The 136,539-nt window shown below is 37.1% G+C and overlaps 16 protein-coding genes, 1 long non-coding RNA gene and 2 pseudogenes across 62 annotated transcripts in view; 12 read left to right on the top strand and 7 right to left on the bottom strand.

Annotated features, from left to right (window-relative positions):
- Positions 1-2,775: 2,775 nt before the first annotated feature.
- On the top strand, positions 2,776-10,998 carry LOC137747216 (serine/threonine-protein kinase VPS15). 2 transcript variants are annotated; one of them, XM_068487283.2, is made up of 11 exons: positions 2,776-3,285; positions 3,577-3,699; positions 3,799-3,844; positions 3,933-4,093; positions 4,802-4,881; positions 5,122-5,227; positions 5,531-5,707; positions 5,804-8,950; positions 9,653-9,897; positions 9,977-10,076; positions 10,520-10,998. In XM_068487283.2, the coding sequence occupies exons 1-11, from the start codon at positions 3,013-3,015 to the stop codon at positions 10,694-10,696; spliced, it is 4,635 nt and encodes a 1,544-aa protein (XP_068343384.1). In that variant the 5' UTR covers positions 2,776-3,012; the 3' UTR covers positions 10,697-10,998. The 2 variants fall into 2 exon arrangements, with proteins under 2 accessions (XP_068343384.1, XP_088538221.1); XM_088682095.1 differs by having other exon boundaries at positions 2,871-3,285; positions 4,802-4,896.
- A 4,408-nt stretch (positions 10,999-15,406) lies between these two features.
- Positions 15,407-20,923, top strand: LOC137748690 (uncharacterized protein At2g38710). 4 transcript variants are annotated; one of them, XM_068488865.2, is made up of 5 exons: positions 15,407-15,813; positions 17,369-17,488; positions 18,495-18,609; positions 18,835-18,928; positions 20,578-20,923. In XM_068488865.2, the coding sequence occupies exons 1-5, from the start codon at positions 15,710-15,712 to the stop codon at positions 20,781-20,783; spliced, it is 639 nt and encodes a 212-aa protein (XP_068344966.1). In that variant the 5' UTR covers positions 15,407-15,709; the 3' UTR covers positions 20,784-20,923. The 4 variants fall into 4 exon arrangements, with proteins under 4 accessions (XP_068344966.1, XP_068344965.1, XP_088538232.1 ...); XM_068488864.2 differs by having other exon boundaries at positions 15,565-15,813; positions 18,495-18,642; XM_088682106.1 differs by lacking the exon at positions 17,369-17,488 and having other exon boundaries at positions 15,565-15,813; positions 18,495-18,642.
- A 684-nt stretch (positions 20,924-21,607) lies between these two features.
- Positions 21,608-25,372, top strand: LOC137747629 (vesicle-associated membrane protein 727). 3 transcript variants are annotated; one of them, XM_068487770.2, is made up of 7 exons: positions 21,664-21,809; positions 22,042-22,281; positions 22,377-22,575; positions 22,660-22,780; positions 24,662-24,724; positions 24,833-24,977; positions 25,072-25,372. In XM_068487770.2, the coding sequence occupies exons 2-6, from the start codon at positions 22,092-22,094 to the stop codon at positions 24,974-24,976; spliced, it is 717 nt and encodes a 238-aa protein (XP_068343871.1). In that variant the 5' UTR covers positions 21,664-21,809; positions 22,042-22,091; the 3' UTR covers position 24,977; positions 25,072-25,372. The 3 variants fall into 3 exon arrangements, 2 of the variants coding, with proteins under 2 accessions (XP_068343870.1, XP_068343871.1); XM_068487769.2 differs by having other exon boundaries at positions 21,608-21,809; positions 24,833-25,372; XR_015954516.1 differs by having other exon boundaries at positions 21,654-21,809; positions 22,660-24,059; positions 24,223-24,724; positions 24,833-25,372.
- A 2,455-nt stretch (positions 25,373-27,827) lies between these two features.
- LOC137748947 (Pentatricopeptide repeat (PPR) superfamily protein) lies at positions 27,828-29,728 on the bottom strand. The gene has a single exon (XM_068489137.2). The coding sequence runs from the start codon at positions 29,584-29,586 to the stop codon at positions 28,114-28,116; it is 1,473 nt and encodes a 490-aa protein (XP_068345238.1). The 5' UTR covers positions 29,587-29,728; the 3' UTR covers positions 27,828-28,113.
- Positions 29,729-29,734: 6 nt separating this feature from the next.
- Positions 29,735-31,593, top strand: LOC148698376 (uncharacterized; annotated as a pseudogene).
- A 375-nt stretch (positions 31,594-31,968) lies between these two features.
- On the bottom strand, positions 31,969-35,394 carry LOC137747691 (Polynucleotidyl transferase, ribonuclease H-like superfamily protein). Its single transcript, XM_068487847.2, has 8 exons — positions 35,169-35,394; positions 35,018-35,089; positions 34,353-34,476; positions 34,180-34,267; positions 33,373-33,510; positions 33,205-33,292; positions 32,996-33,116; positions 31,969-32,335 (listed from the first exon to the last, which is right to left on the bottom strand). The coding sequence occupies exons 1-8, from the start codon at positions 35,257-35,259 to the stop codon at positions 32,158-32,160; spliced, it is 900 nt and encodes a 299-aa protein (XP_068343948.1). The 5' UTR covers positions 35,260-35,394; the 3' UTR covers positions 31,969-32,157.
- A 1,625-nt stretch (positions 35,395-37,019) lies between these two features.
- On the bottom strand, positions 37,020-38,664 carry LOC137748861 (F-box protein CPR1-like). The gene has a single exon (XM_068489048.2). The coding sequence runs from the start codon at positions 38,475-38,477 to the stop codon at positions 37,341-37,343; it is 1,137 nt and encodes a 378-aa protein (XP_068345149.1). The 5' UTR covers positions 38,478-38,664; the 3' UTR covers positions 37,020-37,340.
- A 7,865-nt stretch (positions 38,665-46,529) lies between these two features.
- Positions 46,530-48,215, bottom strand: LOC137748746 (F-box protein CPR1-like; annotated as a pseudogene).
- A 4,870-nt stretch (positions 48,216-53,085) lies between these two features.
- On the top strand, positions 53,086-57,231 carry LOC137747197 (uncharacterized). Of its 3 annotated transcripts, XR_015954557.1 has the most exons (3): positions 53,147-54,104; positions 56,155-56,268; positions 56,691-56,901. XR_015954557.1 is itself a non-coding variant. In XM_068487254.2 (2 exons), exons 1-2 carry the CDS (start codon positions 53,561-53,563, stop codon positions 56,914-56,916), a joined length of 726 nt encoding a protein of 241 aa, XP_068343355.1. In that variant the 5' UTR covers positions 53,086-53,560; the 3' UTR covers positions 56,917-57,231. The 3 variants fall into 3 exon arrangements, 2 of the variants coding, with proteins under 2 accessions (XP_068343355.1, XP_088538269.1); XM_068487254.2 differs by lacking the exon at positions 56,155-56,268 and having other exon boundaries at positions 53,086-54,104; positions 56,735-57,231; XM_088682143.1 differs by lacking the exon at positions 56,691-56,901 and having other exon boundaries at positions 56,155-56,678.
- Positions 57,232-58,405: 1,174 nt separating this feature from the next.
- LOC137748556 (ABC transporter I family member 6, chloroplastic) lies at positions 58,406-63,971 on the bottom strand. Of its 2 annotated transcripts, XR_011070073.2 has the most exons (8): positions 63,471-63,971; positions 62,627-63,114; positions 62,214-62,435; positions 61,990-62,112; positions 61,564-61,740; positions 60,839-60,936; positions 59,460-59,593; positions 58,406-58,711 (listed from the first exon to the last, which is right to left on the bottom strand). XR_011070073.2 is itself a non-coding variant. In XM_068488725.2 (7 exons), the coding sequence occupies exons 2-6, from the start codon at positions 63,047-63,049 to the stop codon at positions 60,856-60,858; spliced, it is 1,026 nt and encodes a 341-aa protein (XP_068344826.1). In that variant the 5' UTR covers positions 63,050-63,114; positions 63,471-63,971; the 3' UTR covers positions 58,406-58,711; positions 60,839-60,855. The 2 variants fall into 2 exon arrangements, 1 of the variants encoding a protein (XP_068344826.1); XM_068488725.2 differs by lacking the exon at positions 59,460-59,593.
- Positions 63,972-65,797: 1,826 nt separating this feature from the next.
- On the top strand, positions 65,798-67,357 carry LOC148698377 (uncharacterized). The gene is made up of 2 exons (XR_015967032.1): positions 65,798-66,514; positions 67,165-67,357. It is a non-coding gene; the product is annotated as an uncharacterized LOC148698377 (long non-coding RNA).
- Positions 67,358-68,714: 1,357 nt separating this feature from the next.
- LOC137746478 (ubiquitin C-terminal hydrolase 13) lies at positions 68,715-83,100 on the top strand. Of its 13 annotated transcripts, none has more exons than XM_068486499.2 (32): positions 68,715-68,920; positions 69,049-69,136; positions 69,721-69,865; positions 69,975-70,132; positions 70,916-71,181; positions 71,256-71,474; positions 71,571-71,679; positions 71,760-71,875; positions 72,556-72,654; positions 73,186-73,295; positions 74,575-74,649; positions 75,742-75,820; positions 75,911-76,057; positions 76,168-76,248; positions 76,389-76,508; positions 76,820-76,942; positions 77,491-77,568; positions 77,676-77,764; positions 77,840-77,948; positions 78,130-78,198; positions 78,451-78,561; positions 80,203-80,258; positions 80,338-80,515; positions 80,600-80,701; positions 80,783-80,854; positions 81,068-81,133; positions 81,376-81,441; positions 81,563-81,646; positions 81,791-81,904; positions 82,018-82,092; positions 82,220-82,306; positions 82,676-83,100. In XM_068486499.2, the coding sequence occupies exons 1-32, from the start codon at positions 68,891-68,893 to the stop codon at positions 82,715-82,717; spliced, it is 3,363 nt and encodes a 1,120-aa protein (XP_068342600.1). In that variant the 5' UTR covers positions 68,715-68,890; the 3' UTR covers positions 82,718-83,100. The 13 variants fall into 13 exon arrangements, with proteins under 13 accessions (XP_068342600.1, XP_088538280.1, XP_088538283.1 ...); XM_088682154.1 differs by having other exon boundaries at positions 68,718-68,935; positions 76,787-76,942; positions 81,788-81,904; XM_088682157.1 differs by having other exon boundaries at positions 68,718-68,935; positions 76,787-76,942.
- A 2,338-nt stretch (positions 83,101-85,438) lies between these two features.
- On the top strand, positions 85,439-86,928 carry LOC137748872 (uncharacterized). The gene is made up of 2 exons (XM_068489059.2): positions 85,439-86,061; positions 86,139-86,928. Exons 1-2 carry the CDS (start codon positions 85,699-85,701, stop codon positions 86,625-86,627), a joined length of 852 nt encoding a protein of 283 aa, XP_068345160.1. The 5' UTR covers positions 85,439-85,698; the 3' UTR covers positions 86,628-86,928.
- Positions 86,929-89,041: 2,113 nt separating this feature from the next.
- Positions 89,042-92,833, bottom strand: LOC137748975 (G-type lectin S-receptor-like serine/threonine-protein kinase At1g11410). 2 transcript variants are annotated; one of them, XM_068489160.2, is made up of 7 exons: positions 91,410-92,833; positions 91,024-91,146; positions 90,557-90,729; positions 90,214-90,424; positions 89,889-90,126; positions 89,613-89,766; positions 89,042-89,530 (listed from the first exon to the last, which is right to left on the bottom strand). In XM_068489160.2, the coding sequence occupies exons 1-7, from the start codon at positions 92,710-92,712 to the stop codon at positions 89,225-89,227; spliced, it is 2,508 nt and encodes an 835-aa protein (XP_068345261.1). In that variant the 5' UTR covers positions 92,713-92,833; the 3' UTR covers positions 89,042-89,224. The 2 variants fall into 2 exon arrangements, with proteins under 2 accessions (XP_068345261.1, XP_088538302.1); XM_088682176.1 differs by having other exon boundaries at positions 89,043-89,530; positions 90,557-90,726.
- Positions 92,834-94,917: 2,084 nt separating this feature from the next.
- Positions 94,918-101,953, bottom strand: LOC137748976 (uncharacterized). Of its 16 annotated transcripts, none has more exons than XM_088682195.1 (16): positions 101,714-101,953; positions 101,289-101,414; positions 101,065-101,132; positions 100,059-100,245; positions 99,877-99,961; positions 99,677-99,784; positions 99,432-99,577; positions 99,284-99,329; positions 98,472-98,931; positions 98,159-98,295; positions 97,898-98,010; positions 97,427-97,513; positions 96,982-97,091; positions 96,540-96,599; positions 95,871-95,973; positions 94,918-95,401 (listed from the first exon to the last, which is right to left on the bottom strand). In XM_088682195.1, exons 1-7 carry the CDS (start codon positions 101,868-101,870, stop codon positions 99,544-99,546), a joined length of 765 nt encoding a protein of 254 aa, XP_088538321.1. In that variant the 5' UTR covers positions 101,871-101,953; the 3' UTR covers positions 94,918-95,401; positions 95,871-95,973; positions 96,540-96,599; positions 96,982-97,091; positions 97,427-97,513; positions 97,898-98,010; positions 98,159-98,295; positions 98,472-98,931; positions 99,284-99,329; positions 99,432-99,543. The 16 variants fall into 16 exon arrangements, with proteins under 16 accessions (XP_088538321.1, XP_088538336.1, XP_088538332.1 ...); XM_088682210.1 differs by having other exon boundaries at positions 98,479-98,497; positions 98,789-99,329; XM_088682206.1 differs by having other exon boundaries at positions 98,472-98,497; positions 98,789-99,329.
- A 222-nt stretch (positions 101,954-102,175) lies between these two features.
- LOC137747505 (uncharacterized) lies at positions 102,176-114,626 on the top strand. Of its 3 annotated transcripts, none has more exons than XM_088682184.1 (13): positions 102,177-102,481; positions 104,158-104,306; positions 104,763-104,854; positions 105,768-105,881; positions 107,924-108,254; positions 109,315-109,494; positions 110,511-110,591; positions 110,852-111,070; positions 111,354-111,496; positions 112,376-112,542; positions 113,143-113,360; positions 113,512-113,604; positions 113,813-114,626. In XM_088682184.1, the coding sequence occupies exons 1-13, from the start codon at positions 102,277-102,279 to the stop codon at positions 113,816-113,818; spliced, it is 1,998 nt and encodes a 665-aa protein (XP_088538310.1). In that variant the 5' UTR covers positions 102,177-102,276; the 3' UTR covers positions 113,819-114,626. The 3 variants fall into 3 exon arrangements, with proteins under 3 accessions (XP_068343730.1, XP_088538310.1, XP_068343729.1); XM_068487628.2 differs by having other exon boundaries at positions 113,840-114,626; XM_068487629.2 differs by lacking the exon at positions 113,512-113,604 and having other exon boundaries at positions 102,176-102,481; positions 113,840-114,626.
- Positions 114,627-115,343: 717 nt separating this feature from the next.
- Positions 115,344-121,597, top strand: LOC137748190 (sucrose-phosphatase 1). Of its 4 annotated transcripts, XR_015954594.1 has the most exons (9): positions 115,522-116,058; positions 118,469-118,570; positions 118,807-119,001; positions 119,102-119,392; positions 119,587-119,773; positions 120,127-120,173; positions 120,827-120,931; positions 121,052-121,123; positions 121,215-121,405. XR_015954594.1 is itself a non-coding variant. In XM_068488294.2 (8 exons), the coding sequence occupies exons 1-7, from the start codon at positions 115,681-115,683 to the stop codon at positions 120,917-120,919; spliced, it is 1,293 nt and encodes a 430-aa protein (XP_068344395.1). In that variant the 5' UTR covers positions 115,344-115,680; the 3' UTR covers positions 120,920-120,931; positions 121,052-121,597. The 4 variants fall into 4 exon arrangements, 2 of the variants coding, with proteins under 2 accessions (XP_068344395.1, XP_068344397.1); XM_068488294.2 differs by having other exon boundaries at positions 115,344-116,058; positions 121,052-121,597; XR_015954597.1 differs by lacking the exon at positions 118,469-118,570 and having other exon boundaries at positions 115,555-116,058.
- A 5,169-nt stretch (positions 121,598-126,766) lies between these two features.
- On the top strand, positions 126,767-129,978 carry LOC137748245 (sucrose-phosphatase 1-like). 4 transcript variants are annotated; one of them, XM_088682246.1, is made up of 8 exons: positions 126,768-127,312; positions 127,660-127,845; positions 127,954-128,148; positions 128,253-128,543; positions 128,836-129,022; positions 129,379-129,425; positions 129,531-129,635; positions 129,755-129,978. In XM_088682246.1, the coding sequence occupies exons 1-7, from the start codon at positions 126,935-126,937 to the stop codon at positions 129,621-129,623; spliced, it is 1,377 nt and encodes a 458-aa protein (XP_088538372.1). In that variant the 5' UTR covers positions 126,768-126,934; the 3' UTR covers positions 129,624-129,635; positions 129,755-129,978. The 4 variants fall into 4 exon arrangements, 3 of the variants coding, with proteins under 3 accessions (XP_088538372.1, XP_068344466.1, XP_068344465.1); XM_068488364.2 differs by having other exon boundaries at positions 126,769-127,312; positions 127,660-127,761; XR_015954600.1 differs by lacking the exon at positions 129,755-129,978 and having other exon boundaries at positions 126,767-127,312; positions 129,357-129,425; positions 129,531-129,591.
- A 2,792-nt stretch (positions 129,979-132,770) lies between these two features.
- LOC137748270 (large ribosomal subunit protein cL37 alpha) overlaps positions 132,771-136,539 on the top strand; it is a 6,023-nt gene continuing 2,254 nt past the window's right edge. The window contains exon 1 of the mRNA XM_068488397.2: positions 132,771-132,951. Coding sequence (XP_068344498.1) covers positions 132,837-132,951 — 115 coding nt within the window. The 5' untranslated portion in view covers positions 132,771-132,836. The remainder of the gene's footprint in view (positions 132,952-136,539) is intronic.

Raw genomic sequence — 136,539 nt, forward strand, 5'->3', positions numbered from 1 at the left:
AATTAAACTACAACTAGAAGGTGTTGCGACGTTTTAATGAGGATAAAGCGAAACCCTCGAGTACTCCTATGTTCGTTCGGACTCTAGATGCTAAACGAGATCCCTTCCATCCCAAGGAGGATGAGAAAGAGATTTTGGAGATTGAAATTCTATACCTAGATGCAATTGGTGCTTTAATCTACTTGGCTCAATACACTAGACCTGACAAGGCACTGAACCTGACATCTTCTTCGCTGTTAATCGTTTGGTTAGGTACAACAATGAGCCTACATGCAGACACTGGAATGGTGTTAAAGATTTTCCACTACATCAAGGGTACGACGAATTTGGGCTTGTTCTACACCCATGAATCCTCTAGAAGAGCCACCATCTTCCTCGGTCATCAGATTGATTCTTGTCGACGACTTCATTAACTGTTCTACCTTAACTGCTGAAGATATGATGCGAAGTGTTGTTTGAGTATTTACACACTCAAGGGGGAGTGTTGCAGTCCTATTAGATTATGATTGTGTAAATCTTAGTGTATCTAGGGATATCTTAGAATATTCCCTTTGGTAGATATTATCCTATTAGAGTTGTAATCCTATTAGGGTGAAGATTTAATCTATCATACTACTATAAATAAAGGCACATTGGGGTGATACAACACACACCTTAGAATTACATCTCTCTTTTATCGCTGGCCCTCTCCTTCTCTAGTCCTAAATATAATTCACTAAGTTAGGCCTACAACAGATACAAATATGTGTAAGAGTAATTTTTTAAAATAAAAAGAATAAACGTTCCAAGTAAATAATTATAAGAGTGTATTCAATTGAGATTTTAAGGATTTAAATGGATTTATAAATTCACGAATTTTGATGGAGTATAATTTATTTGAGATATTCCATGCAAAATTTTGATTCGATTCATTCGAAATCAGGTGAAATTTGTGACTTAAACTATACTACGAAATATCTTTGATTTTGTCAAAATTTTCAATTTTTTTAAAATTCTTTAAATTCAATTGAATACACTGAAATTTCTAAACATTTTAATAAACTATCTTAAAATCTTGATTGAATACAAGTTAAATCTCAAAAAATTACTTCAAATTATAATTAAGTGTTAATCTTAGTTTACCACCTTGAAGTTTTGCAATTCTCAACATTTGGTACATAGAGTTTTTTTTCATCCCAGAGTCATACCTCAAGTCTTAATTTTGAGACAGTCTCATACACCCGTTAAGTTGCTGTTAAGTCAGCCGTTATCTGGTGACGTGGCGCCTACGTGGATACTGACTGAGTACCACTTGTCAAAAATTTAAAAAAAATAAAATTCAAAAAATAACAAAATTAAAACATTAAAAAAAAAGGTGTGTTATCCACACATCCCATTTTACTTCTTACACATCCCTTGATAATTTTTGTCCGTTGATTTTCTTCAATTTATCTGATCCGATGACCAAAAATTTAAAAGGTGTGTGAGAAGTAAAATGGGGTGTGTGGATATCACACCCCTAAAAAAAACATTAAAACATTAAAATTGAAAACCTAAAAGCTTAAAAAGAACCCCCAACATCGTCTTCTATGATGAGGATGGTGAAGCACCCAACATCGTCCAGCTCCAAAAGGTCATGGCGAGCAAGTCCAAGATCTATTTCGCAATGAATCTGGTCCACGGCAGCGAGCTATTTCCATAATCTCTTTCCGCCATCAATTTCTGCTACAACAGTGGCGTCTACCATCGGGATCTGAAGACGTCACCGAGGTCATGGACTCTTCTTGGTTCAAAGAATTTGTTTCTAAAATCGTATGGACGAAGCCAGGATCTGAAGTCGTCGTTTTGTCCCAATCCGGTCGGGGTAGTCGATCGTAAACAGCTCATTCACCATGGCAGCCAGATCCTAATCGTCAATTACCATCGTGGCCATGTTCAACACGCTGAGGGATCTTCCAGAAGGCATTCAGATCTGGATTGCCGTAATCGACGGCTATGGCAGCGAGAGGGTTGGTGAAGGAGATGACTATGGCAGCGAGATAGGCGAAGGATAAGATGTAGGCGGTGAGGAAAGTAGAGGATATGGGTTCACAGTGTGGTGGGTGAGTGAAAAATGACAGCTTGGGAAGCTTTGGGAGTGGGTTGTCAAGGGGAGATAGGGATGGCTGGAGAAGGTGTACGCAATAAAGAATGGAGGTTATAATTTTTTTCTTCGGTCTCCTTGCTGGCAAAAAAAATATTTTTGAATTTTGAATTGGGTTTATATGTTTATGTGGGGTCCACAGTACCACATTTTTGCATAGTCATCATCCAGTCAACTGCCACGTCACGTTTTAACAGAGCTCTTGACAGAAAGACAACGGAAGTATGAGATTGTCCCATAATTAAGACTTGAGCATAACTCTGGGAGACAACGGAAGTATGAAATTGTCCCATAATTAAGACTTGAGTATAACTCTGGGATGAAAAAAATTTCATGTATCAAATGTTGAAAGCCACAAAACTTCAAGATAGTAAACTGATATTAACCCTATAATTAAATGGAGGCAGATTGTTTGCCTTCCTGTTTGTGTGCCATTTCCATCCCCTCCTAGTTGTGCGATCACGGTTAAGCCACGTCAACATTTTATATTCCTATTGTTTTTTATCTTATTATCTCTATAAAAAATCAATATAAAATATTGACATGGCTTAACCGTAACCACACAAAATATAGGAGAGGATGAAAATAGCACCCAAACAGAGGACAAACAATCTGCCTCCTAATTAAATACCCCTAAATTTATTTTAAAAATTATCATCCCCCATATAGTCCGACCCTCCTGATTTGACTCCGAGACCCGCCCGACCCCCTCATCTTCTTCTTCTTCTTCCCACTCCCTCCAACCTGCAGAAATCCTAAGCTCTGAATTCCCCATTTTCTCTCATTCAATTAGTTTAGGTGGTTGCCTGCTCCCAAAGTTTAATGTTAAAACCTACCTTGAAAATTGAAATTAATTGTGAGATTGAGAGGCAAAGGCAGAGGGAAAATCGATGGGGAACAAGATCGCTCGAACGACGCAAGTGTCGGCGTCGGAGTACTACCTCCACGACCTACCATCGTCCTACAACCTGGTCCTGAAGGAGGTTCTAGGGCGGAGCCGCTTCTTCAAGTCGATTGAGTGCAAGCACGACGAGGGTTTGGTCCTCGTCAAGGTCTATTTCAAGCGCGGTGACTCCATTGATCTCCGCGAGTACGAGCGCCGCCTCTTCCTCATCAAGGAAACCTTCCGTGCTCTCGATCACCCTCACGTTTGGCCCTTCCAGGTCATTTTTCCATTTCTTCTTATACTTTTGGTTAGCATAAACACGATTAATCAGTTTCGGCAAAAAAACAGGATTAATCAACTTTACTTTAGTGTATTACTATAAGCATATAACCTTAATTAATGGTAAAACTCCTGGGTTTTCGGTTTTGCTTGGAAGCTGATGTTTTCATGTGGGTCTGAGTTGTTTTGATGTTTCCGAGTGGTATCATATCATACTTTGATGTTTCCAAGTTTATAAAGAAGCCAACTTTTTGAGTACATGGTGGCCCCTACTGTTTTCTTCTTGCAGTTTTGGCAAGAGACAGATAAAGCAGCTTATCTTGTAAGGCAATTTTTCTTCAACAATCTGCACGACCGGTTAAGCACCCGCCCGTTTCTCAGTCTAATCGAGAAGAAATGGTTGGCCTTTCAGGTCTTCTTTCTCACCCTCTATCTGTCTGTCTTCCTTGATTTATAAGTTTGTTATGTTTATGGTTCCTCTTAGAGTTTTGTTTTGTGGTTGTTGGTGTAGTTACTTCTTGCTCTGAAGCAGTGCCATGATAAAGGAATATGTCACGGTCAGTTCAGTTTTATTCAGGAACTTCACCAGCGTTATTTTTTCAATGTCTTAGTTATGATGGTTTTCTTTTCTATTTGTCGTCTTAGGTGATATTAAGTGTGAGAATGTGTTGGTGACTTCTTGGAATTGGCTCTACCTTGCTGACTTTGCATCTTTCAAACCCACCTACATACCATATGACGATCCTTCTGATTTCTCTTTTTTCTTTGACACCGGAGGAAGAAGGCTTTGTTATCTTGCTCCTGAGGTTCACTTTTCTATCTCTCTTCTGTATTCACTTTCTTTCCATTTATCTGCAGAGGAGGTGCACACTTTATCCATTTTCTCACTTTTTCTTAAGTTGCAATCGGTTATGTAATTATATGCATACAACATGAACATATAGGTTCATAAAAGGGATATTGTAACATCCCACATCGCCCAGGGGAGTGATCCTTATATGTATATTCCCATCTCTACCTAGCACGAGGCCTTTTGGGAGCTCACTGGCTTCGGGTTCCGTAGGAACTCCGAAGTTAAGCGAGAAAGGGGGCTAGAGCAATCCCATGATGGGTGACCCACTGGGAAGTTGCTCATGAGTTCCCAAAAACAAAACCGTGAGGGAATGGTAAGCCCAAAGCGGACAATATCGTGCTACGGTGGTGGAGCGGGCCCGAGAAATGGTGCGCCCCGGGCCGGGATGTGACAGATACAGCTTGCAGTCATAAGATCCAGCTTGATCGGAGTGGGTTTGTGAAATTGATAATGTGCCTGCTATCCTGCTACAAAATTTGAGCAGTTATACAAATCCCAATGTAGTACGAATTATAGTAATATGTATTAGGAGTCAGCTGAGAAGTTTCACTTCTAATTTTAAGAAAGTTCTCAACATTACCGTTACTAACCAGTCACGATATATACTTTCGTAAATAAATTGTTACATTATTAAATTTCTTCATACGCCTTCATTTTTCAGAGATTTTATGAGCATGGAGGTGAGATGCAGGTTGCACAAGATGCACCATTAAGGCCATCTATGGACATATTTGCTGTAGGGTGAGCTTTTGTTGAGTTAGGATCTCTCTTTTCAGACACGACTGTTTCATTTTGATGTCAAATTTGAAGTTGAAATCTCAAATATAGGATGAAAATGGTATATTTCAAGTTTATTGATACATTGTCAAAGTTACAGTGGGGGCGATTAGCCTGAATGAAATTGCGCTCATGCTTAATCATGGCCATTATCATTATTATTTTCTTTTGAGATGCATCATCATATTCATGACATTGTTTTAGATGTGTAATTGCTGAGCTTTTCCTTGAGGGACAACCACTGTTCGAACTATCTCAACTTCTTGCTTATCGTAGAGGGCAATACGATCCTAGCCAACTTCTTGAAAAGGTACTCTCTCTCTCTCTCTCTCTCTCTCTCAATACTAAGTGTACAATTCTTTTTGAGTTTCCATCACATCTCTTCCCATAATGTATTAAATTACTCTTTATCATGTCGCTTCTCTAGTCTTGAACCTTATATTTTAGCCAACCCTTGGTTATTATATTGCATCTTGGTTGTTCTAATGTGGCTAACTGATGTACATGGCTATGCAAATGACTGCATTGTGTGGTGGAAGCTTTCTTCACTTTCTTCAAGTTGACTGTGAATATTGTTGGCCATCCTATCAATTTATATGCGCAATGAATGCAGATACCAGATTCTGGGATTCGCAAGATGATACTTCATATGATTCAGTTGGAACCGGAGTTGCGACATTCTGTTGATAGCTACCTTCAGGAGTATACAACCATTGTTTTTCCAAGTTACTTCTCTCCATTTCTGCATAATTTCCATTGTTTCTGGAATCCCCTTCATTCAGATATGAGGGTAAGAAATGTTGGTACATAATATTTAAGATTCGCACTTCATACTTTTTGGAACTCATGTTAAAGTGATAATTTACTTTGTCATTATTGTATGTAGGTTGCACTTTGCCATAGTGTTTTTCATGAAATACTTAAACAAATGATGAGCAGTAGGTCAACTGAGGACACTGGAACGGGAGTGGGAACTCCTTCAAGTGCCCATGGCATTAGTGGTAGAACTTCTCAGGAAGCAGTTGTAATGCAGAACAAGGGTTTGACAAAGGGATCGTTTACAAAGAAAGAAGAGATGGGTAAAGGCTTAAAATGTGATCAATTGGAACTTCTTGGCGATATCAATACCCTTCTTCGGGATGTTAAACAAAGTAATAATTATTCTGCTACCAAGCCAATGCTTAACGATAATCCCAATTCTGCATTTTCCCCGAATCTTGGCAACTATGGCATGCAATCTCCTGGTGAATTACTTCAATCTATCTCTAATGCATTTAGGAGAAACGATCATCCTTTCCTGAAAAAGATTACATTGAATGATTTGAATTCTTTGATGTCCAAGTATGACAGCGAATCAGATACCTTCGGCACACCGTTTCTGCCGTTACCTGAAAACAGTATCAGATGTGAGGGCATGGTTCTGATTACCTCGTTGCTCTGTTCATGCATACGTAATGTAAAATTGCCTCATTTAAGGAGGAGGGCCATACTTTTGCTGAAATCCTCTGCCTTGTATATTGATGATGAAGATCGTTTGCAACGTGTAATTCCATATGTTGTTGCAATGCTTTCAGATGCAGCTGCAATTGTGCGTTGTGCTGCCTTGGAGACGTTGTGTGACATACTACCTCTAGTCCGAGATTTTCCTCCCAGTGATGCAAAAATTTTTCCGGAGTATATTCTGCCAATGCTTTCCATGCTTCCGGATGATCCAGAAGAAAGTGTGAGGATATGTTATGCCAGTAATATTGCTAAGCTTGCGCTAACTGCTTATGGCTTCTTGGTTCACTCAATGCGCTTGAGTGAGGCTGGGGTACTTGATGAATTAAGTTCTGCAAAAAAGCCACTGGCATCATCTAGTGAGACATCTGGTCAACTTGCAGTGTTGAGGAAGTCTATAGCTGAGGTCATTCAAGAACTTGTTATGGGTCCAAAGCAAACTCCAAATATTAGGAGAGCACTCCTTCAGGACATTAGCACCCTATGCTGCTTCTTTGGCCAGAGACAGAGTAATGACTTTTTGTTACCCATTCTCCCTGCTTTTCTGAATGATCGAGATGAGCAGCTGAGAGCAGTATTCTATGGGCAAATTGTATATGTATGCTTCTTTGTGGGTCAAAGAAGTGTGGAAGAATATCTATTACCTTACATTGAGCAGGCTGTAAGTGATGTAACAGAGGCTGTAATTGTCAATGCATTGGACTGTTTGGCCATTTTGTGCAAAAGTAGTTTATTGCGGAAGAGGATACTTCTTGAAATGATTGAGCGTGCATTTCCATTGTTATGCTATCCTAGTCAATGGGTAAGAAGGTCAGCTGTCACTTTCATTGCAGCCAGTAGTGAAAGCTTAGATGCTGTAGATTCCTATGTCTTTCTAGCCCCTGTTATTCGACCCCTACTCAGCAGACAGCCAGCATCTCTTGCTTCTGAAAAGGCTCTCCTTTCGTGTTTAAAGCCTCCAGTCTCAAGACAGGTTTTTTACCAAGTTCTAGAAAATGCAAGGAGTTCAGACATGTTGGAAAGACAGAGAAAGATATGGTACAACTCTTGGCCTCAGTCTAAACAATGGGAAAGTGTTGACTTACTTTATAAAGGGGTTGAGGAACTGAGTTCAACAAGGAGCTGGCCAGACAAGCAACAAAATGCCGAAAATCATAAACTTACTGGAAAGGCCTTGCAACAAGGAGAATTAACTGAATGTGATGATGGCGAGGCTAAGTTGAGAAGTATGGGAAGCGTTACACGCTCTTCTAGCACAGTTGACATTCATGATCCTTTGTCCTCTGAAAAGTTGCAATTTTCAGGGTTTATGTGGCCACAGGGAAGTTATGTGAATAGCTTCATGTGCGATAAATCATCTGTTGGCATACCATTATACTCCTTTAGCATGGACAAGCGAGCAGTCGGAGGTCCTCCTACAACATCTGATTCTTCTTCACAAGTGAATTCTGTAGGAATTGGTGCATCAGCTATGCCTTGGATGGATCCAGTAAATAAATCATTTAGTTTGGCTAGTTCTGTTCCAGCACCCAAGTTTGTGTCAGGATCATTCAACATTGGCAATGGTTCCAAACAGTTCTATAGAGTAGTACATGAGCCAGATGGTAGGGATAATGATCAAACAGCCTTTGGTAATAGCAAGCTTCAAGATATGGGATTATCTGGCACTACAAAAGGTGCTATTCCTGCGGAAGATGCATCCACTGCTAGTGATCTAACAGGAATGCCATCTCCTTCACGAAGTTCATCAATTCCAGACTCTGGTTGGAGGCCTCGTGGGGTGTTGGTTGCTCACCTGCAAGAACATCGGTCTGCTGTCAATGACATAGCCATTTCAACTGATCATAGCTTTTTTGTTAGTGCGTCTGATGATTCCACTGTTAAGGTATGGGATTCAAGAAAGTTGGAAAAGGACATATCATTTCGGTCAAGGTTGACTTATCATCTAGAAGGAAGCCGTGCACTGTGCAGTGCAATGCTCAGGGGGTCTGCCCAAGTCGTGGTAGGAGCATGTGATGGCATGATACATATGTTTTCTGTTGATTACATCTCCAGGGGACTTGGTAATGTTGTTGAAAAGTATTCAGGTGTTGCTGATATCAAGAAGAAGGATATCAAGGAAGGTGCCGTATTGAGCCTGTTGAATTTCTCAGCGGATAACTGCACAAATCAGATGGTTATGTACAGCACCCAAAATTGTGGGATCCATCTTTGGGATATAAGGCTGAATACCAATTCATGGACATTGAGAGCAACTCCTGAGGAGGGCTATGTGTCTTCGCTGGTAACAGGCCCCTGCGAAAATTGGTTTGTGTCAGGATCTTCGAGGGGTGTGCTTACTCTTTGGGATATGAGGTTCCTTATTCCTGTAAACTCATGGAAGTATTCTTCTGTTTGCCCTATAGAGAAAATGTGCCTGTTTCTTCCTCCACCAAATGCCTCTGTGTCTGCTGCTGCAAGGCCCCTTATTTATGTTGCGGCAGGTTCCAACGAAGTTTCTCTTTGGAATGCTGAAAATGGAAGCTGTCACCAGGTACACACAGAAATCATCTCCTATAAGTTTTCTTAGATATCAGATATGGATGGTGCTGGAAAAGTTAGATGATAAAATCGTACGCATAGATTGCACTCCCCTGGTTGTGCTTTATTCAAAGTAATAAAAATAAAGAAAACTGAAAGCAAAAACCAGATCTTATTTTATAGAGACAGAATTTAAGAGAGGCAGATTGTGTTTTCATCCATGCATTCCCCTTTGGTATGAAATTGAAGGATTGCTGGTTTTACTCTGCGGTTTACCAAAATTTTCTACTTCTTTTCTTCAGACTAGCTGAATGGTAGTATATTAGTTTCTTGTAGTCCAGATTTTTATTTTACTGACTCCTAATGACTTCTGGAATGAGACCCTTGATTCTCCCTCGCTCACGTAAACCACATTTAAAGTAATCAATAGAATGCAAAAAACAGAAGGGTGCTTAAGATTTCATTATGCAAATTTTTACTTTGGACATGTAATTTGTTGTTAAGAAAAAGGTTAAATTTGTTTAGACTACTATCAAGTGTCTCTTGGCCTTTGGATGCTTTGTTCAGCCTTTGGGTTTTATCAAACGTTTTAAATGCTTGTTTTTTTTTTTTTTTTCTTTTTCTTTTTATTTAATTTTCATTGCGTACACAAGTCCCTCTTTTCTGTTAGGTCTACCTTCATAAGTTCAAATGTCTGAGATATTTTTTCCTGCAGGTGCTGAGAGTGGCAAATTACGAAAGTGATGCTGAAATATCTGAAGTTCCTTGGGCCTTGGCTAAGTCATCAAGTAAAAGTTCCAAACCAGATCTGAGACGGAATGTCAATCCCCACTACAGAGTTGATGAACTAAATGAACCCCCTCCTCGTCTTCCTGGCATCCGTTCATTGCTACCCTTACCTGGAGGTGATTTGTTAACTGGAGGAACCGACTTGAAGATACGTCGATGGGATCATTACTGGTTTGTACACAAGTTCATTATCACTTTATTGGTTTACTGAAGGGTTTGTTATCTAATTGGCCTTATTCATATATTGCAGTCCTGATCGAAGTTACTCTATTTGTGGACCAAACTTGAAGGGAGTCGGAAATGATGATTTCTATGCAACAAGATCTAGCTTTGGCGTGCAAGTTGTGCAGGTATGATTAGTCAATTGTATTAGTCATATATCTACGAAATTAGGTGGGGTAGTCAACTATCCCTGGGTGGAAGGGTATGATGACTGATGAGGTCGATCTGTAGATTATCCATGCAGAAGCTAGTTTTTCTTTTATTCATTTAACTTTATCCTCCTAAAACCAGAGCTAAACGACTTGGTAGTTTCAAAGAACCTATGGGTTTAGAATATTCTTTGGGGAGGGGAATCAGGCAATAGAATTTGCTTTCTGTTATTATTTTTCTTTTATTAGCCGCTCCAACTTTATGTCACGGGTCACTGTTCTATTGTGTCCCTGGTTGCTGTATTTGCGTTGTAACAAGTAGGACACTAGATCAGTTGCTAAGTTGAAGAAAGTTGTTATCATTGTAACTTGGTACCCAGATTTTTTTTTTATTCTTAAATTGGTTCTTGTTTTAAATACAGGAGACGAAAAGACGACCTCTAACATCGAAGCTGACAGCCAAGGCAGTTCTTGCGGCTGCTGCCACTGATTCTGCTGGCTGCCACCGCGATTCAATCCTAGCATTGGCCTCGGTTAAGCTAAATCAGAGACACTTAATATCAAGCGGTAGAGATGGGGCAATCAAGGTTTGGAAGTGATTGACAAGGTGATAGATATTCCGTTGTACATACATAGCACAATGCTAGTGCAGTTGTACATTATTATTAATCAAAAGCTTAGACTCATCCCATTATAACAATTGCCTAAGCCCTCGTCGTATGTATGTTCGTGTCATACCGTGTTCGATTGGTATAGTTTGCACACATGTAAGAATGTAGATAGGGTCAGTCAAATTATCGACGGACGTGCCTCCTTTCGTTGATACTTGCTGTGGAATTGCGCATTACAGGATCATGTAAATTTTGGCATTAGTTGTGAATCCAAATTCAAGTTTTATTCACATTTACTGTTGGACTGCACATGGACAGAATATGGTTTCGATGATACTGTTTCGTGCCTTCTGCATGCAAAGTTTGAAATTTGAGATTCATATGGTAAGAATGTCCTACTACCAGTCTTGTTCTCTTGGGGTGCATTTATTGCACCGGACTATCTCGAACTGAATTAAACTCAGAGACTAAGCTAGATTGGCTTAGACTAGACTAAACTGGATTAATTAGTGAAACGTTTGGTCCAGTATCGGACTAACAAACAAATAATATTTTTCTTTTCTTTTTTCTTTACCATTTTCATTTTTTTTTTTTTTTGGCTCTGACCTTTACCATTTTTTAGAACACATTCTCCATTTTTTCCATGAAAAGTTATCCTCACAATCCAGAATCATCGTTTGCTCGAATGGGTTCTTCTGATAATCACTATGTGGAGCCTTTGCAACCACAACTTCATCTCAATCTTTTGCACATCTTCACAAATTCGCTCGAATCAGAAAACCCAGATTGAATCGCAAATTCACTTGAATCACAAAACCCAACTTCGCTGGAAGTGCAAAACCCATATTCGAATCACGAAACCCAAACTCAAAATGCAACCTCCAAACTCAATTTGCAAATCCAAAATTTCGTTCAAAGCTTTGCAACATTTGCAAAAATCAGTTTCCACATTAGTTTCTGCATAAATCAGTTTTCACCCACAAAATCGAGTAAAGTAAATGATTGAGAGCACAAGATGAGGAAGCAGGCCCTCCAGAGGATGCGACTTGATTCAGCGTTCTTCGAGTTTCAAAACGAACAGACGAAGAGATCCTGGGTTCGCGAGTATAAGCGACGGCGACGCGAGCAGACGAAGCAAGCAGAAAGATGAGAGAGGACGCGACGAAAAGAAAAGAATGGGATGCAGCGAAGGTCTTAGCAACCCCAGGGTTTTTTTTTGGGGGGGGGGGGGGGGGGGGGGATTGGCTAAGACCTCCTAGTGAAGGAGATAGTCCGCGCGAGTCCAGCTTTAATCTCACTTAACTTAGTCCGTGTACGTAACAAACACGAGACTACACTAATGTCTAATCCTATCCAATCCAGTGAGAGTTAACGAGTCCAAACAAACGCACTCTTAGATTCCATGATCTAAAGAAATTGTGGTCACCCATTGTTCGATCTTAATGCAACGATAAATAGTTGTTTAACTTTGTTACTGTACTTTTTTCTGTACCATTGGGTTAAGATCGAACGATCAATGATCACAGTTTCTTGAGCCATGGGGTCTAGGAGAACGGGCCTCGTCCTTTTACGCAAAGCATTTTTTTCATGGTTTGGTAATGCAGCAGCCATCCTGATCTGAAATTTTCACAGCGGAAACACATGCAGCCTCGTGATATGTTTACTTTTCAAAGCTCTGTAGAAGGAAAATTACTAAACCAGATTGAAAATATTTGACTTATGGTGTCCTGTGGAAGCCAATTCATCTTCCGCAATTATACTTGCTTCTCGGTAAATATGCCGAACGTTCGTAAGAATTCTTAATGAAATTCTTAGCATCCTCACGGACGTTCGGCATATTTATCATTATGGATGCCAAGAATTTCATTAAGAAATTCTTAATGAAATATTTGACTTATGGTGTCCCGTGGAAGCCAATCCTCCAAGGGCATCTTAAATGGCTTGTAAAAGTTGCTTTTACATTTCATTTTATATTTTCGGAAATTTGTGATTTTATTTAATTTTCTCTTTTACTAACGAGGCTCGTCTTCTAAAGATGCAAGAAAAGATATAAATTAATATTTATGTTTACATTTTCTAACCAAATTGAGTATTTTGTATCCCGTCCATTAGAGAACTTTCAGGCCAACAAGAAAGTAAAATGCTAATTTTAAGGTGCCTTTTTTTTTTCTTTTTTTTTTTTTTTAAATTTATTTATTATTTTTTAACTCGGCTGAATAAATCAGCTCCAATTTGTAAACTCAATTGGGCAGGATGTAATTGGAAAAGGATGCCAAACTAAACCCGATCATTTATTGAGTTTGGTTTGGATGGCCACACCTCTGCTCTAACCCAACCCAATATGAGTTCAACTCAAAATTCACTCGTGCACGCCAAACCAAACCTACCTAATTTATTGAGTTTGGTTTGGATAATGGTATTGTTTTATAATCTAACCTATGTTTGGAAGAGAGAAATAAACTTGAAATTTGAGTAAAAGTCAGAATTTATAAATTGGCATGCCCCAATTCCTTTGTTTAGATTCATAAACATAGAAATTTAGAATTTCCGTGTGGAAAAAAAACTTAGAATTTGGGACCTCCAATTCCTAAGTTTAAATTCCATGTAAATAAGTGTCATTTCCTAATTTCTATGATTGAGTGTTTAAAAATAACAAATTCCATATTCAATTCCATTTTTCTTTTAGGTTAACCAAACAAGAAAATTCACAAATTCTAGAAAATAAAATCTCGTCGTTTTAATTACCGTCATTTTAAAATTCGTTAATAATATTACATTTCTTCATCCAAACAATAGTGTAATTCCACATTTGCATGGTTAATTTTCCTATTTCGTTTTGCTTTTAAGTAGATAATGAACTTTTGAATTGAATTCTAAATTCTAACAATATATTTGGATGAGAGAAATAAATTTGAAATTTTGACAAAAATCATAATTTATAAATTGACATGTACAAATTCCCTTGTTTGTTTGGTTTTATAAACATATAAATTTAGAAATTTCTCATGGAAAAAAACTGTAATTTGGGACCACAAATTCTGAAGTTTAAATTCAATGTTGATAGGTGTCATTTCCAAATCCTTATGAGTGAGAGTTAAAAAAAAAAAAAAAAAAAATTTGTCTTCAAATTCATTGTTGGTTTAAGTTAACATACAAAAAAATTCACAAATTTTAGAAAATAAAATTACCTCATTATTTTAGTCATTTTCAAATTCATTAGTAATTTTAAATTTCCACATCCAAACACAATATAAATAATTTATAGATTTGAATTTCACCTTATTCCTTATATTTGATTTAACTTTATAAATCTTGCAAAATAAGGTGTGACATAATTGAACATTAGTAAAATTTCTCATTCAAACACAATGTACAAATTTTATAAATGAATTTCACCTTATTCCTTACATTTGGCTTAACATTTATAAATCTTGCAAAATAAAGTGTTACATAATCCAAACATGATAAAGTTTGCCAATCCAACCCGACCCAACTCAAGGAACTTGAATGGGAATGAAGATCCTCTTTGTGAGGATTTCGAGAATTCTCCAATCACATCCGTTCATCATACATCGTGCGATCAGAAATTATTGTAATTTTTTTTATTTAAAATTGAATATAATTAGTACCTAACGAAAATAGACTGCACAATGTACGATAAACAAATGTGATTGGAGGATCTTCGGAATCTTCACAATGAGGATTCGGAGAGGATTCTCATTCCTGAATGGAACCAAAATTTTCACCTTGCTACTCGTTGCTGAGTTGCACCATTTCAACGGTTAAAAATAAAAAGGATTATTATATAAAATGGTCTATGAGATTTGCATGATCAATAGAAATGGTCCTTGAGATTGAAAATCAATAGAAATGATCCCTGAGATTGTCCACCATTCATGATTTTGGTCATTCATTTAAAATTGATTTCGGGCAATTTTCAAAGCTTTATAACTCAATCGTTTCTTAACCAAATTCGACCCATAATATATCAAAATGAAGATAGGAAAGTGTAGAATAAGATTATACCTATTGGGAATCACAATGGTTGCCGGAGATGGCCGGAAAATAGCCTGAAAGGTGACTGGTCCGTAGGAAAATTGGAAAACTCGTCGGAAACTGGGTAAACTTTAAACATTCATAATTTCTTCAATACTTAACCAAATCGAGTGATTCAAAAACGAAAATAATACTTCTTGACGAGACGAAGAGAATAGTACCTTTTTCGAAGGCTAACTCGCCGTGTTTTGGTTGGACAATGGCTTGAAAGTGGCTAACCATTTTCGAGCAGTTTTCCTGCCAAACCACGGGGAGTTAGCAGTAAAGAAAGATACCATTATCGTCATTTCGTCGAGAAGTGTTGAATAAGTTATGAACGTTTAAAATTTACCCAGTTTCTAGCTAGTTTTCTACTTTTTCCGCGGATCAGTCACCTTTGATGCTATTTTCCGGCCATCTCCGGCAATCATTGGGCTTCCAAATAGGTATAATCTTGTTCTACACTTTATTATCTTCATTTTGATATATTATGGGTCGACTTTGTTTAAGAATCGATTGAGTTACGAAGCTTTGAAAATTACCCAAAGAGTTTTTAACAGAATGACCAAAATCATGGATGGTGGACAATATCAGAAACCATTTCTATTGATTTTCAATCTCAATAACCATTTCTATTGATCATGTAAATCTCAAGATCATTTTGTATAATAACTCAAAATAAAAAAATTGTAAGAAAATGACGTGCGATAGTCGGTGCGAATATTTGTATTTTTTGGTGGCTGACTTGGGAGGATTTTTCCTCGAGCAAAGCAAATTTTTCTACTTTTTCCTTTCTGTTTTTCCTGCTTTCTTCTCTGTTTCAATTATTTCTGGTTTTCTGGGACCAAACAAGTTTGGTTTTTATACTTCCATTCTTTCGTTCTGTAAAACCCTAATTTCAGGGATCAAATCAAATACGAAGCAACCGATCATTTATACCAATTGCAATTGTATAATAAACAAAAAATGGTGTCGGCGAACAAGGACATGGTGGCTTACTGCTTCGATACTCTCCTCGCTCACTACACCACCGACCAACCTCCTCCCCCTGCTTTCGACGACGGCCAGCAGTACTCTCTCTCTCTCTCTCTCTCTCTCTTCTCTCTCTCTCTCTCTCTCTCTCTCTCTCTCTATATATATATATATATAAATGTACACACACACACATGCTTGTTTCAATTTTATTATATTTAATTTTTTAGGAAAAATCTAATGCCATGGTTTTACTTTTTGCTGAAGATTGTTGAGATTGCATCTACTGGGAGGACGGTTTCTGGCTTCATTTTTTCGATGGCATTTTACTTTAATTCTGTTTTATTTTTCTTCTACTGTGAAGTGTGAACTACAAATTTATAACTTTTTTTTTTAAAAAAATTTATACATAATTATAGAACCGGTCTCAGTGGCTTGCTTAGATTAAGATGATTTTGTCACGCCATTGCTGAATTTTCCCAAAGTATATTAGCTCAGCCATGTACGGTTGTCTTCGGTGAGCAAGTTATGAGTGTGGTGTTGGAAGGTCGTGTATCGATCCCATGTTTTCTGAAATCAGCACTAGGCAAGAGGGGATAGGATATATGATTAGTTTTATACTTGATTGAAGTCCATTCAGATTAGTTACTCTGTTTCGAAAATGCACGAGGAGGTGGAGGCCCTTTATTGTAGCCTGATCGGAGTGCTGGCTTAGCTTCTAGCATTGGCTTTTTGACTGGCTATGAGAATCAACTTGTTGAGTGAATCGTTCCTGTTTTTGTAGTATTGTTATTTGAAAAATAAAGTGCAGTCATTTGCAAAAGCGAGAGCGCCGTTTGAGTTTCTGTTGTGTCTATAGCTATCAGTCCCGTTCTCTTAGACTCCATGGTCCAAGGAAATTGCAGTCACTCACTTTTGATCTTAATCCAATGGTGGAGGAAAAAGTACAACAACAAAAGTTAATTGACTACCTATCATTGGATTCAGGTGGAACGGTGGGTGATCACAATGTTCTTGGACCATGGTGTTTAGGAGAAAGGGACTCCTATAATTATTTTCCCCCTTGTTCTTTTTATGTCTTTTTTTTTTGAACCAGACACAAGGATAGATCCGATCATTTTCTCGTACCGGTTATGAGGAATGGGAGATTTGAACTTGACACCTTCTCTTTAGAAAAGAGGTGTATGTACCACGTAGGCTATACGTCTTGCAGTTTCTTTTATCAATACTTGGTTTGAGATTTATTTGCTTTTAGTTTAAATATTGCATCGTCTCCAATTATGTGGCATGTGCTCTTTTATATTACCCTTTGTCATTTGGGTTATGAGTGATAAATAGGCGGCAATATTAATATCATGTTTCCTTCTGCTAATAGAATATATATACATATATATATATATATACACACATATATATATATGTATGTTAGTGTGTGTGTGTGTGTGTGTGTGTGTGTGTTAAGTTGGGAACCTAACTTGTGGACTTGCATATCAGTCGTAAGAGTGGGTGATCTGCAGCGTAACTGGTACACACAACACATACACACACCCATATGTGAGAGTGTGTGTGTTTATGGATTGCTTTATGGCTTAAGAAGCAGTACATTGATTCTTTCAATGTTCTCATCTGATATTAACAATGCTTTGGTCTCAGTCCATTGTTTGTTACTTGGAAGAAAGTGATGAATGGTGCTGAGCCTCGTTTGCGTGGATGCATAGGAACACTAGAAGCTCGGGGCTTGATTAATGGCTTCAGGGACTACGCCCTAAACAGGTGTTATAACAAATCTTGTAATTATTTATCAAAAGATCTTCTGATCATCATCATGTGGCATGAATGGGCCCATCTTTTGGATTGCCAAGTCTTCATTATTATTTGTCATTAACCTTTGACCCGTGTCTTTTGGTCTTTGATTCCTTAACTTGTTTATGTTTGATTGGTTTTTGGTTTTTGTATATCTTTAAAGATCAGACCTTTTAAAAGGTTTCTTATTTATTTCCAACTTGGTGCCCTTTTTTTAACATAAGAAACACAAGAGATATCAACAACTGGTGTCAATTTACTGCCACTCGATGTGCAAAATAGGAAGAACAGGTAAAGGGAACCGTTAAGGGATAGGAGGAGACAGAGAGAGATGAGGATTTTAATCTGGTGATCGGTTTTTGTACAAGATGTTGAGATGAGGATTTTATTAGATGGAATGATTGGTGGAGATCAAAATCAAGACAAGACTGGTGTCCTTGAACCTTCTTGAAGCAATCCTGAAAGGGCTGAAGAACTTTGACCTTTGCAAGACGTTTCTCGCCTCAATGCACAGTGCTCCACTCGATCCTCAGAATGTAGTAGGATTGGATAAAGTCATGCAATGTTGAACATTTCTTCTATAACTTGTTTAGTCAAACAATGTGAAGCATTCTCTGCTGTATGATCCTTTGCCACATTAATTTTCCTTAACTCTACCCAGTCCCTACTCCAGTAATATCAAATCAATATGCTTTGATCTTCCATGAAATACTTGATTCTTGATTGGAAATAAATAACATTTGGCTGTCACATAATGCTAATCAATGTTGCTTCCTTGGATGCTTCATATACTTTGGAACAACGCTTATTGCTGTGAGCTAGGTCAGATCTTGTGCAAACCATCGAATACATGAGACATCCTACTGCATTTGCATAATGAACTGTATTTTTTTTATATTTTTCTATACTGATGTGGGGTTTTTCTTTTCTTTGTGATATTTTTTAATCATTTCTTCCTGTTTGTAATTTTCTGTAGTGCTTTGAAGGACCGGAGGTTTCCTCCAATACAGGCTAAGGAAATACCTTATTTGGAATGCACAGTTTCCATTCTGACTGATTATGAAACTGCTAGTAACTACCTTGATTGGGAGGTATGCTCAAGTTCTTCCACCGTTGGGATATTTGTAAGGATCTTTAATGGTTTTGGCTTAATCAGCTATGTTGCATGGTATACTGTAGGTCTCATTGTTTAGATTAAGTTTGTAATATACTCTGGCATAGGATACAGTATGCATGAGAAGTACGGTCATAATTCACTCTGTAATTTATCTCCAAAATTTTGTTTGCTCTCTTATCATGATTAATAATTATTGCAGATTGGAAAACATGGTATAATTATTGAGTTTACTGATCCTGACTATAACACAAGGCGCAGTGCTACGTACTTGCCTGAGATTGCTGCCCATGAAGGTAATTCTTTCCACTCATTACTTTCTAAAAATACGACTTTTTGAAATTTATGAGCAAAAGAATTCATAGTAGTATCTTTGAAAATTCTGGTGGTGCAAATTTTACGCCGACCTTTGAAATAAAATTAGAATTGGAAAATGTGATCTTTTTTTCTTTGCTCAGTTCTCCAAATTCTGTTTTGTTAATATATTTACAATTATATCTCATGATTTTCCACATTTATTTATTTATTTTTAAACTAGAAAAAAGCATATGTTGCCTTGGTCATAAGACAGTCGCATGTGATGGGCCCCTCAAATGGGTTCATAAGAGTCGATTTTGAGGCCCCTGAAACAGAAACATACCACTTTCCATGGCATTACTATGCCCAGCTATAAAAGGCGGGGAAGGGAATAGTTGGGAAATGACAAGGAAGGAGAGTGGTTAAATTTTACAAAAAAAAAAAAAAAAAAGACTAAAACATTAAAAAAAATATAGGGAGCTTTACCCAATTGGAAATTTAGCACGGTTCATTGTCGTCCTGCATTTTGACAAAGGTCCTTTGAGTGGGCGAACTACTAGCTAAGTTTCTTATGTTCATAGTTTGTTACTTATTTACGTTCTGTTTTGCTAATTGAACAGGTGGTCGTAGTGCCACTTTTCATGGAACGAACCGAACCAGTTTCTTTTATAGATTTTTGTATCAGCAGCTGTTTACATATTTGTAAGATGAGGTACAGGGAAAATGAGGTAAAGTTAGTTGGGGGCAAAAAATCATCCAGGAGAGTGGGAATTTTTGTTTTTCATCTGTTTGAATAGTTGGGCAAGGCTTTCCAAAATTACGGTTCGAATGGGTTCATATAGATTATTCTTTTTATATAGTTTTATGTTGTAACGTCACCTCAGCCACACATTGGTGTCACTGCTTTAGTCTCGTTGAAGTTTAAGATATATAAGGATTTAGGGCATAGGATTTGGGTTTGAGTACTTTGAACTTTAAAGCCTAGAAACTAAATTTGAAACCTAAGCCACAATCAGATTCAAAACATTAGAAAAACAACTGGACTAAGCTGTTACTACTGCTCAGACACAGTTGTATGGATGTCATGCAGTCATAAAAATTAGGTTTGTTAAAAAATGATAGTATAGTTTTGCAACCGTTACTGTTTGAAGGTTTGAACGACGTCGTGGTCCAAACTGATTCCCTCTTCTACCTTTGGTACCTAACTTGAACAATTCTTCTACGTCTTCTACGTCTGCTATAGTGCCCAAAACTGAAGCAACCTTATCTTTTATGAGCAAAGTTTTTAGTACTGAACTAAAAAGACCCTATCCTTCATAGACAAGGTTTCAGCCCGATGGATTGAGTCGTAAATTTAGCGGACACAGGGTTACCTATTCCCAGGTTTTAATGTACGCTTTCATGATTTCTGTTACCGCTCATCCATTGTAACAGAAGTCAGGTGGATTATTTTTGAAATTGTGCTTTGCAGACGGTTCCTTCAATAATTTCAGTTTGAAGATAAGGATCCAATTGCAGCTAGGTTTCTAATGAAAATTAAGGAACGCAATGCGATATGTGTGCTGTTATTCACCAATAAACCAAAATTTCTGAGCCGATTTGTGTTTGGTACTGTTTTGGTTCTTAGTCTGGTCTGATTTGGTTTCAGGTTGGACAAAAACTGAAGCAATTGACTCATTGATGCGGAAATCTGGTTACAATGGGAACATCACTGAGTCGCTTCGGAACCGTATACGGTTGACCCGCTACCAGAGCTCCCTATGCACGATGGACCATAATGACTATGTTTCCTATGTCAAGGAAACCAGAGGCGGAGCTCCCTGTGTAGTTGGTGTTAACTCTGGCAGCCGCTGAACAAACATGAACTATTCCGAAAGAAAGCATTTGGGGTTGGAGTGGATTTGTTTGTTGTTCCAGTGCAGACCGCAATAATGATGTACTTGTAAAAATTTGTAACTCATTTTCCCAGAAACTAGTGCATATTTCATGTGTAATTTTATGTTCTTCAGACTCTACGTCCTGAGAACAACCTACATGGCATAAGTACGAGCCAATAAATTACGGGCATGCGGACTAAAACATATGCGTGTCCTCATTTCGTTAGTTAAAAAAAAAGAAAAATCTGAAGTTAAAACTAAAATGGATAGCAAAGAGACCCTGAGTTAACAAGCAACAATAGTGTTCAAGCACGTGTTGTCAACATGATTACCATTTTTTTGTAGAAATTAAAATGAAGAGTTAACTACATTTTATGCCATAAGGTTTGGAATAATTTGCAAAATGAGCCACAAGGTTTAAATTTTTGCATTTTATGCTACAATGTTTGGAATAATTTACAAGATGAGCCACGAGGTTTAAATATTTGCATTTTACAATCATGATTTTTGTATTTCATTTGTTAACCGTCAATTTCACCACTAAGTCATTTAAGGGGTAAAAATAAAATTTGAGTTCAATCTTTTGATGGAAAAGACGTGGTGGTGATCTAGTTGAGTAAAACCCAACATGGTCCTCTCCGGATCATTTTGGTGAGGATCCTAGGAATCTGTAAATTGTGTCCGTTTATTATATATTGTGCGATTATTTTTTATCAGATACTATTTGTACTTAATTTTAAATAAATATATTTTAATTTTTTTTTTTAATTACATAACGTACGATAAAAAATATCCGTATTCGAGTAAAACCAATTTAGAAAGCAGAGAGGTGTACCACGTCGCCTTTAGTTAAAGCACACGCCCAACTGACTTCCGATTTTACCAAATATTCTATTTCCAGGTCTTCAACTTTCCGACGAAGCAACTTCCCCTTAAATCCATCACACACACACACACACACACTCTTTTGGATTGCGTAGATCGGCATCCATTAATCTGACAAGTAAGTTCCTCCTTCTTCCCTATTTCTCGGTGTGATTTGCGTATAATCCCCATTTCTTTGGGACCTTTTTTCCTTTTCTGTTTGGTTGCCGAGAAAATTGAAGGATTGCGATTGGTTAACTGACGATGGTGGGTTTCAAGCACATTGAAAACCCATCCAACTGAAGTATAATACCGAATTTTCGTTTAGCGCATTTTGATAGTTCTTTTTCATACTTTTCAAATTTCTCTAGGGTAACGCTGCATTTAGGTATCTTCGCGCGATTGGAGTGATAACTCAGATATGAGTCACAGAGGATTAATATATAGCTTTGTTGCAAAAGGAAGTGTTGTTTTAGCAGAACACACGTCCTTCTCCGGAAACTTTAGTACTCTTGCTGTTCAGTGCTTACAGAAGCTACCTTCCAGTAGCAGCAAGTACACCTACTCGTGTGACGGCCACACTTTTAACTTCCTACTTGACAGTGGATTTGGTACGTATTCTTTCTTAAGTTCCAACAATTGCAATTGTGCTTGTTTGAGATTTACTTGTGGAATGTACGGTCTAACCAGCTAAATGGGTTTGCAGTGTTTCTTGTTGTTGCTGATGAATCTGCGGGGAGGACTATACCGTTTGTGTTCCTTGAACGAGTGAAAGAGGATTTCAAGCATCGGTATGGTCCAGATATTAAGAATGCAGGGCCACATCCTCTTGCAGATGGTGACGAAGACGATGACTTATTTGAAGATCGGTTTAACATTGCATACAATCTTGACAGAGAATTTGGGTGTGTATTTTCCTTTTGGTGTTTAAATATTAATCTTCTATGTAATTTAGTATGGCAACTAAATATTGGGTTTTTCTTTGACAGGCCAAGGCTTAAGGAGCACATGCAATATTGCATGGAGCATCCAGAAGAAATAAGTAAGCTTTCCAAACTGAAGGCCCAAATCACGGAGGTCAAAGGTGTGATGATGGACAATATTGAGAAGGTAAAATATAATATACTCGTGGCTGAGGAACTTTATGAAGATATGGTTATTTTATGCATAGAATGGTGTGTTTTCAGCACAAGTTACAGCCCTTTGTGATAGAATTTGACCTGATGCCCTAGTACTCGTAACCTTATTGATCATGTTCTGAGGGTAACCTGCTGACAATACTTTGCCATTAGGGGTTTGGCTGTTTTGAAATGGAGTTTTTATGAATTTTTTGTTTTAAAAGTATGTTGGGCTTCCGCTTTATAATTTGGAGGGGTTGCCCATGAGATAATCTTAAGACATTGATTTTGTCTATTTTTCTTTTCAGCTTTCTATTGAACTCCCCGTATTCTTCTAGTTTCAGTTAAGTTTGTGTATGCATCAAAGATTTAACAATGGACTTGTATCGGAGCTTGCATTCTCTTCCTTTTGGATAAATTGCATCAATTTTTAGAAGTATGTGACAATTGAATTGACTTCCGCTGAGAATTGCATCACCACCTCTTTTGTTTTGTGGATGTTTTGTAAGAAAATGTTGGTTTTTATTTACCACATTTCTTTGGGGGTAGTGACTTGAGAGTTGGATATTGATAGTACGTATTGAGATGGTGCGGCTTAAGTCATACCATTAATTTTGGTAGTTCCACCTGATGCAGGAAAGCCTTAGTTTTCAAAAGGCAAGGCTGGCTATCTGTTCTAGATGAGTCTTTATGAAAGTATGACTTCTAGAATGAAAACTCATCCAAAGATTTATAAAACGAATAGAGAAAACAACAGTAAACATATAGGTTCTACTAGCATCATGCCAGTAGATTTCTAGGAATCACCTGTAGGGGTTAGGTTGCATCACACAAACCAAGAGAGAAGTAAAGCTTCGGAAATTTTATTCAATCATTGAATCTGCTCCAAAGAAATAGAAAGATGTAAATTATAAAGTCTTATACCTACTAGATTTGTGTTCTTCATCATCACCACTGCTCTGGTAACAAGAGGGATAATTATTTAACTGCAGTGCTACCTTCAAATTTTTACTGGGATGAAGGGTTCTCCTTTCTCCCATTTCCTCTGTTGAATAAAGAAAATCTAAGGACTTTTTCTTCCAATTCGATTATAAGAAAGGGTAGGAGTTCTTTAGAACATATCATGCATAAATTCAGTCTGTTTTTTATTGTCAAACAAGGATATAAAAGAGAATGTAGACATTTGTGGGGTGAGGAAGAACAATCAGCTTGGGTGGAATTTCCATAGTCATGCAAACTTGGTTAATATAGATAACATGCGGGTATAGCTAGTGCTATTTTTGGGTGGTCATGATTTAAGATTCATCTATATGCACCAAGGAATAAAGATTTATGGCCAGGTGGAGTTATATGGGTCTTGGGGAGTCTGGTATGGTAAAATGGGGGATATCAGTGGTTTGAATTGCTTCTGATCTTACAACCATGTTTTGCTAGAATTTTGATAACCGTCTGTTTGAGTCTGATAACTATTGTTCTTCAATGTGCGTATGGGATTTAAGGGCTTCCTTGAATTGCATATGGGATTTTTGCAAATCCATTTAAGCAAGAAACACAAGTCTTGTAATGAGTAGAATCAGACTAGTTTGGGTTGTACTTGACCACCTGAACTAAAATTATTCTGAAATGCTGACAACAGAGTGGGAGGGCAGATAGAAATATTTGTTGTCTGGTGTTTTAATATCACTACCGTTCAAATACCTTAATGTTATAAATCAAATCTAATTGGAGGGTTTGCTTCCCTTGGTGCTTCTGTAGAAAGAAAATAAGTATCTTTTTTTTTTTTTTTTTACCTTCTTATATTTGCGAGTCAGCCGTGAATGACTACTTTTGTTCATTTTGAGTTGATTGGATAAATCCCATCTCTTGGTGGCAGGTTTTGGATCGTGGGGAGAGAATTGAACTTCTGGTTGATAAAACAGAAAATCTGCAGTTCCAGGTACATGCCATCACTTACCTAATCTGGTTGTATAATCTAAAACCGGATTTGAACTCACAAGGTATTTATAGTTGACGTGCTATTGGGGATGTTTTGTATTGAATTCAGGCTGACAGCTTCCAGAGGCAAGGCAGGCAATTGCGACGTAAGATGTGGCTGCAGAGTCTCCAAATGAAGCTAATGATTGGAGGTGGAGTCCTTATCCTGATCATCGTACTATGGCTTATTGCCTGCGGAGGTTTCAAATGTTAAGGTGCTAAGCAACACGGAATCGTCAATTATTAGCCATATGTTGTCCAGTTGGTGTACAAAATGTTGATTGTTCTTGTATGTGTGAACTTTTGCAGAATCGAATACTCAACAACTTCGTCTGCCATGTAATTAACCTCTCTTAACCGCTGGTTTTGTATAATCAGCTACTTTTGAGATGGTAGTTCTCTTATTAACCTTTCTTTTGTTTACTGTCTAATTTATTTAGTGGTCATGAGTGAGTTGTTTGTTATGGGTTAACTGGGGCTGTTTTTGGAAAGCCAAGAGTGCTTCATAGAAGTGCTTTATGAAGAAATACGTACCCATGTCATCTTTTGGAAGCACTTCTAGTGCTTTTTAAGAAAGTGATGTAATAAAAATTCAGTGTTTCTAGTTAAAGCATCTTTAGAAAAAAGGTTTTTAGGGCTTTTTATTTTTATCACAAATGATTCTTCATGTTTTACAAAAAAGTTTGGTCCAACACATCAGTTCGGTCGTTCTGTCCAAATCCGTTAAAGTTCTGTTAGTACACTAATGTGGTACACGAGTGCAATCCCGCAACACCAATCACATGGCGCCAAGTGAATTAAAAAGTAATTTTTATATTTTAAAAGATGGTTTCAACCAATCAAAACCTAATCATCAACCACATGTATTGCACAAATTTCAGCATCATCTAATTAAATTTGAGATTATTCTACTTAAATATCACGTGTAAATGTAATATGAAATGAACCAAGGAATTGTTTCATACAACTGCAATAAATAAACACAGTTAACAAATGCAGGCATATCTAAAAGTGTTGTGGGCGGCATGAACACTTTGAATATGTCCTTGAATTCATTCGGGACATGAGCAAAACTTAGATTGGAGAAGAATATGGTTCATGGGTTTCCTTTATTGGAACTATGTTTCTATTTATTTTTGTTTCGAATTAGTCATGGGCTCTTTTACCTTCGAAAATCATACAGTTATCTCATGGAGAGTTAGCCGCAGCTACAAATGATATAAATATTACAGTTGCTTTAGCTTTACTCACTTCAGTAGCATATTTCTATGTGGGCCTTACAAAAAAGGGATTAGGTTATTTCTGTAAATACATTCAACCAACTCCAATAAGTTAATCACTCCGATGCACATCCCTTTCTATCTTCCCCTTGCCCACCTATGCGATTTCTGCACACACCTCTCTCTCTCTCTCTCTCTCTCTCTCTCTCTCTCTCTTAAACAAAGCAATACAATTAAACACAGATTAACGAATGCAAGCATGATAGACAATCTTTGCAAAATGCAAGCACGATAGACAATCCAATAAGTTAATCACTCCGATGCACATCCCTTTCTATCTTCCCCTTGCCCACCTATGCGATTTCTGCACACACCTCTCTCTCTCTCTCTCTCTCTCTCTCTCTCTCTCTCTTAAACAAAGCAATACAATTAAACACAGATTAACGAATGCAAGCATGATAGACAATCTTTGCAAAATGCAAGCACGATAGACAATCTTTGCAAACACTTACAAATTGACATTTTAAGTACAACACGTGGGGCTGACCCAACCCAACACGATCACTTCAGAGGTTTTTTTTTATATTTTTTTTTGCTTCTGTAGCAAATATCTTAAATTTAGCTTATTGGAAGCTCTGAAATTTACTTCAAATGTAATGACTTTGATTGTATAAGAATACATGTATATATTACAAGGATCCCTACTACATAGCTAATTGGTATAAGTAATCAGCCCATGATATTCTCCCTTATCAACGTTGATTAAAGGCTAATGAGGGAAAGTATCATAGAGAATCATTGACTTTCTCAACAAAATATGTTTATGCTTTTATTTCAGATTCCGGAAGTGATTCACTTTAGTTATTGCCTATATCTCTGTTGATTTGTTAATTAATTAGCTCTTTTCAGAGCAAGATGTTTCAGACTATGATGGGTCCAATAATACTCACACACCTTTGGGCTGTGTTGCTATCTATTTTACTCTTCAGTGTCCATAGTAACGCTCTCTCTCTAGAGAGTGCGTTTCCGAGGAGTCACCCTACTTGACTCGACAAACTTCGAGCTCGGGACCTAACCAGGCACGCCCACCCCTCTAAAAGAGGTGTGGGCGGCATGTTCAAAGCTAATCACTCGCACGTAGACGTCCCTTTCTCTCCCCCACCTCTGCCGCTTCTGCACAACTCTCTCTTTCTTTCTCATACTTACACACCCTTTGGGAATGATAACCATTCAATCTTTTTATCTTTATAAATATGATCATGAAAAGAAAAAGCAACCTACTTGCTTATGACACATCACCAACTTGTACAAACCAAAAAACACGTACATGATCAACTACGATATAAATTTAAATTTTACGTACAACACGTCAGGCTGGTCTGACTGAACGCGAGAACAATACATCACCAACTTGTACGAACCAAAAAACATGTACATGATCAGCTATGATATAAATTTAAATCTCAAATACAACACGTCAGGCTGACCTGACTCAACACGAGAACAACGGGCTTAAACTAGGGACGACATATGATGAACTCCTAATAAGACATTTTATATTAATGATGATTTGGTCAGTCATATCAACTTAGGTATTGAGCATCTATTTGGCAGGCCATTTTTTCATCAAGGAAAATTCTAGGGAGATCACATTTTGTATACCACGTGTAAGCCATCTCTCTAATAGCGGTGGGACCGACTATCAAACTCTCTCTATTAGAGAGATGGTTCGAATGTGGTTTACAAAATGTGATCTCCTTGGCATCACCCTTTCATTAGTTCATATTACCTACAATGTCTTCAAAAGAGCCCTTTCTAGAGAGAGTGGAGTTTGAGGCATCATGGTTTAGTAATAAACAAATATGATATTTCCTTGATTTTGTTAGAATTTGAAGTCGGGGAGGGGAAATGAGACATTAATAATACCCACCATCTCACAGGTAGCCCTAGATTGTAGTGTTCGATGGCAAGTATGGCTGGCCATTTTGAAACGAGAGTGGAAGGAAAGACCACGGGCAGCGACATGAGCTCCATACAAAACAAGATATCTCCGAGGAAGCACGAACAGTGGCAGGAGCTATCATAGCATTTATAATCTCTCTCAACCCTGGTTGTGCATCTTCAACACCAGTTAGACCAAACTATGCCCTGGAAGTTTGAAGGCGTTCCTCTCATCTAGCAAGCTTCTCATTCTCTCGGCATCACTATACCTTCCAACACCAGCTAAGATGTTGGACATAAGCACGTAGTCCCCTCCATATCCTCTCTCCATCTCCAGTACCCTTTCCGTCACCCTCTCGCCCATCTCCACATTACCATGAAAGCTACAAGCACCCAAAAGCGTCCTCCAAATCACAACATTAACAATATTGCAAGGAATCTCCAAAGCCATTTTTTCTGCTTCTTCTAATCTTCCTGCCCTCCCTAGCATATCTATTAAACACCCATAGTGTTTGATATCCACTGCAATTTCATACCCGTTGATCATCTTCCCAAAGAAGTTCAGCCCCTCATCTATTAATCCTCCATGACTGCAAGCATTGAAAATACTCAAGAATGTCACTCGATTTGGTTTAAAACCAACTTTCTCCATACTTAAAAAATTCCCAACAGCTTCTTTCCCCATTCCGTGCATTGCAAAACCGGATATTATGGACGTCCATGACACCAAATTCTTCCTTTGGGCAGGTATCTCCTCAAAAAATCTTGATGCACTCTCTATACAGCCACACTTTGCATAGGAGTCCAAAAGGGAATTTGCGACACGTATGTCAGATGCATTAAACCCTCTCTTCTCACCATAAGCATGAAGTGATTGGCAAATCTTAAGATCCCCAAGAACAGAAACCGCTGGGAATATGGCCAGAAGCGTAATTCCGGTGGGTACAATAAGATCTTCAACAACCATTCTCCGAAACAAAGCCACAGCCTCCTGGGGCTGATTCATCCGCGAGTACACATCAATAATAGCAGTACAGGACACAACAGTAGGCTCCGGCATCTGATCAAACATAGACCGAGCCAATTTAAGCTCACCCCATTTGGCCAAACCAGTTATCATGACATTCCAAGTGACAGAATTCCTGTGCGGCATTTCATCAAACACATTGAGAGCAAGTACCAAAGAGCCACAAGCAACATACATATTAATCAGAGCAGTTTGGACGTAGACATGGAAATGAAAACCTAGTTTGTGAGTCAGGGCATGGATTTGGACACCTGGGATTACGGAGTTTAAGGCAATGGAGGCGTGGAGAAGGAAGAAGTAAGTGAAGGAGTCAAAGGAATGAGAATACTGCCGGACATGTTTGTAGAAGGCGAAAGCTTCGTGAGGGAAGTGGCCGGAGGAATAGCAGCGGAGGAGAGTGTTGATGAGGAGGAGAAAAGCGGAGGTGAAATTGTGACAAAGGAATAAGCCGGAGGAGAGAAAGTGAGAGTGGATTTGCTGGGTGGCTGAGCGGCTTGCTGGGTTTTTGAGCAAGAGAGAGGCCAAGTGCCTTGGGTGGGAAGGCAATGAAGAAGAAGAAAAACGTAAGAAACGTTTGCAGCTTCCGGCAGTAGTTGGACCAAATTTGCAATATTTTGGAAATAAAAATTGTTTCATTGCATATTTGATGAATTTGATTAGACAAATCCGGCAGCAGCTTCAGCTTGCTTGCCAGCTTATTGTAAAGTTTCTGTTTCTTCTTTTCGGCTTTTTGGGTTGGGTGGGCTGCTGGATTGTGTACAAAGCTTCTTTGATGAAGTTAATAATGCAGATGGAAGTTGCCACCCGGTGGTATTATGGTCCGTAAGTTTGAATCTCATGGATTGCAGGTTACAAATCAAATTATTATGTATCACTTATTGTGGTTTAGACTAAATCATTCACTTTTAGTGTAAATGTATCGTTATTTTATAAAAATGAACTTTAATGAAAACCCCTTATGATTAAAAAAAATCAATAAAAATCACTTGATGAAAATTGATTAATAATAAGTAAAAAAATGACAGTAGCATTTTCATAAATAAAATGAAGTTTGGGAGGCGGTGACACTTTCATAAATAAGTTGAAATTTGCTGGCATGACAATTTATAAATAGTTAGGTTAATTGTTTATACACAAGTCAATTGTTTATACATAAAGTGTCACCATATCATGTATAAACAATTGACCTCCTCGTATATACAAAAATGTTACCAAAATTCAACTTATTAAAGAAAATATCACCGCCTCTTTTTTTTTTTGTCCTTATTTTTAAGTTGGCCTCAACATTTTAAAACATTTCAAACAACTACTTAACATTCTGAAAATTGAATATCTATTAGATCACCAACGTTAAGTGAGCCATTAACAAAAAAAAAAAGTGATGACATCATTAATTAACTAATGTCGTGGACAAATATTGAAATTGGTTTTCACTTATCCTTATCTTTGAAGTGCTAAATTCCTAGATCGCTCCCTTTTAGCCAAGTTAAATTCTAAGTTTGCATGGCAAAAAGGGGTCAAATTATGAATTCATCAATGTTTTAAAAGACGTGCCACGAGGCGTGCCTAGGCGGCTTTGGAGGCGGGGCAGGGATGATAACGCCTCTGCCCAATGGGAGTAGGTGAAAACTCACCCAAGTGCGGTCAAGGCAAGCTTAGGCGATTAAGGCGTGCCTAAAGACAATTGGTGGGCGTTCCTAGATCCATCAACGACCCGAAATTGAAGTCAATAGCTCTGTTTAGGGTTGCAGGGTGTGCGGTGTCTTCACAAGGAAGATGACCGCAAAGAAGAAGAGGAATTCTTTATTTTTATTTTTTTATAAATGACTTGGCCCAATACGACGTCGTTTTGGCCAAGTTTGTTTTTCTTTTATTTTTAAAACCCGCAAGAGTCCCCTATTTTTCTTGTTTTTCTCAACAGTTCCCTATTATTTAAGGTCCAGTAAGGCTTCGCCTCACGCCTAGGCGAGGCTATCCACAAAACACCTCGCATACGCCTTCGCCTTTTAATACATTGGAATTCATAGCTTCATAGGTGACTTCAAAGTTAAAACCCACTGCAATTCACTTAACAGGAGGGATAACAATTCATATAACTCACCCAAAAAGTTCACCTTTAACCATTTGAGAGTTAAACTGTTCCTAAGCCACGAAACCTTAATTATGAATTCTCATTCATCCTCTAAATCTTAGGCATCGAAGATTCTATGACTTATACCATACCAAATAACTAAGACTCACTTGTCTATTTTGTTGGACAAGTTTCAGTACTAGGTAATGACGAAAGATACATCACAGATGAAGGTGCAAATGTGCATGACAGCAATGGTAGTGATGATGATAGTGAAAATATAGAGCAGAATAGCACTCAGCAGCAAATTCGAACATGGATGCAGTCATGGAACTGCAAATGCTGGTGGATCAATTGGTTTTGAGGAGAATGGAAATAACAGCAGGTCCAGATCTCCATACACACTAAGGTTCAACGTTTATACCTGTAACACAGCAAGTTGAGCGAGTAATCGCCACCATAACAGCCACTATGGTGCCGCCAACAGCAAGAAGAAATGCATTGGACCACCCACCTTGTTTGCATCCACCTGGACATCTTTTGTCCATCTATGTATAGCTTTCCAATACTAAATTGAAATTATGGCGTTTCTTGCTGGCATTATGCAGAAACTGTAATATGGCTTCTTGATACACTCCCACAAACGTTGGGAAAACTGTGATAAGAATTATTGCCTAAACAACGCTCTGTTATTAATTCAGGTATGCGCATCTTGCGCGTCGATGATATCTAAGGCACACGACAAGATGCAAGTATTACTCGAAATGCTTCTTTCAATAGTACATTTTACACAAGTATGCTAGGTGATGGCGGCTTCCAAATGGTCTTCAAAGTGTACGGAACTAAATAATTCTTAGCAAATGCACCACTGCAAGTTAATTCCAAAACTGCCATACAATGGACTCAATACAGATATTTTGTTAAAAACAAAAACTTCATCATACTACTCAGTCAAATTCTTGTCACCATTCACTCAAAATAAATAAATAATCTCTTCATTCAGTTAAAATTTTTGATTTGCATTTCTTACCATGATAACAGCGATGAAAGTTTGGATGATTTTCTGACTTGAATCAAGGAAGACAAATAAGTGGAGGGAAGCAAGAACACAAATAGTAAAGCGTCAAACCTTTCACTTAGAATTGAGTAACTTGCTCAAGTTTACGAGCAAGAAAAAATTTGCAGCGCCCTTTACCACTTGATTCAATTTCTTCGATCTTTCTCTTGGATGTTGTAACACCAAAACTACTTAGTTTCATTTGCCGCTTGCCATTAGCAGTGCTAGAACCATCTTCATCCATTTCATCGGATTCCCTATGAAAAAAATATTCAAAATTTCAAAATCCAATCTAAATTAGCATGCACAAGAACTTCACCAGACAATTTGTATCTACAAGGATTGCTAGTTTTATTTAGATGTCCAGGATTGGGAAATGGGTTGTTCACAAATCAAATAGAAAGTGCATAAGTGCATTTATACGTGCTTGATTAAAAGTTCACGGTACAATAACCAAGTGATACAGGCACGAACAAATCAATTATAAAGTTTACATGTTTCTCTTTTAATATCAATTATAGCAGCCAGTTCCACTCCAAGACCATTTAGATTTGAAAATCACTCAAACCCAACAATGTACAAGTGAACCAGCAAGTTTACATGTTTATTGATGCATAATTGATTCGGTTACTGTTTCAAGAAACTTCATTTATTCCTAATGTAAAGCAAATTTTTGTCGTCTTCTTTAATTTTTACCAACATGTCCACCAAAAAATCCGAAATTCTGGTTTCGACCTATACAGATTTTATACCATATGTATGTTCAGAGCTTGGTTTCACTGGAATATGACCGATGTCAACTCCATACTTATACAACTGACATTTTAAAAGTCTATAAATGAGCAGGTACATTCACATAAATGAACTAGTACATAATTTTGGGAAAGAATTTGTCGAGAACATGCAGGGGAACTAACCATAAAACTTCCGCAATGTCTTTGAAATAAGGAGTGCATGTACCCCAGCTGAAACGAACCAATGATGGGAATCCAAAAACGAAGTGCTTGTGATGTTCCAACCATGCCTTTGTATTCGGATCTGTAAAAATGAAACCAGATTCCTCATAGTATAGTAATTAAATGATGTTTACAAAGAGACTAAAATAAATAAAGCATAAACATCTCACCTCCAGGATATCCAGAACCAAAGTCTTTATGCAAGTCTTCAGCTGTTTCCTCGAGCACCCACTCACGCAACGCTCTGTCTCTGGTAACCTGAACAATTGAATGAAAATTAAAATTAATACCTCCGCCAGAGACTTTCAGCAGAGTTAACCCAAGGTAAAGGTAATTACTTTTGCAACTATGCTCGCTCCACTGACAACAGGATAAAGGCTATCAGCCTTCTTCGCAACCACAAACTTGACAGATGGGAATCTATCAGACAGTTTAGCTCTATACTTCTCAGCATCACCCACTGTATCCACATAAACCTGAAACATATATTCTTAAATTTTTCAACCACTTTTCTAGGTTTCTAACTTTTCAAGAATAATCTAACAACACTAGCTTTGAATTCCCAAAGGACTACTCCGTCAAGCCTCTTGATTTCCAAGGAACTACTTGACTGAGAGGAAGTTTTGGATAAACCCTTCAGAAGCTTGCAATAAAGAATTGAAGTAAAAATAGAAGAAGAAATAGATGACAAAAGTTTAGATAAGATTGGGGAAAATTGAATGGTTAAATAAGGATTGTAACTTTTATACAAGGATGCACAAGGAAAACTTACCAATAAAAAAGCCTTCACCTTGTTCATTGTCTCATTCTAATTACTAATCTGCGTACTTCTTGTTTATTTTGTTTTGTATAATATTCACCATATATATTTACTTTTAGATTAACCTAATGAAAGATCCTATTACAGATTCTGTCAAATAGTATAAAAGTTTACCGTCAGCAGATAATCCAGGAGCTTACAACAGAAAACTATATCTCACAACATTTTTATGTTTCAGAGTCAAGAATATGCAGTCTTCTTTTTTTGTTCATTAATAATGTGTCGTAAAATCAATTCAAAAGTATTTGGGATCTGAGACTGGTATGCATATACATAAAAACACCTGTATATCACCAGTAATCTCTTTAAGCTACAACGAGTTTACCTCAGTTAGAAGAACTCCCATGTTTAGGACCTTTGTGACAAGTCCCATGGCGGAGTCATGTGATATTTCATTAAGGTTTATCTTACTTCTGTCTCAAAACAAACCAAAGAAGTCAGATAAGAAAACACTGGCCTGTGATTGACATAGGAAAAAGTATCCATGTCAGTACTAACTTCTTTAGCATTTTGGCCGAAAGTTCCCTTGGATCTATGACATCAACAGCCCACCCAATGGATTCATCAGCCTTTAAATTCTCAAACAATTCCTCCCTCTTCTCTTCCTTCAATGTCTTTGAATCTGCAGGAAGCAAAACGGGACTAAAAAACACAGGGAGAGATATGACTTCTGATGCAATATTCGAACACAATGAGCTTAGAATTTCCAGGGAAAGTGATATTCACTCCAAAATACCTAATTAGGGTAAACATGGTTGAAAACACTAAGTAGAACTGTGTAGATGAAAAGGTCAATTAATTGATCCTAGGGCATCCCAACTGCATTTTGCTCTATATCTTAGACTAGGGTCCGGCGTGAACGTAAGTCCACCAAGTTCAAGTTGACTTCAACTAATATCCATAAATCGACAAGAATCTCATGAGTTCATAAGCAATGAAGTAGAACCACCTTGATTTCTTTGCTTGCTTTGTGTGGAAGTCTATAAGCTAAACGGTTAACATATAGCAGTGTTTGTTTTCTGAAAGGACTAACAATTTATATCAATTAAACAAAAATAACAAAAATAAACATATCCCAAGCTGGGAAAAATGAAATTAAAAAAAAAACCAGAAACAGATTAAATCTAAATTAAAAAAGTAAGAAAAGGAGGAAGAGGCTAAACCTGCGAAGTTCAAAGAGGAGAGAGTATTCTGATACGAGCGAGCACAGTACAAGCAACCGTACACCATTGGACCTGTTGACATTGTTTTTAGTGGAGGAAATTTATCAATGAAATATGTATAGAAGAAAGTGGAAGAAAGTAGAGTAGAGACCTAAAACAGGGCCACGGCCAGCTTCATCGATGCCCATGATGCAAGGCTCTGACGCCCATTCGGGGATTGCAGCTTCACGCTCCGATCCCATCTTCTTCTTCTTCTTCTTTCCCTTCCCTGTCTCAAAAATCAGATTATACTTCTTGGGTTGGAAAACCAGACGTTTTCCACTAAATACACAATAAGCCTACCAAAAATTTGGGAAGTTAGTGTTGAACAATAGAGTCCAACATCAGAGAAAGGTTGTCCTAACTTTTACTTTGTACTTGCAACTTGAAATCAATGAGTTTGTCTACCATCAATTATTTTAATTCGTCATTAAAAACAAAACACTATTAAATAAGTATAAAATGACAAAAATATCCTCAATTTTTTTCAAATCATTTTGGCTCATTGTTTATTAAATTGAGGGTATTTTGTTTAGTATTTAACAGAATTTTTCATCGATCAAAATAGTTGATAGTGGACAAACTCATATATCAATTTCAAATATCAAGAATCAAACTGAGGAGTTATGCTAATTTCATAGACGATTTTGGCTAAAAAGCCAATAATATATACTACATGTCAACTTCTAATATTATTAGGGTCTTTTTGTGATAAATCCAAACACTTAATAACAATAAGTGATTAAATTGAGACAATTTATTACATATTATAGGTGGACCATATTGGGCTTAAATAAATCAAAAAACAACTTTAACTAGATGTACACTTGCAAGTGCACAAGAATGTCGTAGTGAAGTGATTTACCAATCCAAGTGTTGTTCCCACGGAGATAGGATAGGGTTTGGGCAAACGAAAATAAACAAAAACTAGATTTGATCAGCATAGGGCTTTGCATTTAGTAATACAATTCAATTAGCTTCTTGCTATTAAGTGTGATCAATTACATTATTCATTTTTTTTAAAAGGTACGATATTCATTAATAAGAAATGGGTATGTACATCAATGAGAATAGGGTGCTAACAAAGGGTCTAGATAAAAACCTTGTCAGGATTTTCAACCCGGTCGAAGGGAAAAAGAGTGTCCCGCACCAACATAATTAATTAGGAAATGATAATTTTTTAAAAAAAACTATAGTTTAACGTGCCTTACAAGGACTTAGGTGTGGAAATGATCGTCTAACAATCAAAAAGTCAATTGAATGCATCTCTAACCTTGTGAACGTAACCTAACTTAAGGTGAACCACATACACTTGTCTCTACTTCTCTACCCTTATCTTTTTACATCTCATCTCTACTTAACGTCCAAAGCACTCTCGCGAAGGTCACTTCACCACTCTTTTTGTTGACTCAAAGTCCACCCAATTTTGTGCATCAGTAGTACTAATGTTTAGTAGTATTCCTCTCACTTGTGAAAGATCTTAGATCCGACTCTTGTGGTATCTCATCTATTCTTATTCGCATACCATGTGAGTAAACTTGACATTAATTGCTCTAAACTGTCTACTTGAATACTTCTCATTGCTTGAGACCCGAAAAACTCGAGCCCATCTATAGCGTTTGCCGAGTCGTATCTTTTGGCTCGAGTGTTATATTTGTTCGTTTTCGAGGAGTGTTGAGATGGGCTTTAGTTGTTGAGGGGTCTCGAACAATGAAGACAAGGCAAAGGTTTGAACATCTTTCTCATCCGATCCCAGAAGGAGAAACTGCTGTGGCATACTCAAAAGCAAAGGTGAGCAGCTAAAAAAAAGTTTTCCCACACACGTCCTTGGATGTCTACCCCAAGGTTTTACAGACGTATCTCTAGTCATTTCCCACAACACATTTGCAATCATGAACGAATCCAACTTATATAGAAATTACTTGTTATGACAGGGAACTCGCTGCTGCTTCCCAGATCGACATCAAGAACAAGGACAGTGAGGAACATTGTCTATTAGATGCATGAAATTGTAGCACGTCATCCATTATTCATACACCATAACACCAAATAGACATAAAACAAAGAACTACGAAAACGAAAACATGGAATTATAACGTTATGACTGGAGCACAAGTTTGCAAACTAACAAACTAACACACACTGTTAGCATAACGAGAAAAGGATTCATTACAAAGATCAATAAGCCTAGAATATGGGAAGGAGCGCACAAGTTCACAGATTTGGACTACCAGATCGATAAATTCACTGCTTGAAATGTCCACTTAATATAGATAGAAGGGACTTACTGCTGCCTTCCAACAGTCATACGATCGCCGTCAAGAAGAGAAAGGCTCCCCACACAAATGGTTCCATCGAAGCGAGTTGCCAGACCACAAATTCGAACTTGTTTGGCTCTCTTTTTCTTTAAATCACACCAAAAAAAGGTTGTCCGCTCTATATTCACAAGAACAACCATTTCACCCTTCTTTGAGAACACCAAAGGTTTGAAATATCTGTTGGCATAAGCCATACCTCCATTCTCAAAAGTATAAAGCAAGGTCCAAGATTTTGTAACTCCGTATTCCTTCATAACCCAAATATCACATTTTGGCCAAAACTCATGAACACAAATACATAGAGAGCCTCCCAAGACCTCCAAACTCATCATAAAATTGTCATCCTCATCCCCCACCGGGGTGCCAAACTCCGTATACTTCTCACTGGCAAGATCAAGGGCTACAATTTTGCATCGATTTTTATATGAATCTGATTTCCGCATCAAACAACTCATAGCACCGTTCAAAAACACCACATCGCCCGTCTGCACATAGAAACCATCGCAAGGCAATTTTGGGATCCTTTTCCATGAGTTGAATTTTAGGCTATAAAGACTGACTTGAGAACTCATGGTAGCATCATCCCTCCGATTAAAGTTCAAAATTGCCAAAATTTTATAATCGTGATTAGCTGAATCGTACCCGAATCCATATTCAGGGACCCCGTATGAGGATGCCTGCTGCTCAATCTCAAAGGTTGGGAGAGGAATCTTCTTGAACTTTTGAATCGACGGGTTCCACAAAGCAAGATTCTTACGCATTCCGTTGTGAACGCAAACCACACCATTAACTGAGCAGCCCAATATCTCAGTATAGTCGTCAGGGCATTTCAACGGCTGCTCAATCCTGACGACTGGCCCGAACGTTTCACTGTCGTCGAAAGCCGATGAAAAGAAATCTGATGGGCGAGAGCCATCTTCCGACTCGAGTAAAATGGTGCGAAAAGAATTGGTTTGGATAGAGCGTTGAAGATGAGCTTCGATGAAGAGGTGGTGGCGGATGAGGGCATTCCAAGCTTTGGAAACGCAGAGGAATCGAATCAAATCCTTGGGCGGAAGGCGTGATAGGATGTCGAACAGTATCTCCGGTGGGAAGTCTGACATTAACTTCTGAGGTGATTTGTGCGGTTTCGGTTCAAGATTTGTCTTCTGTGTTCCGCCAGAAGTTGAAACTTTAAAAATGGAGCAACAATTGGAAGAAATCAGATATGGAATTTGGATTCAGGGTTAGCTCCTCAGAGGTGAACTCTGCTTTGGGAGTGAAAGCTTTTGGAAATGCTTTACCCCAGCCACGCGCAATATTTTAAGGCTAAATTGGTATTTTACTATCAAAAATGTCCGTGCTCCACTGGAAGTTTGAAACCATTTAAGAGGATAGTATTATTTATGGGAAGTGTTATTGGCATTTCAAAAATCTCATTCTACATTCCTCACAAGTGTATTTTTCTTTTCAAATATAGAAAGTTAGGAGTGTAGAATAAAAATTTTGAAGTTCTAATAACAATTCCCTTGTTTATTAGCTTTTTTTCTCTTTGAAATTTTGACTGTGGACACTTGAATTTCGAATGGGTTTTTTCTATTTGGGTTTCAATCTCTGTCATATTATAATAAAATCAACAACAACAAAAACAGAAAATAAAAGAAAAGAATACACTCCATCAAACAAAAAATGAAAGACTTCAACGACCCAAAATGGTACATTTCTATGTCCCAACTAAATATTGTATCAGAATGGTGGAAAACAAACACTAAATTTCAAAGCTTCAACTAATACAAATTAGAAACACTTCAATTCACTTGTTTTCATTATTCAATTTATATCCTAAGAATAATTACTAATAGTTCAAATATTAAACATTCCGCAACCAAAAGCATTAAACACCTCAAAAGTTATAAAAACGTTGATTTCACTAACAAACACAACAAACCCAGAACACCAAATTCAGTATACCTGCTGCTCTCGCACTTTATGAGCATCCAAACAGAACCCAGAATACCAAATTCAAAACCCCTAAAATCAGAAAAACGGCCCCAAAAAAGCCCAGTATATCCTCCACCACAAAATCTTAAAAGGGCTTTTTAACATTCGAAGCACCTGAAGAAGATGAAGAAGCCTCTTTGCTTTTTTTTTTTCTCTTCTTCTTCTTCTTCTTTGATGTTTGATTGTTGGTTGAAGCTACACCGGCTTTCGCTTTCGGCTCAGGCCCTCCATGGGTTCATCAACATTTTCCGATTCATCCTACTGCAACCACCCAAGACCTCACAAAAAATAGAAAATTAGAAAACACAGACTGACAACTAAAGTTCTATACACAAACTCGTCAAGAGCTCACTTGAAAAGAAGAAAACCACTTGTCATGCTCTAATTAATTCTTACTCTCCCATTTCCAATTCAATTGGGTTTTATCTAAGGTTTCGAGTTGAAGTGTTTGCTCTAAAGTGTAAAGGCTTACGCTAGGAAAAAAAAAAAATCACAGAATCCAATCAACAATTTTTCACCTTTCAAAATGAGAATTTGTTTCATTTTCTTAAATCCAAAAAAGCAAAAATTATAATTAAATTTAAAAAGTGAACCTGGCAGTCATCTTTGTCTCCGCTACCATCGTTGAGGAGGGATTGATTTTAACTTTTAAATTGAGCTACTGGCTTTCTTCCTCCTCCTGATTCAGTATCTATCAAGTGTCAGTCTTTTTCTTCTTGTTCCTTCATAACTTTCGTAATTCTCAATTTTTTCTAATCAAATCAGCTTCAGCCTTCAGTGATTCTCCTTCCAACAAATAAAACCCAAATTGTCTTCCAAACCTTGCATACCCAAAGGAATATCCCTAGAAGGTAAGTTTCTTTTCCACATAAATTTTTGAAATCTAATGTTGGAACAATACTAATCCAATTAGACAGTGTTAATCGGAACAATTAACTTTTCTCAAGAAGAATTGAAATTAAGTGCTTTCTAGAAAAAGGTTGCTTTTCGAAAATGAGATAAGATGTAGTGATCGGCAATCAAATCGTTCGAGAATAAAGTAATGAACTCTTGCGAAATGTGATTAAGATTTTGAAAGGAGTTGGAGTAAATCTTTGTTGGCTAGATGATTGACCAAAATGGATTTCCCCTGTTACAACTTAAGATGTATACTTCAATGAAAAAATAAGAGGCATTTGCAATAGGGGTGGGCAAATGGGCCCTGGGCCCGCGAGTAGGGACGGGTATTAGTGGTTCGGGACGGGTACGGGGCAGGTCCTAATAAGAGAAACAGGAAGGGGCGGGGTGGGCGTTTGAAATTTTAGGTTCGGGCCAGTTCCAAAAGTATAGAAAAACAGGTACCCGGACCAGCCTGTTTGCAAAAATACCCCCGTGTTGGGTACTATTATTGTCTCCCAGGCCCACTTCTTTTTGTTCCTCCTCGTGGGCCGTGACATTTCTCACTATCCAGAACACTCCACACACACACACCCCATTTCCCCGTGTTTCCCCCTCCCCCAATCTCTTGAACCTTCTCCCTCATTCCTCTGCTTTGTTTCTTCTCCCCCCATATCTGCAACTCTCATTCTCGGAGCACAAACACACCACACCCCCACCTACACCCCACTGAGAAATGATATGCTGTTGCCGCCCTCCTCCCCCACCAACTCCTCCGTCTCCTCCTCCGATCTCAACACCGAGGTAACTCATTTCCCTCATTTCTTCCAATTTGGCAATTTCTTAATTTTGATTTACAAAATTTGTGAAAAGTGAAAAGTTGTGAAATTTTCAATCGCAGGTCTGGCTCTTGTCCGGGATAAAGATGGTCTTAGTTGGCGGGTACGAGTGCTGGAAGGACAGCTTGGGGTTCGACCGGATCTCCCCGTTTGGGTCGTTCAGCTGCAGTGGGGAGTGGTGGAGAGAACTGAGAAGGCGCACAACGTGGTCAACTTAAGCTTTCTCTCTTCGGTGAGGAAGTTGGATCTGTGCAACCTGTGCTCCGGCGGCGCTTTCTCCGTTTTTCTTTTGTTGCTAGATGCTCAGATGGAGTTTCTATTAGAACATCTGGTTTCTGTAGTGGATTACAATATGACCCATGCATTTTTATTATTTCAGATATTTAGATTTGTAGTATCTCATCGATGTCGTGTATAGATACTCATAAATATGTTGATATGTTATATGATGCGTGAATGATTGCTTTGATTTTGTCTGTTTCTTTATCATATTTGCAATGCTATTCTGATACATCTTCTCACAGTTATTGTTTGTTTGTTATTTTGCAGAAAATCGAGCAAGAGAAGCTAGAGAAGATACTGAAAATTAAAAGGAATAAAAAAATAATAAAAAAAAAACAGGGTACCCGTTGGACCTGTAGGAAACGACCCGTTTTATACGGGTCGGGTTAGGTCCGGTTCTCAGTTTGAAAATAGTAAAATCCGCCCGGCCTAGCCCGTTGTATTTTCAAGCAGGTCCAGTCCGATCCCTTCAATTTTGGGCCCGGACCAGCCCATGACAACCCCTAATTTGCAATGTAATAACCTTTGAACTGAAGTTAAAAATTAGGATTTAGAGAAGGAAAGGGACCCATTACTCTAAAGCAGAAAAAGTACGTAAAAAGATTGTGTGGTTCTTTGCTTTACTATACTCTTGCAATGGATTTTTTTTTTTCAAACTAAAGTCAGTTTAATATTCATTTATTGGGATAGTGAACTGAAAATTCTTAAGCAAAATAGTTGAATAATCCTTTGCTTAGACTTTTAATTATGGTGGATTCATTAAGCATAATTCTCTTGCAACTGCAGTTAATTTAGTTAGTTTTTGTGAACAGGTAACAAACCGAAACTGAAAAAGAGATGAGTACAATATGTACATACCACAATTGGAATGATTCCAATCCAGAAATAAAGATTAGACATTGTCACAGTTCGCAGAAAATAGTCATATTTTAGAGTTTTCAAAACCGATAATGGTATTATGAATTTATGATCTTCCAAAGAGTCTCAGAGTCATGAAATACGCGAGCTACAAATATTACTGAAGGTGACTACAAATAAATCCTCTTGAGTTCTATGTGTACGTTTCACATTAAACAACATGAAAACAACAAATCCCCAGAGTGTGCCACTGCAAGATATTTAAGAAAATGCATTTAGCTATTCATTCTCAATGAAATTCAACTAATTTACCACTCGATCATAATAGGGGAAAACAATTAAACCTAGCAAAATTTCTGTAATTCAAAGACACAGAAAACAGTTGGCAACAAAGATTTAGAGTTCATTTATATCATGGAGTGCCAACTGATGGACATAAACAGGATGCATAGCGAAATTTGAAAACAACAAAATATTCAAAATAAAAAAATAAAAATAAATAAAAAAAAGGAACAAAGGTGGTTCATATAAGAATCTTCTTTCTTTAATCATATGGTATTGCATTATTTCAAAAACTAAGTATCTAATTTCACCAAAACAAAAAAAAAAAAAAAAAAAAGATCAAATATTTCACAAAAATTAACAACTCCAGAAATTACCTTCCAAGAGATGAGTTGGTAGCTTCTATCTGAAGTGGGTCTGCAAAAAAAATGTCCTTTGATGACCCAAGAGGAAGACGGAGAAAAACCCATCTCTCGAACACCCTTTCAGCTAAGCGGTTTCGCTGCGAAAATCATAAAATCACACACAATTTCAACATAAACTTGAAATTAAGGAAATGACTAACACTATAACGATTCGAAAGCATTGGAATTTAAATCACAATTCTTACAAATTCAGCTAGATTATGACTATAATTCGTCAGTAGCTCGACCCCCTCTTGGTTATACATCAATGTCGTCTTTCGGAGGCCATGGCTGCAACAAAATAACAATACAACTTTCGTTTCTCACTACCAACTGTGATGCAGATGGACTTCTGTGTAGATGCTAGCTCACGGTCGGGGAATGATTCCTCCAGTCGGAAACTCAACCAAACATAGAGATCCACAACCTTTAATTTTGGCACAAACAAAGAAATTATCAGAAGCTCACCTCGCAGAAAACTTATATCTTTCGATTCTGTGTCTTACTAATGAACAAATAGTACAAACCAGGATATTTCAAGTTAAGTGGGAACTAAAATGATCACTACAACTGAATCTTATGGGCTAGAAATTAGTACTTTCATTGATTGGGAGTGAATATTCCACTGGTGAAATTTGGAAATTAAACTCCCATATTCCTCACAAAACAAGCATTCTAAACAAACTATATTGCCTTGTGAAGGGGTTCAAGCTCTTCTAGTGCGGCTTCTGATTTTGGTACCTTAAGTGACCCTGGTGTGAATCTTTCTCGGAGCCTAACAATGCCCTTTTTGTGCAAACTATAACGGGACAGAATGATTATTGTTGTGTGAGTCAATCTTGGGGAATAAGGAATGTAGAGTTATTTTGGGTATAAAATTATGTAATTGATCCTCGTGGATTTGGGATACTTGTTTCCTAGTTTGTAGGAGATTGTGTAAGTTTATAGGCTTTTTAGCCAAAATGGTCCCTGAGATTTGCATAACTCTTCACTTTGGTCCCTGAGATTCCAAATCAATAGAAGTGGTCCCTGAGATTGTCCACCATCCATCATTTTGGTCATTCCATTAAAAACTCCGTTAAGTGTCCCAGAGCTCTTGGTCGGAAGTTTAAGCAATTTTCAAGCTTTGTAACTCAATCGTTTCTTAACCAAATTTGACCCATAATATATCAAAATGAAGATAATAAAGTGTAGAATAAGATTCTACCAATTTGGAAGCCCAATGGTTGCCGGAGATGGTCGGAAAATAACCTCAAAGTTGACTGGTCCGAGGGAAAACTGGAAAACTCGCCGAAAACTAGGCAAACTTTAAACGTTCATACCTTCTTCAATACTCCACGAAATCAAGTGATTCAAAAACAAAAATCATACTTCTCGATAAGACAAAGAGAATGATACATTTTTTAGAGGCTAAATCGATGTGGTTTGGCCGAAAAATGGCTCGAAAGTGGTTGACTCGAGACCAAGACATCCACTTTTGAGTCGTTTTCTGGCTAAAACACGGTGAATTAGCCGTTGAAAAAAGGTACCATTATCTTCTTCTCATCGAGAAGTATGATTTTTGTTTTTTGAATCACTTGATTTTCTTGAGTATTGAAGAAGTTATGAATGTTTAAAGTTTGCCCAGTTTCCGGTGAGTTTTCTAGTTTTCCCTCAGACCAATCAATTTTGAGGCTATTTTCCGACTATCTTCGGCAACCACTGGCTTCTAAATAGGTATAATCTTATTCTACACTTTCCTATCTTCATTTTGACATATTATGGATCGAATTTGGTTAAGAAACGATTGAGTTACGAAGCTTTGAAAAGTGCCCAAACTTTCGTTCAAGAGCTCCGAGACACTTAACGGAGTTTTTAACGGAATGACCAAAATGATAGATGGTGGACAATCTCAAGGACCACTTCTATTGATTTGAAATCTCAGGGAGCAAAGTGAAGAGTTATGCATTTGGTGCGGTTGAGCTTCATCTTGTACTTTCTAAGGATGTTGAAAGTTTCCGCCAAGTTGCCGATGTGGTCTAACCGCTACTTGCCCTTCACCATGATGGCATCCACATAGACTTCCATGGTTACCCCAATTTGCTTCTTAAACATCATGTTTACTAACATTTGGTAAATGGCTCCCGCATTCTTGAGGGTAAAGGGCTTGACTTTGTAGCCGTAAGTGCCTCGCTCGATCACGAATGCGGTTTTCTCCTTGTCAGGCTCGTACATGGCTATTTGGTTGTAGCCAGAGTATGCGTCCAAGAAGCTGAGCAGTTGGTTTCTAGAAGTTAAATCTACTAGTAGATCGATTCTGGGAAGCGGATACGAATCTTTTGGGCATGCTTTGTTGAGGTCGGTGTAGTCTACGCAAACACTCTATTTGCCCTTCTCTTTCTTCACACTAGCATAATGTTGGCTAGCCATGCTAAGTGTGCTACCTCCTCCAATAACTTGTTAATTTTTGCTTCAATGATTGCTACTCACTCGGGTATGAAGTGTTTTCTCTTTTGGATTACCAATTTGGTAGCGGGGTCGACGTGTAACTTGTGGCAAGCTATCTCGGGATCGATGCCAGGCATGTCAGAAGGTGGCCATGCAAAGATGTCTCGGTTTTCCCTAAGGAAAGCTGTGAGTTCTTCCTTCTCGGCTGGGCTTAGACGTGAGCCGGTTTTAACAGTCTTTTTAGGCTGCTAAGGATTAAGAATGATGTCCTCGGCGTCCTCTTCGGGTTTCCATGATTCACTTGCTGTAATTGCTATTTGGTAGCTTCTTCGTCCCTTTAGACCTCAGTAGCCTCTACGGGGGTAAAGGTTCTTTTTTTTGATTCCTTCAATACTTGCACAGTGCATCATCGAGATGTGGCCCTGGTCAGACTTGATCTCTCTGACTCCTCCTCCCAGGATGCAAAATCGGATCTTTTGATACTTGACGGAAGTGACGGCATCCAGCTTGATCAATCAAGGTCTCCCAAGAATCCCATTGTAGGGAGATGGGTCACTTATGATCGTGAAAGTCTGCTTTGAGACAACTGGTGGTGTTTTCATGTCAAGTGTGATGTGGCCGATGAGAGTCGAGGTGTATCTGTTGAATCCGGTGAGTACCTCTAATTGGCGTATGATTGTGTTTTCCATTCTCATCTTCTGAATGACTGAGAGTTGAAGTAGATTGACTGCACTTCCATTATCGACCATCATTCTATCGACTATAGCATGGGCTAGTTGTACAGATACTAATAGTGCGTCATCGTGTGGAAAATAGACACCTTCTACATCCTACTCGATGAAGCCAATGATGGGTTCGGGTTAAGTGTTGACTGCTTGGACACGTGAGACTAGTAAAGCTTGTTGGATCTTCCTTTTTTTTGGAGTTGTTAGTGGCCCCCAAGTGCTCAGATTCGACGAAAATGCTATTGATTTGAATCATTTTGGTTGACGGCTATTGATTTGAATCGTCTTGGTTGTCTACCCTGCTGGGTTACTATTACTATTCCCGATTACCCAAGTCATAAAGGGAACGTTTTACAGACGTATCTCTAGTCATTTCCCACAACACATTTGCAATCATGAATGAATCCAGCGTATATGGAAATTACTTGTTATGACAGGGAACTCGCTGCAGCTTCCCAGATCGACATTAAGGACAAAGACCGTGAGGAACATTGTCTATTAGATGCATGAAATTGTAGCACTTCAACCATTATTCATACACCATAACACCAAATAGACATAAAACAAAGACTTAGAACTACCAAAACGAAAACATCACATCATAAGTTTACAAACTAACAAACTAACACACACGGTTACCATAATAAGAAAAGGATTCATTACAAAGATAAGCCGAGAATAAGGGAAGGAGCACACAAGTTCACATATTTGGATCATCTTTTCTTTTGTTGTTGCTTGGACTACCAGATTGATAAATTCACTGCTTGAAATGTCCACTTAAAATAGATAGAAGGGACTTACTGCTGCCTTCCAACAGTCATATGATCGCCGTCAAGAAGAGAAAGGCTCCCCACACAAATGGTTCCATCGAAGGAAGTTGGCAGACCACAAATTCGAACTTGTTTGGCTCTCTTTTTCTTTAAATCACACCGAAAAACGGTAGTCCGCTCTATATTCACAAGAACAACCATTTCACCGTTCTTTGAGAACACCAAAGGTTTTTAATATCTGTTGGCATAAGCCATACCTCCATTCTCAAAAGAATAAAGCAAGGTCCAAGATTTTGTAACTCCGTATTCCTTCATAATCCAAATATCACATTTTGGCCAAAACTCATGAACACAAATACATAGAGAGCCTCCTAAGACCTTCAAACTCATCATAAAATTGTCATCCTCATCCCCCACCGGGGTGCCAAACTCCATATACTTCTCACTGGCAAGATCAAGGGCTACAATTTTGCATCGATTTTTCTCTGAATCTAATTTCAACTCATAGCACCGTCCAAAAACACCACATCCCCCGTCTGCACATAGAAAACATCGCAAGGCAGTTTTGGGATCCTTTTCCATGAGTTGAATTTTAGGCTATAAATACTGACTTGAGAACTCACAGTAGCATCATCCCTCCGATTAAAATTCACAATTGCCAAAATTTTATAATCATGATTAGCTGAATCGTACCCGAATCCATATTCAGGAACCCCGAATGCGGATGGCCGCTGCTCAATCTCAAAGGTTGGGAGAGGAATCTTCTTGAACTTTTGAATTGACGGGTTCCACAAAGCAAGATTCTTACGCATTCCGTTGTGAACGCAAACCACACCATTAATTGAGCAGCCCAACATCTCAGTATAGTCGTCAGGGCATTTCAACGGCTGCTCAATTTTGACGACTGGCCCGAACGTTTCACTGTCGTCGAAAGCCGATGAAAAGAAATTTGATGGGCGGGAGCCATCTTCCGACTCGAGTAAAATGGTGCGAAAAGAATTGGTTTGGATGGAGCGTTGAAGATGAGCTTCGATGAAGCGGTGGTGGCGGATGAGGGCATTCCAAGCTTTGGCAACGCAGAGGAACCGAATCAAATCCTTGGGCGGAAGGCGTGATAGGATGTCGAACAGTATCTCCGGTGGGAAGTCTGACATTGACTTCTGGGATTAGGGCTCAAACTTCTGAGGTGATTTGTGCGGTTTGGGTTCAAGATTTGTCTTCTGTGTTCCGCCAGAAGTCGAAGCTTTAAAAATGGAGCAACGATTGGAAGAAATCAGATGTGGAATTTGGGTTGAGGATGGAGGAACAGCAATGTGAAGACATCAGATATGGAATTTGGATTCAGGGTAGCTCCTCCGAGGTGAACTCTGCTTTGGGAGGAAAAGCTTTTGGAGATGGCTTTACCCCAGCCACGCGCTAGACTTTGAGGCTCTATTAGTATTTTGGATAAATTACACTTTTAACACTTCAGATTTGGAATCGATTTTAATTCCTTACAAAATCTTTAAAGCATTTCAATTTCATACCTCAAGTAATATTTTATTTCAATAGAATACATCTGTTACATTTTCCATCCGTTAAAAGCTGACGTGGTTACTACATTTGTACTACATGGCAAAAGAAATTATTTTTTAATTTAAAAAAAAAAATGAATCTTCTCAATTAAAAAAAAAAAACCAAGAAACCCAGAATCCCATCCCATCCCCACAACCCCCCCCCCCAACAAAACAAACGCATCTCCTCCACTTTCTTCACCTCCCCCGACCCCAAAACCCAGCCCATTTGAGTTACTCCACATCATCTCTTCCCTTCTCTCTCTCGCTTTTCAATTCCAAAAAATCCATTCCAGAAATCAAAGGGCAATGGAATCAAAAACAAAAACCCACAAAAGTGCAAGAAACCTAGAAGAAAGAATGGTCCTTGCGGGACTTCGAGATCGGAAAACCCATCTCCTCCACTCTCTTCTTCTTCCGCTTCTTCTTCCTTCTCAACCCACTCGGCGATGCCGCGAAGAGGCCCGTCTCGAATCTGACTTTCCACGACAAAGTCGACAGTGAGGAAGAAGGTTTTGTCGATGGGGATCCAGGTCAAAGATCCGAGACCAAAATGTGGCGGCGGTGAGGCGGTGGGTTTGCAGGGATGGAGACGTAAGTAGGCAAGGATGGAAGAGTAAGGGGTTGGCGGGTTAGCGGGTTGGAGAAGAATGAGAGAGATGGGGGAGGTGGGGGTTAGGTTCTGCGTTTTCCGTTTGTTTGCTTTTTTTAAAGAAGATTTAGGGTTTTTTTTTTTTTTGCCACTTGGCACAGCCACGTCAGCTCTTAATGGATCAATGGATGAAAAATGTAACAGATGTATTATATTGAAATAAAATAGTACTTGAGGTATGAAGTTGAAATGTTTTAAAGGTGTTGTAAGGAATTGAAATCGACCTCAAACCTAAGGTGGTGAAGTGTAATTTACCCTAGTACTTTACGTCCACCTTTGTTATAATTATAGGTTGCAACAAATTCATAAGTTGGGGTATGGTATTGTAATGTTTAAAACATGAGGTATGAGATTGTGTTGTGACTTATAATTGAGGTAGTTTTGTGTAATTTACTCTTATAATTATAATAAAATTGAAAGGATAGCTATAATTTTATATAGGGTCTAAGTTTTGATTATTTTTCAAAATTTATGTGTTTGTTGTAGACCTAATTTACTGAACTTTATTTAAGACTAGAGAGGGAGAGGGCCGGCGGCAAGAGAGAGAAAAGAGAGATTTAATTCTGAGATGTGTGTTGTATCATCCTATTGTGCCTTTATTTATAGTAGTAGGATAAGTTAAATCCTTACCCTAATAGGATTACACTTTAATAGATAATATATACTAAAGGGAATATTCCAAGATCTCCCTAGATATATTAGGATTTACACAATCACATTTATAATCTAATAGGACTGCAACACTCCCTGTAAATACTCAAACAAAACTTCGCATCATGTCTTCAGCAATTGAGGTAGAATGGTTGATGAAGTCGTTGGCACAACAAGCGAATGCGAGTTTCTAATTTAAAGAAAGTATGTTTTGGTAGTAAAACTCACAAAACCTCACTATGGTAAAACCTAAGGCAGGTAAAAACTCAGAGACTAAGGAGAAAAGTGAGAAGTACGCAGAATGTCTAAAACAAACGTCAAACGGGACGAAAGTAGTGAACTCAACGGAGTATGATCATCCCAGGATTTGTGCCTCATCAAAACCTCGCTAGGTAGCAAAAACCCAGTGAAAAAAAATGCTCATAATCGTAGGAAAAATAATACATTAAGATCAAGTGAATATGCTTTTGGATACTCCCTCTGAGTTAGACATAACTTCCAAATAAGAGAACTACAAGCAATTCAACTTAGATAATTTACACATACCGATTCCTTGAACGAGCTTCTAAAAAGTAGACTTAATCAATGACTTGGTGAAGAGATCGGCCAGGTTGTCCTGAGAACGAATTTGCTTGACTTCAATGTTCTGATGTTATTATTGCTGGTGAGAGTAAAAGAACTTCGGGGTTATATGTTTGGTGTTGTCTCCCTTGATGTATCCCTTCTTTAACTGCTCAATACATGTTGCATTATCTTCAAAGATCGTCGTATGAAGGTCAACGATGGAAGTAAGACCACTAGTTCTTCGAATGTGTTCCATAACTCCTCTCAACCAAAAACACTCACACTTCATGCAAGGCGAGAATCTCAACATGGTTCAAAGAAGTAGCAACTAGCGTTTACTTGATAGACCTCCAAGATATTGCGATGTCTCCAACAGTAAAGACATAGCCCGTTTGAGAACGTGCCCTATGTGGGTTAAACAGATAACCAGTATCCGCGTAACCAATGAGGCGAGAATTAACCCTAGGACCAAAGGGGCGGCGACTCCTCTCGAGGATTCGTGGGTGTAGAGCAAGCCCAAATCCATCGTACCTTTAAGACGAAAGGGATCTCGTTTAGCATCTAAAGTCCGAACGACCATATGAGTACTCGAAGGCTTCGCTTTATCCACATTAAAACGTCGCAACACCTTTTGGGTGTAGTTTAATTGATGTACTAGGATTCCATCTGAACAATGCTTAATCTTCAGGCCAAGATCGAGTTTTTCCAAGATCATTCATCTCAAATTCTGATTTCAAGTGAATTTCCTCAAGCTCTGTAGGAGTTCCGATAAGGTTCATGTCGTTGACATAAATTGCAACTATCACAAATCTAGAATGTGACTTCTTGATGAACACATATGGGCATAGTTTGTTGTTCACATAACCCTGACTTGTCAAATATTCACTCAGACAGTTATACCACATCCGCCCGGATTGTTTCAATCCATAGAGTGATCTCTTCAATATAATCAAGAGGGTGTTCCGTGGTCTATAACTATTTGAACTAGTCAATGAAAGTCCTTCTAGAACTTTCATATAGATTTTCATATCTAGATCCCCATAAAGATATGTGGTTACCACGTCCATAAGCTGCATATTCAATTTTTCGAAAACTACCAAACTGATAAGGTAACGGAATATTATGACGTCTATTACGGGGGAATACGTCTCCTCGTAATCAATCCCAGGGCATTAAGAGAAGTCTTATGCTACGAGGCGTGCTTTGTATCGCACTATTTCATTCTTCTCATTACGCTTCCTTACGGAAACCCACTTGTAGCTCACAAGCTTCACATGTGGTGAAGTAGGAGCTACGGGCCCAAACACCTTGCGTTTCACAAACGAATCGAGTTCGACCTAGATTGCTTGTTTGCAGTTTGACCAATCGATTCTACGTTGACATTCATCAACAGAACGTGGTTCAATCTCATTCCAATTCCAAACCTCATCCAATACTGTGTAATAGACTGAAATCTCGCGATTCTCAAGAGGCCGATTTGTCTATTCGAAGACATCACTGTAATTTAGAATAACCTCATGCGTTGGAACAAATGAGTAAGCGGTAGTCGAAATTAGACTAGGGTCACTAGTTTATGCCGTTTTCCTCTTCCAAGGTTGTGAATCCTTTGATCATGGGGACTGCCACGCTTCAGGGTAGAATGTTTGTTGCGTCAAAATGTGTGATGGATATGACTGAATATAATGCGTTATGAATTCAAAATAGAATAGGTTATCCAATGTATCCTTATAGGTAGGTTACAAATTCTGTCTTACAAGTACTTGCTAATCTAATCTTATCCTTAAGCCCAATTACACGAAAAATTAAAATAAAATAAAAATGAAATCTTTTAATGCTACTTCATTTATATAGTTTAAACCCAATGAAATCTTTTAATGCTTTTAATGCTGACTTCATTTTAAATTTTTATTTATGACATTTCATATTTTTTGTACTTGTTGATAATTATTGCATCATAAAGAGAAATTTTTTATACGTCACCTAGAAAAATTATAGTTTATCGCTGTGGGTTTTCCTATACATAACTTTCCCAAGTTGGAACAAGAAATTTTTATGACTGTAAACACCTTATTCCTATATGGAGTATTACCACAGAGACTAGAGTGGTTTACTGTATGTATAATAAGAATAAAGTTGGAAGCCTAGAAAAATATTTACAAACTATAAAAAATAAAATTAAAAAAAAAAATTAAAAAAACTTGAAAACTTTGGGTTTTAATGATAAGGACAAAATAAAGGGTAAAGTGAATAGTACCATGATTGACTTTTTAGTGTAAAAATATGGTTTTTCATTAAAATGAACAGTATCGCGGGTTTTTCGTTAGAACTTCCATAAAAAAAATTAGAACATAAACTAGTGATTACTAAAATCTCCTGTAGAATCATTAAAACAAGAGGTATTTGTCGGTTTAGTTTACCCTTGTATAGAGGTGCCAATTTTTCTCTGAATTTTAATTTTAGTTGAGTAATTTCTAAACTTTTATAATTGACCAATTCTCCCCGAACTTTAACTTTTGTCGCTAACCTCTAAAATTTTATAAGTAGTCAATTTCTCCTAGCATTAGATTTTAAAATTTCATCCATTTTCTGCCCCCCATATAGTTGTCATTTGTTGTTCTCGTTATTGAAATGGATAAAAAATTAGATGAAAATTTTTAAAGTCTAGCGTCAGGAGAAAATTGACTATTTATAAAAGTTCAGAAGTAATCGGTTAAAATTAAAATTGAAGAAAGAAATTGACTAATTATAAAAGTTTAAAAGTAATCAATTAAAATTATAATTCAAGATGAAATATTGAGAGCTCTATACAGTTTTAAGGAACAAATCGGCAAATATACTTTGAACAAATGTTTGATTTTTCTTCTGATACTTTTCGTTAAAAGCTTTGAAGGGACGTGTGATATTTGACTGAATAGTGAATACCTTTTTAAATTTTTCGGGGCCTATTAGACATGCACTCTGGAGTCTGGAATACCTCACGATTCGGAAAAAAATATCCTGACTGTGCGGGGAGAAGTCTCCCCTTGAAACGGCCAATTCTTCCAGTTCTATGGAGGTAGGTTTCTTAAATTCACAAAGAATTTGCTCTATCAGTAACACGAGGATAATCCTCCAGCATCCAATCCCAGATTTTCTCACACCCTTATTTAAATAATTAAGCTATATTTCTGTGGCCGAGATTTGATCTGCAAAAGCGCTGGCCAGAGACTGAAAGGGATTTTTGGATGGCCATGGTTCTGTAATCTTTGTTTGCTCCTACCCTCTCTCAGGACTTTCATCAAGCACCTGGCAGGCACATTTTGGGCGTTCATAGTGGAGCAAAGATGGGTGTGGGTCTGTCAGTTCTGATAGGGTTGAAAGCAGCAGTCTTGTTCTCGTTGTTTGCATTCCTCAGAAGCTCTGGTTTCGCTGTGCTTTCGATACCAATTTTGTACGCCTCTCTGGTATCCGCGTTGGTTTCACTTGCTGCTCACCCATCCATAGACCTTCCCATGCTGTTGGGGAAGAACCCAGATGGGAGTTTCCCCGTTTGGTCGATTATAATGTTCAGCCCCTATTTGTATTTCGTTCGCTTTTTCTCGGCGCTGCGGAGATTGCGGAGTAGGGAGGCTCCGTATACTGAAATCTGTGAGGGTTTGTTCGTCGGCGGGTGGCCTTCTTCGCCGGATAAACTACCACCAGGGGATCCTGCTGTTGTTGATTGCACTTGTGAATTGCCAAGAAAGCCTGAGTTTTCAGGGCATTCTTATTTGTGTGTGCCAACTTGGGACACAAGGGCTCCTCCGCCGGCTGCCATTGAATCCGCTGTCAAGTGGGCTTGCCGGAAAAGGGATCAAAATAGGCCTGTTTTCGTCCACTGCGCCTACGGTATGCCGCCTAAATTGAGTAATTTTTCATTTTGGTAATGATATAGATTCACTTGTTTTGCAATGTGTATGCATGTGTGTGTATATACTATATTGGAAAATTGTTTTGAATGCTACGTGTCTGGCGGTATTAGCTCCTAGATATCTATATAGGTGAATAAGGTGAGGAGTAGTTGTGGTACAATGTACATAAGGTTGCCTTAGGATTAAACCCTATGTAGGTACATCCTGATCAACCACTGCTCTGCTCAGGCTCGTGGTAGATAAGAAACGGGGTATGGAGTTCATGCAGAAAGCTTTCTTGAATTCCGTCACTCTTCTTTTTGTGAAACAAATTCCATTCTCAGTGAACTCTTTGGTTGCACCGAGCGCAACATCCCAACACTTGGGCCTGCAGTCATCCACCAATCTTCTCATGTTTCATTCATGTAGCCTCAAGCCTAATATCCCTGCCTCTTAACTTTTCGATTTGGAAAATTGTTGCAGTTGCTAGTGCTATCTTCTTCCACTTCCATCGGCCAAAGCCCCTTGCCCAACACTATGTTTGATGGTTCATGTCCTCTGATAGAATTGGAAGCACATCCATAGCCAATGTGTCATGGATTTGTTTAATCATCCAAAACTTCATAGGCATCTTCTCCTGATCCCCCAGAAAGCCCTCAGCAGCTTAATCTGCTGCCCCTTAATTTCCTAGGGCAGTTACTCAAGTTGAGGAACTTGTATCTCATACAAAAAATTTGTAATAGCATTGACAAGTTTGTTGGTTTACTTACCAGTATTCACACAAGCTTAAGCTGTTTAGATGTGGTTCAACGGTTGTTTTATATTTTAGCATTCCCACTCGCAAGTAGGTCACTCTCCACATTTTGAGATCAATATGTGGAATTAAACTTATTTAGGGAGGATTAAATTGCAGGGATTCAAACTCAGGATTTCTTGCTTTAATACCATGATGAAGGTTGGTAGTTTACCACTATTCCCAAAAGTTTAAGCTGTTAGAACTTTAGAATACGGGCCACCATTCTTCTATATTCTAATTACATTCCTTATTACTATATGGTTAACTTTGTGCCTTCTTGTAGCAAGGTGTACCTTGCTCCCTTTGATTTCTTACACAGCCTAACTAACCCAAATCAAGTCAGCATCATCCATTGTTTACCACTCGGCACTTGCTCACTTCATATCCCAACCACCTGCTCAATGGCAACCTAATAGCAAAAGCCCACAGTTGTGGCAGTTATATGAAATTTAAATGCCTTTAAAGGGTTCACACAACAGAGAACAAAAATAATTAGGTAAGTGTAGATGTGTTATAATTGCAGCACAACAAGAGGGTGAAATGATTCGATCAGGTTTGGGCTCTTTGTCACATGGGAAAAGTTTTCCCCGTATTAAGCACTAATATATTTTTAACGTCTAATTAGATCGGGTAGTCATTCAATTTTTTTTTGAAACACTCAATACTCTGCACTAATCTATTGTCTTACAAAAAGAAAAGGAAAAAGGAAACTTAATTGTCATATTAACTCTTATATTGCTTTGGTTCAGTTTCCCTTGAAACCACTCCGACTGTCTCATTTTTTAAGCTGGATAAGACCTCCAATCATTTCTTATGGAGAAACAATGCTGTCACTGCTGTTGGTTTTTAGAAATACAAGTCACACACAGTTATTAAATTTAAGTTTGCACTTACACTGATGTTATGTGCGGAATTAGTCAAACTTTTGGCCACTAGATTTTATAGCTTTTCTTTGAGCGAATTTGTTGAGGACATCACTGAAAAACCATTTAAGGTTTAACAAGTAAAGAGATGGAAGAAAAGATGATTTCATTCAATATTATCTTTGTGGTTGGATTACGTTCCTGGGTTGTTTGTTTGTTTCCTGAGGATTTTAGTTTCCCTGTTTTAGTTAGGATTTGGCTTGGTTTTCTATACAAGTTTGGTACGCTCTCTGTTGAAGCTTCTTGTTAAGGTTTTGACTTGTTTCATTAAGATCTGTGCTTTATATAACACAGCTATTCTGCTATAAAATAATACCTGAGGCATGCAGTTATACTTGGATTTGGGAATGACTTGGAAATTCAAACAAGATGGAGCTGCCCGGGTTTATAGAATTTACAATTTAAACTTAAAGGGCCAAGCTTGGAGGTTTCGGGTGATTAAGGTCACGTCCCTACATATATAATCCTTAAGACTGTAACCTTTAACTGTCTGGTTGAAAAGAAAACGTAATGCTGCGTACTGAAATGGTTCTGGACTCAAATCAATCTAAATTCTGAATTCATTTTAAATTTTTGTCAACAAAGAGTATCAAAACTCTCTTTTCAATGTGCTTACAATGTTTGATATGAATACTGTAAAGTAAACAGTTAAATCTAAATCCTTCATTTCAAATACACAAATAATGCAACCATAGTGAAATGATTGCAAACAGTTCCCATTTAAGTTGTTAAGTTTCTTCTCTAACTGGTGGGATTCTCAACATCCCCTTCTGTGAGAATCCTTTGTGTATTTTGTAACAAAATTCCGCTGTCTGTTTCTTCATAGTATTGATATTTGATTTCTCAACTATTTGAACGGGTGCAGGTAGTGAGTTGTAACTAGAAACTCTTTTGTAATTTCCTGTTTAGGTCATGGGAGAAGTGTAGCTGTCATGTGTGCACTACTAGTTGCTCTTGGGGTGGCAGAGGACTGGAAAAATGCTGAGAAACTAATTCGAGAGAAACGTCCTTACATTAGGATGAATGCTCTACACCGCATGGCTCTGGAAGAGTGGTCAAAACATCGGTTATCTCCTTCTAAGAAGAATTGATAAATTAAGGTAATAGACAGCCATGGTTTCCTGTGGTGCCAGTCGAACTGTTGACCCGGTGAACCTCGTGTGGAACATGAAGCCACCAGGCTACAAAGAGACCGGCGACAGCCATGTATGCTGATGCTACTGTTAAGTCGGGAAACTAAAATTAGTCCTTACAGACTAAACAATGATTATCAATATTTCTTGAACAACTTAATGTGTATAATTATGCATAAACATGATCTGCATTTTTAATATGTATGCTCAACTTAACCCTGAGTTATTTCCAAGGGCGACGTTCGTCCTCTTGGTATGTTGTTCCTTTTTTCATCTCCTCTCTCCCTTCTTCGAACATTTAACATCCCAAATTTGTTGCTGCAATTGGTTGGGCACCATTGCACAATAAAAACTAGGGAGTTTTAACGAAAAGTTCACGGTATTGTTCATTTTAACGAAAAACCATATTTTTACACTAAAAAGTCAATTCTGGTACTATTCATTTTACCATTTATTTTGTTCTTATCATTAAAACTCAAAGTTTTCAAGTTTTTTTCATTAGTTTTCTTTAAAAACTATAGCTAATTTTCATTTTACTACCATCAAGGTTTTCTAATTATCGCTTTTAGTACCTAGGGTTTGTATGTCCAACTTTCGTCCTCAAACATTGATTTTTCTACCGAGTAATGTTAAAGAGATTAAATTTATAGATAAAGTTTGCAAACTAAATGATGTGTCACCAATAAAAAATAAGCAAGTTTATCAAGCTTAAGTATAATCTAATCATCCACTTTCATGTCATTTAATTTACAAATTTAATCTTTCTAGCATTACTTTTTTTCTACCTCTTACCCACCTTTATTTGTCATTGTCTCAATTCTTTTGTTAATTGATGGCGGTTAACCGATGACGAATGTGGGTTATAAAGAAAAAGACGATAATAAATTCAACCCTAGAAAGTAGTAGGTCATGTCATGTGCACGGCAATTGAACTTGGATATTGTTATTCATATACTCATTTTTACATCCTACATACTCGTGCTAATTTTTGGATTTTGATTTTCTTCAATTCATTTAATCCGGTGATCGAAAATTAAGAAAAGTGTGTGAAAAGTAAAATGAATGTGTGCATAGCACTACCTGATCTTATGAAAATATTGACAACTTGTTATCGCCACATAGTAATGATATTTGGCTTCTCGAAAACACACAATCTAATTCCTAACTTCCCTTGTAAAACCAATGCGTACGAAATAATATCAAGAGTGAAAAAAAATAGTGGATTCCACCTTTAACCAAAACTCCAGTTGATCTCATTTTCTTTTTCTTTTTTTTTCCGTTTCCGATTTATAACTTCCTCAATTTCAGATAGACTTTTCTCCTCGTCCACACCCATATTTAATCTAGATGTTATTTTCATTTGACGCGTTGAATCAAATGACGAGAAATAATAAAAAAAAACATGTGAAAAACTAAAAAAGTGTATGAAAATCAGCACGCAATAATATTATTGTTCCAAAATCTTTGAAGTAGAATTAATCAAATCCTATAGTAAATACAGATGCCCCACGTGTTTTCCATCGCCCATACCTTTACAGAAATATCAAGGAAAGTGGCTTGGTAGGTTTGTTCGGTTGAAAGGCACTTTGCCTATAAAACAGTCATCCAAGCAAGAGAAGAGAACGTACGGCAAGAAAAGAGGAAAGAAAGACCGAAGGGAATGCAGAAGAAAAATATCAAGAGAGGAGAACATATGATGTTTATTTTCCGGAAGAGATCATTACTCCAACACCCGCTTTTCTCCGAATCAAATCTGCAAGAACGAGAAAGGGACAAAACAACATTAGTTTTCAAAGTGAGATGTACAACAGATGAAGCAGCAATCAAATATACCATATAATTTGTTTATTGTCCTAGTGAAAATTGCAAGACAATGCAGGCAGTTCAAGTAAATCGGTGATCACTACTATCCCGCGTTCCTCAAACATCATATGCCGGTATATTTTGGACGCTAATCATATATTAATGGTTCAGAATCAACAAACCAAGGCCAGGAAGCTTCGGAATTGTCGTCAGCAGTGGGATGTCTAACTGACAGTCATTCAGAGCAACCGTGTTTCAGCATTAGAACATCAGGCCAAAATTTGTGGTAGTAACCAGGAACAGCATTTCCATTCCCATATCATTCACATTCTGAATCTTGAGGAATTTCCTTCCCCGTTGCATGCGAAAAATCCTAATCGGGCAGGCAGAAGTGGTTTTACTATCACTTGACTTCATTAGCAACCATTATCATATGATGATTATTTTCAAAAGTCCACGCATTTTTTTCTTTTTATCCAGAGATCCCAAACCCGCTTTGCGAAATCAGATGTGAAACTGGGGCCTCCGAAAAACTCTAAAATCTTTGGGAGGAAGGAAACTGTAGTAAATAGGTACATAGGTATCTTGAGGAAACGACCTCCACGTGGGAGCAAACGACCGGCCTAACAAGTTGAGTAAACCCATGAAAACTTGGATGATACTAATGATCAACATCAACATATCTGGGAAAGCATTACCCTGAAGCAGTTTCGGTAATACTACATCTGAGCTTGTGTCCATTGTGTTATCTTGCATGACAGTTTCATCTTAAAAAGGAAACCGGAGCCATGCGCTTTTCGGCCACAGAAACAGAAAAGGATAAGAGAGCTACCTAAGCAAAAGATGCAGGAAAGAAAGAATTTTAAAACAAAATTACATTTTAATCCAAAAAAAAAATGCACAAACAATTCATATGAATATAAGGGGTGAACTATGCTAGCTAAAAGCACAAGATGCTATGGGACAAAAATAATTGAATCCCTGAGATATGAAGGAACAGTAATAGGGCTAACAGTCAGAAATCTAGACAAAAGTATCCATGAAATGAAACAACAGGAATTTCAGATGCTCAAACAGACTTTCATATTGAAGAATGGGCGATACCACTAATCAATTCATCTCATCCTTGAAATAGAATACAAACACTTTCCTTCTCACTTTTCCACACTATATGTAATCAATACGGAAATAAACAAACATTTTTGTCTCCTTTTTTTTTTCAAACCTTAATAAAAGTATTAACCCTGCATAAGCAACTAACCAAGCAAAAACTAGTGCCTTAGGGGCACCTTAGCCTTCCAAATTAATAGAAGGAAAGAGATTTATTGTCGCATAACTTTCTAACACAAGAGTTACATAAAAAGCTTGAAGATTTCAAGCTCCATCTACTAGCATAGAAAATGAAAATAGCTAGAAATTCTCTGACAGTGACAGAAAAGATAGCTCGCCAACGTCCAAATCTGTATAACTTCTCCTGAAGCTGAATCCCAACTAAATGGAACTAAAGAAGGGTTTACAACACTAGCAATGGATCTCCATAGCACCTAAATAAAGTATGCCACACTTCTTGTTTTGTTAATTAGACATAGAAATCTAAACCTGACCTGTGGTCACTTACTTTATTGGATCATTCCCTGGCATAACAGTTCATTGCAAATGCATGGATGCAAGTAGGGCAGCAACAAATAAACATGGGAACCTATGAATTATTAAACTCGTAAGGAGCAAGTTCCTACCAAAATGGAAAATCATCTCCTATTCTAAATAGGATGCTGAAGCTCACTTAGAAACCTGAAGTTCTTCTGTCATAATTTAAGGGGGGGAAGGGCCTTCTTAAAACATAACAAGCCACATATAATTGCCTTACCATGACCACATGAATCAAAACAATTATATGCAAAAAGGAAAATAAATGTGATTGAAGGACAAATTAGGTCTCGTAGATAATATAATGCACTAGTCGAGCCACTTTTATTTGAGAAGATAAATTAAGTTAATGGTCCACACCTACAATATTAGTATACAAGCAATAAAAGATGTTTTGAGGTTTAAGAGAGTGAGAAAGAAAGAGCAATACCTTTCAAGTTGTTATGCTCAAGAAATTGCTTTGTACCCTTCCTTCTCTAGTACTTCTGCTAAGGAGATGTCACCTGTCTTTATAATTTTCCCATCCTCCTATAAAATCATTTAATTAAATAATTAGATCAGTACTGAAAGAGAACCTAGGAACAGTTTTAGAAGCTTACTGTATTCCTCGCAATGATAACTTATTGATTATCCTGTACAATGTTCTAGCAGCCAAATTATATAACATTTTTCCTATTGCCTTCTAAAAGCTAAGAAAAACCCTAAAAACAAAAGAGAAATTTCTTCTTTTTCCAATCTTCGTGAGTTGATATAGCTCCAAGGTTATGCCCAATTCATATATCTCCTAAACGACTTGTATTAATTCTACTAGTATGTGGAGCTTCTACAATCTAGCTCTCAAATCTTGCCAACTGTGTTCACTCTTAAGTAAAAACAAATACACCAGGAATCCTGGGGAAGAATGCATGAAACAAGCCCTATTTGCTGATGATCCAAACGATATGTTTATGCAATCCCAGAAAAATTACTGGACACATGAAACTAATAAACTCATTTACCTTGTCATACTTTTTTTTGAACCACGTTATACTTTATATTTATAGAGTATCCTTATTACATTTCCTTTCTGTTTTCTAATTTCATGAGACAAATACATGAACCGAGACCCAAAACCTGTCTTGTCAATGTATGTTTTTATATCTTCCAATGACTTACCATAATATGGATACAGGTTGGCTTTATAAATTCCAGAAGTCGTAGGTAATGAGTAATCATCAATACAGAATTTGTCGGGGTCAGAAGCCCATTGACTGCCTTTGCTACATCTCGAAGTGCATCGACATCCAGCCCAGAGTCAATTTCATCCAAAATAGACAACTCTGCTCCCAAAACCTGCATTTAGCAGAAGCGTTTGAATACAAAGATAAGTAATGAAGTACGTACAGCTTACATGAATTCCAAGGAACGACAATATCTCCGGGGAAGAAACCCACTTCCCACAGCTTTACATATTTCTACAAATATTGTAATTATGATGCTATATATCCAACACAAACTTGATACCAGGCATTTCCTTATAAATGAAGTTTTGATCAAGATTACAAAAGAAGCAGTAATATTAACTAAGAACGATAGTCATACCGCCAGTTGCAAAATCTCATTGCGCTTCTTTTCACCTCCACTGAAGCCTTCATTAACATTTCGGTTAAGGAAGTCCGTCTTCATGTTGACAAGATCAAGTTTGGGAAAAATATAAGCATAGAACTGCAAGGACATAAATAAGGATATAAGAATGAATCAATAAACCACCAGAGACATCTCAAACAGCGGCTTTGGACGAGAATGAATGGTTGTAGCTAGCTTGCCTCAATCGGTCCAAGCTCGGGCAGTCCTAGTTTCTTTCTGCGAGCATTGTACGCCATGTTGAGAAAATCAATGTTGGTGACACCAGGGATCTCAACTGGGGACTGGAAACTCATAAAAAGCCCCTCAAGTGACCGGTCTTCCGCTGGCATTTCAAGCAAGTTTTCCCCTTTAAACACAACACTACCTCCGGTAACTTGGTATTCCGGATGCCCAGCCAGAACCTGAACCAATGAACAAACGAATGAAGACAAGAATGACAAAATTAGGGTGTGTTTGGAAGTCTTAGAAAAGGACTAAAAATGCTTTTTTGAATCCGGTAAAAATACAAATGAATCCTAAAAAAGCACTTGACGTCAACCACGTTCACCAAAAGCACTTTCACACTTCATAAGGAGCCCTTGATAATACGGACCTTGGCGAAAGTGCTCTTCCCTGAACCGTTCTTTCCCATAATAGCATGAACCTCCCCTTGGTAGACAGAGAGGTTGACGCCCTTGAGAATCTGCTGTTTGGATTCGGCAATCACGGCCGTTAGATCCTCAACTTGGAGTAGCAGCTCCTTCTCTCCTTCCCCTCCTCTACTGCTGGAAACTGAACTTTCCGCGGCGGAGGAGAGGCTACCTTTCACCTTCACCTTCACCGCCGTCAGAGACCGCAGCTGCCGGTGGCGTGATGGCCAACAGAGGGGGCGGAGGGCAGAACCTGTACATACTGGGGACTTGGAGGGTGAATAGCTGCTAACAAGACAAGTAGCAGAAGAAGAAGAAGATTGCAGTGGGGATGGTGGTAGTTGGGCGGGAAGCGTACATGGATGATGGAATCGCAACAGCGCCATTGGACTGTTATCGCTGCAAGTGCAAAAAGCCCAAAATATAATTCAACAGGAATGCCTAACTGTAACTATGTTTGGATGAAGAAAATTAAGATTACTAACGAATTTAAAAATGACGGAAATTGAAATGACGAGATTTTATTTTCTAGAATTTGTAAATTTTCTTGTTTGGTTAACCTAAAAGAACAATGGAATTGAATACGGAATTTGTTATTTTTAAACTCTCAATCATAGAAATTGAGAAATGACACCTATTTACATGGAATTTGAACTTGGGATTTGGAGATCCCAAATTCCAAGTTTTTTTTTCCATGAGGAAATTCTAAATTTCTATATTTATGAATCCAAACAAGAGAATTGGTGTCTGTCAATTTATAAATTCTGACTTTTACCAAAATTCCATGTTTATTTTCCTCATCCAAACATAGTGGGGTAAATTACATTTTACCCTAACAATTACAACCTCATACAACATTTTAAAGACATTTTAATCTCATATATTTAGTATTATTTTATTTTAATTTCATACAACCATTAAAAATCTGTTAAGTTAACCGTCAAATGATGATATGGCAAATATGAGGTCTCTATTTATGCTAACGTGACTATTACATTTGTGTCACGTGGCTAACCACTTAATAAAAAAATTTAAAATATTAAAATAATTAATTAAAGAAAAGTATAAAATAAAAAACAAAAACCCCTCTTCATCTTTCCTACCCGAGCCACCCCTCCACACCTCCATCCATTTCCCCCTTCACTTCTGTACCTTTCTCTAGCCATAAATCCCCTTCATCATCCTTCTTCTATCACCAATCCTTTGCCCCAAAATTTTCCAACCCCAATTCGCAGGCCGATCCACCCCCTTCCCCTATCACTTATGCACCATTCTCTAATCATAAGTCTCCTTCTTCATCTTCCTTCTGTCATCATCAACCCTTAACCCCAAATCTTTCCCACCCCAAGTTGCACGCTGCAACCACCCCTTGCCTATCACGAAGGAATTGCATGAGGTGGGTTCGATTTCAAGCAGCAGCGATAGCAGGACGCGGCTCGGTGGTGCAGATCCAACTCGGCTTGGTGTCGATGCTGGAAGTCTCGATTCAAGGAGGCTCAATATCGTTGCAATCGAACATAAGCTTGGTGGGTGGATAAGGGTGGTCGAAGGAGAATGTCGAATCGTTGGAAAACCAGACGGCGGCAGAGGTTAGGGAGAGTTGGTGTTTTTTAGGGGAAGATAGGTTTTTGGGTCTTTATTGGGTTTGAGAAGGAGTTCACAATTAATGGGGGAAGAGGGTGGGCTTGGGTGGGGAAGACGAGAGGGAATTTGGAATTTTGGGTTTAGATGAAGGTGTAGAATTAATGGGGGAAGGGGCGGGTGATGGGGGATGGGAGATGGGGGTAGGCTTGGGTGGTGAAGACGAAGGGGTTTTTGGTTTTTTTTTTTTTTCTTTACTTTTCTTTAATTAATTATTTTAATTTGGTATTAAATGTTGAGTCACATTGTACAAATATGACAGCCACGGTAGTATAAATGGGAATTCTATATTTGCCACATCATCACTTAACAGATTTTTTTTAACGATTGTATGAAATTGAAATAAAATAATGAAGCTGGTGGTGATCCCTTATGATTGACAATGTGGTATTTGAATTAGACGTACTGGACATCAAATCCGATACTTCAAGTAACGAGGGAGATCTAAATTTTAAATAATCCCTCAAACAAAAAAAAAACTAAAACTAGCCGAAAATAATGAAAACAAATTCACAGGGATAATTTTGTCATAAAAATATGAAAAATTGGAAATTAAAAAATAAATTGGTTTTTTTTTTTTTTTGCCAAATAAAAAGTAAATTGTTGGAAAAGTTAAATAAAACCTCCAATTGCACTACACTACCACTTCGCGAAACAAACGATTTTTACTCCTGATTAAAAAAAAAAAAAAAAAAAAAAACCGTTCTTTTCAACACTACTTCGCCAAACCGACTCCCATTACAGTACCACTTCAGATGAAATCTTCCTTTTCTTGCTTCAATTTTCCCAAACAAAAATATGAAACTGCATGCCAGGAAAATCATGAATCCAAACTTTGGAATTGGATTGATATTCGCTATCTTCTCTCTCTGTTTTTATGCATTAGTTTGGAATTGGATTGGTATTCGCTCTCTCCTCTCTCTGTTTTTATGCATTAATTTTACCATTGGATGCATTAGGTTCAATTTTATGCAAAATCTTCAGTGAGTAGGGTGCGCTGAAAAATAGATGTTCACATTTCAACAAATTCCACAATCTGCAGACCAAGAAAAATGGTCTTCGCTTCATTTGGTGGTTTAACTCATTTACTTGGAACAGAAGAATGGGTGCGATGTTTATCAATACTATTAAGCTAGAAGGGTTTTTTTCGATCAATGAAGGAACACAAGTCTCCTCAATTTTCTCTTTATGCTAATGGAGGATATTTAATCTGTTTGTTAGTGATAATTGAGATGAAATTATGGTTGTTGTTGCCGGAAAATGACGAATGAGTGTCCGTGCGGCATTCTCTGGATGAGGCTGACCATTTTCCGATTCAGTCCAGTCAGAAAGGGAAGGGGCCGCTGTCTAGACTGCATTTTTGGAGTTTGATCACCATCCCATTTCAACCAGAAATACAACCCTGTTAAAGGTATCTAACCTTCCTTCCTTATGAGTGGAAATCCAATTTGGTCCCTTTTGCAGAAGGGATCACAATTCACAGGTATAATTTGATTTCCACAAATATGAAAAACATTTTTTAATAGAAGGGGATGATTAGTGTTTCTCTTTTGTTTAAGTGGGAAGATGATGGACGTCTTCTTCCTCAAAAAACAATAAATATTGCTCATAGTAAAGATATGTAACCAAATATGTTTGATGCTGCTGTCATTCCTCAGTTACCAAGAAGGGGTTCTTGATTTACAAGAACAAGGTGTGGTTTATTATGAAGAATATTTTCCTGATTGGTTACGATGGTTTTGTAATTGTTTGTCTATATCTGTCTAGATTGGTTAATGGTTACGGTGGATCTGTCAATTGTTTTATTCTTTGATAGTATATGTCTCAATAAATTTTTGCTACTATTTTCTCAATTTTCTATTTTTCTACTAAATATCTTATCCTTCACTTGCAATGTGTGTAAAGTTTTGTACTGATTTTATTGTCCCTATTGGTGGTGTTTGGTTACTCATTGTGCACGACATTAAAAGTGACGTATCTACAGTGTTAAGGCCTTTTAATTTTTGGATTCCATTTTTTTTTTACATTATTTTGGAGAAGATCATATATGGTATGTGCAATTTTTCAAAGTATGGCTTATTTCCACTAATGTATATTGGTGTGTTTTCACAGCAGTTTCACTAACAAAAGAAACCCATGGAGCGTTGGTCAGCTCATTCGTTGGGGCATGTTGGCAATGAAGACAATCAAAGCCAAATTCATATCAGTAGGTGGGTTAGTTAAGAGTGTAGGGAAAAGAGCATTATGTAAAATTGGACTACCACAATACCACATATTGAGTACTACATAATGCTTGGATACCTTGCTATACATTATGTTTTGTATTGAAGTTGTAGAGTTCACATTGTTTAATGCCGTTTGTTTGTAAACCATGCTTAGAAGAAATCCCTTCATTTGAACTGACTTGCATTTTTTTTCCTAACATTTCATTTCTTTTTTTTTTTTTTCTTGGTACCAACCTTTTAATGAAACTTACAGTTTTATGAATTGATTGTAGAATGTTAATTATACTGTTTTCTTAATTTCTACAGTTATAGAATTTGATAATCTATTGCATTTAGGTTTTGAAATTTCCAAAAAATAAAACAAAATAAAACAAACCAATGATGAATTATATGAGGCCATCGAAGACAAGGACTGTAGTTTTGAAGTAGCACTATAGTTTTGTGTGTTGTTAGCCATTTTAATCAATTTAAAACGTTTTTCTTTGATTTAGTTGTTATCACGAAACTTTTAGAATATTGGTGTTAGTTTTTTTTTCTAATGATTCCATCTACTTCGCTTTATATTAATTGTTTTAGATTTCTACTTTAATTGTATTACCGAAAGTTTGATTACTAAATTACTTATTACTTTACAGACAGAGAGTTCACAAGAGTCAAGAGGATACTAAGGAGCTATGACTTACAACATACATAGTGACTCAAAATAGTCTTCTATTTTTTCTCTTTCGTTTCTCTCCATGTTTTGTTGTACGTATTTAACCATTCTTTTGTGTTAGTAATTTGTCTACATGCATGTATATGTTGGTATTAAGAGATTGTCTACAATTAGTGTTTTTGTATATGTACGTACAACTATTTTCAAACCTTCTCACGGTGCAACACGATCATTTCATATATACCCTCTGTAATAAAAATTGATCCTTTAATTCAAAAATGAGACGCTGGCCAGACACACATAAAAATATAACAAATGTTTGTAAGAAATAATGAAACATAAAAGTATTCAATACCAAATGACATGGTTTGGACATACATAAAAGATCTTTAGGGACGCATAAAAGTATTCAATATCAAATGACATGGTTTGGACATACATAAAAGATCTTTAGGTAGCGCCCACGATAATAAAACAGACCTCTCGCATGCGCGTTAGCGTGTGCAGAGAGGCTAGTTAAAAATAACGAGCACGAGATAAACAATCCTCTCGTGGTTATCAAACCTTGAGGACTTGGTACGAAAATAAGTACGAATAATTTTTCAAGTAAGCCCTCATTTTCAAGTTTGTCTACCCAAAATTAATAATATTCATATACATTCTAATTTCTTTCATTTTTTACAAACACATGAATAAAAATCATATAAATTTTGTTGTAACTAGTAAATATGCGCGTATTGTTAATTCTAAAGGGGATTAATTAAATCGAAAAATTTCATTAATTCGCTAGGTGAAAAGAGAGAATATATATTTACTTTGTATTTTAAATATAGGAGGTATTAGAATACATATTGATGACAAACTAATTGTTTTTCTCATGATATCTTGATACCACACAAGACGGTCACGTATTTTAGCTTTTGAGTCAACAATATACCAAAGTAGAATTGTAAACCCAAAGAAAGTACCTAAAAGAATTTGAACTCAAAATCGAAAGTTCTAAATTTTTGCTCGCTTTCCATTTTACCAACCCATTTGGCTTTAAAAGAAATAATATTTGGATATAAGCAAAGTTCTTTTTTTATAATTTGGTTTCATTAAAAATATAAGTAAATAAAGAGGAAATTGTAGCAACGGTTTCTCAACTTTAACTCCTCAAAATATGCAGCTATGATCATTTTTGCCAACTCTATCAAAACTTCTGTTAAAACGAGTCATGTTGGAATAATTATTGCTACAATGAGGTTAATGTTAAGAGACCATTGCTCTAATTTGGTTAAAGTTGAGAGACTATTTTTATTATTCTCTCATTGAATTTCCCATATTTGCCTCTTGATTTAACCTCACATGCGTGATACATGATTTATTTTGACAAAAGTTTTAATAAAGTTGACGAAAAGAATTATAACTGCACATTTTGATAAGTTAAGAAATCAATTGTTATGAATTTTTAGTTGCTCAAATTAGGTTAATTAACACACACGAACACCAAACAATAATATTATCCGGTCTTGGCGTGCCAAACGAGGCCTTATTGTTACAAAATTCCGAAACTATCCCGCGACGAGCTAAAACCAGTAGCAGAAACCTCTTTCGTTTTCGTATAAGTTGCAGACTCAAAATCTCTCAGTCTTCCTCTTCTTGTCATCAGCTAGCACACAAGTCACTCGGATTCGTCGATCAGGCGACCTCCAATTCCGGCGCCCATGACTCTGATGACTCCTCCGCCGCTAGATGTGATTACTGAACCCGTCTCTCCCTCCTTTCAAATGCGATCTCAAGACGATTTCATTTTTGCGTACGAATGTTGTGCTAGGGTTTCAATTTGCAGATCGGAGCTCTCATATTGACCTTGTTTTTGCAGCAGCAGCAACCGCCGCCGCCGCAGGAGGACGATGAGATGATCGTCCCACACTCCGACCTCCCCAACGGTCCTCAGCCCATGGAGGAAGGTTATTCGTCTATTTTCTATCTTTATTTACTTATTTTTCTTACTTTCTGTTTGTTTCCCGAGAAAATTTCAGCAAAATGTTAAGCAGTGAATTTTTATGTCAATGTCTTGCTTTGCGTCTAGACACAACAGTAGTAGTTTTTAGGGCAATAGTAATTATGGTTTTTTTTCTTTTTCTAGTTTCTATTTTTTAATTGGCAATAATTATGCGTAACAATTACAGTGGGGACTGAGTTGTATGGTTGCTGAGACAAATGAGGAAATTGAAATCAAACTAATAGAAACTAGCCACACTGTTCTTGTCACTTCTGCTAAGTTGAATTCAGAATTGACTTCCGCTAAGCCATACGGGATGGCCAAATTTTATCACTAAGGTGAAAAATGGTCCATTTCCCATTGGTGCCAAAGGAATTGTAGAAAGAAATACATAGAAGTTGTATACGAGATTTGTTTTTTGTTGAGTAAGTTAACTGGTTCCTTGGGTATTAATAGAAAAGGTTGAGATAAAATGTTTGGCTTGTTTTTCTCCTTCGTTCTGCCGTTCTTGACAATCAAACAATTTTTTTGGTTTACTACGTTTGGCAGCACAAGCAGAAACCAACAGTGCAGTGGATGCTCCGGCAGTGGATGATCCATTGTCAGCTAGATTTACATGGACAATTGACCGCTTAACCATGCTTAACACCAAGAAGCTATATTCTGATGTTTTCCTTGTTGGAGGCTACAAATGGTATTTTAACCTCTTATCAGTTGCTAATTTTGATCCGTATGCATATAGATATGGGTACTTGATTTGTTATGATTTATAATGATGATTGTATTTCAAATGCGCTTTGCAGGCGGATACTAATTTTCCCCAAAGGGAATAATGTGGATCATCTGTCGATGTATCTGGATGTTGCAGATTCTGGAAATTTGCCATATGGGTGGAGTAGATATGCCCAGTTTAGCTTGTCTGTTGTCAATCAAAGTCATAGTAAATACTCCATTAGAAAAGGTACTTTCTCTGCTGCTGATGTACCTTTTAGAAATGATAGTTTGGTAGTTTTGTAAAGTTAGACTTTACCTGTCCTTAGAAATATTCATATCATGTCCTAATGGTTGAAATGCAATAAATAAAGGGCGACCCCAAGCCAACCCGCTTTACAAAGGTGGGGTGGGGGTGGGGGACATCTATTGAATGCAGCCTTACCCTTGATATTTGCAAAGAGGTAGGAGTGCAATGAATAAGGGATAAAAATTTGGTGCATATGATGTGGGAGCAATAGAGGACAGAAACTGCAGTCCACCAAAAAGAAAACTACTAGCAATAGAAGACACCAACTGCTATGGCATTTCACATATATTTGCACATTGTGTAGTAGTCAGCTTCTTTTGTCTCGTATCATGAGCTTGTCCAAAAGTGCATGTGCATTACATGTCACTCTGGTTTTTATGTCTATCTTCTCGTAGCCCTTCAAACTCTCACCAAGTTAGCAAAAGGGGTGTGAAAAGAAACACAAAAATATAGTACATGCACCTGTTTTGGCATGTTGCCTTAGTTGCAGGCAGACTATAACTTTTTGTTTGAAGAACTTAGACAAAGAAACCTCTCTCCAAAAGCTTTATCATTAAGATGATGAATAGAAAATAAAGTTATATAGTGGTTGGATTATGTGAGGAATAGATAAAACTGGATTCTTAACTGTTCATTACTTTGAATATTAGAACTCCCAGTGTTGTGATAGCATGTATGTTAGAACTATTTTTTGTAGTTATTGCTTTGTGTTGCATTTTGCAGAAACACAGCACCAATTTAATGCACGTGAGAGTGACTGGGGTTTCACTTCCTTCATGCCTGTTGGTGAATTATATGACCCTGCTAGAGGTTATATTGTGAATGATATATGCATAGTTGAAGCTGATGTTGCAGTTCGAAGGGTTATTGATTACTGGTCACATGACTCTAAGAAGGAAACCGGTTCTGTTGGGCTGAAAAACCAAGGAGCTACTTGTTATATGAACTCGCTTCTTCAGACGTTGTACCATATTCCTTATTTTAGAAAGGTAGCATAATTTCTACATATAATTCATCCCACTTTGTGTACAAGGAAGCTCCATATCTCAAATTGTTCTTTTAGGCTGTGTACCATATGCCAACAACGGAGAATGATAATCCATCTGGAAGCATCCCATTGGCATTGCAAAGCTTATTTTACAAGCTTCAGTACAATGATACTAGTGTAGCGACCAAAGAGCTGACGAAGTCATTTGGATGGGATGCATATGATTCATTCATGCAGCATGACGTCCAAGAACTCAATAGGGTTCTTTCTGAAAAGCTTGAAGACAAGATGAAAGTATGGAGTTCTTACCATCATACTTCATTGTTTGCACTTAATTCTTCTACATCAATTTTGGAGGTTACTTTGACTGATCTTTGTTTACTGGAATAGGGAACTGTAGTGGAGGGTACAATACAGCAGTTATTTGAAGGGCACCAGATGAACTATATTGAATGCATCAATGTGGACTATAAATCAACGAGAAAAGAGTCATTTTATGGTAAGCGATTGAGGTTGAAGTAGATAACTGGAGCATAAGTACTGTAGGTCTAATGGAAGATTCTGTATGTTTATTTGTAGATCTTCAATTGGATGTCAAAGGGTGTCGGGATGTTTATGCTTCATTCGATAAGTATGTGGAAGTGGAGCGCCTTGAGGGTGATAATAAGTATCATGCTGAACAGTATGGTTTACAGGTAGATCTAATTGGAATAGGCGTTCATTTTCATGTTGGTTTTGTCTGTTTCCTTGAGAATATAGGCTAAAACAGTTATTTTACTTGGATTATCATCATCAAATCATGTTTTTATTTCTTATGCTTTGTTTAGATTTGGATTAATTACATTTTACCCTCTAGTGTTCGTTGGTGGTTTTCGAAATGGACCATGAGGTTTTAATTTTAGCAATTTACACCCTGAAGTTTTAAGTGTACATCAACTTGAACCTTCCATTAACCATTAGGTTTGCAGTTAAATGTTTAATGTGGCTATTACGAGACTCAATTTTATGCTGATGGGGAAGAAAAATAGTAGAATCTCTTAAGAAGGAAAATGTGGGGTAAAGATAATAGGATTAAATATTAAGAAAATAATAGTCTTTTAGGATTTCTCTTCCACACATCAACACAAAAAATGGGTCTCCTAGTTGCCAAATTATCAATTTAACAACAAAACCATTGGTTTTTGTTACGGAAAGTTGATTTGAACTTATTTCTTTAGGGTATAAAATGCTAAAATTAAAACCTGTGGTCGATTTTTTCTTCTTGACAAGGAGTGGGGCTGTTCTATCATGTTTGTAATTGTTATGTCAGTTTGCTACAGTTTGGATGTTTGAAGATTGCTTTTAGTAACAGTTTGCAATTGTTTGACCTTTTCAGGATGCTAAGAAAGGTGTCCTGTTCATTGATTTTCCACCTGTGCTTCAACTTCAGCTAAAACGTTTCGAGTATGATTTTATGCGGGATACCATGGTAAAGGTAAGTGGTTGATTGATTAATCTGCCTTCACCTGAATCTTTTCATGCATATTGTGTAACTTTACTTAATATCTGTCTATATATTTCCTGGACATATAAACCAAAAATATTGAAGCTGTTCATAGGTTTGATTGACAAACTGTTTGGTCTTATAATTGCATACTGTTACTAGCTAGACTCTTCCCATTGGTAGGTCTAGTTTAGCTCTTGTAATCTCGTGTAGTCTCATAATAGAATTTTTGGTCAATATTAGAATTTTATGCTCTAATGAGCTCAAAAATCCTGTGAAATCAATCTCTAAAGCAATATCAATTCGCTTCCATTTTCCATCTGCTGTCAAAATTTTGGACTTTCAACTTTGTCAGAATTTATTTAGTTATTTCATTATCTTTGTCTATAAGCATTAAGACCAACAAATTTAAGCTGTTTCTTATAATGTAATTATTTAGCGCTCTCTCTTTTTTGTTTCATGTTGTATCATTTGCCTTAAACATAATTACTTGGTATCACCTAGTCTTCTGCTTGCCAACAGATAAATGATCGCTATGAGTTCCCCTTGCAACTTGATCTTGATAGGGAGAATGGGAAATATCTTTCGCCTGATGCTGACAGGAGCGTACGCAACCTCTACACTCTTCATAGGTATCAGTAATTTAAGTTTGTTGGTCTTTGAGACTATTTATACCCTTTGTTGTGAAAAGTTTTGTCTGTATGGAAAATAATATGTTACTTCATTTGATAAACTGATAGAGGTAGTTTTATCATTTTCATGTCCACTTTTGGAGAATAGCTGGGTGTTCTGCGACTGACATAGACTAAAGATGCAACTGATAGTCATTTAGAAGAATCGTACTTTAAGTCTAGAAAACAATATTTTACTATTTTGACAGGGTAGAATGAACCATCCCTGTTGCATTGGTTAGGGAAAAGGGCGAAGAAGGTATTATGTAAAACATATTTTTGTGATTTACATTGATGGAGAGTTAATCAAAATTCCAATTATGCCCAAAAAATTGGTTTAAGATTTCTCATAGAGTTGGAACTTGTATTGCATAATATTTGTATTCTTTATGTGAAATAAGACTTGGTGGCTATGTTGCAAGGATGTGGATATGGAATATGTGACATGATACCATATCGCGCAGCATGACAAATCTCTAGAAATTAGGATATCCATATGGCAAGGATATATGAGTAAACTGAAATAATATCATACATATAAATATATATTTTACAACAAATAGGTTAAATACTAACATATGTATTAATAGGGGAATAGAATAATATTTATTTTAGTATTTCATCCCTCATGAAATATTTCCTTGTTTTTGGTCTTGTGATGCGCAGGCGAGGTGAGTTTTTTGTTTTAGGTTTTTCCCCATTCTCTTTCCTTGCTCCTCCTTCTATGGATGCAATCTTAGGAAGTGGAAAACCATAGATCCTCCTCTGTTTTGTTTAACCATTGAGGAAAAGAGGAGGAAATATGTGAGTGCGATACATCAGCTTCGGTTATTCTTGAAGTTACCCCAAACTTTTTAGAATCACATCTAGACCTATGTCTTAAACAAATATTGATGAATTAACCCTGTCGATATGTTGATCGTACATTGGCGGGGTCCACCTCTTACTGGTGCTGTTTCTGAAAGTCAAAGTAGATGCCCATTGGTACTCCAATGATACCTATTGGGATGTATCGGCGGAATAATGGGGATGTAATTTCTAACTATATACCATTTGTCAAAGCAGCTGCAGTATAGCAAGTTCATCGTGGTTAATTTTTTTATACATAAAAATTAGATGTAGTTTGATTATACTATGTTCATTTTTGGTGATTGCTACTGCAACAAATTCGTACATGCATGGCCGTTGTAGCTGGATCTGTGCATGGAGATTGTTAATGTGTGCTTTTGTCTGTTTGCAGTGTTTTGGTGCACAGTGGTGGGGTGCATGGTGGGCACTACTATGCTTATATCAGGCCAACCCTTTCTGATCAGTGGTATTCATAGCACTTTCTCTTTCTGCAATAATAAGTTCAATTTGCTTGCATCATATATCTGGTTAATAGTCTTTCAAATACTCGAGTTGGAAGTTATTAATAGTTGTGGATTTCAGTTTGCATTTGTAGCCATGCCCATCTTCTTTTTTGTTTGTTTGTTTCGTTGTTACCAATGTTTAGAATTGATTTCCTGATTTTTATTGATTTTTTCCTTTTTAAGGGAGCTTCACAGTTTATTACCTCAAAAGTGTACTTCAAGTACTACTTTAATGTAATATCTGCAAAAGTGTACTTCAAGTACTACTTTAAATGTATGGCATTGTTCATTTTACTCGGAGGATGAGGAAAGGAAGGTAATGTGATTGAGAGAGAAAGAAGGAATTGTACCTGAGTTTGTGGCTTCTTAGATTACCCTGGAAGAGGGTTGAATGTTCAGGTGGAAGGGTCGGATCGGTCTCGTATTATTGATGAGAGAGCTAGCTGTTTGGGGAGTCCTTTTCAAAGTTAAATTTAGGAGGGCATTGTTCAACTGTTGGAAATGATATGCTAGTCCTCAGTTCTTCAATGCACTTATGTGGGATGAGTGCGATAGGGTCAGAGAGGGATGACCAAAGGTTTGAGTTTGGTGCTCTAGGTCCCTACAATGAAGATAAAGTATTTTGGGGTTTGAAACCAATGAAAATTTTGTTTTCCCACAATTGGTTAATGTTGTACTTGAATGAATTTTTATGCTGGTTGGACTTCCAGGGAGTCAACAGTACTGGGAAAGAAAGCAATAAGTTTGCAACAATGGCACTGACTCGGTTGAATAGTGTTAGAAGTTGACCCAAAAAGAATAATAAGTAAAGCAATAGTCTATGAGAGTTTTGGGTGTACGCTAATTTAGTAAAAAATCTACTTCTATTTTACCCTCTTAAAATTACATCCTATTTAGGAAGTTAGTAACGAACTGTACATGCATGTGCTTTTAAGAAAGTGCTTAGCTAGTTTGATCTTTACCATTGAGAATCAATAGCAAATTATTATTGCATACCACGACTTGTCCTGTTCTGTTTAACAAATTTAAAATCCCCTGCAACTTGTTACTTTCAGGTTTAAATTTGATGATGAACGAGTAACAAAAGAAGATATGAAGAGGGCTCTGGAGGAACAGTATGGTGGAGAAGAAGAGGTAAAATCTTTGGTTATTTATGATGTTTTCTATCTCTACGTGCTTTGTCTGTTCTGATGTGTTCTATGTTTCACTGTTTGAATTTTACAGTTACCACAGACAAATCCTGGGTTCAATAATGCTCCATTTAAATTTACTAAATATTCCAATGCCTACATGCTTGTTTATATACGTGAAGTTGACAAGGAGAAAATAATTTGTAACGTGGATGAGAAAGACATTGCAGAACATCTAAGGGTAAGCGGGATTTTTATATTTTTGTTTACTTGGAGTTTTAATATTCTTAATTTTATTTTGTCTTGCTGCATCATGTTGTGCTACTGTGTCCTCTGAACACTATATTCCAGATAAGACTGAAGAAAGAACAGGAAGAAAAGGAGCAAAAGAGAAAGGAGAAAGCTGAAGCGCACCTTTATACTATTATAAAGGTTACAATATCTACAATCTCTCTGTCCCTTCTCCCTCTCCCCCCATCCCTTTCTTTTCTGCCTCCTGTCTCTTTGTTTGAGATATGTAAAATTTGATTTCTGGAACATTATTTAATACAGATTTTTTATGGGGTTCCTAGGTTGCACGAAACAAGGACCTGTTTGAACAGATAGGAAAGAATATCTATTTTGATCTTGTGGATCATGATAAAGTTCATAGTTTTCGTATTCAGAAGCAGAAGCCCTTCAACCTCTTTAAGGTAGCGTATTTGCTCTTTTTAACTTTATTGTATTCAAATTATTGACATTTTCAGGTTTCAGTGTACAACATTTACTCCATACTAGTCTTGCTAGTTTCCATACTGAAAATTATCAATGTGGACATGTGTCTTCACTTATTTTTTTTAGTTTTATATTGAGCTTAATTAAGTAATATTGCTGTCAGAATCATTCTAACATAGTATATGACATTAGAATTATATAAACTCATGATGAAGCTATAGTTTATATCTAATATTTTAGTCGTGGGATCCAAAAGATCAGTATCATTCTAATTGAAGTCCACCCTCAGGAAGAGGTAGCCAAAGAGTTTGGTATACCAGTTCAATTTCAACGTTTCTGGCTGTGGGCAAAGCGTCAAAACCATACATACCGGCCAAATCGACCACTGACACCTCTTGAGGAAGCACAATCTGTAAGTTCCTTTAGCTTGATACCTGTTATGTCATTAATTCTGTTATATATTCCATGAGTTCATGGTTAGTTCATGGTTCTTACGGTCTGTGTAAATGTAATGAAGCGTATTCCATTCCTCTGTTCACGACATATAAATATTTTTGGTGTTAATAGAAATTCATTTAGGTAATTTACAGTTGAAATCTTGGTTACTATTAGTAGAGATTCTTTGAGAGGTTCTGATTCCAAGAAGATGCTATTTCAGTATACTTGGGGATTGTGGAAGTTAGTGAAAGAAACAAGAGTAAAATGTCCATCTAAAATAATGTAGACAAGTATACTGCTTTCAACAAAAAGCTATTTCTAGGCAGAGAATATATAGATCAGAGCTTCTCCAAAAGTTGCTCCTTAGCTTCTGCTAAAAAAAACATTTGTCTAGTGTTACCAAACAACTTGAAGAAGCACCTTTTTAGCTTATGAGAAGCTATATATAACATACACTCACAAAAGTTGGCACTTCAGCGGCTTATTATATTTTGCTCATCTGTGAATGTATGGTATTTGCAGGTTGGACAGTTGAGGGAAGTTTCCAATAAGTCAAATAATGCAGAGCTAAAGCTGTTTCTTGAAGCAGAACTTGGGCCGGTAATGTTACCTTCTAAATTTGTTTCATATTTTCCTCGTGTGGTTCTTGGACAAGTCATCTTATTTCAATGGCGGTATTCACCGGTGGTTCTATTGAACATATTCAGGATTTGTTGCCTCTTTCTCCTCCCGAGAAGACTAAAGAAGAGATTCTTCTATTTTTCAAATTTTATGACCCTTCGAAAGAAGAGCTCCGGTATGTCCCTTCCTTCTTTCTTCCATCAAATTTGAAATTACATTTGATTACTCAGTGTTTCCTTTTCAAAACCAGGTATGTTGGGAGGCTGTTTGTGAAGGGTAGTGGTAAGCCCGTGGAATTATTGACAAAACTGCATGAAATGGCTGGTTTGAGTCCTGATGAAAAGATAGAACTTTTTGAGGCAAGTCATTTTGATTCTTTGTAATGAGAAGTCATGTGAATTGTGTCATTTGTGTTGTATCATAGGTGTGCCGCCTAACCTACTTAACTCTAATGTGCACTTACTTATGAGAGTCTATGGCACATGGTATTTTTGAAAAAAGGAAATCTAAAAGGCTTTATATCCATTTTTTCGTTTTCAGGAAATAAAGTTCGAACCTAATATAATGTGCGAACACATTGATGAGAGGGCAACTTTCCGTGTTAGTCAGGTATGAATTTCAAGACTAATTTGTACTGTTTTCATTTTGTGAATTTATGCTCAGGTATATACAAAGCTATTGTCTTACATCTCTGCTAATTTACTCTCTCCGTCTCCTACCGGCCTCCTCCCTGCCTTTTAATTTGGGTGTGGGTTGGGCGAATTAGGTATTAATAATATACACAGGTCTTCAATAAGTATTCAAACTATGATTTTTTAACTTTGAGGATTATTTCCTTATGCAACTTTTTTGTTCTTTCAGCTTGAAGATGGGGACATCATTTGCTTTCAAAAATCCCCTCAGAGTGGAAGCAGCCAACAATTCCGTTATCCAGATGTTCCTTCATTCCTGGATTATGTTCGTAACCGTCAGGTATATTTTCATTTTTCTTTTTAAAGCTCAGAATCTCCCAAACGTTTAATTCCATGTTGGAGTCGCAATATTTTAGTTTCCTTGCCCTATGGGTCAATCTTCTGGCCTATGATCCAAAATAAGAACAATGAAAACTAGGGAAACTAGTGGTCAATGACAACCAGTCAAAGCTGAGATGACTTAGTATTGCTCCAAGGCTATGTTTGTTTGGTTGAAATCCAGATCAGGGAGTTGGTTTCTCATTATATCAGGGCTTGGTGTTTTGTTAACTTTTTAGTTCTTGAAAAGGAAACAAACGTGAGGAATTGATGAAAGTCAATTCCGCCTGCTGAGCAGATTAGATACACCAATGTGGGGTGGTAGTTTTATTCCTTTCAACTTTGGGATTTGAAGTCTCATTTGATGTCCCGTTATTACTTGACAACTATACTGTTTAAAAAGAAAAAATAATTCTACAAACCCTTCATTATCGGAATGGTGCAGTGAAACTGGTGAAGTCAAAGTATTTTTTTGTCAATGGGTAAGAAGTCAGTTTAATTTATGCAGATGCAGATTTGAAGTTGAGCACTATAAACCACTGTTTTAACCAAATGGTTATCAAAAATGGCCTTCCTTCGTAAATCCTGATAATTGTTTTAGAGAACTTTTTAGTGCTTTTCTGTTTACTGCTGCAAAATCGTATTTATTTTCTGCAAATTATTTGGAGGATGCATCTTTATACTGAAAACTTTGACTGAGTAAAGAAGGGAGAGAGAAAGAGAAGTTTTTTTTGGGGGGGGGGGGGGGGTGGTGTCTGCAACTTTTGATAAATATTATTATATTCCCCATTTAGCATTCCAATCAACCAAACATGCCTAAATGAATACTTAGTTTGCAAGATTATAGAGAAACAAATCCTTTTGATGTGGATGAATGGCAAAGAGATGAAGGATGTTGGAGCATGAGTTGGGTTGATATGAGACATGCTGCATTTATTTTGATGGGGATGAACCAACATCATGGGATGTACCTTGAACTGTGAAAAGGCGCTTGTTATGTCTTTGGGTAATGGGTGCAATGTTGCCACCTCTATCTAAAACTAAATAAACCCCGTAATTCCTCTTTTCTGATCAACCACTAGCTTATACGTAAGTGTGGAAGAGACACAGTGTGCTATTGATGGGAAGTAAGTCCATGCACAGGAAGTTAAGTGACGACTTTGTTGTTATGTTTTGTAATCGTTGAGTGTGCTTGGTATCCTTTTAATGCTATCAAGGGATGGATATCTGGTAGTTCCATTACTAATATGGTGGAAAATTTTGTTCCTGCAGCCCAGGACCAAAATCAGATAAAACAATAGCGTCTTTTGCTTATTTGTTGTTTCATATTGTCTGCCTATTAATCCCACAAATGTGGAAAGGATTTAATGCTGGGACTAGTAATTATTTTATGCCCAGTTATTAGGCATCGTCTATATCAAAAGGGGAGTTGTGGGCTATTAACAATCTAAAACATTCATTGCATTGTCAAGTTCAAGTTGAATTTCAGATGATAATATTTGTGAAGTTCCTGAAAAGGGGGGTTTTTGTGTGTGTTTTAGTGGGGAGGGGTCAATAACTTTTCTTTTGTTATTGTACCGTGACATTCCATGACAATCTACAGGTTGTTCGCTTTCGTTCTTTGGACAAGCCGAAGGAAGATGAGTTCTGTCTTGAGTTGTAAGTTTGCAGTATCATGTTTTGCATTCTTCTGGAAGGGGGTTGAATCAGTCTAAAGAGTTTAATATTCACTTTTTAGGTCAAAGTTTCACACCTATGATAATGTTGTGGAAAGAGTTGCTCAACATCTTGGCTTGGATGATCCAACTAAAGTTAGGCTCACTTCTCATAATTGTTACTCACAGCAACCTAAACCCCAACCAATCAAGTATCGAGGAGTAGAACATTTGTCTGACATGCTGGTGCACTACAATCAGGTTGTTTATTATAAGATTTTTAAGCTCTGTTTACAAAGTATTTTACTGTTGGAAAAACACATAACATATAATTTCCTCTTTCAGACTACGGACATACTCTATTATGAAGTATTGGATATCCCTCTCCCGGAGTTGCAAGGCCTTAAAACTTTAAAAGTTGCTTTACATCATGCTACCAAGGATGAAGTGAGTGAAGATAGAAACAGAATCATTAATTATTTAATATGTCAAGAATTTTGCCTCTTAGAAGCACTTTTATGTTGTCAGGTTGTGGTTCACACTATTAGATTACCCAAGCAGAGCACTGTAGGGGACGTGATTGATGACCTTAAGACAAAGGTAATTAGTTACTTTGCAGCTTTTCACCTTAAGACAAAGCATGGACGCGATAATGGATATGAAACAAAAGTGTCATAATTCGTGGTTGAGATTTTTTCACTTTTATTTCTTTGTCTATATGTGTTGTACAGTTTCTGTTTTATTCTCAAAGCAGTATTTCAACGAACATTGTAAGAAAAACACTTATGTATATCCTTTCTCTATCTGGAACAGGTGGAGTTGTCTCATCCTAATGCCGAACTCAGACTGTTGGAAGTTTTCTATCACAAAATCTACAAGGTATTAGATAATGTGCATATAGATGTTGTCTATGAACATAATTATATGTTATGTCCCTTAAATTTCATAGAGAAGAGATTGGTACCCCCAAAACAATCAATGCCCCACCTCGCCTCAAAATAATTGTTTTGCAGGAGTTGCTCTCTGTTGCAGCTGCATGAATCTATTGTTGTTTCTTTGATCTGAAATTTTGAAACCTTTTAGAATCGGTTCATTTATGTAATTCTTATATTGTTTTACAGATTTTCCCGCCAAATGAAAAGATTGAGAATATAAATGATCAATACTGGACATTACGTGCAGAAGAGGTTAGTCTGCACAGTATTGAGTTAATAATGATCCTATGTTCCAGTCCTTCGTTTTATAATATGTTAGAAATATTTGTTCTACACTTTTGCTGTTAAACTGTTATTCTTGTCTGTTACTCAGATCCCTGAAGAAGAGAAAAACTTTGGTCCTCATGATCGTCTGATCCATGTTTATCATTTTATGAAGGACACAGCTCAAAACCAGGTAGGAAGATATAATTACCTCCTGATTTTATTGTTCTCCCATTTTTTTTTTCTCAGAATCAATAGGTTCTTTAAGTATTTATTATCATTGCCATCATCATCATCATCATCACCACTTTGTTATTTATAATTTTGAATTTAGCAGGTTCAGAATTTTGGAGAACCATTTTTCTTGGTCATTCGTGAGGATGAGACATTAGCGGAAGTTAAGGTGCGTGTACAGAAAAAGTTACAAGTCCCAGATGAGGAGTATTCAAAGGTATTTTCTTCATTACAGAGGACATTGTACTGAGGTTGATGCAGTTTCAGAGTAGTGGCCATTTGTGAAATCCCTACTTTGAATTGTAATATATTGTTTCTGGTTTGGTGCAGTGGAATTTTGCATTTTTGTCCATGGGTCGTCCTGAGTACCTGCAAGACGATGATATTGTGGCCAGCCGATTTCAGGTCTCTCTCTCTCTCTCTCTCTCTCTCTCTCTCTCTCTCTCTCTGTGCATCCGCACACTCACAATATACCATCCGAAGTCTAATTTGTATGGAAATTTTAATTCTATTCTTCAATATCATTTTTCAGAGAAGGGATGTGTATGGAGCATGGGAACAGTACCTTGGATTGGAACACACTGATCATGCTCCTAAAAGGTCATATACAACAAATCAGGTATTCCTTTGAACTTAACTATATTAACCTGACTGACGCACACTCGGTTGAAAACCCAAGAGGTGGACTATTAGGAAAATGGGCTGGTTTTATGTCTTGGTAAATTTTATACAATTGACGCTCAGCCCAGGATCGCTCTCAATTTCTTTACAATGATTCTTAGTAGAAATTTGTGTGGGACTGGTTGTACAGGAGGTAGCTATTAGGCATAAGGGATGCAGAAAACATTGTTGCATTATTTTACGCTCTTTAGAGGCCGAACCCAGAATTTGTTTAAGATTCCGATGATTTTAAAAAATTACTGTTGTGGGAAAGTAGTTTATAATTAGTTTTTGTCAATCCTGTGCTGACTCCACTTGAATTATGCAGAATCGTCACACCTTTGAGAAGCCGGTGAAAATCTACAACTAAAAAGCATGGCGATGACTTTGTCAATTCCTTTCACAGATTCAACCTCATATACATATGCAGTCTTGTGAAGAGTCCGAGAATAACAAAGGAAGCTTTTCTTTAATTTTGCAATGGTTATTGACCTTACTGGGCATACAATTCTTTAGCTAAACTGTGTATCCTCGACGTTTCTGGCTTGTTGAAGGCACCCGTATTTGAGGTGTGAGGTAGGAGGCATCTCATTTGAATCGCTGTAATACCGTATATAAGATTTTGGGGTGAGCAATGTACAGAGGGTATAGGTTTGCAGGTTTAAATGCAGTTTCATCGTCCAGTTCCAGTATGTTGGATCTTTTTGCGTGCATGCATGATGGAAGCTCTGTATAATATTGGATCTTCAGCTTCCTGCTGGTGTTCTTTACTTATTTTTCTGTTGGATTTTAGTGTATGAAAATAATTAGCTGTAGTTACATTTGTCCCAACCTGTCTGTTTTTGCCAATTCTTGATTGGATTTGGTGGAAATCCATTTGAAGGTGGATGGGGAAGTAAGACACGAGAGTGATGATATCAACACTCTTAATGAGTTGAAGTTGACCTTTTTTTAATACAACGATTAATCGTTTATATTAAGGGAACATATAAGATGTCTACTTTTTCAAATTTCCCTCCAAATAGCCATCAACATTCTCTCATTCCCAAGCCTTTTATGGCACTCTGGCTACAATAAAACTTGTCGCCTATTCTAGTCACTAAAGCTCTAATTCATTTAACTTTGGTGTCTGCTGATCAAGGAGTTCTTCTCTGCTAGGACCCAAACAAGCATTAGTATATTACGACTTTTGTGAACATTTAGTTAAAATATCGTCATTTAGTATCACAATTTAATAGTATTTCCTTTCATTTATAAGTGAGAGGTTTTATGTACAAATCTCGTACATAGCGCGAGTTTGTAACCAATTTATTTCACTTCCTTAGTGTATAAATATTCTTGTTTTCAAAACCCAATTATCACAACATTCGATTACTTCATCCCTCACCTCAATAATTTTGTTTTTATTATTATTATTATTTTGGTGTTTTATTTTAATACAAACGTTTTGGGAAGGTGAATCAAGCCTTTTTTGGTGTGTGTTTTTGTTTGGGGGGGGGGGGGGAGTGGCTGTTTTTTTCTTTCTTTCAATTGAGCTACTTTAGGAGAATCAACAAACCACATCAATAATTATTTATTTGTTTATTTATTTATTTATTTTTTTTGTGTTTTATTTTTGTACAAACGTTTTGGGAAGGTGAAACAAGCCCCTTGCTGAAGAGAACAATTTATTTGGCACAAATATTTGGTTTTATGTCAATGAAACAATGACATGTGGATAAACTTATGTATTATTTTATTGGGATTTTCTAACTTTGATCATTGAAGAAGATTGAAATTTAAAATAAACTTGATGTTAGATTACAAATTGATTATAGTCCCTTGATGTGTCCTTAATTCAAAATAATTAATGTGTATTTTATTCAATGTCTCCCATTAAATATTTAAATGTACTGATATACACATTTTAATATATTTTTTGACCAAACAATTTTTTTTAATTTATTAATTTTATTTAACATTCTTCAAACTTGAAAAACTCAATTAATGTACCTAAATATTAGTACCGAAATGTATTATATTGAATTAATGTATTTAAATGTTAGTACCAAAATATATGTATCTAAATGTATGCACTGAAATGTATTATATTAAACTTATGTACTTAAATGTGTGCACTGAAATGTATGTACCCAAATGCATGTACTAAAATGTATTATATTAAACCAATGTACTGAAATGTATTATATTGACTTAATGTACCTAAATGTTTGTATCAAAATGTATGTACTGAAATGTGTGTACCTAAATGTATGTATCGAAATGTATTATAATGAATTTAATGTACCTAAATGAGGAAGACAAATTATATCGAAGTATATTGTAAAATAAAAATTAGTTTATCTAAATGTTTACAACAAAATATATTACGATGAATGAAATGAAAATGAAAATTATAATGAAATAAAATTAACATTAAAATTAGGAATTAACATTAAAATTAGGAAGAAAAAGAGAAATAATTAAAAACATCAAAAGTATAATATTAATAAATGAAGTGATTAATGTCTCAAGGGACTAAAATTAGATTTTGATCTTACTCATGATTTTAGTCTAAAAGTCATATTTGCTAAGGATTAAAATGAAGTTTCTTATTTATTACCATCTGACACTATCGTGGCGGTATATTCGTGTCATATGAGTCAGTTTCCTTGCAGAAGCATCTTAAACTTAATTTTGTTTTTGAACAATACATGGGTTTACAAAATTGTGTAGGAATTCTTCTTCAAAACATTCATGACAGATTAACAAAATTTCGTGTATACGATCAGAATCGTTCATATTATAAGTTACTGTATAGTAATCATTGATGTAAACATACTTACTTACAAAGTGATTTAATATGAACGGTTCCAATCATAAGCATGAAGTCCTCTAAATCAACCACAAAGTTTTTTGAACAGAAATCCCTTCAAAATGTTGTAGAGTTAGCATTGTTGTTTGTTTCATTGGGGAAAAGGAAAAAAAAAAAAGAATAAAAGAGGATGAAACAAGGGGTTGAGGTAGGTAGGCAGTGTGCAACGTGGTCTACCAAAGCAACACATGTTCATGGGTTATCTAGTAGCCATTCAAACTTCCAAAGACGCCCGATGTGATGCATAGCCAACAAACCAGTGGCCTAGAAGGCAGGAACATGTAGCCAAGCCAGCCATAACCCCCGGAAAACGAAAAAGCATTTAGCTACCCAGTAGATATGTGTGTGTGTGTGTGTGAAAGAGAGAGAGAGAGAGAGAGAGAGAGAGAGAGAGAGAGAGAGTAGTTTAGAACAAATTAAGACTGATTAAATAGCTAGAAAGTGTCCTCTAATCCACCATTAGCTGTTCGATTACAGGAGTTTGGTTAAGATTAACTATGGTGATGAGTAGTATGTCGATAATCTCGGCACTTATTTTCCCACCACCTCCTTCTATTTTCATGACAGCAATGTCAGTGATTAGCTTCACGTCATTAGCAAATGCTGGGATTTCAGAGATCAGAGGAAAGCACATGCAGTATTCCAAGTTCTGGAATTTCAATAATCCTCAAAATTTTGCACCAAAACTTGAAAAGCAACAAGAAGTAGTAACATTGTCCGGTAGAGCAGGCATGCTCGTTGCTTATACTCCCGCCTTCGTCGCTGCTGTCACATCCTTGCTGTTTTTTCCCCATCACGATGTCAGATCTCTACTGCTCTCTTCAGCTCTAACCCTTCATTTTCTCAAAAGGATTCTTGAGGTACGTACATACGTAATGTGTATATGTGTGTAATATATACATATATATAATATATGTATGTGCATGTACATGTATAGGTTCAATTTATTCACAAGTATAGTGGAGGAATGGGCGTTGATACAGCAATTCCGATCTGTCTGAGTTATTTGTTGTCGACTGGAAGCATGATTTATGGTCAACACCTAAGCAGCCAAGTGCTAGGGTTTCCAGAGCCGGCAATTGATTTGAAGAGCGCCGGCATCGTCTTGTTTGTAATAGGAATTTCTGGCAACTTGTACCATCACTACCTTCTTTCGAAGATGAGGTCGAAGCCAGGTGAAGAGAAGGAGTACAAGATTCCCAATGGTGGTTTGTTTGAGCTTGTTATATGCCCTCACTATCTCTTTGAAATCACAACATTTCTTGGGGTTTCTTTCATTTCTCAGACTCTCTACGCCTTCTCCTTCACCGCGGGAACCGCCCTCTACTTGGCCGGAAGGAGCTATGCTACCAGGAATTGGTATCGTTTCAAGTTTAAAGATCATTTTCCCAATACTCTTAAGGCTCTCATTCCATATGTTTTCTAATTAAATTCATGAGTAAATAATTTTTTGATGAGTATTGTTGGCGCACAAAATTGGATCAATCTTGGACCAACTTAGATATAATTGCAAATTCCACAAATACACAAGAACACAATGATATATTATGGTTCACCTCGAGTTGAGACTACATCCACGTTGATGCAGTTTTTGTTTCTACTATGTAAATGTAGGTTACATTGGACAAGGATGCTTGTTTTTTAAGAGAGTAAAGTGGTTAGTGGAGATGTCACTGTGCAAATTTGATATAAAATCATTCCAATTGAAGTGTTATTTGTTGACTAAATTTGAAGTCTTTGTGATTAGGAGTTAAATTTGATATCAACGCCGAACTTATTTTTGATTAGTTTAATTGTGAATCTCTTATTACACTAGCATTTCAGCCAATAAAAATTGTATAACAATTTTTTTTTTAAATAAATGTAACCATTTAAAACCCTACATTAATAAGAAAATAATATTTGGCAATTTGGTTGGAGAAAAATAAAATTTGACGTAAGACTTCAAACCAATTATAATTTGACACTTCCATTGGAGATGGTCTAAGGGGTTGTTTTATTGTCATCTCATGTATTGTTGAATACAAAATATCTTATCTTAATATGCAACTGGCGGATTATATTGGTATATACGACATGCCTTGGTATTTGCGGCCTTCTCTTTTAAGGCAGTGCGCCATGGTTTTTAACTGGACTTGGAAAATGGATTGTGTTTGTTGTGTATGTTGTGTCATACTCATTTTCTTAACCGATATTGTCGTCTCAAATTCGTTATCTTAGCATGTTTGTAACATGTGACCTGATAACGATCAACTCGTTAATTGATTGACTTCGAACCTGTTATTTTCATGTCGTTTCGTGTTGGGTTAACAGGTCATACAAGAAATTGTTGTGCCTATTGTCTAGACTTGAAAAAAACAAGCCGTGTTGCCGTTTTCGTACCATACCTGTTATCTTAACAGGTTCCGAATGGTGACCCGATAATGACCAAATTCGTTAATGGGTTGAATCAAAGTCTGTTATTTTTGCGTCGATTCGTATCAGATTAACAAGTCGTGTAAGAAATTGTCGGGCTTCATTCAAACCGTCCTCCTCACTTTAGTCTAAACTAGTACATATATATATATATATATATATATATATATATATATATGTGTGTGTGTGTGTGTGTGTGTGTGTGTGTGTGTGTGTGTGTGTGCATATATATATTGTGGAACATGTCGGATAATCTTATGCCCTTCTTTAACGAGCTTCTATTTCTGTACATGTCACATCATTTATAGAACTAGCTCCTTCAATACTCGTTGATGGATCTACTCTAGTACAACCCCTCCTCAACAAAAATGTAGGTTGTGTTGGGGAAGGAAATGTTGCCTCGTTACCTAGCATGAAAACAACCGCCGACATGGTTGGCCGGTCAGCAGAAAAATTAGATATGATTGCAAATTCCACAAATACACAAGAACACAATGATATATCATGGTTCACCTCGAGTTGAGACTACATCCACGTTGATGCAGGTTATGTTTCTACTATGTAAATGTAGGTTACATTGGACAAGGATGTTTGTTTCTTTTAAGAAAGTAAAGTGGTTAGTGGAGATGTCACTGTCCAAATTTGATATAAAATCCTTCCAATTGAAGTGTTATTTGCTGACTAAATTTAAAGTCTTTGTGATTAGGAGTTAAATTTGATATCAACGCCAAATTTATTTTTGATTAGTTTAATTGTGAATCTCTTATTACACTAGCATTTCAGCCAATAAAAATTGTATAACAATTTTTTTTTTAATAAATGTAACCATTTAAAACCCTACATTAATAAGAAAATGATACTTGGCAATTTGGTTGGAGAAACATAAAATTTGACGTAAGATTTCAGACCAATTATAATTTGACACTTCCATTGGAGATGGTCTAAGGGGTTGTTTTATTGTCATCTCATGTATTGTTGAATACAAAATATCTTATCTTAATATGCAACTGGTGGATTATATTGGTATGTACGACATGCCTTGGTATTTGCGGCCTTTTCTTTTAAGGCAGTGCGTCATGGTTTTAAACTGGACTTGGAAAATGGATTGTGTTTGTTGTGTATGTTGTGTCATACTCATTTTCTTAACCGATTTTGTCGTCTCAAATTCGTTATCTTAGCATGTTTGTAACATGTGACCTGATAACGAACCAACTCGTTAATAGATTGACTTAGAACCTGTTATTTTCATGTCGTTTCGTGTTGGGTTAACAGGTCATACAAGAACTTATCATGCCTATTGTCTAGACTTGAAAAAACAAGCCGTCTTGTCGTTTTCGTACCATACCTGTTATCTTAACAGGTTCCGGATGGTGACCTGATAATGACCAAATTCGTTAATGGGTTAAATCAAAGTCTGTTATTTTTGCATCAATTCGTATCAAATTAACAAGTCGTGCAAGAAATTGTCAAGCCTAATTCAAACCGTCCTCCTCACTTTAGTCTAAACTAGTACACACACACACACATATATATATATATGTGTGTGTGTGTGTGTGTGTGTGTACATATATATATTGTGGAACATGTCGGATAGTCCTACGCTCTTCTTTAACGAGCTTCTATTTCTGTACATGTCACATCATTTATAGAACTAGCTCCTTCAGTACTCGTTGATGGATCTACTCTAGTACAACCCATCCTCAACAAAAATGCAGGTTGTGTTGGGGAAGGAACTGTTGCCTCGTTACCTAGCATGAAAACAACTGCCGACATGGTTGGCCGGTCAGCAGCAAACTCTTGCACACATAAGAGGCCAATTTGGATGCATCTCGCAACTTCGTTGACATGGTACGATTCGCCTATGGATGGATCAACGATTTCCAAGGCATTGCCTTCTCTCCACAAGTCCCAAACCTAAAAGAGTTTTGAAAAAATCAACCAAGCATGAATAAAGTAGGGAAAATCATTGTTTACAAATAGGTTATAGTTAGCTTACATATCCAACCAAATTTGAGTGGGGATATTTTTTGTGGTAGTAACCAGAATTCCTTCTGCCAGTTATGATTTCTAGCAGTAAAACACCAAAACTGTACACATCAGATTTTACTGAAAAAATTCCTTCCATTGCATACTCCGGTGACATATAACCACTGCATCAGTATAAAGAGATCATGGTGAGACTTGTACTCGGAAGGTGGAACTATTAACCTATTATTTTGGTAAGTTCTAGCCAATTTATATCTTCAATTTTGATGAAATTTAATTAACTTACTATGTTCCGACCACACGATGTGTATTTCCTTCACATTGGTCCCTTAGAAATATTCTTGCCATACCAAAATCTGCTATTTTAGGGCTCATAGATGCATCCAGTAGAATATTACTGGCCTTTAGATCTCTATGGATAATCCTTAATCTCGAATCTTGATGAAGATATAAAATCCCTCTAGCAATCCCACAGATAATCTCAAAGCGTTTTGTCCAATCTAAAAGATTTTTTTTCGTTTCATCTGAATACATTAAGAAGTTGAAAGCAAATCAATTCTTGTTAACTTTAGTTTCAAAACGAAATTAAAGGAAAAAATAAGAAGACGTACCAAAAATAAAAGAGTCCAAACTTTTGTTTGGTACGTATTCATAGATTAGCATCTTCTCTTCATCTTCAACGCAACAACCTATAATCTTGACAAGGTTCCTGTGTTGGAGTTTCGCAATTATCACAACTTCATTCTTAAACTCTTCAATTCCTTGACCAGAATTCTTCGATAGTCGTTTCACCGCTATTTCCTTTCCATTATGAAGTACACCCTGGAATTATAATCCAAGCACTTATGTTACCATTCATTTTTGAAGGTATCAAACATGAATTGCATGTTTGTTGCAAGCTTCTATGTTAACCTGAAGTTATGCATCATTCGGAAAATTATAGAAGCTAACTACCTTATAGACTGAGCCAAAACCTCCTTTCCCAAGCTTGTTCGCTACAGAGAAATTGTCTGTGGCGGCTGCGACGGTTGTTTGATCAAAGAATTGTAATTCTGAGTTTATTTTACTTTGATCATCGAGATCTGTTCTATCTTCCATGAAAAACATATTTTTTCTCTGCCTGCCTGCTGTCATGAAATACATAATTAAAAAACAATGCAATGTTATAGCCTTTTGGTCATAAACAATCAGTATTGCACGACACTACAAGAAAACTTACAATAACCGTTGGCATTAGTTGTACAGAATAGAGTGAGTAAAAGCCCTCATAGTATACCCGCCCAGTAGCCACTAGTAAGTCTTTTACCATCTCAATTCTTACAACTAATATTAGAGACTGTAGTCGTTTATTGTAGTGTTGATGTAATAGAGACCGACACAAGAGGGATACTAATTAAGATAGAGAAGCAAAATTTATTTACCTTTGCTCTTCCTCCTTACCAACCAACACAAAAGAAAAACCAGGCCAAGGAACGCAAGAGCGGATAAAAGTGAAATTGCCAGCCTTGCCTTCTTGCTAATTACAGAACCATTTGCAAATTGAGCTACAAGGATATAAAATAAAAATAAAAAACCAACGAATTCAACAGTTGTGAACTGTAAACAGTAGCAAATCACTATAAAAAATAAAGGAAAATTATGGGGTTTTATCATGTGCGAGATAATTGTAGGATGTAATTAGCCAGGCGGATCATGGCAAAGTACAGCCGGGCAACTACTATCCAACAAGATTTGTCTTGTATTAGAGAAATTACGGTAGAAAATGTACAATACAAAATATTGCGAGAATGAAAAATAAAGTGACTACCTAGAGTAACTGCATCAACTCGTACATACAAGTCCTGCCCAACATTTGAAAAAGTTCTTGTGTCTATCAAGTCCCCGTACCACGTCACGCAACCCTTCCCTCCTCCCCTTTCATCTGCACGCGCGTATGCCATGCAAGAACAATTCTTCATGCACTCTTGCTCACACCCTTCCAGACTCAAACTCATATTCACACGTGCCGTAGATGAGTCGGGTACCTTCGCACGTGCCACCTTAACAAACCCTTCCCCTTTTTGGCATGTAGACGCTCCCAATTTTCTCAGGCATCCACCCAATCCATCTCTGAGATACCAATCCTGGGGGGACTTGGGTTCAAATCCGGGCAGACAAAGGCAAGAGAAGTTGTAATTACTGTATGGGTCGCAGTTACCATTTGGACCACACTGTCCATAGTAGTCACACCACTCACTAGGGCTAGAGCTTACTTCGATCCATTTGTTTTCTTGATCTCGCCATACGAACCGTTTAACAATTCCCGATTCATCTAGCACCCCCCTTGTGAATACTGAGCCATTTGGAACAGTAAACACCATATACATCTCATCTTTATTGTTCACAAAGCTGCGGACACTATTAATTGTAAATTCGGGGACCCCGCTAAATCTCTGGCCGGTCCAAGTTCCGCCTCGAAACCATTTGGTTTGACCCTTGAAAAGCATCAACTGCGGAAACCCGGTTGGGTCAATCTCATACGAAAAATTCCCTGATCCGGGATCCTCCTGGGACTTCCGAGATGTTAAGCGCCTGTTCAGCCCTGACCGCCGGTTCAGCCCAATCTTCATTAATGGAAGCAGTGTATCTGAGGGGTAATCAAAGCCTTGCCACAGCACCCTTGGGCTACTACCATTGTTCTCAAGCAATACAAGATTTCCCGTATCCAAAAGTTTGGCTATTACGGAATTGTTTGGCGAAGAGACTGTGACATTAGCAGACCAAAGAGCGGTATTTTGGTCCTTCCCATAAATGACCAGGCCTCCATGATCTCCATGAATAGCTAGGAGCCCAGTTCCAGCAATTGGAGTTATGGGGTTGTCTCTGTTTGCAATCCAGACGATTGTTTGGATTGGAATATTGTTGTACCAAACTCCGATGTAACGGTTATGTGAATTGCCTGGGCTAAAAAACCCTAGTGCAAAGATTTTAGTGGCGGAGAGAAGAACGTCGTCATATCTTAGGGGTTGGTTTGGTGTAATGGCGTCTAGGGCAACAGAAATGGAGGAGGGAGGAATCACAAGGAAGCTAAGCAATCTAATTATGACAAAAAAGAATTTAGTAGAATTCATGGTTAGTTTCTCAGGGGTTGATTAAATGCTAAAAAGGTTGCTTCTTTTAATGGCAAGCAGAAACAAAAAGCCCGAAATGTTGGATTTTATTTTTCTCTGGAGATTGCGCAACGCTAAAGGCTTCCAGTTGTTGGATTCACACGCGAATTCCTTTCGTACATGTCGAAATCTCCACTTCATTAATTCTGACCACACCCCAGTTGTATCCAGTAGATTGATAAGGACAATTTTCTAATTGACGTTTCTGTGCATGCGAATGAACGGCAGAGCTAACTAACTTGGCTCCGAAAGGGACCAATTTGGAAAGTTCTAGGATTTTTTATTTGGCGTGCGAAGAATCACAGCAGCCAAAACCTAGATGAAAAGTCTTACCTGCTTCGTATGCTATGCTGAAGTTTGATGACCACAAACCTCTCATTCTTAAACACTAATTGATGTGAATGCGTCTGTTAGCTTTCAAGTTTCCACCATAGTACGTCGTCTCACAATTGACATAATTAGCTAACTAGTCCAAGTATAATATCTCTTCAATTACCTTGCAAATTCGCAATCGTAACCAATAATTATGGCGCCCTACATGTTAATGCACTTGAAATATCTTAAAAGACTTCAACTTTAGCGATGTCACATCATTTAAAGAATTTTCTCCTTCAATGGTGGATGATAGGGTTTTTGCATGTGGTCTAATATCTTAGTAGATAGGATGTTGGATTTCACCTAAATTGTGTCTTAGGTTCGAAGTTGCGTCCTCCCCTAAATTGTTGGCTAGTTTCAAATTCTCCCCTCCCTTTAATAATAATTAAAAAAAAAAAAAAAAAACTGGGTGATGGATCTCCACTGTTATAACTTTGATGCTAGTTGTTTTGGTGAAGGAGCTGGTTCTTCATTACTTAGCATGAAAGCAACCGCCGACATTTTTGACCGGTCCATGGCATACTCTTGCCCACATAAGCTGAGAAATTTGGACGCATATCAGAACTTGGTTGACATGGTCCAATTCACCCAGAGATGAATCAATGATTTCCAAGGCATTGCCTTCTCTCCACAAGTTCCAAACCTAAAACAAATTTAATAGCTAGTTGATAAAATCGTTTATGCATGTTACTACAAATGCATGGACAAGGTGGTTTCTTCTTGTATTCCCGTGTTGTGTTGTATTACCTTGTGGTCATACAATAATCTTCTTGTTAACTTGACGTATCCCTGTGTCATGTCATATCCCCATGTTTGTGTCCATGCATCGTAGCTGCAAACTGTTAAATCCCCTAATTATCTCCATATCCATCGGCACTCACCACGCTCATTACTTAGTTGACTGTTATTCTTAGTATGGTCAACTCCAGGTGACTATTTGTGAATACTCTGTATCAAGACGAGGAAAACAGGGGAACAGGGGTACACTTTTTTCGGTTATTAACCGATATACATTCTTTGTACTAAACTCGGATAACCAGAGAGGAATCAACATTCTACCAAAAATTACAACCAAGACCTTTTTTTCTTCACTTAGAGCAGTTCCATCGTGGGCTATTGCTCGGTGGACTGGCTTTGGAACATGGCTAGATAGCCCGAGGGAGATGGTCCAGCGTATGCTGGTGATGGAGCCCAAGCGGGCCTGAGGGAGAGGCCCAGCACGAGTTGCCAGCCTGAGAGCTTGAAGGCAACGTGACAGAAGGTTGACGTCAGGGTGACGTCAGCCATCATCTCCTCTGCATTTTTGGGCCTCAACCTTACAGCTACTCGACCTTCGTCGTCCTTGGAAGCTACGGAGAGGATCCTCTCCAGACCCAAACCCACCAGAGCCTCCGAATCCATCTTCTTTAAAGGCCAAGTTAGCATTGTGGGCTTTCCCGGGGTTGATGTGGCGCTTTCCCGAAGCCGGTGTCGTGACTTCCTCGGTGATGGTTGTCGGAGAAGATGCATAATTGAAGAAGTTTTCTGATAAACAAACAAAGAAGGAAGAAGGAAGTGAAGAAGAAGATGCATAATTGAAGAAGAAGAAGCAGAACCAAATCTGCAGAGAAGAAGGAAGAAGGAAATCTGCAGAGAAGAAGGAAGAATGAGGAGGATCTGGAGATAAATTAATAATCTAATATTAATTTATACAAAGTAAATAATATAATATTAATTATAAAAAAAAAATACTAATATTTTATTGCCTATTACCAGAGCTATTCAGTGTAGAGGTAGAGATACAAAAGTCAGTTACTGTTCACTGGATGAATTAAATAGTGAATAACTTGAGGGAACCTTTGCAACGATAGAGTTGCTCTTAAGTTTGGTAACACATGACATTACAAAAGACGATGGCAAGAAATTTTTATTTGAATACAACATACAACTTAGGTCATTAGCGAGCTTCAACCGCATTTATTGTTAAGCTGTTTATCGAACAAATTTCTCTTTTTGACACTTTTGAGTTTGGATTTCTGGATTGTAATATAAATGCAGGTTTCTTGGGACAGGGAAGAATTGTTTCATTACTCAACATGAAAAACAACTTCCGACATGGTTGGCCTATCCGATTCAGTTTCTTGCACGCAAAGTAGACTGATTTGGATGCATCACGAAACCTCATGTGCAGCATATGACTGATCCCATGATGGATCGACTATACCTAATGCTTGCTCCTTCGTCCACGTATCCCAAGTCGGATGCAACACAAACTGGAAATTACGCCTGCAAGTTGCTGCGGAAACCAGTTGTTTCAGGCGTAATCGGATGAATAAAACACATTTAAGTTGAATAAATTCAACACAATTATGAACAAACAGAGATATACATGAGTGAATAAGGTTGATAAGATAATCAGTTTTGCTTTTATATACATTTAAGTAAGCTGGCATATAAAGACACTCTACAATGAGTGGGAAGAAATTGAACGTCTTTGATTAGAAAGAGATGGTTTCCAAAAAAGTTATGTTTCCTTAAGAAACAGAAGAAACATGTAGTTCAAACATATAATGTGTCCTGAAAGCCAAGGAGATTACAATGATTTTAGTCTGGTGTAAGCAAACCTGATAGGACTACAACTGATGCATACAATCCAATTAAAATGTTCATGAAAACTGCCAACACGATACTTGAAACAACCACAATTAGCCACAGAATGATTGTCAAACCAGCAATAAGGATGCAAGCTATTTCAAGAAATGGACCTTCTGGAGTAATCAGATCATGAGTCAGTCGATACCAGCCTTTAAGCAGCATATAGGGACTCTTTACAACAGCAATTACTGTCACATCCCAGTAGCGGCTCCGCTGCAGCACGATATTCATTCACATTCTCAAATAGCCAAAACATATATACCCGTAAGAAAGCAATGGAACAATATACCCATTAAAAAAGTCACAAAAAGATTTGCAGAAACTTTCCCAACTATTATAATTATATGGCATATCCGGACTTCAAATTTGATAGAGAAGCTAATTGTTCAAACAAAATAATGATAGAGAAATTATTAACTGTGCCATGCAATTTTCAACAGGAAAAACAAAATTCAAATACTATGTCTAACCACAATTCACAAAAGCCATTTTCCTAGAAAATTGGTTAATCAAAATAATGCACGAATATTTATTAGTGACATGCTATAAAATTGCAACAGTAATCGGGCTTCTTAACTGAAGAGCAAGAGGTCAAAATTTCACAAAGAAGAAAATAATCCTGGCTATAAAGAGTGTAGAAATGTTCAACCATGACACGACCTTATATTATTCCATAAGCCAACTTAATATCAATCCACAAAGTGGAATTATAATGCTTGCTTGCCACAGAGGGCATGCTACAATGAGTGAGCTGCGGCACTTAGCAGCTATCTACATACCAGAATAAGGGTTTTGGAGATGATAGCAGCTTTCGGAAAGACTCAAAATCAAAGATTGACCTGGAAAATGTGAAATAATCAAGTGAAATTAACATTGTCCTGATAATAAGCTACGAAAATCATATTCATCATAAATCGGTAACCAAAGTCACACAGGAGGATTCCTCTCACAGTTAAGGACATGTTTTTGTTGTAGCTAGGTATTATCGTAGGAGTAAACCAACAGCACCATGAGTAAAGTAGCAGACCAAGTTTTTTTTAGAATTGATGTCTTAACATGTTTGTTTACGTAGCGAAAAGATTACAACATATCCATAAGCTGATGACTCCCTCTCCGGTTTACCGCATCATTCTTAATGTATTCAACAATGCATCAGCAATTAAAAGTCCTTGGAAAATGCCAAGCTACTACCATAAAGACATGACGAAAACTATATCTCACCTTACCCCCTTGTTGGCATAGACAGCATATCCGTCCTTGTTGTTCGGGGCGAAACATAATCCTGAACTCCATTATCATCATCGTCGAGAATGTCAAACTGTAAATCAACCCTGCATGAAACAAAACTTAGAAATTAAACAATTATCAAAGCTTGTGAAGAATGCTAAATCCAACTAGTTCGAAACATAAAGTAACCCAAAAGAGCCCGAAAGATAGAAAACTTATAAATTCTATACAAATTATAATCCTTAACAGAAGGATGGAACAAAACAGGTTCATTCTTGAGAACAGATGTAATTTTGCACATTGCATATATGTAGATTAAGGACGGTGATAACATACCTTGTAATTTGTACAAAATTAGGATTTTCATTCAAAGAACTATAATATACACAATTACAAAAAAATGATTCAAACTTGTTCTTCTCTGAAGGAAATTACTCACAGTTGAAATTCTGAATGGAAGAAGTTTTGGCTTCCCTTTCCGGCTATATTTGATTAACTGGGAACCTTTTTTTAATGCAATGAGTGCCTTCATGAGAGAGAGAGAGAGAGAGAGAGAGAGAGAGAGAGAGAGAGAGAGGAATATTAGGTGAAAAGTATTGCCAAATCACACTGAGATCAAAATCTTGAATATATAGGTTTAACCATATCAAAGTGAGTGTGTGAAAGGATGTAGTCTGCAGAAAGGGCAACATTTTCACCGCTAGGAAGTTGGAAACTAAACTTTTACACAGATATTGGATTTTATTTATTCCCTTCGCGAATTGAAAAGCAAATTGTTCGAGTAACACAGGTAAATTCGATATACATATGCGTTGCTCTACGTAAGACGATTATAAGTTATAAATGTAGCTTCTTAACACAAAAAAGATCATAAATGTAAGTGTCCGTATTACGGAAGTAAGGGACTTACAGCGATTGCTATGAGCTCTAACAGCAGTCACTCCAAGTACCGTATTACGAAAGTAAGGGACTTACATCAATTGCTATGAGCTATACCAGCAGTCCCTCAAAGTGGCGCAAGGGCTAAAATTATAAATAAGAAGTAATTTAAACAGTTTAACTTAATAAAATATTGTAATTTAAAGAATGCTTGTATATTCAAACATCCCAAAACAGGAATGAACTTCCAGAAAACAAACGCGTAATAAGTATGCGTAATGAAGAAGACTACCTTAAGAAATATTTGCATCTGCAGCTTCATATGGTCATACAACGAAAAGCACCGCATATGATAAAAAAACCCCAGCTGCACCACAAAAGGAATATGATCTTCCTCTCAACTTGTATTTGCAGTTGTTATTGTAACATCTGCAAACAGCATACATAAGCACTGATTTGATAATTCTAAAGAAAAAAAGCTCTTATTCGATAATGCACCAAATCCTATCCAAAAAACAAAGGGGTGACATATCCCTAGATTAACAGAGCATCTTTCTTTGTTCCAAAACAAATTGCAATTGGCTTTGGTAAAGTAGAAAGATTACCAGATACCTCGGGCATAGTCTCGACTCTGTTCCATTATTCAAGCATTTAACTGTCCTTTTAGTTCTATCTCTCAACATAGGAAATACAATAAGACAGTAAAAACAAAAGTTAGTGATAGCTATTACATGGTGAAAGAAAATAAGACATTCACATAGTGATAGCTATTTACTGTCCTTTCTCATCATAATCTTGACTCTATTCCATTATTTGAGCATTCTACCGTACCTTTAGTTCTACCATATGTGAATGTCTTCATACATGCCAGCATATATATATATATATATACTGAATTTTGAAAGCAATGAGAGAAATATACCTTTGGGGCATCAATGCCAAACGGGTGAGTGAGGGATCTAAGATGTTTGAGAGTAGGAATATTTGAGCAATTGTGCGAAAAAGTTGAAGAGCTTCGAACAGAGTTGAGTGAGTTGGCTCAGGCTAAAATAAAGAGGATGAACTCTAGAAAGTAGAAAATGTTGTTGTTCAACCAAAGTCAGAAGCAAAGAAACTGTACTATTAACATATAAATAAGTTTTATATATCAATGTTTATATGTGCGTTGTTTGAGAAGGTAAATTAGCAACATATACAGTGATCAAAAGATTAACAGCAATAAACAGCTCATTATTCGAAATATACATGAAAGTTGTCATTCACATGATCCAAATGGTAGTTAATGCAAAGGACAAAACAGAAGGAAACAAATATTATAGCGGCATAAGTTGAATAATTGCAGCAAGCAAACAAATAGAAGACTCAAAAACTGGAAATGAAAGCAGGTAACAATGAGTTTTAATAACCGAAAAGGGACCTTGTTTAAGCAGCTCCACAGCAGCATTTATACTTGGACGGTTGAGCTGCAAAAACAGAAAAGAAAACACAAATTAAACTAAAAAAATATAGAATTTAACACTAATCCAAGGATTAAATATCAAATATAAAGTCATTAGGATTGGGACCCTTGCATTGAGGAATATCTACTACATTATGAGTTCCCTCCTGATAAAGCCCAATCAGGGGGTTTTCCGGTGAGCCATGAACAACTAACTTTGCGCGACACCGCCATCCCCACTAACACCAAACCCAGATAATCTCAAGATCAAAACTAACCAATACCAGAACGATATTTCTTTTTAATTAAAATTTAAGAAAAGGCCTAAACTTTACAAAATTAAGGGGGGAAAAAAAGAGTTAAGTAAAGCACCAATTTGCAACTGTCAAAAGTGAAATCTGAGACTCATTGAAGAACTCCGTTGCCTCCTCGATGATGACCGGACGGTGGAGATTGAACTGGTGTGTACACCTAGAGCACCTGATTATACACCGAACAGAAAACAAAATTTAAATAAAGTCGAACAATAATTATGAGAAAATAAACTAAAAGGGATTTGAGCTGAGAGTTACGATTCAAAGTGCGGGCAGTGGAGGGCGCAGGTTAGCGGCAGCGGAGGAGGGGTTAAGCTAGGGCTCAGTGAGAGAGAAGGTAGTGCTAAAGGCATTATTTGTCAGCCAATCATATAATAGCCATACCACTTTTCTATATATGACAAAAATTTCTCCAAACTAAAGCATGAAATTAGACTCACCAGAGAACTGGGAATTGAACATGAACAAAAGAATATACATCATGCCATTTGCGATTTTGAAAGAAAAAAAGAATAAATTCTTCAGGTCCGCTTTAGGAGGTGGAGGCTCTTGATAGAAGATTGGCATTGGAGTCGTTTTAAAAGTCTGTTTCTTCCTGAACATCCTAATGTCAGCTTCTAGAGTTTCCTGTAAAAGAACAGACAACATTCATAATAAGAAAATCTCTATCTGCAATCGCAGAAATCCCTCGGGTTTCAGGAAGCAAATGGAAAACGAAATGCTTTTCCATCCCCTACCCATACCCATACCTCCCTTACCCGTTCCCTTTACCCTCGCAGAAAATCCTCCCATCTCTCTCTCTCACCCTTGTCCCCTCTCTCTGTTTGCAAATTGCAGAAAAGAAACCCTAAACAAATCCCTGAAATCCCTCGCCTAAATCCTCCCACATTTCTCTTGGAGACCCCCCCTCTCTCTCCCTCTCTCTCTGCAAACCCTAAACCAAATCTCCTAAATCCTATCTCGGACACCCCGCATACAGCCAAGAAGCCAAGATATTAAAGCAATCTCTACATAATACTTTGGAACAATGAAGCAAAATGGTACTTATTTGTTCCTTGTCCAAAACCGTTGGTGCCATCGCACATTGTTATCAATTGTGGGTTTATCAAATCCTTCATGGCTTAGACTGCATGAAGAATTAGAAACTAAAAGATGAATATATGCTGTAAATCATCACATAAATATAACTGCATTTAAAAAAAGAAGGGAATGAAAAAATTGAATTCTATTTCGTCAGTATGTAACTGCACAAAAAGTTACATTGAATGCAGACTCAATCAATTTCCCCAAAATCATTGTCAACTGAAAATCAATACCACACCCATAAATACCACCATTGAATTTGGCAAAACCCAAAAAAAAATTGCAAAAATTTACTCATATAATCACAGAAAAACACGAAAATTGAGCACCCATTTGGCCAAGTTAAAGGATAAAGGCACTCACATCATCGTAGTACTCTTTGGGAAGATCTTCTAATAATGGCTCTTCCTTTTTCTTGCTCTTCCTCAGAACTGCCATAAAACCCCAGAGAAGCACACAAATTCAGAAAAGAAAAGGTCCAAAACTGCCATAAAAATTCCAGAAAGCATACAAATTTATCAGAAAGAAAAGTTCAAATTACAAAAACCAAATGATGTGAGTGAGTAGTGAGAGGTTGTGTTAGGCATCTGAAACACGTTTTGGTTTCAATTGAAAGGGCCAGAGCCTTGCATGCGAGGAAGATGACGATAGGATTCCAGAGACAACATCCACATTCCTTTTTCTTGGGTGAACTAACCAAACCATATTATATACTAAAACGACATAAAAAATCATTCACAAACTCACAACAAAATAGAACGAAAACATTCACAAAAGATTTGGGAGTTGGGACGCTAACAAAAACATTTCTTTTCTAAACAAATACACAACCGCTAATCTGGGTTTGGTCAATTTGACTAAAACGGTGTGCTGTTTTGCATCTAAATATAGTATATCGTTTAAATAAAATTAAAAAAAATATACACAGCCAATGCTTTTAATCTAAAGCTAGAAGTAGGAATAACCGAGTAAGTTAATGAAGGCAAAGCAGAGGGTAGGAAGCAGAACATACCAAGAGACCAGTAGGCCATCTGGACGGTCTGCCGATGAACACCGTGTACTGGTCGATAAAGCCCAACGATGTCGGCCAGCAAAGAAGTAAAAGTCGTAAACACCCCCAATGACCTTGTAGGTGAGAGAAGCCCTTCTGTAGAGCACTTCCATGCCATTGCTGTTGATTTGAATTGTGCGAATTGAAAACCTTGCTTTAGACTAAGTAATTACTACTTAGAAGGGGGAAATCTTAACACACCTAATTTACTTACCGAAACTACCCTCACACTCCACACAATCCCATTAACTTACTCAGCAAAAGCCTGCCGAATCAATTCATATTTTCGGATAGTAAGCATTAAATTTAAGATTCGACAAATTGTTACTGAACATGTAAAATGTTTCAGCAGGAAACTACCGTAATATACAGTAGCTAGTACCTACCGAAGTTGTGCATATTTTCAGTAGGCCTCCACCTAAAGATTAAGTAACAAATGCGACCCAAATAAAATTGTCTGCTTCGCCTCTCACAAGGCACAAATAAGAAAGAGAGAGGGCGAAGACGCGCTCTGAAATTCAGCAATGGCGACCACGCCAGCACTGACGCTTCATCTCTCTCGCCTCGCCCGCCACTTCCCTTTCTCCTCTTCTCCTCTCCCGACTCCTCCTCTCTTTCATCGTGCTCGACTCATTCTAAGGCCGCGTGACCTTCCCTTCCGCCGCACCCGTTCCTTCTCCACCTGCAACTTTTCCCGCCGATTCTCTATCTCCGCCTCGACCACTCCAGGTACGGCTCCAATGAGCTTGTGCTTCTCTCTCTTTGTCAGTCAGTGATTTTGTCGAACATGTCCCGTGCATTTCAGCAATTGAAATGTTGGCCAAACTGGATATTTTACTGACATTAATTTGCAAAAATAGTGTCTTTATGCTGTTAACGGTGTCTTCATTTGGTTGAACACTATTATGTGATATGCTCTCTCTGTTTGTAAAGCAAAATAATCTGGTTGGAGTATCTTCTAATGGGCTCCTAACAAAATTTAGAAAGGAGTTGGAAAAATTCATCTTCAATCACACTCGGTGCTCCTAGAATAGCAAAGCTGCTAGGAGCTCCTAAAATTATTAAAATAGCAAACTTGCTATTTTAATAATTTTTGTTCGTTCATAGTCATCGTTACTCTCTGGATTAGGGACTATGGTTGGAGTGAGTTGTATAGGGAGCTCCGAAGATAGTTTTTGTATTCTTTTTAGTTCAAGTTTGACTTGAAGAGTAGCGTGAGAAGGAAATACCCCATTTCATAGTGCCTGCCTGCCTAGGGAACGCAAGTTTGATCTAGAATTGGATAAGAGAGGTGGAAGAAAATGCTCGGAAACGCCTTCATCCCACATTTGAAAAAAATATCTTGCGAGAGTGTATGAGCTCTTCGGCTCCCTTCCCTTACAAAGATGATTTTGTAGGGGCAAGTTCTCTTCAAACCAAATTTGCTCACAAGCTTTTCAAACACTGCCCTCACTCTTCTCTGGGGCAAATATAACTGCAACAAAACCACTGAGGGCTTACCAGCTTGGACTGCCTAATCCAGACAAGCTGGTGATGTCATATCAAAATCCTGCATTTACAGTACCTGAAGGCCTTTAATTTAAATTTCAACAAATAACCAGTAGGATGCTTGAACAAATAGCATGAGGTCGATTTGGAACAAATGATTCTCCCGAATTTGTATCTGTATGAACATATAGCATGACGTGGTGCTTCTTTTGCCTCTGTTTTTTTATCTTCTGCCCTTGTAGAAGTAATATATATATATATATATATATATATATATTTGTTTTTTGGAACCCACAACATATGTTTGGGACCTACTCAATTTGGAATAGTATTATGGCTCGTTTACTAAATCAATAATCGGAAGAATGGAATTGAGGAGGAGTTGGAATGGGGTAGAGTCACACTCAGATTCCTATTAAAGGTGTTTACTCAAATTTTCTGGATCAGAGTAGGAATAGTACTGATTCCATATAAGTTGCTTACTAATTCCCCTTAGTCGGAATGAAACCACTGTGATTACTAAAATCCCCTTATTCTAAATAAATTATTGTATATGATATTTAGTAGAAAAAAATTAATTGCCTTTCTTCACCAATGTTAAAACACAATAAACCCATATATTGATTTTTTCAACATTATTGTACTTTTTAAGAGTAAAAAAAACCCAAAAAATTCTAATAATTTTTCATATATTTTTTGAATTAAAGTGTCATTATTATTAGTATATTTATTTTGAACAAAAATAATAAATATTCTTTTGGTTCCAATCTCTTAGCCTTGAACAAATAGCATGAGGTGGTCTTTTTTTAACATGTATGAGTTTTACATTGGCCTTTTTTAAGTTTACCATTCACAAATTTAGGAATTGACGATACTAATGGTGAAATTTAATCACTATATTGTTCACCATTTCACAGGTCTAAGTGATGATGGGATACATGATGAAAGATATGATGTCATTGTGGTCGGAGGAGGACATGCAGGCTGTGAAGCTGCCCTAGCATCTGCTCATTTAGGGGCGAAAACTCTTCTACTCACCCTAAATATTGATAGAATTGCTTGGCAGGTTTAATTCTGCCTTTTCTTGATAACCTCATATTTTTCCTATTGTATTTAGAAGTTTTGTTATATTTCTCAAAATTAGATATGTGAAATTAGTTTTCAATTTGAATTTCAACTCATAATTCCTCTAAAGGAGCAGTAAAAAAAAAATAATGATTTACACTAGAAAGTTCAGCAGGTTTTTTTTTCTTGGTCCGATTGAAAGTTAACCAATGAGATGTAGTATCTGGAATACATATGGCAAAACAAACAAACTGGGAGGCAGCATTCTAACTTATTTATTCAATTATCCTGCAATTCCTCATCTTTAGATTTGATATTGTGTTCTCTCTCTTTCTCTCTCACACACATACACACAAATAGAGGTGCAGTCATGTTACTGCATGCAAAATTGCTTAGTTCTTTAGAATCATGACACAGATAATTTAAAGCGCATCTTAATGAAAAATGTCCGATGCAGCCCTGCAACCCAGCAGTTGGTGGACCAGCAAAGTCTCAACTTGTACACGAAGTGGATGCCCTTGGTGGTGAAATTGGGAAGATTTCTGATCGGTAAAGCAATAAAATCTCCTATATTTGCATGTTCCCTTCTAAGAAGCTTGAGGGTATACCTGTGGGCCTGTGGCTTGCCATTGGTTTTGTTTTGGACGAGCATATTTAGAACTGACATTTCAAGAACTTAGTATGTTTTGGTGTGGGTTTGGGATATTTACATGCAAGAATTAGAGACAGTCAAAATGACACTCTCATTGAGAAGGATTGCATAAAATGCTCAGGTACAAAAGTAAAGTGATTGTATTGGTTTAAGTAATTATGTATTGCAAGCCCTTAATGTAGAAATGAAAAGAACAAAAACAAAAAAAAAAAAAAATCTGAATTTTAGGTAACTGTGCCTATAATTCGTAAATAATTTTTTGAGATGGGATCATGGGAGTATGATCATAAAATACTGATAGTCTACAGATGGCTGGGTAAGTTTTGCCTTTTTTTTTTCTCTCTGGGAAAGCGTTTTGGGAGCTATAATGTTGTGAAAGGTCCATTTCCACATGGGTTAGTGGAGAAGCTAATAATTTTAGATACTATCTTGGTTCTCATCTCCTATAATTTTTTTTTTTTTGTTTTTCTTTGTGGACAAAAAGAAGTTGTTTCAGGTACTCTGCCATTGGGTGAGCTGGCCCTTAAGCTCTAGGGCATTTCGACATACCCTAATTAGGGTCGTTAAAACATAATATATTCTGATAATGGTAAAATATTAACAACATGAAAATTCAATACATATTTGTTAGGTTCCTGCCAATTTTTTTTTCTGGCCCATCTTTTTCAGATAATTTGTAATTCTTTCTGCTCATGCTTTTGCTTTTTAAGTGTTCTAGTTTTTGTTGGTTTTTACCATTTCATCTTTAAAGTCCCCCATTTTCACCTTCACTCTCTGCAACTGTTAGTGATTTTCAATTTTTATGCTTAGGTGCTATTTACAGAAGCGTGTACTCAATGCCTCAAGGGGCCCTGCTGTTCGGGCATTGCGTGCACAGACTGATAAACGGGAATATGCCATGGAAATGAGAAAAATAGTAGAGAGGCAAGTATTACTTTATCTTTCTGCATGATTCTTTTACTGTCATTTTAGTGACAGTGGTGTGGTTTGGTTTATTTTCCTCTCTTTTTTTAACCTTTTCTTTCCACATAGATGATCATGAAATTCATACGTGGCTGACTTTATCCAATCTTTATACTTTAATAACAACCACTTCATGGTCTGGCTCTTATGGATGTGTTGCTATTTCTGAATCATGATTGCTTGAATTGGAGTATGGTTTTATTTTTTGAATTATCGCAGTTTGAAATGTAATAGCTTTTCCCTGTAAATGCATGCTTTAGTATCAAATATATCCACTTCTTTTTTGTTTCTAGGTTGAATTACGAAAATATGCTATTATTTTGGCTGTGCAATCCAGCATTAGAAGGTATTTAAGATTATAGTGATGCTGTTGTCAGCATTTGCCCCAGTACGGCAAACACACATTTCTCTCCTTCTGAGATGTCTCCTTCAGTACAGCCAACTGATGCAGCCAAACATTAGAAGCAATTGGATAAAAGTTGTAAAAGCAGCTGAATTGTGTACATGAAATTAACTTTTTTGGGATAAAAATATTGCTCAACTTTAGGCTATGGGAAACAAACGAAATCCCAAAATGAAAAAGAAGTAATGTGATATAAAAATAAAAATAAAAATAAAAAAATAAAAAAAAAATAAAAAACTAGATGGAAAACGTTCTAATGAGGACCTAAATTAGGGAGCTACGTTAAGGGCTTGCATTTCAGATGTGAGGTTAGATATAAATGACTGCATATGCATAATGAGTGAGAGTGAGTGAGATGCATCTTCATGTCTGATCTCAGGGCTTATATTGAAGCTTTCGTCTAAATCTTTGTCAGATTACTACTGGTTATATGAGTATGCATTTGATATGTTTCTATATTTTTATGCATTTGGTATGGACATGAATTAGCTTTGAAAATGACGTAACTTAGCATGATTCTTGACAGGTTAAAAGTTCAATTTGGTGTGAATTTTGATGTTAAACTCGTGTTAAGGATTTCTGTTCCCATGCATTCCATGTGGCTGACTGAATGACATCGTACTAGATTCTTTCATTTATAAAATGAAATAAAACTATACGGTTGGACCTAGCATGTTAAATGATATCACTCTTAAAAAAAGAAAGAAGGGAAATGAATAAGAAAGGAAAAGAAAGACATGAATAGTGCAAGATTATCTAGGTAAGTTCCAAGTAATGATGAGTCTTCATTTTTCTTTTGTGAAGCTTGTAATGCAATCCTTCCTAGAAGGATATATTCATGTGCCCTTGCCAAAACTCACGTTGTCTCATATTATTTATTATACTGAAAATCATTAATTCCTATCCGTTTTAGTTTTAAAAGTAGTTGACTATTTGAGGTAGTAATCTACCTATGATTGCTTCATTTATTCCTGTTTAGGTTAACTACAAAAATGGTCTTCAAACTTGTCCCCAAGTTTCATTTTCGTCTCTGAAGTTTTTATTTTATTTTATATGGTCCTCAAACTCTTGTGTGGCTTTTTGGTCATTTTTGTTAACTCCATCCATTTTTTTGATAAATGTAGGAGTAAATTAGACTTTCTGCATTAAAAAAATCAGTCAAACATAAAAGAACAGAATTTCAACTTCTCAGAACTCCTATAATGGGGTGGATAGGGATATCAACCACCCCCTCCTCCTCCTCCTCCTCCTCCTCCTCCTCCTCCTCCTCCTTTTCTCCTCCCAATATTTTATTTTCAATTCCAATTCTTGATTTCAATATATTAAACTCATGAGTGTGGTTCCTATACAATAAATGGTTAACCATTCGAAAGAGAACTCACCTCCGTCAGACTCACACTACTATAGTGTTGTAGAAATCAAACTCACCTGAATCACTCTGGAAGGCCTTATTCTCCTTTCTTATTCTTTTTTTTTTTTTTTTTAAAAGCCAAAACATAGCACAATTATCACACTTATTCAGTTATTCTCATGTTGCATATCTTTGTTGTGGCTAAGTCTTTCCATATATTAACTAGCTTGATTTGCTTTCGTTTTGCAGCACACCAAACCTTTCAATTCGAGAGGCAATGGTGACAGATATCTTATTAGGAAAGAATGACAATATTGAAGGTGTGCAAACATTTTTTGGGATGAACTTCTACGCTCCTTCAGTTATTCTCACGACGGGCACATTTATGAGTGGTAAAATTTGGGTTGGTAGAACTTCTATGCCTGCAGGAAGAGCTGGCGAATCAGCTTCACTCGGACTGACTGAAAATTTACAGTGCCTTGGATTTGAGACTGATCGATTAAAGACTGGAACCCCAGCGCGTGTGGACCGTCGCACTGTTGATTTTTCTGGATTGGAACCACAACATGGCGATGAAGAGGTCCATCTATTTAATCCCATATGTAGGTTCTGTATATTGGTTGTGCGATACTCATAATTTTAATTTGTGCTCTGCACTCTTGCCATTCAAGTAGATGTTAAAAATATTTAATGTCATTTTGGCTTGCATCCACACAAGGTATACACCAGACCTGGGTCCCATACTTTGCTTCTGACAGGATGGCAAGTTCCAAGATAAAGACTTGACTGTTTGGTTCTTTTTTCTGGACTAGGCAAAAGTATCTCCACTGAATTTATGACTCACACATGGAACCAGAGGGTCTGTTTCTAATCTGAGATAGGACAGTAAATTAAATAACTGTTTTCAGGGAAGAAGTTTATTTGTTGGGGCCATTTGGTTTAGAAACTGGGGAAAAGATTGTCATTTTGAGCTTAAGGTGGTGTCTGGAGTAAAGTCAACAAGGCATTATGAGATGGGTTTAAGGTCTTTTTGTTTTCCGGTCAAAAGGGTTTGGGGTTTAAGACAGGCTTGAGCAGGTTCATTTTTATGATTCTGGCCTGGAACTCTAATTTAGGTTTTGGAAATCTAATTTGGTGACATATATTTTAGACTTCTATCATTATAAGGCTTTAGATTCTGGATTTGAAAGGCTAAGGAATATGTGGCTAATTTGCATGAGTTAAAGGAACGGCTATCATTTGGTGTAATCAGTGCTGTTCCTTCTTCTTTTGCTTTAAGATCTGTGTGCTTTTTGATATTTTCTGGCACTTGGGAGGTTGTTGGCGACTGGTGAGAAGTGACTGCATTTAGATTCATCAGACGACACTGGCTGGGCACTGCGGTGAGGGTTGGTACAGAAATGCAGCTGGTGCAAATGGACCTTAAGGCGTGCTGATTAAGCCTCATATTGAAATTGAGAAGAAATATTTGCATTCATTATTCATCTTGTATATCCTCCCCCCACCCCCATATATTGATTGGATTCTAATCATAATGAGCCAGATTACAATAACGTTTACTTTTTCTTTTCAGTGGTTAATAGTTAGAACAATTAGTTTTGTTGAGAATTGCGTCCTAAATTTGAATTGATGGTTAACAGGTTGGCTGGTTTAGTTTTGATCTTGATGTCCATATTGAAAGGGAACAAATGTGCTGCTATCTTACGCGTACTACAAAGAGCACTCACCAACTAATCAAAGACAACTTGCGTGAAACTCCTACTTATGGAGGATGGGTTGAGGCGAAGGGGCCTAGGTATTGCCCTTCAATTGAAGACAAGGTAAGTTGAAATTGAACTTGTACTGAGATAATTTTTTTGGCAGCACCAGATGTTATTAGTTTTTTAATTATTTTATATGAAGTTGGGCCCTTTAAACTATAATTGCATCACCGAGTGAACCGTACTGTTCTAGTATCATAAAAAGCAACATAGTTTTGAGTCTTGACACTTTCATACTTAATTTTATTGTAATCTGGTTCAATGAATGAATGCATGATTATTATTTAAGAAAAAAAGAGAGCACAAAGTCTCTATGTGAGAGACTTACATCCACGGGAAGAAAAGTATGCTGCCTTTTACTATAATTGGAAGTCCGGAATGAATTTACTAGATAATATCTCACTATCGCACGCACTGGCTAGAACTGCAACTCTTAAGGAGAAAGTGAGAAATAAAGAGGTATTCTCCAAATGATGTTAAAGCATCCTTTTATAGGCCTAGGAAATGTGGCCATAAATGAGTGAAATTATTCCAAAGATAATGGCAATTGATGGCCCATTGCTATAGTTCCATATGCAAATAACATCCGTAATAGTTTGCATCCAGATATCAATATTCTCTGGTTGCTCTGCCTCAGTTGGGGCAACATACTAAAATTTGCTTGTATCTGAAGCTGTTAGGACAAGCAAGGCCTGGGATGCATGCTATATGCACATCCTTTCCATACATGATGCACCATTTAGGAATTATCATTCTGATTGTTATGGAAACTCTTTAGTTTCTCCTTTAAAGGCGGGGAAAACACTATAGATAGAGACTATCCAAACACATTTTATTAGAAACATGTAGAATACTGCTAAGGGTCAAAGAGTAGTAAAATCTAATGAAGTATGATGGGAAAGTAAAATCAGACGTGTTAAACATGGTTTCCAACAACTTGCAATCCTTCACTTGTTTAATTGGCTATCAAGAGAAGCTTCCTGTGGAACATTGATAAAAAAACATTCTTCCAATCTTCTTCTTTCCTATCAAGAGGAGCTTCCTGACGTCATTTTGGCGTATTTTTTTGGCTTTAGATTGTTCGGTTCCAGGATAAAGAGTCCCATCAAATTTTTCTTGAACCAGAGGGCCGAGATGTGCCGGAGCTTTATGTGCAGGTATGGTTGCATTCACCTTTTGTCTTCTTTGCATTAGATGAAAAGAAGGAATATAAATATAATGACTTAACTGAATGGCTAGTGCCCTTTGATATATTCTCTCTCCATCAACTTATCTTTGATGAATACAAATAGATACCCGAATTTTTGTCAAGTTTTTACCAGATTAACCATAGCAGATGATACTGAGTATCAATGTCTTATAATATGTGTTATATAGATGCTTTTTATAAACATCTTTTCTTTCCTTTTTCACACAGGGATTCTCAACTGGTTTACCAGAGAGACTACAGTTACCACTCTTGAGGACTTTGCCTGGGCTTGAAAATTGTTCAATGCTGAGGCCTGCTTATGCTGTAGAATATGACTTCTTGCCTGCTCATCAATGTTCTAGGTCTCTTATGACAAAGAAAATTGATGGGCTTTTCTTCTCTGGTCAAATAAATGGGACTACAGGCTATGAGGAGGCTGCAGCACAAGTAATTATTTAGAGTACCTTTATTCAGTTGGTGTAGAGTGAAATACAATCTATCTGTAGTTATCGATACAACTGTATATTTGAAAGAGTCACGTATTAGGCATTTATTGTTGAGATTGAATCCTACATCTGGGAAAGGAGGGACCTTGCATGTGCTTATAAGGAGCTGGTTACTCCTCATATTGCCAATAGGTTTTATGTGCTGGGTTAAAAGGTGCTAATACAGTTATTGTGTTATTCTAAAAAAAAGTTATCGCCTCATGCTTGTTTATGCTTTTCTGAAGGGCATTATTTCTGGTATCAATGCTGCCAGACATTCAGATGGCAAGTCCCTCATTGTTCTTGAGAGAGAAAGCAGTTATATAGGAACATTGATCGATGATCTGGTCACAAAGGACCTTCGAGAGCCTTACCGCATGCTAACCAGGTATGAGATCTTGATATTATCCCAATATATATTAGATCATTGTTATTTCAATCATACTTGGAGTGAAGTTAATTTGGTGGGTGGTTGAGGTTGCATGTTTGATGGTTCGACATAATCACTTCACTTCCTAAGTGTTCATGTGAATGTTTTTGGAAGATAGAAGCAGAACTTGGAAGACTGTTTAATTGTGTAGTTTAGATTCTTTTGAACAGTCTTTCTAAATATAACACTTTCTACGTGGCTACATCATTTGTTTAGTAGAATAGTTTGTTCTTTTTATGACATCAGTTGGCTGTGTTAAAGTAACTCCATGTATTATGGAAGTGCTTGTTGTCTAGAAAGTAATGAGATATTTGTTACAATAGAGAAAAAGAAATGATCCTTTAAGGCTGGGAGTAGCATTACAATTAAGTTTTATTTTTGAACCTCTTGGTGGTGCCGTTATGCTTGACCTTTATGATGCCTTTTCTCCCTGGGCATAGGCTTCATAAGGGTTGAGCATAACGTGACCACCAAGAGGTTCAGCAAACTTGTGGGTATCACTGCCCTGTTGTAGATCGCTGGCCTCCCCATCGATTTTCAAGGAACAAGGATGAGCAACCATATGGCAGTACGAAAATGCTCAATTTTTGGAAGTTAAACAATAGCAGTAGAAATCATTGTGCCCTTCTAGGCTTCTACACACAAGAAACCTGGGAGTGTTAAGGGGCACTGCTACCTCTAGATGTCATGGGCAGAATACCAATCATAGATAGTTTGATTTATCTTCTTAGCATCAGTTAATTCTTCATAGCTTGAAACAAGTTTATAATTCATCTGTAGATTTTCAAGTTGGTTTGACATTCCATAACATCCTTTTTTTTTTAATTTCCAATAAAGTCGATCAGAGCACCGGTTACTTCTCCGATCTGATAATGCTGATAGCCGTCTCACACCATTGGGGCGTGACATTGGGTTAATAGATGATAGACGATGGAAACTATACCAGGACAAACAGGCTCGAATTTCAGAAGAAAAGAAGCGATTGAAAAGTGTCAGAATTTCAGGTTTTCATCTTTATCTAGTTCTTCTTAAGTTTTGTAACCTCTTTACACTTTTAGCATTGTTGTATACTGTTGTATACTTTGGTTTGCTCGAGCTGGCATTTTTAGTTAAATTATCAAGCTGAAGTACATTTTCCCCATCTAGTTTACCGGAAGTTTCAGTTGGCCCTGATTTCAACTCGATGTGTTAACCTTACAATTTCTTTAGTTCATTTTTTCAGTTGATGCCAATATTTTGCTTTTGTTTAATTTTGTTAACAAGGTAAGCATATAAATATAATTCACCCTCTGTTCATGCAAGCATCTGTTGTGCTCTATAACCCACCCTATAATCTAGCATGGCCAGTGTTTAAAAGCACGTGTTGGGACGCACGTGATGCACCTCATAGTCGTACGCTTTGCTTATAAGCTTACACTATGTTCCTTAGGATTAAGCTATGGGCAAAACTGGGCTTGGGTTGGTTGATGCAATACCATGTCCGTTTTTGCCCTATTATTTATTCCTTCTAAGTTGGGTTGAATTTAAAAAAATCGAATAAACTGCGATCTGTGGATTTTGAGACATAACTGAAACTTATAGTTATTATTTTGTGCTTCTTTCAGGAGGGGAAATAGCAGCTGATGTTACTCGTCTTTCTAGTCAGCCAGTGAAGGACTTTACAACTTTGGAGAGTCTTCTGAAGAAACCACACATAGAATATAAAGTTCTTGATAAGCATGGTTTTGGGAATGAACTGTTGTCTAGAATAGAAAAAGAATGTGTGGAGATTGACATCAAGTATGCGGGCTTCATTCAGCGACAACAGAGCCAACTCCAACAAGTGAGGAACTATTATGTGTTTCAATAGCCTTCGTCAGTACTTTAAATCATGCAACTCACTGATTTATTTCCTATTTTTGGCGGTATATGCTTAGCAATTTTTAATTTTTCTTTATCCAAAATCTCATATTGTCCAACTCTTCTGTATTTAGATGGTCCATCAACAGCATAGATTACTTCCAGAGGACTTAGATTACCATTCAATAACAACTTTATCTCTTGAATCACGCGAGAAGCTCTCCAAGGTGTGCACCATATATAATTTTATTATGGCATAACCTTTTTACCAATATGTCCGGAAATCTGATGTGGCAGAAATTAATATGCTTTTCATATTTTAGACAAAATAGCTGTAGTCCCAAACTCCTATTCTATTTTTACCCTTTTATTTATGTCATTTTATACACATAGACGCCTAAATGTATTGACTTGTTGGCAATATGTTTCATTCAGTTTTAATGAAACAAATCAAGCTTTCAGGTGAGGCCACAGACCGTTGGTCAAGCCAGCAGAGTTGGTGGGGTGAGCCCTGCTGATATCACTGCTCTCCTCATTATCCTTGAAGCTAATAGGAGGAGGGCACATGAACAGAAGAAGCTCGAACTGCTAAATTCTATCAAGATGGATACAGAACAAGATGTATCTGAATTGCCGTTTACTGGGACACTCAGGTCATGATGTTTCTGTGCTTGCCAAAGTTGGTATTTGAGTTGAATTCGAGTGTATCAAGTGTATCCTAACTTGTCTATAGAGAGCGCATCATGGTGCGAGATGAATGGGAGATCTGTCCATCTTACTTGAGATACCTGGTAGATACCCGGGTCGAATTTCATACAGATAGCCTGTGCAACGGAACTATGAGGACTCTTTGCACGAGCTGCTGCTAATAGCTGCTGTGTACTCGGGGAACTCTTATCGATCCTCGTCCGTGTAGGATGTTGTATTCATGTCTGCAAGTACAATGTCATTTTTCAGGGCTAATTCTAGTAAAGGAAAACACCTTTTCAAGCACTAGTGATTGGTGTTTCATATTTCCTAATCATTAATAAACAAAGCGATATAATTGATGTTATGAAGTTGGTACTTGGTGGTCATTCACATTTCATATATTTTAGACCATCTCCACCTCACAGGGGTTGTAAAACATTTTGTATTTTGGTCATTCGCAAATGTTCAACTACTTATTTTGGTCGAAAAATGTGAATAAAAATGTATATTTATATTTTTTTTTGAGGTGGACTTTGTAAGTTTGGGATTGTTTGGTGTTATTTTGTTTCTTTTTTTCTCTCCTTCTCTTTTCCCATCCGCTGTTTTTCCCCAATTTTCTTTGGCCGATTTGCCTTCTTCTCACCCCTTTGATGTCTCTCATCCATATTCATTCAATTTCTAAGTTTCAGTCACGCCTTGCCATGATTTGCGGTGTGTCGAGTTGGTGATCACAGATCTAGTGCTTTCACTGGGTCAGGTGTGCCTCGCACCATCACCTTCTCTTTGCTGTCTTGCTGTCTGCCTTTGTTGGTAGTGTTGCTCGTGGAATCCGACGAGCTTCTTTCAATTGGCTACAAATTCTTTGTAATTTGTGGTTGTGCAATGAGTGAAGTTTGAGATTAGATGCTGAAATCAATGAGGAGAGATGAGGCTCGATTAGGGGCAAGGATTTGTGTGAATCAACATGCACTGCTACAGGTGGTTGTTTTGGTGGTTATGGCGGAGGATGCAGCGGATCCGAGTGCTTTCAGTGTTCTTTTTATTCGAGTCTCAACTTTTGGTTTGTTTGGTTGGCCACTGTTGTTTGTTTGTGTTTTTATGCTTTGGGTCTTTTTGTTGTAAAGTTTGTTGTTGGTAATGAAATTTATCTTTGTTGAAAAAAAATATATCGAAGAGAGAAAATTGAATGGATTTTAAATTTACATTTTTCTTACTAGAGTACAATTCACGTGTTCCAAAAATGTAAAAATAAAATGTGGACTAAGTGGCCTTACCTATCATTGAACCATTGAATCCATACACTTCACATTCTAATTTAAATCAAGAAATTGTTATTAGCATTCTAAAAATTTTATTCTACATTGCTCACAAATGTATTTGTTTTTTCTTTCTAATTAAGAAAGTTGAAATGATAAATGAGATAGCTAATAACAATTCTATAAAATAAAGAATCCACAATGTACATTTTAGGTTGGAAGGTTTGAAAAGGAAAGAAGGAAGAATAAGAAGTTGTATAACCCAACAAGAAGAAAGCAATGAATTCAATCTGTCAAGGTGGGTGAGCTGCGCGTGACAAGTTGGAGTGGAAGTGCTGAACCCATTTAGCAACCCAGATGATGAACATGAATCGTCGTCTGAATGGTTCTGCTCGTGTGATGCTGGTCTCAGATCTTGACGGCACCATGGTTGACCATGATGCGCCTGATAATCTGAGTCTTCTCAGGTTCAATGCGCTGTGGGAATCATATTACCGCCATGATTCTCTGCTCGTATATTCCACTGGAAGAACACCCATCACGTACAAACCTTTGAGGAATCAGAAACCCTTGCTAACCCCCGACATCACCATCTTGTCCGTCGGCACTGAGATTATGTATGGCGGTGGTGACGATATGGTTCCTGATCTTGGTTGGCAACAGTTTCTCACTCACAGATGGGATAGAGCCATTGTTGTTGAAGAAACTAATCATTTTCCTCAACTTATTCCTCAGGTACCTTTTTCTGTAGTGTTCTCCCTCAACCCTAATTTTTTACCTTTTACACACTTCTCTTAATTTTTTATCATCTATCAATTGGATAAATTGAATGTTTCGTTAAATATGTAGGCACACAAGAAATGATAAGATTAGGAATGAGGATATCTGAAGGAAAGTAAAAGTAGCCAAAATTGATAGAAAGATGAGAGGAAATCAGTTATGATGGTTTAGACATGTGAAACAAAGGTTCAGTTAGAAAATGCGATTACGGGATAGTGGTTCAGGGCGGAAGGGGTAGAGGAAGACCTAGGAAGACTTTGGAAGAAACTCTAAGAAAAGACTTAGAGTACTTAGATCTAACGAAAGACATGATACAGAATCAAGCCCAATGACGTTCTATGATTCATTAGCCGATCTCACTTAGTGAGAAAATACTTTATCGTTGTTGTTGTTGAACGATTGAATAAATTAAAGAGGATAATTGGACAAAAATTAATAAAGATGTGAGAGGTAAAAATTGTGAATATCACTACCTTTCCTTTTTTGTTCCTTCATAGAATTTGTAGAAATATTATTCTTTATCAGTTCACTAGGTATAAATCATTTATATAGTACAATAGATACATGTATGTATGCTACAAATGAAATATTAATAATTACATTGGTAAGAATTAAACCTTGCTATGTTTAATCTAAGTTCATCGTATTTGATTTATAGTATAATGAAACATAAATTAAGGAGTTCCTTTAACACCCCCACAAATTGGACGATGGAGATCGGACAAGTTTGGAGCAAAGGAGAACATGGCGAGGCTTATGTAGAGCCTTTGTGAGGAGATTAGCGGGCTGATCAGTAGAGGCAATGTAGCAAACCCGATGACTTCCAAAATCTACTTTTTCCTGAATAAAATGATAATCTAGCTCAATATGCTGAGTAGGAGAGTGGTGAACTGGATTGGCAGCCATGTACATAGCACGTAAGTTGTCACGGTATAATAAGACATGGAAACTGCAAGCGGACACCTAATTCCTGTAGGATAACTTATCAAAGTGGTGCAGGGAGAACTCATAAACTGGGCAACTGTGTTGACGACATAAGAGAGGTTTGGCTGGGTGAGTGTCAAATACTGAAGAGAACCCACGAGCTCACGGTATGATGTAGGCGAAGGCAAAAGAGATTCATCGTAGGCACTTACTGTAACTTTCTGGCAGCAAGTGGAGTGGAAGCCGGTTGCAATGGAGCATATCATATTTCTGGACCTGGGATTTTGCTGCGCGAAGGTGAGGAGTTTTGTGACGAAGATCGGCAAATGTAGAAGGGGAACCATTGATGATTGCTGTATTGAACATCCAGTATTCAGAACCAAGGCCACAAAGAACAGCAAGAACAGGGTATTTGTAGGCGATCGCTGATTGATTGAAGCAAGTTTATCCGCAATGGACTTGACATGTTGCAAGTAAGCATCAAGAGATTGGGAGCCTTTGGACATGCCAAGAAGTTGAAAGCAAAGATTGGCCTCACTAGCAAGAGAACTTTGAGAAAAGTGAGTGTGAAGACAATTCCAAACATCCTAGGCAGTCTAACCAATGGTGACAGATAAAACGAATTCAGAGATAGCACTGGTAAGGTATCTGACCACGAGTTGGTCTTGCTGAACTCAAAGAGGATAAATGGGGTTGGGGATAAGGGGAGCAGGGTCGCCATGTTTTTCTTTGTGTTTGGAATCGAAGATCGTAGGAAGTGGAATGGGATGAGGGCATGAGAGTCATGAGACCATCTACAAATTTCCATAGGTCATGACCAATAAGAAAAGATTTCATCTGACGAAGTCAGATAAGATAATTGGACTCGATAAGTTTGACAAATTGGGTGGTGTTGGGGCCGGGACCCGGGTAGAGAAGGAGAAGAACAGGAAGACATGATGAAAGATGGGACAAAGAGGAAAAGTGAAAACCTAGACCGAGGAGGGATTGGGAGGTGTTGGTGAGACAAACCCTAAGACCTAGTTAAACTCATATCATGTAGAAATATTGTTCCTTGATCAAATCACCAGGTACAAATCATTTATATAATACAATAGATACATGTTACCAAGTGAGAAATTAATAATTACATTCATAGGACTTGACCCTTGCTATGTTTAATCTAAGTTCATCGTATTTATACAATGAAACATAAATTAAGGAGAAGAATCCGGAGATGAATGTGATCCTTTAACAGAATTAGTTATAATTCTGGCAATATTCTAATTTAATCTAAACTACTCGGTGTCGCGAGGGGAAGCACACTTGTCTAACAAGTGAATAGTTTAGTGGAAAAAATTTCTTGCATTGTAGATAGTGTGCGCTCTAGATTAATTATTGCGTTTTTACTGGTTGATGAAATCCTTTGTGCATTTGAAAATATGATATGAGATTATTTCAGGCAGAGAAACACCAACGACCTCACAAGGTTAGCTTTAAGGTTGACAAGGTAATGGCATTGGAAATAATGAATGCTTTATCACAACGGTTGGAGAGACGTGGGGTAAGATTTCCTCAATTGTTTTCTTTCTCTAAACCTTAGGGCTCCACTTCACAACTTCATTTGAAAGTGTTATTGTCCTACTTGCATACTGAAAATTGTTTCCTATCTTCAAAACTGGTGCCACTATATGTATGTATGTATCTATATATATATAGTACTCTCTGAAATCATTTGCTTTTACTATTTGAATGCATCTCTCGTTAAAGCCTGTGATTTGTCTATACGCATTTGGTCAGGTAGACATAAAGATCATTTGTAGCAGGGGGATTGATTTGGACATTTTACCCAAACGTGCCGATAAAGGACAAGCTCTTGCATATCTGTTAAAGAAATTCAACAATGAGGGGAGACTTCCGCACAACACTCTTGTTTGTGGTGACTCTGGAAATGATGCCGAACTCTTCAGTCTCCCTCAAGTGTATGGTGTGATGGTATGTAGGTCATAAACGATTAGTTCATTATTTACCCTCTTTGCATAATCATATTGTTAGCTTATTAATGAGGATAAAAATTGTTAAATTGAATATGCAGGTGAGTAATGCACAAGAAGAATTGTTGCAGTGGTATGCAGAAAATGTGAGTGACAATCCTGATATGCTTCATGCAACTGAGAGATGTGCAGCTGGGATAATACAAGCCATTGGACATTTTCATCTTGGTCCAAATGTATCGCCTAGAGATTTAAAAGACTTCCGAAAGTGCAAAGTGGAAATGTCCAGTCCTGCTCATGAGGTAACCAAATTCTACTTGTTCTATGAGAGATGGCGCCATGCTGAAGTAGAGAAATCTGAGGAGTATATCCAAAACTTAAAATCAGTCTTTGTAAGTGTGATTTGTCTGTTTTTTCCTTTCTTTCTTTCCCCGACGCGATTTAATTTTGAAACACCTTGGTTTATTGTAAATTTTGAGTCTTGTAAATTAAGAGAGTCTTGGTTATGTGCAATGAAGGGTGGACTACCGATGCGGTAATAACTGATGCTGCTTGAATTCTTTTTGTATTCTTTCCATTTCTTTAGCATTCATCGGGTATCTTTGTCCATCCCTCCGGAGTAGAGCTACCAATCCACCAGTGCATAGATTCATTGGCAAGGTTGCATGGAGATAAGCAGGGAAAACAATTTTGGATATGGTTGGATCGATTATCCTCAGTTCAAATTGGCTCAAACGCATGGCTCGTGAAGTTTGATAAGTGGGAATTCTGTGGTGAGATGAGGCTTCCTTTCTAGCATTTATTCGAGAATAGAAAAAGAATTGGAAGAATATATACGATGAGTTAATCTAATAAATATGAATGAAATGTTTACATTTGTATCAAAACTGGTAGCTAGTCATTAATTAAGTATTTGAATTAAGGATGACTCCAAATAGAAACATTAAAGCTGAAAGGGGCATGGAAAATGTAAGTGGGAAAATTTAGGGAGTTGTTATTGGCACTCTAGAAAAGTCATCATGCATACGATTTTTTGAGTGCTAATTATTGTGCAGAATTTGATGATTTAGTTTTCTGATAGAAATGGATTGTTATTGATGAAAGTTTGATGGATTGATTGTTGTAGAGAACGAGCGGAGATGTTGTCTGACTACAGTCTTGATGAGTTCGAAGGTATAACCTTTTAACTTAATGTCCCTTTAAAGAAAATGGAGGTTTCATCATAAAACCAATTGGCAATATTGGGAGTAGTTTAACCTTTTATAAGCCCTTGCAAATTTCTCTTTTCACCAATGTAGGACTCTTTTACTTTCACATTCTCACACGCCCCTCACATGTGGCAAATTTTCAAGCCAAATACGTGGACAACACGACTTGGATGGCGTGGAGCATGTGTGGTCATTGGGCTTTACACACGGGCCAACCTACTCGATATCATGAAGAAAGTTGAGGTTCCACCATAAAAACAATTGGTAATATGGGGAATAGTCCAATTGCTTATGAGCACATGTCATCGTATCAAAGCAAGTTGTTTCACGTATGAAGTCCAACGGCTACACGTGCTCCACATCACCCTGTTTGCGTTGTCCATGTATTTGACTTAGAAAATTCGTCACACGTGAGGGGGCGCGGTTGAGAATCAATCTCACATTGATGTGAGGGGGATCTTACATGTGCATATAAGTAATTAGGCTACTCCCTATATTGTCAATTAGTTTTAGGGTGAAACCTCAACTTTCTTCACCCTTGATGATCTAGGATGTAATAATTTGGGGAGATTTTAATCTGGTAGTTATATTACTGATGATTTGTTATGGCTTTACCAGGCTGAGGGGCCAGATGATTTCACTTGGCTGCACATGCATCAAACATGGCTGTATGGTTTGGAAATTAAAGAACCAGAACGATGGTTATTCTAGCTTCCTAGACAGGTCAGCATCTATTTTTTTAATCAAGATCGGGAGGCTCATTTTGACACACTTTCTTATAGTCGGGATCGGGGAATCTAATTCCATATTGTTCACACATCTACCTTGAATGCTGTTTTGCAGAAGCCGGCGGTTAATTCCAAGTTTACTGGTCATGAAAAGGCATCCTTGTACGTACAAGTTGCCAGGAACCAAGTCAAAGTACATGATGACTAAAGTTTGATTGGAGTGCAAGTCAATTGTAGAATAATGAATATACTGTGTTGTCTCTATCCCCCACGATTAGGATCAAAATGAAGCACAAAGGAGGTTGTTGATTGTAGAAGAGAGGGGAAGGGGAAGGAGCAGACGAGTTGAAGAGAGATTCTGGCCGCACGATCTATTACGGATGGTCAAGATTCGTTGATCTCGAGGATCCAGATGTAATTGATCTGGAGATGATCCTAATCTATCTATTTATAACATAATGTTATGACATCCTAGGTGGACAGTCACATACAATGATATCAATTTTTATTCAATTAAAAAGAAAAAAAATTAGGAGAAATCCTAAAACAGTGAAACCTAGCAGACGTGAAACTTTCGAAAATGGTGGATAACCGTAGCTTGCCATTAGTTGTCAAGCAAATGTGAAACTTCACGTTTCTTCATATGATGTCCTCTCCTTCTCCTTCATTTGCCTATCTTTTCTTAGTTACCATCTTCCCTACACCCTAAGAGAACACTGCTCCCACAACTCTCTCTGTTTTGATTATTGGTAAGCATTGATTGTTATTTTTTTCGTTGAATTTTTTTCTTCTTTTTTTGTGAGTCTGTATGCCATTGCTTTCATTCTCCATTGTTGCAGACTATTTTCTATTTGGTTAATCCTTAATCATTTTGATTATTGTACTTTTGTTGTATTCATCTTTTTAATTGGCTTCTTATTCTTCACCATTGTAGTTGCTGTTTGCTACCATTATTTTTATTCTAGTTTTATTATTTTTAAATTGGTTTGTTGCATAAACATCAGTTCATGAATGACGTTCAATTTTTTTCTTTGAAAACCAAATTATTCTCGCCTCCAATTTGCCTCCACTTACAGAAACGACAATGGAGAATGAATAAAATAACATAAACTCACAAAAAAAAAAAAGAAAAAAAAAAAGGGGTAATTCACTAAAAAAACAACAATAAACGCTTGGCAATCGTAGGGCGTAAGGAAGATGGTGACTGAGAAAGGGTAGGTGAAAGGGGGAGAAAAGGACGACAGAAGAAACAGTTTCACATTTGCTAGGATTCAGGGTTTTTTCGTTTTTGTTCTTTTCTTCTCTATTTTTTTATTTTTTTTTTATGGTTTTGTAATTATTTTTAGTTGAATAAAAATTCATATCATTTTAAGTGATGTGGTTGTCTACATAAGATGGTATAACATTATGTTACGATTAGATAATAAGATTATTTAATCTACATGACAATATTTAATTAGGCTAGTGATGAAGGAAAAATTTGTCCTAACTAAGAACATGTAAGAATATTTGAACACATAAGCAAACTAATAACACTTTAAAGTATGCATGCATTCAAAACAATTCTAAAACTCATGACTTTCAAAGCCTAGCGAATGGTGAACCAAAAGACTCTTTAACAAATTAAAGAGAAGAGAGAGTTTGATTTTCATTACTCTTGAAGCTCATCCTTGTTTACACAAGGGATTCACCCAAGTAAAGGGCCTTCAAGTCACCTCCTTTGCTTATTTGGATGGTTGCTTTTTAGCTTCTCCTTTGCTCCTTGAGGATTTGAGGAGAGGAACTTCAAGAACACCAAAAGTTTGGTGTCTCTAAGTCTCCACACCAAGGATGAGGTATGAAGATGAAATGGATGACTTAGAGGAAGGAAGATTGCTAGCTATTTTTCTCTAAGTGTGGCCGGCCTCTTTGGAAGACAAAGAGAAAGAGTTTTGCTCTTTTGCCTCAAAGAAAAAACTTGATGTGGTAAAGCTATAAAGTTTCTTTTATAGCACCTCACATTTGAGTGGCACACTTGCAATTATGCCAAGTTCACTACCACTCACCCTATGGCCAGCCATCCTTTAGTTATTGAGCTATTTGCCCATTTTGTTTTAATTGTAATACAACTTAAACATAATGGGCCTTGTGGACCAAAACCCTTTTGGGCCCCGAGACCCGAAACTAACTTGAAAGCCCAATCGAACCTTTTGTATAATTAATTAACTAATTAATTAATCTTGACCATTCTTAATTAAACCATTTAATTGCAAGTTAATTAATTAATTAATCTTGACCATTCTCAGTTAAACCATTTAATTGCTTATCCATCTCATTTATATTTCTTCACTTTCATCCTTACTCGGTGTACGATCCATTAGGTTCCAATTAGCGAGGTAGTGGGTGATTGTTACTCTTAATGATCGATTGCGAATTGAAACTACATTTCAATTCTCCCTTTGCTGAAGATTAGTGTTTGCTAATCTTCAGCCATTAGTGATACCTAGTAGTATGTCATGGCTACCCAAGCTAAGTAGAAGTGGTTGGAGAACCTATCCAGTTACAATTACAATGCAATATGGTCATTCTCTAATACAATACTCTTAATCACATTGTTAGAGTAATAGTTTGTTTCATGTCTACTATCTAATGTGATACTTCTCTATATGATTCAATTGAGTATGATTTGGAACAAACTTCCTAAGTCATATTCATATGCTTTGGCCAAAGACTCCCAAATCATATCTCAGAGTATTCTCCCTCCACCATGGAAGGTTAGAGATCCCTTGTTGTGCATTCATATGCCTATATGACTAGATAGCTTGACCCCAACAATATCGTGGACACTCTTGATGGAATACCTTTGACATGATCAAAGATCCAGGACCTAACCATTAGACATCTATGATGCCTCAAGTCAAAGGACTACTTTGCATATTGCAACTTACGAGTTCTTACATGACATGTATGTTCGAACTCTTTTTTTATCGTAGTTCAGTGTACTCGATTACTATTTTGAGCACTTATGTGTTTGTCTCAGTGCCCAATACTAAATGACTTGAGACTAGTCATACTCACATGTGAGTTAACATAACACATACTAATCTTAGCAGATTGTCAATGCCCAATTGGTAATCCTATGGTTAGGAACGTTTTAGGAATGAACATAAGAGAAAGGTCTCGTTAATCTAACTTACTTAGATCACTTCTCTCTTAGATTAAATACATTTCTTGGATTCCCATATTGCTTAAACACATAATACAATAAATAGTGATTAACAATAAGCTTTGTCCTTCATTAAACATATAATAGTTTAACACAATAAGTATTTCAAAAGCTATTACATCAAATGAGTGGCTTTGTGGGCATACTTCCAACAAGTGAGACCTAGTTATGTGCCCATGAGCACATAATATAATTTTTGATAGAATTGTGAAGGAAGAAGAACATTGACTTGCGACACTCGTTTTCAGGGACAACAATGATCAATTTTCAATTTCGGGAACCATCTTGATGAGGTGAGTCAATTTTAGAGATCATTTCTGATAAAAATAAAAAATTAAATAAGATTCTAAATTCACTTTTTTTTTTCGTGCTGGAGTACAATTCACATGTCTCAAAAATGTAAAATAAGAGGCAAAGTTGACTTTTACCTTTAAAAAAAATAAAAATAAATACGTAACACTAAATATTAAATGGCTAAAATTAAAAATAAAAAATGTAATAGCTGTAAAAATCTAATATAATGACTAAAACACTCGTAGCACTTACTAGTATTGGATCCATACACTTCACATCTTAAATTTGCATAAAAGAAAGGGAAATAGACATAAATATGACATTTTCTTAATCTTGAGACAGAAATAAGACAAACCGGCCATGTACAAGCCATGCACACCATGCACACCATGCACAAAACTAAAATTACTAAAATACACATATATAAATACTAAAAATCATTAGCCCATTGCATCACTTTTCTCATTTAGAAGAGAGAGATGTCGAGAGAGCTCTATGAGCTCTAGGTTTCTGGGTTGAGCTTGGATCTCCAAACTCTAATTCGAAAAGAGGGAAGTCCAAAGAGAGGTGAGAATAGTGAGCTGGGTTTTGGGTTTACCTCATACCTCTAATTTCGAACAAAGGGATGCGAGGAGGTGAGAAGAGTGGGTTAGATTTTGTACCATATTTTTTGTTTTCACCAGAAAGTTCCATTTTTTCTGAAGACTGAAGTTTTGGTAGACATAGTAAGGTAGGGTGTTTAGTTCCAAGTTCCTTCATCAATGATTTATGGAATACATAGGTTGTTTGTAAGATGAATTAATACTTAGAAGTTAAATTAGGGTTTCTATTTCATGTTGCCTATGGGTTGTGGAATAAATTTCAAGTTTTGATGTGCTATGAAACTAGGATGGAACAATTTTTGGTTCAAGTGTCCAATTGCAAAAATTTGTGAAATTTTTTCCATAATGTGCATGTGGTGTGCATATGATGTGCATGGCTACATCTTAATATGAGAAGCGGGAATGTTCACTAGTTATGATGCACGTATGTTGTGTCCCGATTAGCGAGTATGACCACAACCTAGTTGGCCTCGGCGAAAAACAAAATTAAGAAAAAGCTTAGAGGACGCTAAGGGTCATGCATGTCCATGAAAGAACGACAACGAGTATCATGTTTTTCACTTGCACAGTTAAGTGGTGATTGATATATATAACAAAACTTTTCAAACTGCCACTGTATCCTTATATATGTAACAATTATGTTTTAATTGTATCCACTATACCAATAGGTTGCCATTAAAGTTTCTTATTAATGCGAAAAATAGCTTGTTGCTCGATCTCCAATTCTGCGCATATGATGTGCATGTATTGTACATATGATGTGCAAATGGTGTATATGGTGGTGACATCACATGTGATGACGTCATGTTTTTGATAAGATGAGAGAATTGTGAACTCTGAGTTTTTGGGTTGACTCAGATCTATGAGCATATCATGTGCATGTCGTGTACATACAGTGAACATATGCTGAATAATTCATCCAACAAAACACCAATTTTTGCCAATTTTTAGTAAACACCATCACAACATTCAAACAAGATAGGGATACTGTGACATAGAAGAGGGAGAAATTGATTAAATTTTGTTTCACTATTACTTCATACAGCTTCTGGGTTTAATCTCCCCTTCCCTAAATATGAAAAAACTCACTTCTTTAATCCCACTAATCTGCAAATATTGGAAGGAAGAGAGCAAACAACAAATGGGATTTCTTGTTTTGATGGTGTTACCCCTTCTGTCTAGGATGTTCGTGAAGAGAGAGAGGGCTTTGTTCCCAGTAAACACTATGTGTGCACCAGTAGTTAATGACTAGGCTTTGTTCCCACCCTTGATGCGAGTCCAATGGCGGTGGTCTCAAGCCTCGATTGTTTGTCGTGTTGCTAGAAAATAGCCGAAAAACTTGTGGTTTGCTTGAGTTTCGATCTCAACGATTGAGGATGAGATTCGTGACAGGGTTAGGTGTTTTGGACTCGTGAGGACAAGATGAAATTGGTGGTGGCTTCGTTTTAGACTGTGTTGGTTGGGCCGAGTGTGCACAATGAGAACATGAGAGAGAACGAGAGAGCGTGAGGAAGAAAGTGAGAGAAGAGAGAGGGAGGGAGAGAGAGTAGAGAGAAATAAAAAAATAGAAGGAAATGATCCATTTATATATATAAGGGTAATTAAGTTATTTTAATGTGTACAAAAAATACTAGTTTATCTGGTTATTGTGCATGACATGTGCATGTTTAAAAAATTCTATTTCTATCTTGAAATCATGAAAATGTCATATTTCTGTCTATTTCCTATAAGAAATCCGCAACTCAAAGTGACATTTTTGTGGTTGGGAACTTGGATGTACGTCACCAAACCAAGAAGAAAGCAATGAATTCAGTCTGTGGTCAAAACACAACATAAGGCGGGCGAGCCGCGCGTGCCCAAGTGGGAGTGGAAGTGCTGAACCCAATCGGCAACCCAGATGATGAACATGAATTGTCGTCTGAATGGCCCTGCTCGTCTGATGCTAGTCTCAGATCTTGACTACACCATGGTTGATCATGATGCGCCTGATAATCTCTCCCTTCTCAAGTTCAATGCGCTGTGGGAATCATATTACCGCCATGATTCTCTGCTGGTATTTTCCACCGGAAGATCACCCATCACGTACAAACCTCTGAGGAATCAGAAACCCTTGCTAACCCCCGACATCACCATCATGTCCGTCGGCACTGAGATTATGTATGGCGGTGGTACTGATATGATTCCTGATCTTGGTTGGCAACAGTTTCTCAGCCACAGATGGGATAGAGCCGTAGTTGTTGAAGAAACTAATCAGTTTCCTCAACTTACTCCTCAGGTACCTTTCTTTTTTATTTTTCCTTCCCCAATGTTGGAATTATTTATAATTCCGAAGATATTCTAATTTAATCTAAACTACTTGGGTGTCACGAGGGAAGTGCACTTGTCTAACCAACTCGACTAAGTCCATATGCTAGTGTGAGCATACAAAAAAATGTATCTTAGCCCAAGAGTTTGAATTTCGCTCTTCTTCGTAAAGTAGAATAATTTAGAGGGAAAAAAAAAAAAAAAATCTCACATTGTAGATGGTGTGAGCTCTAGTTTAATTATTACGTTTTTACCGGTTAAGGTAAACGACACTTGTGCATTTGAAAATTTGAAAAATATGATATGAGATTATTTCAGGCAGAGGGAGAGCAACGACCTCACAAGGTTAGCTTTTATGTTGACAAGGTTATGGCATTCGAAATAATGAATGTTTTATCACAACGGTTGGAGAAACGCGGGGTAAGATTTCCTCGATTGTTTTCGTTCTCTAAACCTTTTTGCTACACTCCAGAGCATTCACAACTTCATTTGAAAACAAAACTGGTACCACCATATATATGTATTCTCTGAAATCATATTGCTTTAACTATTTGAATGCATCTTTCCTTAAAGCCTGTGATTTGTCTCTGATCTTTATACGCATTTGGCCAGTTAGACGTGAAGATCATTTATAGCAGTGGGATTGCTTTGGACGTTCTACCAAAAGGTGCTGGTAAAGGACAAGCTCTTGCATATCTGTTAAAGAAATTCAAGTTTGAGGAGAAACTTCCACACAACACTCTTGTTTGTGGTGACTCTGGAAACGATGCTGAACTCTTCAGTCTCCCTCAAGTGTATGGGGTGATGGTCTGTAAGTCTTAAACGTTTAGTTCATTATTTGCTTTCTGTCTTTGCATAATCATATTGTTTGGTTATTAATAAGGATAAAAATTGTTAGATTGAATATGCAGGTGAGTAATGCACAAGAAGAATTGTTGCAGTGGTATGCAGAAAATGTGAGCGACAATCCTAATATGCTTCATGCAACTGAGAGATGTGCAGCTGGTATAATACAAGCGCTTGGACATTTTCATCTAGGTCCAAATGTATCGCCAAGAGATTTCAAAGACTTCCGAAAGTGCAAAGTGGAAATGTCCAGTCCTGCTCATGAGGTAGTCAAATTCTTTTTGTTCTATGAGAGATGGCGCCGTGCTGAAGTAGAGAAATCTGATGAGTATATCCAAAACTTAAAACCAGTCTTTGTAAGTATGACTTGTCTGTTTTTTTCTTTCTTTTTAAAACCAGTCTTTGTAAGTATGACTTGTCTGTTTTTTCCTTTCTTTTTAAAACCAGTCTTTGTAAGTATGACTTGTCTGTTTTTTCCTTTCTTTCTTTCCCCGACGCCATTTTTTATTTTGCAACACCATGCTTCAAGTTAAATTTATAGTCTTGTAAATTAAGTATGTCTTGGTTATGTGCATTGAAGGTTGGACTAACTGATGCGGCTTTAATTCTGGTTTTTTTCTATTTTTTGTTTTCTTTCCGTTTCTTTAGCATTCATTGGGTATCTTTGTCCATCCCTCCGGAGTTGAGCTACCTATCCACCAGTGCATAGATTCGTTGGCAGGGTTGCATGGAGATAAGCAGGGAAAACAATTTTGGACATGGGTGGATCGATTATCGTTGGTTCAAATTGGCTCAAATGCATGGCTCGTGAAGTTTAATAAGTGGGAATTGTGTGGTGAGATGAGTCTACCTTTCTAGCATTTATACGAGATAGAAAAAGAATTGGAAGAATACATTCGATTAGTTAATCTAGTAGAATATGTAATGAAATAGTTACATTTGTATCAAAACGGGTAGCTAGTCAGTAGTTAAATATCTGAGTAAAGGACGACTCTTGAAATAGAAACGTGAAAGTTGAGAGGGCATGTAAAATGTAAGTGGACAATTTAGGGAGCTGCTATTAGCACTCCAGAAAAGTCATTAGGCATACAATATTTTGTGAGTGCTAATTATCGTGCAGAACTTGATGATTTAGTTTTCTGATAGTAACGGATTGGTATTGGTGAAAGATTGATGGATTAATTGTTGTAGACAACGAGCGGCAATGCTGTCTGACTACAGTCCTGATGAGTTCGAAGGTATAACCTTTTAAGTTCATGTCCCTCGTCGGCGTAGAATGTAATAACTTGGAGAGATTTTAATCTGGTAGTTATATTACTCATGATTTGTTATGGCTTTACCAGGCTGAGGTGCCAGATGCTTTCACTTGGCTGCACATGCATCAGACATGGCTGGACGGTTTGGAAATTAAAGAACAAGAAAGATGGTTATTTTAGCTTCCTAACCAGGTCTGCATCTATTTTTTTGGGTCAAGATCGCGAGACACATTTTGATACTTTCTTAGGGTCGGGATCGGGGGATCTGATTCCATATTGTTTACACATCTATCTTGAATGCTGTGTTGCAGAATCCGGTGGTTAATTCCAAGTTTGCTGGTGACGATAAGGCATCCTTGTACATATAAGTTACCAGGACCAGGGCAAGGTACATGGTGACTAAAGTTTGATTGATGTGTAGGCCAATTGCAGAATAATAATGCTACTAAGTATACAATCTGATATGCTAGTTTACACAATATGATGCAATAAGTACTACATTCGGTTGCAGTAAATTAATTCTCAAGTTATTCCATTTCGTTTTCAGTCTTCTAGGTTTTGTTTTTGCTTTTTTGAAAACTGAAAACTTGTTTAGTAACTATTTTTAGTTTTGATTTGGGGTAGATAAAGAAGCATGACTTGATTCCCTGTATTATATGTATAGTTTGCTGTGTAGCCTTCCCTGTTCTCTGTCACGTCAACACAATGAACGGCAACCGTAACTTATTTGACGGAATATTGGAAAAGGATATATTGAGAATGAGTGCAGGTGTTAAACTGGAGAAATTTTTCATTGTATTAGGAATGGATGGTACACTACGTGTCATTATATAAGTGGAGAGACGTATTTTTTAAATTATGCATCACCTTTTTGTTATGGACATACTAAAAAATCAAAAGTGAAACAATATAGAATGTAAGGAGTAAAGTGTGGCATGGAAAAAAAGTTTAGTTAGGTAAAGTAAGACAGTATAGAGTTGGGGAAAGAGGGGGGTAAAGTGAGAATATAGAATGTGGGGAGTAAATTGCGACAATATAAAAGATAGAGAGGAAAATGAGATTTGATAAAGAGTACAAGTATCATAGTTAAAAATAAGTCCCATGTAACTAACTCGAAACCAAGTTTTTATTTTTTTATTTTTATCTTTTATTTTTAAGAGGGACAATTGGTAGTAAGCCACGGTTATCCATCCGTTTCGGGGGCTGGGAAGACTCACAGAGGCATTTCAGCCTCCCCTTGGCCACAAGTCTGGCTTCCACACCAGCAACGGATTTTGACCCCGAGACCTCTAGTTTTTAGTTTTAAGAAAGCCTCGTAATTTACTATTTATCATTGGGCTATCAGTTCGTGGTTAACTCGAAACCAAGTTGACCGTATGGGTTTGGTTGGTTCGTCTGTTTTTCATCATGAAGGCCTACTCTTAGACAAAAATGGTCACATTCTAATGAAGGGCATTCTAGGACATGTCAATGTATTATAAAGAGTAGTAGTCACGAGCTATTCCATCAACATTTGTAACAAAAGTCACATTAGCAAAAACTTTAAAAACTTTAAAGGCCAACTTGGAACGAAATAAAGTTGAAGTACTAAAGTGGAAAAGACCGAGAAGTTGAGCCAAAAAATGTGAAATTAATCATAAAAATAGAACCAGGATCCTCGCCGGATCCATTCCCTAGGGAACCTAGGGATCACGCAATCGTATCCGTTCATCGTATATTGTGCGGTCATAAATCATTTAAAATTTAAAATTCAAATATAAATAATACCTAACAAAAACTAGCAGCACAATATACGATAAATGAACACAATTACGTAATCCCTAGGATCCCTAGGGAATGGATCCGGCGAGGATCCTGATTCATAAAAATAATAGAGTGTTGTTGACATGGCCACCTACTTTTTCTCACCGACCAAACTAGTGTTAATATTCATCATGGATGCCACGCCTATGAGGCGGGGATAGAAAAGTAATTAGGGGGTCTAGTAGCGCTCAAAAAAAAAAAAAAAAAAAAAAAATTAAAAACAAGTGACGGATTATCTTAGTAGTTAAGGCTTTTATTTTTAATCAATTATTTATATCCTTTCCTATTTAATTAGTGTAGAATATTTTTCGTAATAGAACAGCTCAAAAAACATTAGTCTTTAAAAAAGACTAAAATTTAAAAAAAACTAATGCTAGATTACATATTCATTTTAATGTCTTAACATGTACTTTTATTAAAATTTATTTTCTATCCTTGTTATTTAATGTCTTCACATTAAAATTAAAATTTTTGTTTTTTGTCAAACAATAAATTTGTTAGATTAGATGTTAGATTAGAAAGTCGACAGAGTTTCAAAGTCATGCCGTATTGCAAGGGCAACACTTTTCTCCACCACTGTGGTAGAGGGTCACTTGCTTTAATTTTATGAAAAAATAATGAAAAGGGCTTGAAAACTTTGAGTTTTACCAATAAAGACAAAATAAAGGGTAAAATGAATAATATCAGGTTTGACTTTTTAGTGTAAAAATGTGATTTTTCATTAAAGTGAACAATATAGTAGGCTTTTCGTTAAAACTCCTTTAATTTTATCAATATGCACATATTAGTTCTTCAATTATAAATGAACAAAATAAGAAAATTTTAAAAGAAATTAGTGACACATAAATATGTAAATACACAAGTGTACAAAAATGACTGTACCGAAATATATATAATTGATTTCATTGTACCGCATTTGTACCTAAATATTTGTACCAAACTATATTATAATGAAACTAAATATATGTATCGAAATGTAATATGTTGAATTAATGTACCTAAATGTCAATACCGAAATGTATTATATTGAATTAAACCTAAATGTCATATGTGTACCAAAATGTATTATATTCAATTAATGTACTTATATATTTGTATTGATGGATATACCAAAACATATCAAATGAATTAATGTACCTAAAAAAAGAACATACAAATTGTATTGGAATATATTAATATAAAGAAAAAAATTAGTTTACCTAAAGGTAAACATCAAAATACATTCTGATGAATAAAATATAAATTTAATTAAGACATTAAAAATGGAAAGAAAAAGAGAAATAAAACATCAAAATATAATTAATAAATGAAGTGATTAAATGTATCAAGACAAAAATTGAATTTTAATCTTATACAAAATTATAACTTAAAACTCATGCTTTTTTAAGGATTAAAATGAAGTTGAAAAAAAAAAAAAAAAAAAAAAAGCTTTGAACCCTGTAGAAGCTTTTAAGATTTCCAAGAATCAACGGGTCAGATGGGTTTACCGAAAACGAACGGTCTTGATTATAATGTTCATCGGCTTATCCAAAAGTGCAAAAGTTTGAACATAACCAACCAAAATTCAATCTTGAGGGAGAGAGCACGAAGATGGGTCTTCTTCTCTACTCCAATCCTCTGCCTCTCACCACCGCTTCTTACCCTTCTTCTTCTTCTTCTTCTTCGCAGTCTCCAACTTCATCACCTTCATCTTTCTCTGCAACTAGTAAGCGCTCTCTCTCTCTCTCTCCCCCATGTACTTAGTATATCAGCTTTTGCATTTTTCAGTTGTGTATTATTTAATTTACTTCAAATGCTCGCCTAAATTCTCCAAATCACACAGCTCAATTGGTTGTTCTTGGTTGGTTTCTGCTCGTTCAGGTTTATTGTCAAACACTTGGCGTGCACCCATCCTTAGCTATGCATTCAGCCTCCAATAATCCAATTTTCATCTGCATTTTCGTTTTTTCTAGTGTCAATACATAAATATGTTTAATTTTTTCATATTCGAGGAGCGTTTTTATAGTTACTATTGAATTTCAAGGATTGAATTGTATTTCACACCCCTATTCTTTTACAATTGAACAACAAATATATAAGAGATTTTCACACTCCTCTTGCTTTACGCCACAACCGGTGGCTTAGGAAAAAATAATAAAATAGCCCCTTGAATTAAGGGAGTTGACACCCTTGAATTAAGGAAGAAAGCACCCTTGTATTATGGAAAGCACCCTTGAGTTGACACCCTACCCTTGAGTTGACACCCTTGAATTAAGGAAGAAAGCAACTTCCAATAACTTCCAATACTCCCCCTCAAGCTGGATCCAGAAGGTTTATGGATCCAAGCTTGAACAGAAGCCATTGAAACCGATGAGAAGCCAAGGGCTTGGTGAAAATGTCGGCTAACTGGTCGAAGCTTCGTGTATACCGTGTCTGAATTACCTGCGACTGCACCTGTGCCCGAACGAAATGACAGTCAACCTCAATGTGTTTCGTTCTCTCGTGAAACACGGGATTAGATGCTATATGCATGGCTGCCTGATTGTCACAGAATAAGGACATAGGAAGAGTTGCAGGAAATCCTAAATCACACAGAAGACCCTTGAGCCAGATCAACTCACACGCAGTGGAAGCCATTGCACGGTACTCAGCTTCGGCACTGGATCTGGCGATAACAGTTTGCTTTTTACTTTTCCAGGTGACCAAGTTTCCACCGACAAATGTACAATAGCCGGAGGTGGACTTACGATCGATTGCGTTGCCTGCCCAATCAGCATCACAATACCCTACGACTTGAGTGTTGTCATTCTTCCGCATGATGATACCACGACCCACTGAACCTTTTAAGTAGCGTAAGATCCGTTTAACCAGAGTCAAATGTTCAAGAGTCGGGGAGTGCATGAATTGGTTCACAAGACTTACAGAATAGGTGATGTCGGGTCTAGTGATTGTGAGGTAGATCAATTTTCCAACCAATCGCTGATAATGGGTGATATCCGTGAGTGGCGTGCCTTTCAAGCTAGGTTTTTGCTTACTGTCAAGAGGAGTGGTGGCTGGTTTAGCATCGCTCATGTTAGCATCATTGAGCAAATCCAAGACATACTTTCTTTGGTTAAGAAACAGTCCCTTGTGTGAGGTTGCCACTTCTATACCAAGAAAGTACTTCAATATCCCAAGGTCTTTAATTGCAAATCTTTGTCTGAGAGACTGTTTGAGAGTGGAGATCTCGTCAGTATTATCACCCGTAATTATCAGATCATCAACATAAATAAGCACAACTAATGTGCCCACAGCTCCTGTGCGAACAAATAGTGAGGAATCGGCGTTGCTGCTTTTGAAACCAACACTAGTGAGAACTGAGCTTAGTTTGGCATACCAAGCTCGTGGGGACTGCTTTAGGCCATAAATGGCTTTGTGCAATCTGCACACCACATTCGGTTCATTGCTTTGTGGATGCCCTGGTGGCAATTTCATATAGACTTCTTCTTTGAGATCACCGTGCAAGAATGCGTTCTTCACGTCCATTTGGTACATGGACCATCCTTTGTTTACAGCTACAGACAATAACACTCTTACTGTGTTCATTTTGGCCACAGGTGCAAACGTTTCTTTGTAATCCACCTCAAATGTTTGAGTGAATCCCCGAGCCACCAGTCTTGCTTTATGTCTCTCAATTGAACCATCTGACTTGAATTTGAGTTTATAAATCCATTTGCAACCTACTGCTTTCTTGCCTGTTGGAAGTTTGGTGATGCTCCAGGTATTGTGTTGATCTAGAGCTTTAAGTTCTTCTTGCATTGCCTCTTTCCACACCTCTTGGCTGTTGGCCTCGTGGAAATTCTGAGGCTCCTGGTAACTGGATATAGTGCTTAGGAATGCAGCATGATTCGGTGTCACTCTCTTGTATGACACACAATTGGAGATTGGATGTGTGGGTTTGTACATAACAAAATCCTGAAGTCTTGTGGGAGTTTTTCTAACTCGCATTGGATTGCGTCGAGGAGCTGGAAGCGTTGTTTCACACTCGTTCGCATCATCTTCATTGTCACAATTGTCATGCAGTGTATCCTCAGAGTGAGACCCTTCATTGTTATCTTCATTGGGAGAATCATCAACGTTGACATAACTGAGCTCGTGTTGATGTGGTTCATCCAGTTCAATTCTTGGTAGTGGGAACACATCCAAGATGCCATCCCCTTGGGCTGTGATTTCATTTGACTTGCTGAAAAAAGGGTTAGTTTCATGAAATCGCACATCTTTGGATACAATCAATCTCCTTAATTGGGGATTATAACACTTATATCCCTTTTGTGTAGAGGAATAACCAAGAAAAATACATTTAGCAGCTCTAGGATCTAATTTATCTCGGTGAAGAGATTGAATATGCACAAAACAGATGCAGCCAAACACTCTAAGATGTGAGAGGTCAATTTTCCTTCCTTTCATGACCTCGAGTGGAGACTTGAATTCCAAGACTCGGCTGGGTAATCTATTGATGATATATGCAGCTACCATAACACCTTGAGACCAAAATCTCTTTGGTACATTCATTTGTAGCATTAGTGCTCTTGTTTTTTCAAGTAGATCACGGTTTTTGCGTTCGGATACACCATTTTGTTGAGGTGTTCCAACACAACTTGTTTGATGCATGATGCCATGAGTGCTCAAATATTGTTTCATGATATGGGACATATATTCGGTGCCATTGTCAGACCTTAAGGTTTGAATTTGAGAGGAGAAATGATTTTTAACAAGGTTATGAAAATCCTTAAAAACTTCCATAACTTCATTCTTAGACTTTAAGAGATATAACCATGTGACTCGAGAGAAGTCATCCACAAAAATCACAAAATACTTATAGCCATCAAATGATTCACTAGTTGGTCCCCATACATCTGAATGAACTAGTTCAAAACACTTACTAGTTCTAGACAAGGAAGAGTTAAAAGGTAGTCGAGTGGATTTAGACAAGTGGCATGTTTCACATGAAATATCATCCTTTCCTAAGTTTGGAAATAGAGTTGACAAAATGGGTGAAGAAGGATGAGCTAAACGTTGATGCCACAATTGATTATCTTGAATGTGGTTGAGCTTGGCTTGAAACCCTCTCGGATTGCTCTTTGATATGTAATAGAGACCATCTAAATAAAACCCTTCACCAATCGTTTTCTTGGTGGCACAATCCTGAAAAATAACATTGTGAGGAGAAAAAATGGCTAAGCAATTCAAGGTATTTGTGATCTTTCCCACAGATAGAAGTTGAAATGGGAAGGAAGGAACATATAAAGCCATTGATTCAATTTTGTCTGACATT

The sequence above is a fragment of the Pyrus communis genome, chromosome 2 (assembly GCF_041283825.1).
Source record: "Pyrus communis isolate YQ-2024b chromosome 2, ASM4128382v1, whole genome shotgun sequence".
NCBI classification, from domain to species: Eukaryota; Viridiplantae; Streptophyta; class Magnoliopsida; order Rosales; family Rosaceae; genus Pyrus; species Pyrus communis.

What these genes read in the sequence shown, in the direction of transcription:
- LOC137747216 (XM_068487283.2), top strand. Translation starts at nt 3,013, where the DNA reads ATGGGGAACAAGATCGCTCGAACGACGCAAGTGTCGGCGTCGGAGTAC. An exon ending in AGAAATGGTTGGCCTTTCAG is followed by an intron (nt 3,700 to 3,798) that starts GTCTTCTTTCTC and finishes TTGTTGGTGTAG; the next exon opens with TTACTTCTTGCTCTGAAGCA. An exon ending in CTAGCCAACTTCTTGAAAAG is followed by an intron (nt 5,228 to 5,530) that starts GTACTCTCTCTC and finishes CAATGAATGCAG; the next exon opens with ATACCAGATTCTGGGATTCG.
- LOC137748690 (XM_068488864.2), top strand. Translation starts at nt 15,710, where the DNA reads ATGGTGTCGGCGAACAAGGACATGGTGGCTTACTGCTTCGATACTCTC. An exon ending in AGGGACTACGCCCTAAACAG is followed by an intron (nt 17,489 to 18,494) that starts GTGTTATAACAA and finishes AATTTTCTGTAG; the next exon opens with TGCTTTGAAGGACCGGAGGT. An exon ending in CTTCCACCGTTGGGATATTT is followed by an intron (nt 18,643 to 18,834) that starts GTAAGGATCTTT and finishes TAATTATTGCAG; the next exon opens with ATTGGAAAACATGGTATAAT.
- LOC137747629 (XM_068487769.2), top strand. Translation starts at nt 22,092, where the DNA reads ATGAGTCACAGAGGATTAATATATAGCTTTGTTGCAAAAGGAAGTGTT. An exon ending in CCTACTTGACAGTGGATTTG is followed by an intron (nt 22,282 to 22,376) that starts GTACGTATTCTT and finishes ATGGGTTTGCAG; the next exon opens with TGTTTCTTGTTGTTGCTGAT. An exon ending in TGATGGACAATATTGAGAAG is followed by an intron (nt 22,781 to 24,661) that starts GTAAAATATAAT and finishes TCTTGGTGGCAG; the next exon opens with GTTTTGGATCGTGGGGAGAG.
- LOC137748947 (XM_068489137.2), bottom strand. Translation starts at nt 29,586, where the DNA reads ATGAAACAATTTTTATTTCCAAAATATTGCAAATTTGGTCCAACTACT.
- LOC137747691 (XM_068487847.2), bottom strand. Translation starts at nt 35,259, where the DNA reads ATGGGATCGGAGCGTGAAGCTGCAATCCCCGAATGGGCGTCAGAGCCT. An exon ending in CTCCTCTTTGAACTTCGCAG is followed by an intron (nt 34,477 to 35,017) that starts GTTTAGCCTCTT and finishes TGCTTCCTGCAG; the next exon opens with ATTCAAAGACATTGAAGGAA. An exon ending in TGGTTCTGGATATCCTGGAG is followed by an intron (nt 33,117 to 33,204) that starts GTGAGATGTTTA and finishes TCATTTTTACAG; the next exon opens with ATCCGAATACAAAGGCATGG.
- LOC137748861 (XM_068489048.2), bottom strand. Translation starts at nt 38,477, where the DNA reads ATGTCAGACTTCCCACCGGAGATACTGTTCGACATCCTATCACGCCTT.
- LOC137747197 (XM_068487254.2), top strand. Translation starts at nt 53,561, where the DNA reads ATGGGTGTGGGTCTGTCAGTTCTGATAGGGTTGAAAGCAGCAGTCTTG. An exon ending in TTTCGTCCACTGCGCCTACG is followed by an intron (nt 54,105 to 56,734) that starts GTATGCCGCCTA and finishes TTTCCTGTTTAG; the next exon opens with GTCATGGGAGAAGTGTAGCT.
- LOC137748556 (XM_068488725.2), bottom strand. Translation starts at nt 63,049, where the DNA reads ATGGCGCTGTTGCGATTCCATCATCCATGTACGCTTCCCGCCCAACTA. An exon ending in CCGAGCTTGGACCGATTGAG is followed by an intron (nt 62,113 to 62,213) that starts GCAAGCTAGCTA and finishes ATGTCCTTGCAG; the next exon opens with TTCTATGCTTATATTTTTCC. An exon ending in CAACCTGTATCCATATTATG is followed by an intron (nt 60,937 to 61,563) that starts GTAAGTCATTGG and finishes ATGATTTTATAG; the next exon opens with GAGGATGGGAAAATTATAAA.
- LOC137746478 (XM_088682154.1), top strand. Translation starts at nt 68,891, where the DNA reads ATGACTCTGATGACTCCTCCGCCGCTAGATGTGATTACTGAACCC. An exon ending in TAAATACTCCATTAGAAAAG is followed by an intron (nt 70,133 to 70,915) that starts GTACTTTCTCTG and finishes TGCATTTTGCAG; the next exon opens with AAACACAGCACCAATTTAAT. An exon ending in GATGAGTTCTGTCTTGAGTT is followed by an intron (nt 80,259 to 80,337) that starts GTAAGTTTGCAG and finishes TTCACTTTTTAG; the next exon opens with GTCAAAGTTTCACACCTATG.
- LOC137748872 (XM_068489059.2), top strand. Translation starts at nt 85,699, where the DNA reads ATGGTGATGAGTAGTATGTCGATAATCTCGGCACTTATTTTCCCACCA. An exon ending in TTCTCAAAAGGATTCTTGAG is followed by an intron (nt 86,062 to 86,138) that starts GTACGTACATAC and finishes GTACATGTATAG; the next exon opens with GTTCAATTTATTCACAAGTA.
- LOC137748975 (XM_068489160.2), bottom strand. Translation starts at nt 92,712, where the DNA reads ATGAATTCTACTAAATTCTTTTTTGTCATAATTAGATTGCTTAGCTTC. An exon ending in GGTAAGGAGGAAGAGCAAAG is followed by an intron (nt 90,730 to 91,023) that starts GTAAATAAATTT and finishes ATTTCATGACAG; the next exon opens with CAGGCAGGCAGAGAAAAAAT. An exon ending in GTTTTGGCTCAGTCTATAAG is followed by an intron (nt 90,425 to 90,556) that starts GTAGTTAGCTTC and finishes TTATAATTCCAG; the next exon opens with GGTGTACTTCATAATGGAAA.
- LOC137748976 (XM_088682195.1), bottom strand. Translation starts at nt 101,870, where the DNA reads ATGGCATGGAAGTGCTCTACAGAAGGGCTTCTCTCACCTACAAGGTCA. An exon ending in CCAAAGAGTACTACGATGAT is followed by an intron (nt 100,246 to 101,064) that starts GTGAGTGCCTTT and finishes GTTCTTTTACAG; the next exon opens with GAAACTCTAGAAGCTGACAT. An exon ending in GTTCAATTCCCAGTTCTCTG is followed by an intron (nt 99,962 to 100,058) that starts GTGAGTCTAATT and finishes TAATGCCTTTAG; the next exon opens with CACTACCTTCTCTCTCACTG.
- LOC137747505 (XM_068487628.2), top strand. Translation starts at nt 102,277, where the DNA reads ATGGCGACCACGCCAGCACTGACGCTTCATCTCTCTCGCCTCGCCCGC. An exon ending in TGCCGGAGCTTTATGTGCAG is followed by an intron (nt 110,592 to 110,851) that starts GTATGGTTGCAT and finishes TTTTTCACACAG; the next exon opens with GGATTCTCAACTGGTTTACC. An exon ending in AACAGAGCCAACTCCAACAA is followed by an intron (nt 113,361 to 113,511) that starts GTGAGGAACTAT and finishes TTCTGTATTTAG; the next exon opens with ATGGTCCATCAACAGCATAG.
- LOC137748190 (XM_068488294.2), top strand. Translation starts at nt 115,681, where the DNA reads ATGATGAACATGAATCGTCGTCTGAATGGTTCTGCTCGTGTGATGCTG. An exon ending in AAAACTTAAAATCAGTCTTT is followed by an intron (nt 119,393 to 119,586) that starts GTAAGTGTGATT and finishes CCATTTCTTTAG; the next exon opens with CATTCATCGGGTATCTTTGT. An exon ending in CAGTCTTGATGAGTTCGAAG is followed by an intron (nt 120,174 to 120,826) that starts GTATAACCTTTT and finishes TGGCTTTACCAG; the next exon opens with GCTGAGGGGCCAGATGATTT.
- LOC137748245 (XM_088682246.1), top strand. Translation starts at nt 126,935, where the DNA reads ATGATGAACATGAATTGTCGTCTGAATGGCCCTGCTCGTCTGATGCTA. An exon ending in TTCATTTGAAAACAAAACTG is followed by an intron (nt 127,846 to 127,953) that starts GTACCACCATAT and finishes GCATTTGGCCAG; the next exon opens with TTAGACGTGAAGATCATTTA. An exon ending in AAAACTTAAAACCAGTCTTT is followed by an intron (nt 128,544 to 128,835) that starts GTAAGTATGACT and finishes CCGTTTCTTTAG; the next exon opens with CATTCATTGGGTATCTTTGT.